At 44.2% G+C, this 144,179-nt stretch overlaps 1 protein-coding gene across 2 annotated transcripts; it reads left to right on the top strand.

Annotated features, from left to right (window-relative positions):
* The first annotated feature begins 41,109 nt into the window (after positions 1-41,109).
* On the top strand, positions 41,110-133,604 carry CEP78 (centrosomal protein 78). Of its 2 annotated transcripts, none has more exons than XM_077474890.1 (16): positions 41,110-41,266; positions 45,825-46,097; positions 48,527-48,702; positions 58,425-58,497; positions 65,532-65,635; positions 68,714-68,888; positions 71,244-71,357; positions 79,541-79,605; positions 84,466-84,562; positions 88,480-88,612; positions 89,755-89,794; positions 113,805-113,951; positions 119,535-119,612; positions 122,890-123,056; positions 127,607-127,754; positions 133,057-133,604. In XM_077474890.1, the coding sequence occupies exons 2-16, from the start codon at positions 45,845-45,847 to the stop codon at positions 133,150-133,152; spliced, it is 1,866 nt and encodes a 621-aa protein (XP_077331016.1). In that variant the 5' UTR covers positions 41,110-41,266; positions 45,825-45,844; the 3' UTR covers positions 133,153-133,604. The 2 variants fall into 2 exon arrangements, with proteins under 2 accessions (XP_077331016.1, XP_077331015.1); XM_077474889.1 differs by lacking the exon at positions 133,057-133,604 and adding an exon at positions 129,805-130,725.
* Positions 133,605-144,179: the final 10,575 nt, after the last annotated feature.

Raw genomic sequence — 144,179 nt, 5'->3', positions numbered from 1 at the left:
GCCTCGTGAGATGGACCGTGAGTAAAACCATTTTTATGGGTGATGGGAAATTGGGACCCGGATTTTTGATTTGTCCTGGGCTGCACTGTGGACACTCAATGCATCGTTTTGTTTCCTTCTTTTGGTGACGTTTTCCCCCCCAATATACTATATTTCTTTTTATTCAAAAATGTATTTTTTTTGTTGTTTTCTCTCCACTATTTTGATGTCGGAGCGAGTAGTGGACGGGACCATTACATCTTTTGCCTGCCGAACTCTTAGTTGCAACGGCTGGAACCTTCTAACGGGATGTTTGATTTATTTTTTAGGGTAAAAGCTACTTGCCGGACTGGTTTGGTTTTTGTTTTTGTTTTTTCTCGGGTTGGGGAATTTGTTTCTGGCATAATAGCAGGGGAGGGTGGGGTTGTTGGATTTTTTGTCACGGCTCACATGGGTATGTTTGATCGGAGATCTTGGTCGCTATTGATACTGGGTGCAATTGCCATTATTACGAGCGGGATGCCTGGGCTCCTAGTGGGTGCCGAGATTCTCTATTACCTATTTTATATTGATGGCGGATAACTTGAAGATCGTGTCTTGGAACGTCAGAGGCCTTAATAATAAATTTAAACGGGCCTCGGTGTTCCAATACTTGAAACAGTATAAACCTCAGCTTATTTTCTTACAGGAAACGCATCTGGATGGAGGGGGCATACGTTCCTTACGTAAGCCTTGGCTACAAAGGTCTTTACATGCCACATATTCTACATTTGCTAGAGGTGTTTCCATACTTATTAGCAGATCACTGCCTTGTATGATTCATCAGGTCATATCTGACCCGGAGGGCAGGTATGTGGCGGTGCTCATAGAGGTTTATCATACCCAAATGCTCGTGGTGAATATATATGTACCCCCTCCATTCAGAGTTCAGCTTTTATATGACATACTAATCCGGTTGACACAGTTCCTGCACCTACCACTGCTTCTATTGGGAGACTTCAATGCAATACTGGATGCAGCCTTGGACTCTTCCAACCCGGGCAGAGTGAGTTCGCAGGATTTGATTGGGTGGGCCTCCACGGCGGGATTGGTAGAAATATGGAGGTGGAAACACCCGAATGTTAGGGGCTACTCACATATTTCATTGACACATGGGTCCTCTGCCAGGATTGATCTTGCCTTTAGTAATGCTTGTGGCCTGAAGTATGTAGTGGACTCTGACTATCTGGCGGGGGGTCTTTCTGACCATAACCCCCTGTCTATAGTGTTATCCTTTCCACACAACTTAGCTGGGGGTGGTTGGAGGCTGGCGTCTGCATGGCTGCAACATGAACAGGTGGCGAAACAGTTGGCGGATTCTGTTGGGACCTACTGGGATGTCAATGCTCACACTTCCGAGCCAGCGTTGGTGTGGGATGCTTTCAAAGCTGTCACTAGGGGGGAGTGTATATCAGCCATTAAGACGGCAAGGGTGAATGACAATGAAGAATTTACTGCCTTAAAACGCAGGGAGAGGGGCTGTGCGGAAGAACAGGCATTACGCCCTACGAAGGAGTCTTACGAGGCCCTTTTGGCGGCTCGCAGAGACCTTTCCCTTCACATTACTAGTATGACCAAGGCTGATTTGAATAGAAACGCACACTTGCTCTTTGCTGAGGGGGACAAAAATGGAAGGCTGTTAGCTATGATGGCGGCGGACAGTCACCCTGCGGTGCTGGTTCCTGCTATAAGGGACGCGACGGGCGGGATGGTTACGGATCCGTCCCTCGTACTACGGGAATTCACGGAATTCTTTACCACTCTATACTCCCCTATTGCGCGGTACGACTCGGTGGCGTTGGAACAGCTGCTGGCGGGGCTTCCTCTTCCTAGTTTGGCGGAGGAGGACTGTGCCATGTTGGACGCGGGTCTCACGCTGCAGGAAGTTCGAGACGCGGTTTTGGCCTTCCCCCCTAACAAGGCGCCGGGGCCTGATGGCCTTCCGGCGGATTTTTACAAACAATACTTGGATCAATTGGAGACGAGACTACACTGGGTATTCGAACAATGCTTTGAGAGCGCCTCCCTGCCGGACTCCATGTTGGAGGCTTACATGGTGCTTCTGCCGAAGCCAGGGAAGGACCCGGCGGACTGTGCGTCGTATCGCCCCATTGCATTGTTGAATGCCGATTTAAAAATTTTAACGAAAATCTTGGCAACAAGACTAGCTAAGGTGATCCAAACGTTAGTCAATATAGATCAGACTGGCTTTATACCCGGCAAATCGACTGACACAAACCTGAGACGACTGTTCACACATTTGCAGCTACCCCCAACTGACTCTTCCTCTAGGGTCGTGGTGTCAATTGACATCGCGAAAGCATTTGACTCTGTCGATTGGTTGTATATGTTTAAGGTGCTGGAGAGGCTGGGGTTTGGCCCGCGGTTTCGGCAGTGGATTGCTATGCTGTATAGGAACCCCAGGACAGCCATTAGAATGGGGTCAACTAGATCTAATTTTTTTAATGTGGGCAGGGGCACTAGGCAGGGATGCCCATTATTCCCATTTTTATTTGCCCTGGTCATGGAGCCCCTGGCTGCTGCACTGAGATCCTCCGGGGAGGTGAGGGCAATAGAAGTGGGTTCTATCCGGGAGTCATTGGCCCTCTATGCCGATGACATGTTACTGTTCTTGGCCGACCCTGGGAAATCACTGCGGGCTGTACTGACTATCTTTGATGAGTTCTCCAGGTTCTCTGGGTTGACGGTGAACTGGGGCAAGTCATCTATCTTGCCAATCGATGCAAGGGCCAGGGAGGGGGCGGACTTGGACCTGCCTCTGCGCTGGGTGACATCGCTCACCTATCTGGGGGTTAAAATCACAGCCAATGTGAGAGACTATATACCTCTGAACCTGACTCCCCTATTGACCCTCCTCCGACACAAGACACAGGTGTGGTCCAAACTACCGCTTTCTCTGATAGGTAGAATTAGTCTGATTAAGATGAAGATCCTTCCAATTATACTATATTTCCTGTGTCATGCGCCACTATGGATACCCAAAAAATTTTTTAGGCAGATTGAGGGAGTTGTGAGCTCCTTTGTTTGGGCCCCCAAGCCCCCACGGATAGGGACTAGGATACTACAGGAACCCAGTGAGAGAGGGGGCTTAGCTTTGCCGGACTGGCACAAGTACTATTTGGCTGGTCAGATGGTGTTTGCTCGCAGATGGCTTGTGTCGGATGACGGTGATGCGGCTACCGTTTTGGAGGCTGCCTCGCTGGGTTCATACGAGAGTCTGCGTTTTGCTCTTTTCCGGGGGGGCAGGTCGGACCTGCCTCTGACACAAACAATGAGGGCCACTATTAGAGCCTGGGGTCAGGCGGTGAGACTGGCGGCCCCTAGCTACAGAGGACTTTCCCCATCCACTCCGCTGTGGATGAACCACTTACTACCTCACTTCTATAATTTGCCGGATCCGATGATTTGGGCGGTGAGGGGAGTAAAAACGCTTAAGGATATTACCTCTTTTGGTGACTTGCTGACGTTCCCCCAACTCCAGACGCGACATGACCTACCTAACACATATATTTTTCGCTTTTTTCAGATCAGGCATGCTTTCCAGAAACAGTTTGGGGATTTGAGGATAGAGTCCCTCCCGTCGTGTCTTGAATCCGTGTTGTCCCGAGAGGACCTTGAAAAGGTTCTCTCGGTGTCATACAAGGAATTCTTTAAGTTGACGCCGAAGGCTGTCCTGAATTGCAGAGCTAAGTGGGAATTGGAGGTGCCGGACATCCAAGGGGATGATTGGAATGATTTGTGGTCTCAACCCTTTAAACACCTGATATCTGCCAGAGATAGGCTAATCCAATTTAAATTTCTCCACAGGAGCTATTACACGCCAGCAAGACTGGCGAAGATTTATGGCCATGCTCGGGCAGAATGCTGGAGATGTTCGGTCGCCCCGGCTGATGCCGGGCACATTTTTTGGCTATGCTCACGCATACAAGATTTTTGGAAGGAGGTAACGACATGTATTTCGGGCCTCTTGATGGTGCAGATTCCACTGACTGTGAGGGTTTGCCTGCTGGGGTTGGTGGAGGAGGTAGTACCTACAAGGGCCTTGCGAACCCTGCTCACTATCCTTTTGTATTATGGGAAAAAGGCTATATTGCTTAAATGGAAGAATGCTAATGCTCCTGATCTTAACTTTTGGAAAGGCTTGGTTAATGGTATGCTGCCATATTACAAGGCTACATATATAGCCAGGGGATGTCTTAAGAGTGTGGAGGGTGTGGTATGAAGCTGATGACACTGTGGGGTGTTGATCTCCTGGGGATGATGATACTGATTTATGGTATGTACAACGACCTCTGTGGTATAACTGGACATGGTATGACGTATGGAAGGGGGAGTATTTGGGCTGTAATTAAGTGAAGGGTAAGCCCTATAACGGCTGATGACATATCTGTGAATGGCAATATAGGAAGGTACTTCATGGGGGCATTCTGTTATTGACCTGGGTCTCTGCGATCCACTGTGAGCTGTGACAATATGGGAGGGGGTTTGGGAGGGTGGGGTGGGGGGAGGGGTGGTCTGGGTGGTAGTTAGGAGATGTTAATGTTAGTCAGGAATGACTGGACCCTGCGCGGTTCTTCTTTTGTGGTTTCTTTTTTTATTTTTTTTCTGTTTTTTGTTTTTGTTACAATGTAAACCTCAATAAAAAGAATTTTATAAAAAAAAAAAAAAGATTCGTGCTTCAAATCGTTCCTGCTCTACAGTTTGTGCTTGTCGGTGCATATCTGCTTATCAGTGCGTGTAGTCAGTTCACATCTGTTTGTCATTGCGTCCTATATTTATATAGTACTCTTTGATTTCCAGTGCTTATTGTCCGTTTGTTACTGTTTTGCAGTTCATTCTTTCAGGCCTTGCTGTTTATCAGTGCTTTCTGTTAGTGCGTTCTGACCAGCCGACTGTTTTGAAGCCATGTTGCGTGTACGTACTCGTCGTAGATTTTGTGCTGTGCAGGGGCTTGGTGTTGGGGTTGTTACTTTGACACAAGCCCAGTCCATGAACAGGGCGAGGAGGAGTTCATGGACCAAGGATTGGTTGCTCCAGCATGACCAATTCTCGAGATCCGTGAGAATAATCCTGATCATTTCAGGTATTATCTCCGGATGACGGACACAGTTTTTCACCATCTGTTGGCTTTGCTGACCCCTTATATCAGCAGGCAGGATACCAGCATGAGGCATGCCTTCACTCCGGAGCAGAGGCTAGTCGCCACGTTGCGGTACTTGGCGACGGGGAGAAGCCTTCCGGACCTCAAGTTCTAGACAGGCATCTCCCCCCCAGGCTCTGGGGATCATTATCCCAGAGGCCTGTTCTGCCATCATCCAGGTCCTGCAGAAGGAATATATGAGAGTAAGTTTTCTCCTTTAACATCATATTATATGTATTTACTGTTTGCTAATGTATTGTATTTCTTTCATCATGCTATAATTAACATAATTGTAATAAGCTGTGAATTGTCCTCATGCATGTTGGATTTTTGTATGCTCCTTTTTTGTGCTTCATGCATATTTGCCTTCACTAACCTGCCCAGCATGGTATCCTGGACCCATATATTCCTAGTCTAGTCACTTAACAATGTATTTTGTCAGCTCCATTGTAGTGCTTTACCCTAAAGTCCCCCTAAAATGTGTACACATGTTATTGTTGTCCTTAAATTCATGCAGAATGCCATAGGCTTTTTTTGGAGTGCCCAAAATCATTTGGAACCCCCCTCCCCCCAACCGCTAAGTCAACTGATACCAATCCTCTATCTGCTGACTTTGCCAAACCCATACACACTATACCTACCTCTTTTGTGGTCAGAATTATGGATGAATTCACCAAATCATGTAGTGCAAGGACCTGCCTCAATACTTTCAAATGCTACTATTTAAATTTTTCCTCTCCTATTCAAAGGCGGATCCAAAGTCAAGTCTCAGGAGGGGCACTGCCAAAATTCTTGCTCTTTTTCTGTTTATATCGCAAAAAAATTAAAAACACAGAGATGATCAAATGCCACCAAAAGAAAGCTCTTTTTGTGGGAAAAAAAGGACATCAATTTTATTTCGGTACATCGTTGCACAACCGCGCAATTATCAGCCAGTCAAAGTAACGTAGCGCAGTATCACAAGAAATAATCATACATAATGGCACACATGTATTTTGCGATATTTCACATGACATTCATTCAGGGGAGGGCTGGCAGGCTTAGGCCTGGGGGGCAAGTCCAGTCAGGTGGCCCATAGAGCCAGTGGTGGCAAAGTGATGGATCAGGGAAAACAATCTAAGGTTTTACATTATCACAAAGGTGGGTTATGGGCAGGGAGGACAATGTGGCCCTCCAGGGTCCATTTTGGACTTGTACCACCATGGCCTCCAGGAACTAAAGTGCAAACAAGTCTCTGATTGAATCCCTCAGAGCTGAGGAAGCTGAGGACCTGACCCCCCTGCAACTATTGAAGGACTACAAGTCCAATCATTAACGCCTGAGATCTAAGGATGTGACCCCCCCCCCCAATTAGTTACGGAGTACAAGTCCTAGCATGAACACCTGAGATTTAAGGATGTGACCCCCTTAGATCTCACAGATTCATGCTACGACCTGTAATTCTTCACTAGTGGGGAGGGGGGGGGGTCTATGGACTCTTGTTTTTCCTTTTCTTTGTCTCCTGCTGCTTCCAAAAAACATGCTTTACAGACCAATTTCTCTGAAAGTGCTTCTCTACCGCAGACCCAGCAGGTCTTGTCTCTGGGGCAGGTGGAGTGGTGAGGAGAGGAAGTTCCCCTGGCCACATGTCAAGAGCAGATCTGTGGCTATGAGATCCATGGGTTGACGAAGAGTGCTCCCTTCTAGAAAACTGTGACCCTTGGACCTCCTATCTGCCGAATTTCTGCGAGATGATTGACGTTGCGGGCTGTAAGAAGAAAAAGACAGAGAAGAGATGAGAAAACATACCCGAATGCTCTTTTAATGCACTTACCTGGAGTTGCAGTCCCTTACCTAGTGGTATGCTGAGGATCTTTTTCTAATGCTGGACTGTGGGGGGCGGCGACTGCTGAAGAGAAACCAAAATAATTTTTTTATTTAAATAAATATATATATATATATATATATATATATATATATATATATATATATATATATATATATATATAGTATCTCACAAAAGTGAGTACATCCCTCACATTTTTGTAAATATTTTCATGTGACAACACTGAGAAAGTAAGAACGATAATACCAAATTTAACACACCTGCTCCTCATTCACACCTGAGACTTTGTAACACTAACAAATCACATGACATCGGGACAGGAAAATGGCTAATTTTTCCCAATTTGGACATTTTCACTTAGGGGTGTACTCACTTTTGTTGCCAGATGTTTAGACATTAATGGCTGTGTGTTGAGTTATTTTGAGGGGACAGCAAATTTACACTGTTATACAAGCTGTACACTCACTACTTTACATTGTAGCAAAGTGTCATTTTTTTTCAGTGTTGTCACATGAAAAGGTATAATAAAATATTTACAAAAATGTGAGGGGTGTATTCACGTTTGTGAGATACTATATATATATATATATATATATATATATATATATATATATATATATATATATATATACCACTGAACCACCCGAGAACCACTGAACCACCCGAGATTTTAACTTGTGTATGGCTGGCCTTAAGGAGATCTTCAGCAATGATAAAAAAGATTGAAGGATTTCTCTGACTTCTGGGCTGGATTTGTAAGACACTATGCCAGGGATAGGCACATTCAACACTCCAATGACTATGCCTTCTTGTCCAATTGAGTCGGATGTCCACCCAAATCAGCAAAGCTCCCATCTGGCCATCATTTTACTATACTGGTCAAAGTGTGTAAAAAAAAAAAAAAATTATATATTTAAAAAATATATAAATACTGTAAGAAAAATAATTTCCTGACAGACTCCATGGCAGCAACGTGTGGGTTAAGTCCCGCCTCCACTACCCTATAGGACACCACTCCCATAAATCTTTGCTCCCTGCCCATAGCCGTGTTCTTTTTTTGTCCTCCTCCGTAGGACCAGACGTTATGGTCTTTCTACCTGAAGATTGCTCCCACACGGTTCCATTGTTGGTTTGGCTGAATTGCGACTGGATGGAATTGTCGCATGACTCCGTTAAGCCCTAGCTACTAGCGGGGTATGGAGTGGGCATTGGATATAAGCGCTGGAGGAAGCCAGGAGCCTACCCACTGGCAGGCAGGCTGCGCATTTGGTCGGATAGCCCAGCTAAATAGCAGATGACCTATTTTGCCCTGAGAAGTCCGGTGTGTTTTGTTCTTACCTTCGGCCTGGAGACGATCGCGTGGGAGCGGTAAGATTGTTCCTCTTTTTCATGGCAGCAGTTTGTGTTTGTTCCTTGCTTTTCCTTAATTTCCGTTCGTTTTTTTTGTGTTTTCATGTATAAGGGTATAGGCATGGCGGCTGGATTAGCCTGCGTTCCAGCCGCCGCTCACTTCCTGGTTTTTCGTTAGATACGTTCGTTCTGCGCATGCGCGAGTGCGGCACAGGAACGAGGCTTGGTTCGCGCATGCGCGATAGCGGCAAAATGCCGCTATTCGCGCATGCGCAGTAGCGGCGCACAGGATACGATGATGGCGTCACTAAGGCGCCCTATTTAAATATAGGAAATAGCCTGCAAGCTTTGGGATTGCTTGTAGGCTATTACGTGACTTCCCCTTGTCCAGGTTTTCTTCTGTGGAGGTAGGTGGCCTTCTGGGAAGAGGGGGGTGGGCGTGTGTGTGTGTGTATGGTGCTCTCAGCCTTACTTATATGTCTTTGCAGCATTTATGGAAACCCCTAGAGATATGGACTCACCTCCGCCTGTATTTGGCCAGCCCTCTCATAATAGGTACTGTCTGGGGGGGAAGTAAGGGGAGGGGAGGGGTCCGGTATTAGTCAGGGTGTTATCTTTCCTTATCTGTATGTCTCTTCTATCTCTGTCTTAGCCCATCTAGTTCAGAACAGCAACGCAGCTCAACGCATAGAGGAAGCGATTCTTCTAAGTCTTACCACCGGCATTCATATTCTAAGTCTAAACATCACGGCTCACCCTCAAGATCCGGGCGCCGTAGCGAGGATCGATCTCGCTCCTCCAAGGCTCATCCAGCCGTTCATTTATTAACACTTGCTGGGGATGCAGATCCCAAGTTCCTACTGGGAAATCCCTGTGTGACCTCTGCTTTTCCAAAGCCTCTAGTGAGAGAGGGGGTACGGACCAGCATCTAAGGTCCCTTGTGGAAAAAGTGGTGAAAGAATCCCTCAAGGGGATCGGTGCCAGTCAGGCTCCTGTGCCTCAGTCAGAGTCACCTCAGTCTCCAGTCAGGGAGTCGCATGCTCAAGAGCTCTGGGAGGCCTCTCTAACAAGTCACCCTTCAGCTGCTGCATCAGACAGTGAATCTGAGGAAGATAGTACCTGTGTGGGGTTTGACTTTGCCTTACTCTCCCCCTTGGTGAAGGCCATCAGAGAGGCTTTGATCTTGGCTAATCCTTCCAAACAAAGGAAGTATTTTAAGCAACTTAAAAGGGAGCGTCTTAACTTTCCATTCCTGTCTGAACTTGGTGAGGTCATCACGGATGAATGGACTAAAGTTGAGAAAAGAATAGTATGCTCTCAAAAGTCCTAAGGTTATATCCCTTTAAGGAGGATGTGGTCAAGTATCTGGTTTCAGCTCCTCTCGTGGATGCAGCGGTGATGAGACTACTAAAACATCTAACCCTTCCATTGGAAGATACAGTTTCATTTAAGGATGCCTTAGATAGGCGGATTGATTCCGATTTAAAGAGAGTCTACCTCACTGCTGGTTTGGCATGCAAGCCAGCATTGGCTTTAGCGGCAATGTCCAAGGCCATGGAAGTCTGGACGGACAGGGTGGATGATACCCTCAGAAACATTTCGGATGAAGTCGCAAAAACTCTCCTATCCAGGAGTTACGGCTTGTATCGGCTTTTCTAGGGGAGGCTTCGATTGACATCATCCGCTTAGTGTCTCGGGTTATGCTTTCAGCTGTAACCGCCAAACGGGCTCTTGGGCTCCGTCCCTGGCTGGCTGATCCAGCATCTAAACAGGTGTGGTGCCGTATCCCTTTCGAGGGTTCTCCCCTTTTTGGGAATAAGTTGGATAATGCCATAACCCAGGCCTCTGGTGGGAAGTCGGGGTTTCTCCCTCAGGATAGACGTTTTAGAAAGCCAGAGGAGATTTTTTCCTAAAAAGCAATATCAAGAGCAGGCCAGGGAGGCCCGTAGCTATAGACCGGGTCGAAAATATTCCAGGTCATGGAAGTCAAGGCAGTCCTCCTTTCAAGAAATCCGCCAAGAGCAGTGCGACAGGAGAGAGGGAACCAACCAAATCTTTTTGAGATTGGGCCCGCTCAGATAGGCCAGGTGGGGGCTCATCTTCTACTTTTTCGGCATGTCTGGGCAGCCTCAGTCCAGGACTTCTGAACCGTCAGAACGGTCTCTTCAGGTCATTCTTGGACCTTCAGCAGGTCCCCAAGACTAAAGTATGTTCCCACCTCCCTTCCAACCTCAGAAGAAAATAGACAGATCCTGTTGGCCTACGTGAAATCTTTATTGGCTCAAGGCGCTGCCGTTCCCGTGCCAGATGATCAACGAGGGAGAGGATTTTATTCTCCTCTTTTTATGGTCCAAAAGAAAAACGGTTCTTGGAGGCCAGTCATAGACCTTACACATCTGAATCATTTTATCAAAAAGGAAAGGTTCAAGATGGAAACCTTGTCAACAATACAACAGTCAGGCGACTGGATGTTTTCAATAAACCTAAAGGACGCTTACTTTCATGTCCCTGTGGCAGAAGATTTTCTGCAGTTTCTGCGATTTTCAGTAGGAAAACCACATCTTCAGTTCGTATGTCTTCCGTTCGGGCTTTCAACATTCTCCCGAGTCTTTCAAAGGTGTTGTTGGCCGTAGTGGCTCTATTGAGATCCAAGGGGATTCGTCTTCACCACTATTTGGACGATCTTCTGCTGCTAGTCCAGGACAGAGACCGTCTGTTATTGCACAAGGATCAGGTTATTTCCACTCTTCAAGAATTCGGTTGGATCCTGAATCTAGAAAAGAGTCAGTTAATTCCTTCTCAGTCTCTTGTATTCCTAGGCGCACTCTTCAACACAAGTGAAGGGCACCATCTCATTACCCGAAGAGAAAGTAGCGGTAATTCGGGACAGAATTCGTCCGGCCCTCTCAGCCTCCCATCTCCCGGCTCTTCAGTGCCTGAGAATTATTGGCACTATGGTGGCCACCATTCCAATGGTGAAGTGGGCCCAATGGAAGATGAGACCATTCCAAAAAGGGTTTCTTCACCAATGGTTAGGCGACAAGACTCAACTTATCCGGATCACATCTTCAATGAGAATCTCTCTGCCCTGGTGGCTTCAGAAGGAGAATCTATTCAATTGTCATTCCATTCTCCCCATCTCATGGATATCAATAACTTTGGATGCCAGCAACAGGGGCTGGGGCGCCCACTGTTTGACGGAAGTAGCACAAGGCACCTGGGACTTCCCTTCCAGGGGGATGGTGTCGAATATTCTAGAATTAAAGACAGCCTTCCGGGCGCTCCTAGCCTTTCGTCATCTGATCTCAGGAACTTCGGTTCTTCTCAGACTAGACAACACAACAGCAGTGGCATATATAAGGTGACAAGGAGGTACTCGGAGTCTGTCCCTTCTTCAGGGGGTAGAGCCAATCATGTCTTGGGCTCAGAAGAACCTGGTCAGCATTACAGCAACTTATGTTCCAGGAACGCAGAACGTCCAAGCGGACTTCCTGTCTTGAGTCAATCTGGTCAACAACGAATGGTCTCTTCACAAGGAAGTTTTCAGGTGGATTCTAACGTTGTGTTTCTCCCCAGAGGTTGACCTATTTGCCTCTCCTTGCAACAAGAAACTGGCAAGGTATTATTCCAGGTTTCGGGATCCTCAGGCTTACGGAGTGGATGCACTGACGGATCGATGGCGGTTCAACAAAGCTTACGCCTTTCCTCCGATTCCTATTATTCTACAGTTCCTGCGGAGACTCAAATCAGAAGCAGTAGAGGTGATAGCTGTAATACCTTTTTGGCCCAACAGGCCATGGTTTCCGCTTCTAATGCTCCTCAGCGTCAGAGATCCGATTCCCTTACCTCTCAGACCCGATCTTCTATCTCAGGGCTCGAAGCTCCATCCCTGTCCGACCCATCTATGTCTGAGGGTCTGGTTTTTGAGAGGGGAAGGTTAGAGGCTCTGGGTTGTCCCAAGGAGGCCTTTCCTACTCTCATGAGTGCAAGGAGGAGAAGTACCAACCAGGTGTATGAGAGGATTTGGTCTAGATTCACAAGTTACTTGTCTTCCAAGTCTTGCTCTAATGGTAATCTGACGGTTCAGGATGTTTTGGGTTTCTTAGTCCAGACTAGACATTCCCCTATCTGTCAGCACTCTTCGTGTACAAGTCTCGGCAATTTCAGCCTTTTCTGGAGTATCCTGGGCTAAACATCCCTTGGTTCAGCAATTCTTTAAAGGAGCAATTAGACTTAGACCACAGAGGAAACCTAGATTCCCCAAGTGGATTTACCGCTGGTTCTCGTCTTCTTCTCACAACTGGACAGAACACTTTCAATCAAAGAATTGTCCCTAATGACATCTTTTTTGGTAGCCATATCTTCAGCAAAGAGAGTCTCTGAGTTTCAGTCTTTAGGATCAAAGGATCCTTTCCTCACATTTTTTCCTGACAGAGTGGTCCTAGTGCCAATGCTGGGGTCGAATCCAAAGGTTACCTCAGTCTTCCACAAAATTCAGGATATTACTCTTCCTACCTTTAATTCGGCTGGGAGTCAGGATCTTCATCCTCTCGACATGGGAATTATTCTGAAACGATACTTGGAGGCAACAGCTTCTTTCCGGCAATCGGATTATCTTTTTGTTCTTTTTCACTGTAAAAACAAAGGCCTTTGGGCTTTGGTCAGATACATCACCACGTGGGTGTTTCAGGCGATCCAGTGGGCTTTTAAAGAGAAGGGCTTGGCTCCTCCTGAGGCGGTTACGGCACATTCCACGAGAAGTCTCTCTACTTCTTGGGCAGCTTCACGCCATGTGGCTCCTGAGTTTATCTGCAAGGCTGCCTCTTGGTCATCCATTCATACATTTATGGCTCACTATTGTGTCGAACCTACCAGTTTATCTTCCGTTGATTTTGGTTTAAAGGTGCTGTCGGTTGACAGTGTTACATACATTTTTGTTCAGCATTTTTGCCCACCCGAGTGTGTTTGGCGAGTTATTTCCCACACGTTGCTGCCATGGAGTCTGTCAGGAAAACGAAAAATTCCTATCAAAATACTTACCGTAATTTTCCTTTCCTGATGGACTCCATGGCAGCAGGAGTTCCCTCCCAAAATGGCTGGAGTAGGCTAGTTACCGAACACGGCTATGGGCAGGGAGCAAAGATTTATGGGAGTGGTGTCCTATAGGGTAGTGGAGGCGGGACTTAACCCACACGTTGCTGCCATGGAGTCCATCAGGAAAGGAAAATTACGGTAAGTATTTTGATAGGAATTTTCCGTTTTTTTTAACATACATACACACCAATCAGTGTCGATGATCACCGCCACCCAGTTATATGATGATGCTGCACTGCACTGGTGACAATATGTAAAAGAAAAAAAAAAGAAGACTATTAGTGTGAAAAAAAAGTGCTGAATAGCAAAAATGGTCTGGTCATGAACGGGGAAAAACATTTGGCCAAGCGGTTAATAGGTCATGAGTGCAGTAACCACACTTTTGGAATATTGACATTTTCTCCAACTCTCCAACTGAGCCTGTACCTCAGTATAGAAATAGAGCTGGGGAAGGAGACTGCAGGTACCATGCATTGTGCCCCCAATCCACTGATCACAGTTGCAATGCACTTTGTTTCCTGCAAATATATGCGCATTCATTATTTTTCTGTAAAAGGTGGCCTTATACCGCGTACACACGACTGCACTTTTTGACAGCAAAGGTCCGACAGAACAAATCCGTCTGACTATTCGATCGTGTGGGGGCTCCATCAGACCTTTGCTTGCCAAAAATCTGACGGACTTTAGAAATAGAACATGTTTTAAATTTTCCCGCCGGAACTCCGCTGGACCCAGTTCCTAGCGGGTAGCCCATTTGTCTGTATGCTGGTCCGACAGATCAAATATGACAAGTAGGCAGCTACAGCACCTGCCCGTGACAATGTTTCCAGCACGATCCTATCATTCTGGTTCTCGGCGACAGGGTACTGTACATCTCTGTTTTAGTGTCCTTTGCACAGTGTGCACCTAAAGCTTTACATGAATACAATTGCCGGCGTTCTCACACAAATACAGGTAGGGAGCTGCAGTATTTTGATTTAGTGTCCTTTGCACAGTGTGCACCTAAAGCTTTACCTGAATACAATTGTTGGCCTTCTCATACAAATACAGGCAGGGAGCTGCAGTATTTTGTTTTAGTGTCCTTTGCACAGTGTGCACCTAAAGCTTTACCTGAATACAATTGCCGGCGTTCTCATACAAATACAGGCAGGGAGCTGCAGTATTTTAGTATTTTAGTGTCCTTTGCACAGTGTACACCTACAGCTTTACCTGAATACAATTGCTGGCGTTCTCATACAAATACAGGCAGGGAGCTGCAGTATTTTGTTTTAGTGTCCTTTGCACAGTCTGCACCTTTAAGCTTACCTGAATACAATTGCCGGTGTTCTCATACAAATACAGGCAGGCTGCTGCAGTATTTTTTTTTGTGTCCTTTGCACAGTCTGCACCTTTAAGCTTACCTGAATACAATTGCTGGTGTTCTCATACAAATACAGGCAGTCTGCTGCAGTATTTTGTTTAAGTATCCTTTGCACAATGTGCACCTAAAGCTTTACCTGAATACAATTGATGGCGTTCTCATAAAAATACAGGCAGGGAGCTGCAGTATTTTGTTTTAGTGTCCTTTGCACAGTGTGCACCTAAAGCTTTACCTGAATACAATTGCTGGCGTTCTCATACAAATACAGGCAGGGAGCTGCAGTATTTTGTTCCAGTGTCCTTTGCACAGTGTGCACCTAAAGCTTACCTGCATAAAATTGCCAGTGTTCTCATACAAATATAGGCAGGGAGCTGCAGTATTTTTTTGTAGTGTCCTTTGCACAGTGTGCACCTAAAGCTTTACCTGAATACAATTGCCGGCGTTCTTATACAAATACAGGCAGGGAGCTGCAATATTTTGTTCTAGTGTCGTTCGCACAGTGTGCACATAAATCTTTACCTGGATACAATTGCCGATGTTCTCATACAAATACAGGCAGGGAGCTGCCGTATTTTAGTGTCCTTTACACAGTGTGCACCTAAAGCTTTACCTGAATACAATTGCCGGCATTCTCATACAAATACAGGCAGGGAGGTGCCATATTTTTTTTTTAACATAAGGAATGTTTATTAAGTCAATTGAACATTGCACTTGAGAATACAAAACGTATAACATAAACAGGAACACGTTGGAACAGGTTATACAGATTATGTTGGTATAGTCACATAAGCATATGTTAGGTAAGAGAAGCATCCTGCCTAATATGTTGTCCAGCTCTATCCATTTTAGGACCAGTTTCCTAGGTTAAGTCTGTCAACATATAACCCACAGGTCAATGTAGTCCATACCTAAAGAGACCAACTTTCGTAACTAGGATCCATTCAGAGATGAATGGTAGGAAGGGAGGGGGGAAGGAACAAGTGGGGGAAGGGGATGAGGGTGATAGGGGAGGGGGTGAGCGCCAATCCCGCAGGGGAGCAATCAGGCGGACACCAGCTGAGGCCACCAGTAGAAGAAGGGAAAAGGTGGGATAGGGTCAGGAGGAAAAAGGGGGCTAGCCTGTTAGCGCACTGGAGTCCGAATCAGCTCCATATTTCTATATCTCTCATAGGGAGGGATATAGTCTACATAACTGTCATTGAACAGCTAACGTCTTAGCCCTTGTACACACGGTCAGACATTCCGATGGACAATGTCCGATAGGACTGTGTTGTCGGATAATCCGACTGTGTGTGGGCTCCATCGGACTGTTTCCATCGGAGTATCCGACAGACCAAGTTTTCCAACTTGGCTATAAAATTTTCCGACAACATGCTCCGATCGGACATAGTCCGATCATGTGTAGCCTAGTCTGACGGACAAGGTGCCACGCATGCTCACAATAAAAATTGGATATGGAAGCTCGCTCAGGTAAAACTACCACTCGTAATCGATATAGCACCATCGTCACGCTGCAATATTAAAAATTCTTTCATGCAGCGCATTCTCTTGTTCTTTACAATGCTGCAAGAATGAAGTTGTTTTGATGCTCATAGTCACACACACTTCTCCCGAATGTATTTCTTTATTCTTTTTACTCATTTTAGCAATACAATATTTTAAATCGTCACATCTACCCAATCTTTTTCTTTTTTTTTTCTTTTTTTTTGTGGTTGGTTTTTTTAATCAACATCTGACAGTTTGCTCATCTTTGCATTTTTTTGGTGTGTTTTGTGTGTCAACTTACCACAACACCATTATTATCTTTTTAATTTTGTTTTTCTTTTTTAATCTACAGGAGGTTGTTTGGTGTTGGTGCCCCTTGTTATTCATTTCACTTTGTATTTTTTAAATGTACCTGCCCACTCACAAATAAACTGTCCTTTTTGAAGTAAAACACATACGCAAGTATTTCTTCAACCAAAAAAAACCTTTATTTAGGTGTCAGTAACAAATAAAGAGGGAGGCAGCGCTGGAGAAACTGGGGAGATTAGCAAAGCCTTTGGCCCCCAGGGCACACATCAACTATTTAAACGCAAAAATTGGTGGCCTGAGGAATACATGCCTGAGGGAGAGAAGTCTGGTCCTGAAGTCCAAGAAACCCGGAACAGCAGCAGAGGACATCTATGTTCCCAGGCTGTGGTACTACAAGAGGCTGCATCTTCTGTCAGACTAGACTGAACTCAGGTCCTCACACTGTGGTCTTCCTTCCATGCTTCCTTCCAGGCTGTGGCTGTGGTGCTGGAGGTGTGGCAGAAGGAAGAGGAGGAGGAGGGGCATTGGCCAAATTACACAAGTGTGTTGCTTTTGTGATTTGGACCAACAGCCCCTTGCTGAGGGTGTGGAGAATTGCTGGAGTTTACATGCAGCCAAGGCGGCAAAGGCCTCTTGATAGGTAGGGGTGGCTTTGAGGGCCGCTGAAGCCTCCCCGATCAGCTTCAGAGCCGACTTCTCCACATTCCCCCCCTTTCTGGCCCTTTTGCGTGGAAGGCGAAGGGGAAGGACCTGGGATTCAGTCAGGCTCCTCCGCCCGCCCACCGCTTGGCTGCCGCTTACCCCTGCCTCCTCCTGGCTGCCACTTTCCACAGCCACCTCCTGGCTGCTGCATTCCACACCCTCCTCCTGGCTGATGTCTTCCTGTGTATGAAAAAGGGACATAGTTTTAGTTTTTGGTTCATCAAACACACACACAATTTTCAGCTCAAGACTGTTGCAAATTGTTAACAAATAGAAAACACTATCATTCTGAGCCCAGCATTTTTCATTCCTGGCCCAAAGGTTTTGGCCACTACTGTCTATTGATATGTGAAACGCTTTCTAAAATCAGCAATTAGAGAGCAAAAAACTATTTAACATCATTAATTTTTACTCCCAAAATATGTACAACAATACTATACCTGGCTCAAGCTGGGCTCCCCCAGTTCTTCCTGAGTGGAAGGCCCAGGTTGGGCGTCGGAAGACTCAGCGGGTGTGGAATGTAGGACGCGTGGAAGGAAGGGTTGAGAGCGATTCCCTGACATCAGCCTGGTCTGACAGAAACTGCATCCTGTCATAATACCACAGCCTGGGGACATAAACTTCATCTGCTGCAGCTCCAGATTGCATGGAGTCCAGCACCTTCTTCCGCTCTCTCAGATATGTACTCCTGAGGCCACCAATTTTCACTTTTAAACAGTTGATGTTTGCCCTGGGGACCACCGGCTTCGCAAACTCAACCAATTTCTCCATCGCCGCCTGCCTCTTTAGTCTGTTACTGTAATGTGGGTGCATAGCTTGCCACAGGCAGGGCAGCTCCCTGTATTTATCCATGAACAGAGGGAGGAAACTGTGGTCATTGAAACCGTCCATAATCTCTGCAAGACACAACACAAGACAAACACTACTGTCAGGCTAAACTCCACTAATTCAGGCCTCAATCCAGAAGCAGTATAGGCTAGTGATGTTCCAAGTTAAAAATTGTACCTTCGTTTGCATGATCGTCACGTCAGCTTCTCCCTCTGTTCACAGATCGTACGTACGACACACGCGTGTTGTGTTTTATATACAGTGCGCATGCGTGAAACTACGCCCGCCCCTGACGTTCTTTCTAGACTATTTCACGCCCCTTCTCTTTCGGAGCAGTGGGGAGAGCACATGGCGGAGACAACGCAAGTGTGCAATCAGAGTTCCACTAACCTCTGTGTGCTAAGTATTCCTTTTTTACACTCTCATAGGGGAGAGAAGACTCGGGAAGTCCGAGGACACCAGGGACCCCACACCTCCCAAAGAAGGCGAAATTCCAACACCAGAAGCAGAGGAGCAGGAGGAGGAAGGAGAGATTGATGAAGTTGGACAAATTGTCACCACAACAGGTGAGTGTCGGAGACCACAGCTTACGGTAAGCTAATCAATGTATGTCGGCATATTTATAATACATGGTGTGTTTATTTTAGTTTTTTTAGGTGATGTGGAAGAAGAATCACATTTTACCAGTGAAAGTGCCCAGATCCTGATTGGGGAGATAATGGGGTGCAATCGCGATTTAGAAATTGTACAGAAAAACATCAAAATGAATCAAACATAAAATGAAGAACATCATTGATGTTTTGGGGAGAGTTTGAAACACCCCAAACTAGCTCGTTTTTTTCTTTTTCTTTTCAAACAAACAACTTTTGTATTTTACTAAAAGCCAAATTTGGAATATGCACACAGTGTGTCAACATGTGCTATCTCCCATCATGGGGGATCAATGTACGTGTTTTGTGGAAAGTGGCTGAGATGAAGGGGTTGCACCCCCAAAACATGTACATTGATCCCCCATGATGGGAGATAGCACATGTTGACACACTGTGTGCATCTTCCAAATTTGGTTTTTCCAGGGGTGACACCCCATGTGATGAAGGCAATATCAGCCCAGTTTGTACATACTCATGTCTGATATTGTCTTCACTTTTCAAAGTTGAACTTTGTAAGTTCCTGTATTCTGTATGTTATGCTTTGATACATGCCTGTTTACACAAAAACGCCAAGTTACAAAAAAGTAACCGAAAATAAGGGTTTCGATACACCCAATATGTTGGTTTGGAAAAGGGTTTTACAACAAACCAACATATTGGGTGTATCGAAACCCTTATTTTCGGTTACTTTTTTGTAACTTGGCGTTTTTGTGTAAACAGGCATGTATCAAAGCATAAAACCCTTTTCCTGATGCCTTCATGGCAGCACACACTGGGTTGTGATTCCGCCCCCACAACCTGACAGGATTGGATTAACTATAAATTTGAAGGGGAGACACCTTGCTGCATTCTCTTTTTTATCCTCACCTGACAGGTTGGACGGACGGAGTTTTCCTGTTACAGATGAATAAGCCTCTACCGCATTCGCCCCAGCAGGTTCAAGCCTCTCCTGTTTGGAAGTCCCTCCTGTACAGTCTCTAAAGGAGCTTCTATGGAGGGAACCCCCGCTCTGGTGGTCTCAAGGGGCTACTGGATTTCTGGCATTACCAAAGCTTTAAAGAATCTTTTTTACCTTTGCAGTGGACTCCCCTTCTTCTTTTGCCTATTAATTCCTCTTATTTAAATAATATCCATCTTTTATTTCTATAGTAAGTGGTGGTTTATATTCCCTTTTTTTCTCTACCTTTGGGATTGCTGTCTCTTGTAGTCCCCTGTCATGGCTGCCGTTTGTTTCTCCTTCAGTGGTGTTTTCTCTATGCTGTAATTCCAGCCTGGATGGCGCCGTTCGGCCACTCTGAGCACGTGCAGTGCTAGTGTTTTTTTTCCCCCTATGTTTTTAATGTGTGTTCCCTTATCCAAAATGGCGCCGGAACACTCGGGACTCTTCTGTGCATGCGCAGAGCGTCAATTAGCCGCCGCAATGGCGCTATTTTCAAATACAGAGCTGTATTTCTCTGTGATTCTGCTGTGCAATCTGCAAAACTTAAGGAAGGTTGCTGCCTCTGCATGTAGATCCCTCTGCAGTCTCCAGGTAAGTCCCTGTGGGACTCCTATATATATTATTATTGTTATTATATTGTTTCTTGCAGATAACTTTGTTAATAAATATATATATTTATATTTATAAGTGAATTGTATGTGTATATGTATGTGTGTGTGTGTATATATATATATATATATATATATATATATATATATATATATATATATATGTGTGTGTGTGTACACATTATTTCTATATCTCAGACTGTCCTTTACCCCTTTTTTTCTATGGAGTCCACTGCCCACGCAGACCACCATCAGCAAGTTAGGTGAGAGGCTTTACTGGGCAAGGTAAGTATTGAAGGGGAGAAAAAAAGAGTGCCAGACGTTAAATGCTGCATTTTTTTGGCAGCCCATCTAGATCAAGAGGCGCAAGTTCCAGCCATGGGAGAAGGTCTAGCCATACGTCTAGCAGGATGTCCCGCAGGAGCCGCTCAAGATCTCCTTCATGACACTGAAGACACAACATAGCTACTCACGCCACAGTCGATCAAGTCGCAGAAGATCTCCTTCCTCACAATGTCTAAGCCGCCACACCCAACCTGCAGCAAACGCTTGCTGGGTATGCGGCGCTCCGGCACTGCCAGATAACTTGCCTGTCGCAGACGCAAGAATTGCTACAGACCTCATAAGAGAATCAGTGCGGGAGTCCATACTGGAAACAACAACACCAGCATTAGATAGAGCTGCTCCCAGTACGTCTTCAGCAGACCCCCATCTCACTCAGGCATCACAATCTTCCCCTGAAGATGAGGGTCAGGAGATGTCAGTGGGCTTTGATTTTTCCCTGGTGGAACCCTTTGCAAAGGGCGTTAAAGAAGCATTCGGCTGGCAAGATGATGCGGCGGAACCTCAGAAAATACGGAAATATTTTCCAAACCTAAAAAGAGATCCGTTATCCTTCCCATTTATAGAGGAGCTGGAGGATCTCATTAAAGACGAGTGGGAGAGGTCTGACAAAAGATCTAGTCTTACAAACAGATTAGCCAAGATGTACCCTTTAAAAGAGTCAAAAGTGAAGCCTTTAATTAATGCTCCCATTTCACACTACCAATCGAGGATGCTGTTTCCTTTCGTGATGTGCTCGACCGAAAGATGGACCTAGAATTGAAGAAGGCATATTCCATGGCTAGGGGAGCCTGTAGACCAGCAATTGCCACAGCAGCAGTGGCCACAGCCATCTCAGGATGGGCATCTAAAATAGAAAAAGACCTACAGGATGGCATTGAAATGGGAAAGATTATTTCCTCTCTGCAAGAAGTCAAGCTAGCAGAGGCATCAGTAGATATTATAAGATCTTCAGCCAAGGCTATGCTGGCCTCCGTAACAGCGAGAAGAGCGCTATGGCTCAAACCGTGGATGGCCGATACAGCATCAAAAATAAATTGGTGCAGAATTCCATATGATGGCGCAAATCTGTTCGGTGCCAAGTTAGACTCTGCCATATCCAAGGTAACAGGAGGGAAGTCAAGAATGATCCCCTTCGACAGGAGACCCAAGACGCAGAAGGGACCTGTTTACAGACGTAATCTTCCGGACAAATATAGAGAGTCCAGGTCCTACTCTCCTGGTAAGGAATTTAGAAGGGACTGGAAAAACACAAAACCTTCTTTTCTAAGGATACAGAAATCTAAGGCCACCCTGGCAGGGGAACAGAAGGAACTTCACCAAGATCTGGTCAGACCACATTAAGGATTTATGGACATTGTCCACAATCCGATTCGGACACAGGTGGAAATTCAAAAACAGACTCCCACCAAATCATTTCCAGGCAACCAGAGTACCATCCTCAGTACCCCAAATGATTCTGCTAGTAAAGTACGTAGCAGAATTGAAACAAAAGGGAGCGATCCTGGAGGTCCCATCATGCCAAAAGGGAAGAGGGTTCTACTCTTCCTTGTTTCTGCTAAAAGACAGGGGATTTGTGTCCTGTATTAGACCTCAAGATGCTCAACAAGGATATCAAAGTGGAGGCTTTCAAAATGGAAAACCTTCAATCCATACTTCTAGCAATAAATCTGGGCGATTGGATGCTTTCAATAGATTTATCGGACGCTTATCTGCATATACCAATTCATCCGGCCTTTCAAAAGTTTCTCCGGTTAGCCATAAACCAACATCATTTCCAATTCCAGTGCCTCCCATTCGGCATCTCTTCGGCACCCAGGACATTTACAAAAGTATTGTTACCATTGGTGGCTTTCCTCAGAGAAAAGGGATTACGCATCCACCATTATCTGGACGACATCCTACTTTTAGCAAAGGATCAAGAGACGTTGATTCATCACCGAGAGATCCTCCTTACAACCCTCCAGAAGTGGGTGGATAATCAATTGGGAAAAGAGCTGTCTGCGACCCACACAAAATATGATATTTTTAGGGGCAGATCTGAACACCAAAACAAACAAGATACAGCTCCCACAAGAGAAGATCCGGCCTCTGATACAGAAAATGCAGAAGCTGCTATCAAGGAATCACTTACCAGCCAGAGCCTGTCTGAGTGTACTAGGGTCCAGTGTACACCCATGGTGCGATGGCACAGTGACACATGAGAACCTTACAGAACTCATTCCTCAGGCAGTGGGATGGAGTCTCAATGCGTCAGACCATCTTCATCTCCAGATCAGTGAAGCAATCGATATGGTGGTGGACACGCCCGAGCAATCTCAGGAAATACAAACCGATAGTCCCTCCAGACCCAGAAGTAGTCACTTCGGATGCCTGCCAGAGCGGTTGGGGGGCCCACTATCAAGACCAAGCAGCCTAGGGCCAGTGGCATATTCAGGCTTAAGGTTTGGTCTCGAACATTTTAGAGCTCAGGGAAGCCGTTTATGCCTTAAGGGCATTCGCACCATTTCTGACAGACAAGATTGTGCTCATTCGAATGGACAACCAAGTAGCAGTGTCTTATGTTCAGAAGCAAGGGGGTACCAGGAGTGCCACCTTGATGGAAGAAGTTCGGCCCATCTTGGAATGGGCTCAGATACATCTAACAAGTTTAAAAGCCGTGTATGTCCCAGCGACACAGAACATACTACCCGACTGCCTGAGTCGAGAAACGCTATCCAACAACGAGTGGTGGTTGAACCCTCGGACTTTCTCCCTCCTTACGGAAATCTGGGGAACGCCGAAAGTAGATTTAGCAGCCACTCCGACGAATACCAAGTGCCACAGATTCCTTTCAAGAGGTTCATTCCCATCGGTGGAGGGAGTGGACTGTCTAGTTCCCCCATGGAACTTCAAGTTGGGGCATATATTCCCTCCAACTCCGTTAATTGTGAGGTTCCTATCCAGGCTTCGGAGATCCTCGGTGACGGTATTTACGATTATTCCACTGTGGCCGAGGAGGCCGTGGTTCACGACACCCTTACAGCTCAGCCTTCAACCTCCAGTTATTGTATACTCACCTTTCCGTAATTTTCCTTTCCTGACACATCTTCATGGCAGCACACAGTTGCCCTCCCTGTTTCTTTTGTGATGATATTTACAGAGAATGCAGCAGGGTGTCTCCCCTTCAAATTTATAGTTAATCCAATCCTGTCAGGTTGTGGGGGCGGAGTCACAACCCAGTGTGTGCTGCCATGAAGATGCGTCAGGAAAGGAAAATTACGGAAAGGTGAGTATACAATTTTCCATTTTCTAAACGCACATGTGAATGTGCTTTGATTAAAAAGTTAAATTATGCGCAAAAGCAGTATTTGGAGTAAAGTTGTTGTTTTCTGTGACAATGGGTGTTATTTACTAAAGGCAAATCCACTTTGCACTCCAAGTACAGTTTCAGGTGCACTTTTGCAGTGCACTTGCAGTGCATAATGGATGTGCCTTTAGTAAATAACACCCACAGTGATGTGTAAATTTCCCCAATCACGCCATTTTCATGACCCCACATATTTCTGCCATGGTGCTGAAAATTAGCAAGATTTTTGGCAGTAATGCACTACATACATTAGCAACAAAAATAAGGTGTGTGTGTAGCAGACCCACAACATAATAAGATTATCTGAAGAAGAGACTGTCACTTCATCTCGCTCTGAACTTGGGTTTGCACTGTTGTAGAAAAAGGCCCAACAAAAAAAAGCAAAAAGACCTAGGAGACATCTAAAAACAAGCCAAGCAGTAAATGAAAACAAAGATTATTGTACTTTCAAAGAAAAATGTATTAAAAAAATGCCTCTCAGACATTGTCTGGCATATCAATGGCCCCCCTACCCACAAAGTACTCCATGTATTGGGTTCTGACCTTGCGCTTTGGGGGGGGGGGGCAAGCCAGGACGAGCAGCTTCAAGGGCCGTGAGATTGTCATTTTCAGGCAAGTCTGCATCTGGGCCAACTGAGAACACATAGTTAGCTGAATGTCTTTTCAAGAAATTGTGCAGAACACAGCAGGCAAGCACTGTGTGATTCAGTTTATATTCCGCCATGTGCATTTGCGTTAAAAATAGGCGGAACCGGCTGATTCCAAGGGCGAATTCCAAAAGTGTTCTCCATGACTTTTCTGGCTCTGGCAAGCCGGAAATTAAAGATCCTCTGATCTGGGGTGAGGGTCCTCATCGGGAAAGGCTGCATCAGGTGGTTTGCCAGGGCAAACGCCTCATCCGCGATGAATACGAATGGGAGTTCTTCGACATTCTCCTCTGGGGGTGGCAAGCTCTGACTGCCACTCTGCAGACGCCAGTAGAATTCCGTCCGTGAGAACACTGCACCATCCGACATCTGGCCATTTTGCCCCACGTCCACATAAAGGAAATCATAGGTCGCTGACACCACCGCCAACATCACGATACTATTAAACCCCTTGTAATTACAATAGTACGACCCAGAGTTGGGGGGTGGGACGATGCGAACGTATTTCCCATCAAATGCACCTCCAGAATTGGGAAAGTCCCAACGGCTGGCAAGGTGGGAGGCCACAGTCTGCCATTCCTGTGGCGTTGAAGTAAACCGTGGAGTGAAACAAGACAAAAAATTAGTAATTTGGCACATCAACATTGCAAGCAGATTAGACACAAACATTTTTGGCCAAGATCAGTATAACATTTTGAGAAATGAGTATTTAAAGCCTAACGTATAAGGTCTCCTTATCAGAGTCATCACCCCCCATCCCCCCCATCTGATGGGCCCTTGCAAAAAATGAGGGGGGGAGGGATGTTTTGGACAGGTAACCCTCTCCACTTCTTTGAGAGCTGAATGCATAAATAGTGTGTGATACTTTGGCCAGCCCCTCCTTACTTACACTATTGGCAGCCCACCGGACAGGTAAGAAGTGTCATAATACAAAAAAAATAAATGGAACCACATTTTGACATTCTGCTATTACCTATCAAGATAATAATAGGAGAAAAAAAAAACTGAAACTGTAGCATTTGAAAGTATTGAGGCAGGCCCTTGCACTACATGCTTTGGTGAATTTGTCCATAAATCTGACCAGAAAAAAAGGTAGGTAGAGTGTGTATTGGGTTTGGCAAAGTCAGCAGATAGTGGATTGCTATCAGCTGACCTAGCAGTTGGGGGGAGCAGGGTTCCTAATGAGTTTGGCCCAACCAAAAAAAAAAAAAATGGCACTCTGCATGAATTTAAGCACACACATAACATTTGTAGATATTTTAGGGGTTGTTTAGGGGAAAGCAATACTATGAAGCTGACAAAAGACATTGCTAAGTGACTAACTAGACTATAGGTTTATGGGCCCAGAAGAGCATGGTGGGGAAGTTAGTGAAGGCAAATATGCATGAAGGACAAAAAAGGAACTTGAAAAGCTTCCAGCATGCATGAGGACAAAGGGGCAGAGCATATCATTTAGAGCATATTGCAATCATGGTAATTAGGGAATGAGGAAAGAAATCCAAATCCATTAGCAATCATTAAATACATAAAATGTGATGTTAAAGGAGAAAACTTACCTTTATATAGTCCTTCTGCAAGACCTTAATGATGGCAGAACAGTTCTCTGGAATAATGATCCCCAGAGCCTCGGGGGAGATGCCTGTGGAGAACTTCAGGTCCTGAAGGCTTCTCCCTGTCGCCAAGTAGCGCAACGTGGCGATGAGCCTCTGCTCCGGAGTGATGGCTTGCCGCAGGCAGGCATCCTGCCTGGTGATATAAGGGGACAGCAAAGTCAGCAGACGGTGAAAAACGGGGTCCGTCATCCACAGATAATTCCTGAAATCATCAGGATTATTCTCCCGGATCTCACGGAGCAAAGGCATGTGCGAGAACTGGTCACGCTGGCGCAACAAATTCTTGGTCCACAAACGCCTCCTCGCCCTGTTCATGGACCGGGCTTGTGTGAAAGATAAAAGCCCAACACCAAGCCCCTGCACAGCACAAACTCTACGATGAGTACGTACACGAAACATGGCTTGAAAACGGTCGGCTGGTCAGAATGGACAACAGAAAGCACCGATAAACAGCAATGCCTGAAAGAACCCCCTGAAAAGCAGAAACAAGCAGACAATAAACAATGCAAATCAAAGCGTACTATACCAAGATATAGTCCACAACGAGAAACAAATACTTACTGGCTACATGCACTGATAATCAGATACGCACCGACAAGCACAAACTGAAGAGCAGTAACGAACTGAAGCACAAATCTGAAAAGCGCGAATCGTCTCTCACCAAACTTCTACTAACACGTGATAAACACGAGATCAGCAGAAGGAGCCTAAAGGGTGCCGGACGTGGTGCTGAAGTTCCCTTTTTTATGCCCGTCGTACGCGGCTTACGTCACCACGTTCTTGGCAACCGGAACTTATGACAACTTAGTCCGACCGTGTGTATGCAACACCACTTCCGGACCTCTTCCGGACTAAATCCGTCTGACTTTATCCGACAGATTTGGTTGCCGGAATGTCCGACCATGTGTACAAGGGCTCAGGGGGAGGCCTCCCTCTCTATTCATATCATGAGGTGTCTAGCCTCTATCCAATTCGTCGATATCTTTTCAAACTTTTGAGGGCAGTTACGGCCCATATAGGTACGTTTTATACAATGGTAATACCGCATTTATTAAGGCACGCCATGCCATCACTGTAGGGGGGTCCAGGAGCTTCCACCTGAGCAAAACTTCTTTCATGGCATAGTATGCTGCATAAAATACGAACAGCTTTGTATGTTTAGCAGTGGCCAGGTTGTTCGTGATGCCCAAGAGGAAGACAAGTAGGTCAATAGTCAGGTGTAATCCTGCCTTCATATTTATATCGGCTACCACTGCTTTCCAGTAGGTCTGAAGGACTGGGCACGACCAGAACACATGAAAAAAGGTTCCCACCGACTGCCTGCATTTGAGGCACGTGTCCTCTACTCCAGGGTACATGATGGACAATCTATGCGGGGTATAGTAGACTATATGCAGAAACTCCAACTGCACAAATCTATCTCTATCTGATGGCCGAGATCATAAGTGGAATGCACTGCTGCAGACCCTCCGACCAGTCTTCCTCGGTCAAGGCTGATATGTCCGTTTGCCATTTAGTGAATAGTGGAATCACTTTAGAGGAGTCCTTACACGTAAGTCTAAAGTAGATTGAGGACAGCGTGCGGTCTATATTAGCGGCCACAAGCAGGGATTCAACCAAGTGGACGACGGAGCTGTCATATTTTAGTGTCCTTTGCACAGTGTACATCTAAAGCTTTACCTGAATACAATTGCCGACGTTCTCATACAAATACAGGCAGCAAGCTGCATTATTTTGTTTTAGTGTCCTTTGCACAGTGTGCACCTAAAGCTTACCTATACACTGAATACTACAGGCAGGCAGTTGATTCTGCTAGCTGCAGTATAATCAGTATATATATATATATATATACGTCCCAGATTTGTGCAGCTACATCTCCCTGCAGGCCATTAGTATGTCTGAAAGGCCAACAAGGAGAGGCAGACAGTCACGAGCCAATAAAAGAGGGCAAGCAGGCTCTGTGTCTATAGGCAACAGTGCTGGTCGAGGACACGGTGCATCCTCATCAGCACGTGGCCGTGGGACACGCTTGTCCTTTTTTCAGCAGCTGGCCGTGTTGAGCCGCAACATGCCAAAGACTTGGTAGAGTGGATGACCAAGCTGTCCTCATCCTCCTCATCCTCTCTCATCCAGGCTCAGGGTACTTTGTCTGGCAAAGCAGCTGCCAACAAGGCCTCTTCCCTCGGCTCAATGGCACCAGTCACTCCTTCCCTAGCCCCACCAGGTCCGAACTGTTTGACCACAGTGTTGGGTACATGCTCCAGGAGAATGCCCAGCACTTTGAAGGCTTTGATGATGGTACCCAGCTAGAAGAAGGCAGTACCGTGAGCTCAGAGAGAGGGGGTGTCCAAGAAGGACAGCAATCTGGCAGTCATATTCCCCCAGCTTAGAAAGATTAAAGAAAGAACAAAACCGCACTGTGGTAATAAATAGTAGACTAGAGTAGGTAAAAGGTGCTGCCGTCCCTATACCTCACACCTCCCCAAAAGGAAGCCGTGAGCTGCGAGTGTAATAGAGATATATAGTAGGGGACCCAGGCTCTCCCTCTAATAGATATATTGCTAGGTATATATATCCTAGATGGCTGGAAAACTCTAGGTTAATACTAGCTCCTAGTTGCTAATAAAACTTGCTATATAACAGTGCCAAAGGCCAAACAAGCAAAGATGATCACTCAATATATACAAATGGACCAGAGAATAGGTCCTAATGTGTAAGTTCTGTTATCTAAAAAAGGGGGTATCTGTCACTCTCTACTGCATGTACATACCAGCATACATATCTGGGTATACGAATGAAACTAGGGAGGTCATATATCCTCTAGACAATAGTGTGATGTGTGGCGTGTATACATCAATGTTTGTAGTACACTGAGGAAATTCCAAATGTGCAAAATACAAAAATAAATTAAATATGTGCAAATATAAGCATGTGCAAAATGATACAATAGGCCGATAGCTGAGAAAAATGTACCTCAAATGTGACCAAAAATGACCACAAAAATGTATGCTAAACCAATATAAATAGTACTAAACCAAATGAATATAAAAAACCAAAGCCAAATCAACCAGAATGTGCAAAAAATGTAAAAATATAAAAAAATAAAAAATAAAAAATAAAAAATCACAATATGTGAAGGATCAAAAGTGCAAAAAATAGCACAAGGTGCAAACCAGTGCAGAAATCAGTAGCCTCAAAAATACACAAAAATAAACACTACATGTGCATTAAGTCTGTGACTAACATAAAAGTCCTTGAGGGATAAAGTCCACTGAACAAAAAGTAGTTGACAGAAGATAGTTGTATATACTCTAATGCCGCGTACACACGTAACCGACTATCCGACGGACTTAGTCTGGCGGACTTCCAGCCAGACTGTCCGTCGGACTTTCCGAACGGGCTACTTGCCCACACACGGCACTTTTTCAGAGGACTAATATGGCGTGCTAAGTCCGCCGTACTGTCCGCCCTACTTTTGAAATGAGCGGACTCGCCCAGACACGCGGAGGAAAGTCCGCTCATTTCGAGCGCGTCTCCAGGTAGGCGGGGCCCGCGAAGGAGACGTCGCTGGCCCCTGCCACCTGGTATGGGGTTAAAGGGGAACCCCAACGCCGGAAAAAATCGGTGGGGGGGTCCCCCCAGGTCCACATCAGACCCTTGTCCGAGCACGCTACCCGGCCGGCCATGAAAGGGGGGGACGAGCGAGCGCCCCCCCTCCGAGCCATACTAGGCCGCGTGCCCTCAACATGGGGGGTGCCTTGGGGAAGGGGGGGGGCACGCGCCCCCCCACCCCAAAGCACCTTGTCCCCATGTTGATGAGGACAAGGGCCTCTTCCCGACAACTCTGGCCGTTGGTTGTCGGGGTCTGCGGGCGATGGGCTTATCGGAATCCGGGAGCCCCCTTTAATAAGGGGGCCCCCGGATCCCGGCTCCCCACCCTATGTGAATGAGTATGGGGGGCTCCCGGATTCCGATAAGCCCCTCGCCCGCAGACCCCGACAACCAACGGCCAGGGTTGTCGGGAAGAGGCCCTTGTCCTCATCAACATGGCACCCCCCATGTTGAGGGCACGCGGCCTAGTATGGCTCGGAGGGGGGGGGGGCGCTCGCTTGTCCCCCCCCTTTCCTGGCCGGCCGGGTAGCGTGCTCGGACAAGGCTCTGATGTGGACCTGGGGGGACCCCCCCACCGATTTTTTCGGCGTTGGGGTTCCCCTTTAACTCCATACCAGGTGGCGGGGCCAGCGATGTCTCCTTCGCGGGCCCCGCCTACCTGGAGACCCGCTCGAAATGAGTGGACTTTTCTCTGGGCGGGAAAAGTCCGTTCATTTCAAAAGTACGGCGGACTGGCACTCACACAGCCGGATTGTCTGCCGAAATGCAAGTCCGGCGGGAAGGTTGGAGTGCAAAACTACTTTCTAAGTCCGCCGTACTTTCGGGTCAAAAAAAGTATGCCGGAGGCTACACACGGGGGGATTGTCCGGCGGACTTGAGTTTGCCGGACTTTTCCACCTGATTGTTTGATCGTGTGTACGCGGCATAAGTCTTCAAACAGGTGAATCTTTAAAGTGACTGGTGCTCATACAAATAATTTGGTGACTTCCGTGCTCACCCCCTCAGGTCCCCACTCACCGGATCCCTATGCCCACAAGGGGCAGAAGTGCGTGTCTGTCTAAAGCTGCAGAAGTTGGTCTGCCCAGGAAAAAACGTCCACCTTTTCTTCTTCCTCTGATGCACAGGGACTGCAGTAGGGCCGGTGTTAGCGGGTCAGAATGTCCTCAGGGAGATGGAAAAAATCCCATAGTGTAGTAACTCCAGATCACAAAAAACTTATATTAAAAAATGTAGCTTTATTAATTTGTAGACCGGATTCCGGTTAGAAATATATATAAAAAGACGTCCATGACGAAACGCGTACGACATAGCCACGCACACCACGTCACTCCCGGTCTGGCGAGCTGAGTGGAATGCAGCTTGGAACGCTCGTTCCCCAGCTCGGTCTTGGTACACAGACCGTGGATGAGTATTATTGTTCCCCTATAGTGCTAACGGAGGGTGGCCCTTTCTATGGTGTCTGCATTGGAGGTTTTTTTGGTGACCCCTGTGGATGGGCAAATTCTATTGAATATAAGTTTTTTGTGATCTGGAGTTACTACACTCTCATTCTGACCCGCTAACACCGGCCCTACTGCAGTCCCTGTGCATCAGAGGAAGAAGAAAAGGTGGACGTTTTTTTCCTGGGCAGACCAACTTCTGCAGCTTGAGACAGATACGCACTTTTGCCCCTTGTGGGCATAGGGATCCGGTGAGTGGGGACCTGAGGGGGTGAGCACGGAAGTCACCGAATTATTTGTATGAGCACCAGTCACTTTAAAGATTCACCTGTTTGAAGACTTACAACTATCTTCTGTCAACTACTTTTTATTCAGTGGACTTTATCCCTCTAGGACTTTTATGTTAGTCACAGACTTAATGCACATGTAGTGTTTATTTTTGTGTATTTTTGTGTATTTTTGAGGCTACTGATTTTTGCACTGGTTTGCACCTTGTGCTATTTTTTGCACTTTTGATCCTTCACATATTGTGATTTTTTATTTTTTAGTTTTGATTTTTTTATATTTTTACATTTTTTGCACATTCTGGTTGATTTGGCTTTGGTTTTTTATATTCATTTGGTTTAGTACTATTTATATTGGTTTAGCACACATTTTTGTGGTCATTTTTGGTCACATTTGAGGTACATTTTTCTCAGCTATCGGCCTATTGTATCATTTTGCACATGCTTATATTTGCACATATTTAATTTATTTTTGTATTTTGCACATTTGGAATTTCCTCAGTGTACTACAAACATTGATGTATACACGCCACACATCGCACTATTGTCTAGAGGATATATGACCTCCCTAGTTTCATTCGTATACCCAGATATGTATGCTGGTATGTACATGCAGTAGAGAGTGACAGATACCCCCTTTTTTAGATTACAGAATTTACACATTAGGACCTATTCTCTGGTCCATTTGTATATATTGAGTGATCATTAGGGATGAGCTTCGTGTTCGAGTCGAACGTACGTTCGACTCGAACATTGGCTGTTCGTGCATTCCGAACGTTTTGGCCGTTCGCGTCAAAATTCGAGTGACGCGCGCGCGGACCACAATGCACTGCGTTGGCGCAGTGCATTGCTGCCCGATGATTGGCCAAGCATGCACTGTGACCCCGCATGCTTGGCCAATCGCAGCGCCGGCAGCGAGGAGAGCCATGATTGGCCACAGGCATCCTGCCTGTGGCCAATCATAGCTCAGGCTGTGTAGTGCACGCCCCACACTATATAAGGCCGCCTTTAAGGCGGCCTCCTGTAGTGTGTTACTTTGCATCTGAAGCAGTGGGTGTTCTGTGTACCTTCAACACAGTACACACCAATCGTTTTTGGCTAATTTCCTATCTTGCTGCTGTGTAGTGGTTGTTGTCTGTGCCCTGACTGCAGTATACACCACTATATTCACCTCACCTATATAGCTAGTGATCTAGCTTTAACCACTTAACAACTGCCCATTGCCGATTAACGGCTTCAGGGCGGTTGTTTAATTCAGAGAGGCCGTTAATTAACGGCCTCCCAGAATTCTGCTCTCGCGTGCCCCGAGGTGTGCGCACTCGAGAGCATCCGTGACCGCTGGGTCCATAGGACCCGGCGCATCACGGTAAACGGCCGCTCATAGCGGCCGTTTACCACGTGATTGCTCCGTCAAATGACGGAGTGATCACTTGGAAACAAACCGGCGTCATGTTATGACGCCTGTTCCTCCCTCCCCTTTCTGTACCGATCGGTACAGCGGAGGGGAAAGAGATCGGTGTCAGCAGCGATGTGGGCTGCATCTGCAGTGCCCACATCGCTGCTCACCGAATTTAACCCCTCAATTCCCTGCCAATACTCTGCAATACCAGTGCATACTCTGCAGTACCCTGCCATTACTCTGCAGTACCCCGCCATTACTCTGCAGTACCCCGCCATTACTCTGCAGTGCAGTACCCCGCCATTACTCTGCAGTGCAGTACCCCGCCATTACTCTGCAGTGCAGTACCCTGCCATTACTCTGCAGTACCCCGCCATTACTCTGCAGTACCCCGCCATTACTCTGCAGTACCCCGCCATTACTCTGCAGTGCAGTACCCCGCCATTACTCTGCAGTGCAGTACCCTGCCATTACTCTGCAGTGCAGTACCCTGCCATTACTCTGCAGTACCCCGCCATTACTCTGCAGTGCAGTACCCCGCCATTACTCTGCAGTGCAGTACCCTGCCATTACTCTGCAGTACCCCGCCATTACTCTGCAGTACCCCGCCATTACTCTGCAGTGCAGTACCCCGCCATTACTCTGCAGTGCAGTACCCTGCCATTACTCTGCAGTACCCCCCATTACTCTGCAGTAACCCCCATTACTCTGCAGTACCCCCCAATACTCTGCAGTACCCGCCATTACTCTGCAGTACCCCCAATACTCTGCAGTACCCTGCTATTACTCTGTAGTACCCCGCCAATACCCCGCCAATACTCTGTAATACCCTGCCATAAATTGCCATACCCAGCCATACTCAGAGATACCCAGCCATACTCTGTGATACCCTGAAATACCCAGCCATAGACGCCCCCCACCCCTCACCGCCCTCCGGTGCTTCTACCAACTCGCCAGTACGATCAAAGCCAGAATCTTTTTTTTATTTTTTATTTCAGGCTTCCCAGCCTAGAGGTGAGATGTGGGGTCATATTGACCCCCCAGATTTCACTGTAAAGAGGACCTGTCACCCCATATTCCTATTACAAGGGATGTTTACATTTCTTGTAATAGGAATAAAAGTGATCAAAAATATATTTTTGGGAAAAAAAATGTCAAACTAAAATAAATAAAGTAAAATGAACAATAAAAAAATAAAATAAAAATTAAAGCGCCCATGTCCCCATGTGCTCGCATGTGCCACACATGTGAGGTATCGCCGAGAATGTTAGAGCGAGAGCAATAATTCTAGTCCTAGACCTCCTCTGCAACTCAAAACATGTAACCAGTAAAAAAATATTTAAAGCGTCGCCTATGGGGATTTTTTAAGTAGCGACGTTTGGCGCCATTCCACGGGCATGTGCAATTTTGAAGAGTGACATGTTTGATATCTATTTACTCAGCATAACTTCATCTTTCACTTTATGCAAACATTGGGCTAACAAGTGGTTAATAATAGAGCTTGCAGTCAGTAGTGTTAGGAGATAGTGCGTGCTGTCTGCGTGCTCTGTACCCAGTACATACCGCTATAATATAGGGCAGGCCCCTACTTTCAAACATCCAACTTACAAACATCTCCTACTTGCAAACGCAAGGAGACAGCAGCAAGTGAGATGAAAAAAGATGGACGACAAAACAAATTATACAGGGGTGATAACCCTTCCCTATGTTTTCCAAAAAGCTTAAAGATAGTTTTTTTGACTGGAGCTACACTTTAAAAATGTACCGGTTGAAAATGACAAACAGATTCAACTTAACACAACAAACCTACACAGTCCCTGTCTTGTTTGCACCGCCTGTATACTGCTGTTCTGAGTATATAGGGCCTGGGGGCCACACGCATTTCCTTTTTTTAATATGGGTACGGGGTTCCCCTTAATATGCGTACAAGACCCAAATAGGCTGGTAATGGGCAGGGAGGGCTACCCATGCCATGTTTCTCAATGATTTTCAACCATATTGCAGGAACCAGATATAACATTAAAACCGCAAGCAGTTTTAAATGGTGTTATTTCCGTTTAATGTCATTTTGTGCAGGGACTGTTCTAAACACGGGAAACACGTGGCACTTCACAGGCATACTACAGACACCCCGCAGGCACCATATTTAAAGGAATATTTCACTTTTTTTTTTCACTTTAATCGTCATTAAAATCAGTGCTCCCGCCAAAACGGTAGTTTTTAAAACTTTTTTTTGCAGTGACCCATGTCCCCTGGGGCAGGAGTCAGGTCCCCAAACCCTTTTTAGGACACTATCTTGCATATTAGCCGTTAAAATTAGCACTTTCCAATTCGAACGTTCGAGTCCCATAGACTTCAATGGGGTTCTAACGTTCGTACCGAACGCGGGGGTCGTTTGCAAGTTCTGGTGCGAACCGAACCGGGGGGTGTTCGGCTCATCCCTAGTGATCATCTTTGCTTGTTTGGCCTTTGGCGCTGTTATATGGCAAGTTTTATTAGCAACTAGGAGCTAGTATTAACCTAGAGATTTCCAGCCATCTAGGATATATATACCTAGCAATATATCTATTAGAGGGAGCACCTGGGTCCCCTACTATATATCTCTATTATATTCCCCCAGCTGCAGCATACTGCCAGGTTTGCTCCAGTGATGAGGAGGGAGGGGATGATGAGGTCACTGACTCCACGTGGGTGCCTGATAGGAGAGAGGAGGAGGAGGAGGCACATCTCCAACGAGGTAGGATGCCCTCCAGGGGCCAGCTTAAGGGCAGCACACCGATTACATCACACCGCAGAGCTCCGCATGTGCAGGGCGCTGCTGTCTCTGCACGTTATTCCAAAAGTTCTTTGGTGTGGGCCTTTTTTGAGACGAGTGCATCAAATTGCGCCCCTGCCATTTGCAACATATGTCTCAAGCTTATCTCATGTGGCCAAAACATCAGCCACTTGGGCACCACATGCTTGACCAGACATATGTCGTCCTGCCATGCAGTTCATTGGCAAGCGTACCTAAAAGACCCACACCAAAGAACAAAGCGGGCCTCTCCTTGCTCCTCCTCAGCTGGGATCTCCAACCCCACTATACCTTCAGTCCTCTCTGAAACCTCCACTGAGAGGAATGAAGGTGTAGAATTAAGTGTGTCACAGCCAAGTACTTGCGGGCAATCTGCTACCTGTACACCAACGTCAGATTGTACCAGGCAAATTTCCCTACCCCAGCTGCTGCACCACTGAAAGAAGTTCACTCCCAGCCATCCACATGCCCAGCGGTTTAATGCTAGCTTGGCTAAATTGCTAGCACTTCAACTGCTGCCTTTTCAGTTGGTAGACTCTGCCCCCTTCCATGAGTTTGTGGAATGTGCGGTTACTCAGTGGCAGGTTCCCAAACGCCTCTTTTTCTCAATTCCGGCTCTCTACCGGCATGTGGAAGGTAATGTCTTGGCCTCGCTGGACAGGGCGGTTAGCGGTAAGGTGCATATTACCACTGACTCATGGTCCAGCAGGCATAGTATGCATCGCATAGTAGCTCATTCTGAAATACTTACCTTAGAACGAAGCTGCTGTGACAAGCAACATGTCTCTCTGAGTTATTTTTGAGTTCGTAGGCTCCAGGGCTGCGATTGGCAGGAGCCGCAATGACGTTACTCCTGCGCATGCTTGCTGGAGCCACCGGTCACGGCACAGGCCTTTTAGAAACTGCACGATCACGCCTAAGTTTAGGAAGGAAATTTTCCCCTGCTGTAGCAAATTGGAGCATGATCGGCTGGGGATTTTTGCCTTCCTCTGGATCAACTGTGGGTATAGAATTGGGTCTATTGGATTGTACGGTATTTTTTTTTTATTTATTAATTTTTTTATGGTTGAATTGGATGGTCTTTTTTCAACCTAACTATGTAACTATTTCTGACATTTGTTGCTTACAAGTTAAAATCCATATTTTTTGCTAGAAAGAAGCCTATCCTGCTTCTAACTAATAGACTGTTTTACTTTCTCCATCAGCTCATCCCCCACAGCTATTACCTTTTGTATCAATTGATCCTCCCTTTAAGATTGTAAGCTCTAATGAGCATGGCCCTCTGATTCCTCTTGTACCAAATTGTAATGTAACTGTAATGTCTGCCTTCATTTTGTTAAGTACTGCGCAAACTGTTGGCGCTATATAAATCCTGTATAATAATAATAATAATAGTGTAGCATGGCCCCCTAAGGGACTGCTTGGATTTAACTGCTCATCTGCACCACCATGACATGATGTACATTCCAACCCACTCTGGGTTTAGACATCTTTGCACCACCTTAAAGCAATAAGTTAGACAACTCTGTGCGTTTATGTTCTGATAATGTTTACTAGAACAGTTCAAAGAAGATAGTGTCACAAAGACGAGGTAATAGATCTGCTGAGTTTTAGGCAGCAGCGCCAACTCAGCAAAGGAATTCCTCCAAATAACACAATCCAAGATATTTGCAGGTAAAACAGTATATTATATACACATGTACAGTGGAGTTCTTCTTGCACCTAATAGGATAAACAAAGGTAAATGGTTATACTGACAAATTTCTAAAGGGTAAACCTCGGCCAGTCTATAAACCTTTAACCCTAATGAGAGGTCAGGCTTAATGGCAATGGTATAAGGACCCTTGTATCAGTTATGACAGCAATATCCCGTTGCAGATCTGATGGTCTTCACCAGCAGTAGGAGCTCATTAATTGTATCCAATAAGGTGTAATAGCAAGCAATAAGGTTTCTTGAAATGGTAGAAGCTAAAGGTGTCTATGCACAGTGTTCAACATAGAGTCAGTAAAGTATTCCCAAGGTAAAAATGTCTGTCCAAAGTGTCTCAATGAAACCGTGAGAAAGCAGATTTGTAGAGGTGGGACATACGATGCATAGAAATACTGGAGGATCACTGTACTTTATAATTGTAGTCCACATTGCTACATCAGTATGTGATAAATATCTCCTAAACCATGCAGGTTTAGGAGATATTTACAGTACCTACAGGTACTGAGCCTTATTATAGGCTTACCTGTAGGTACAAGTGGTGTAACAGGGTTTATAACCACTTTAAGTTAATCACAGCATTCGCTGTTGGACAACGCCAGCACACATCAACTTTAGTTACATCTATTCCGGGCATCCAATTTATCAATTTTCAGGTTCCCCTCAGCCTGGCCTCAGTGACCCCAGTGGCTTTACTAGCCAAGTTGTGGTGGTCCTCTCTATCTTTCTGGGCTTCCTTGGAGGCGGCATGACACTTTCATGTGGTTTTACTCTTTCCTGCTTGTTGTATAGAGGCACTCAATACAGTCTAAATATCCTTGTACCTGTTCTATGAGCATCCCTGAAGAAGGATTCAAAACTCACTGACAGCGCGTGAGGAGAGGAGAGCCGCTGAGGGGTTTTCCACAGTGGGAACATGCACACAGATAATCAGTGCAATGATTATCAGTGCAGCCCCATCAGTGATGCCTGCAAGTGCCCACCAGTGATGCCCAAAAGTGCTGCCAATTAGTGCTGCCTTTCCGTGCCCATCAGTAATGCCTCTCAGTGCCCATCAGTGCCTATCATTGTCCATCAGTGCTGCCTATCAGTGTTCATAAGTGCCACCTATCAGTGCTGCATATTAGTGCTGCTTCATCAGTGAAGCCTATTAGTGCCTATGAGTGCAGCCTCATCGGCACACATCAGTGAAGGAGAAAAATTACTTATTTACAACATTTTATAATAGAAACTAAAAAAAAAAAACATTTTTTCTATCTTTTTTTTGTTTGTTTAGCAAAAAAAATTAAAAAAAACAGTGGTGATTAAATAGCACTAAATGAAAGCTCTATTTGTCTAAAAAAAAAAAAAAAAAAAGATAAAAATATAGTTTGGGTACAGCATTGTATGACCATTCAATTCAAAGTGTGACAGTGCTGAGGGCTGGTTCATACCATAGAATCGCAGTCTGGATGTGTTCCAGATGCCTTTCTGCATGCGTGATTTTTGATGCAGCCCAGTGAATTTTTCCCCCTCTTTTTTCTTAAAGCAGAACTTCAGTCATTTTTTTCAACTTTCTATCTATTAAATCTTCTGCCCTTATTGTTTTAACTTGGAATAGTAAAAAAATAATTCTGCCAGTAAATACCTTACACAGCCCACTTCCTGTTTCTTGTCTGTTCATTAGCCTAGCTATGACATCATGCACAGCTCTCTCTCTCTCTTGTGAGAGTTTACCAGGGAGGGAGGGGGTGTGAGTCATAAGAGGGCTAATGAGAGCTGCAGAGCTGGAGGTTTGTTTGTATAAATCCAGGAAAGTGAACAGGCAGCAGCTTCAGCTGCCCACAGTTAAAATGGATGCAGCCAGACTCAGTGGAGGAAGATTTCTGCAGCATATTTGGCAAGTACAGAATCGCAGTATATATAAAATAATATACAAAGTGGTTGGAGAGAAGCTTCAGAATGGCAAAGATATTTTTATTACAAATTATGTGAGCAGACTGCAGTTCCTTTTTAACCCGCTTCATGCCTAAGTCTATTTCTGACATTTGTTGCTTAAAAGTTAAAATCCATATTTTTTGCTAGAAATATACTTAGAACCCATAAACATATATATATATATATATATATAGATCGTGAATCGTGACGAGATCTCACATGTGTGATTTGAACACCATTTACATTTGCGGGCGTGACTTAAGTATGCCTTTTCTTTGCTGCATGAGGACAGGTGGTGCTTTAAAAAAAAAAAAAGGTTTTTCTTATTTATTTTTTTTTTTTACATTGTCCCTTTAAAAAATAAAATAAAAATCTGATCACTTTTATTGCTGTCACAAGGAATGTAAACATCCCTTGTGACAGCAATAGGAGGTGACAGGTACTCTTTATGAAGAAATCCTGGGTCCGAAAGACCCTAAATCCCTCCTTTGCACGTAAAAGTATTCAGATTGCCAAATACGGCGATTCTGAATACTCATTTTCTTTAAATTGGCGCCATTGGCAGCTGAGTAAACCGGAAGTGCCGTTGCTTCTGAGATTTTACATCGAAGACCTGATCAGAGCCGAATCCGGCTTCGTACGGGTCTCAGCCTAGCCGGCGGAGGCGGGCAGCTGGTGGCTCAGGTCTCCTGGGAAGAGCGGCGGAAGGTGGGGGGGACATCCCCTCCTGCTCTTTAGGATAACAGCCATCGGTTGTTATCACTAAAGAGCTAATCGCCCGCTCCATCCCAGTATAATCCCTTCAAGCCATGAACGCAAATTTGCGTACGGTCAGCGTGAAGGGATTAACCTTAAATAAGGACGTGTGCGTTTTATTGCGTTCCAGTGCAAAAAAAAAAAAATGCAGCACTTTTTTTTTTCTAGAACTGGAATGCACTGGAGCTGCAAGCGCTGTTGTGAACTATGCCATTAAAAACCATATAACCTACTTTCTGTGCGTTTTTTGATGCAGAAAATAAATGCACTGGACTGCATGTGGTGTGAACTGACCCTAAAAGCTGAAAACGGGCCAAGGGTGTGGTGAAAGTGCCAAGGGGGTGAAAGTGCCCAGTAGGCAAGTAGTTAATTCCGTTTTTATTTTATGGATCCATTCAGCCGTTAAAAAAGGTGTTTTGCAGATTTGTACATGCAACAAAAGTAATCTCTGTGCATTTACACCCACTGCGTTTGGATCCCATAAAACAAAAAATAAATCCGAGTTGTGCCGCTGCCTGTAAAAATCCTGCATGTTTTTTCGTTTTTTTCTGCCATTGTGTGTAGACGCCTCTGTGTGTACAGGTTCTGCTAGGTGCATACGAATGCAATACGGACGTATTGAACTGAGATGGATGTACGTGTGTATAAACAGATTTATTATTTCTGTGTGCACGACTAATTCCTGTGTGAATGAAGCCCAGCAGTGCAAGCCTCTGCTTCTTTGTGCAGATTGTGAAGGAAGTGTGGCTCTCCGAATGATACCGTGCCTGCTCTTTCTCACAGGATACACAACCACCACACAGCTATTGGAATGAGCGGCCAGCCTGCTACTGGGGGGGGAGTGGTCCGAAGTGGGGCGGGGCAAGGTCTGGGTCACCGGTGTGAGGAAGGGAAAGACGGGTCAGAGATAGGCGGGCTCAGAGAGGAGAGGGCGGGCTTCCGCAGGCGGTTGGAAACCAAGGGAACGCAATGCTATGGAGGAAGCAGGAGGAGTTGTAGAGCTGGGAGCCGATGTGTGCAGATGGTGACAGAGCCAGCCTTGTATCCTAAGCTTTGTTCTCCACTAATACGGCACTGTAAGTATATACAGCTCACCCACACTATGCATCCTGTACTTCCACTAGAAAGCACACGCAGGCTTCTTCCAGCCCTGTACCTCGGGCTTGTTTACATGAGCTCTTCCTTGTTACTACTGTTATTTCCAATCCTTCCCTGCATTAGGGTTCATAGGCCACCAATATGCATGAGTACATATGTCCTTACCCCATTTCATACTCCTGATATGTGCCTGCTGTACCATGTACTTGTATTAGAAGTGTTCCTTTTTACTTGCATTGCTTCCTTTGTGCGATTTACCTGATGAGCCTGCCAGTCTCCCTGCTTTCCTATTTCAAACTGACCACACTAGGCCACTGTTGCGCCCCTCCCCCCAAGTAAAATTTACTGACAGACGCCAAAAAATTAAAACACACAGCCCCCAATTTTTTACTGACAAAGATCATGAAACTTACTGACAGACACATTTTACTGACACTTCAAAAAAAGTACATAAAATGGCTGTTTTCTGTGTGAAACTGTGCTAGTATCAATATTTAACCTACAAACATGTAGCGAGTGCTATTAGCAATGTGTTTAAGGCATAACAAAAGGCAAAAAACATATTTCTTAATTGATATGAAGGTCAGGTTAATATAACCCAGTGCAGATTCTGCGCGGTTGCCCTTTTACAATTCAAGGGTGAACTCTGAGGACTCTGATGTAAAAGGGGACTCTAGAGACCACCTTCTGCAAACTTTGCACCACTCCTCTGCATCTCTATAGCACTGCTCCTCTGCATTCCCAAAATTCACAGCTCCTCTTTCTACCTTCTCAATAGTGGCACTCCTCTTTCTGCATTCTACCTTCCCAATAGCACCACTCTTCTTTCTGCATTCCACCTTCCCAATAGCTCCGCTCCTCTTTCTACCTTCCCAATAGTACCCCTCCTCTTACTGCATTCCACCTTCCCAATAGCTCCGCTCCTCTTTCTACCTTCCCAATAGTACCCCTCCTCTTACTGCATTCCACCTTCCCAATAGCTCTGCTCCTCTTTCTACCTTCCCAATAGTACCCCTCCTCTTACTGCATTCCACCTTCCCAATAGCTCCGCTCCTCTTTCTACCTTCCCAATAGTACCCCTCCTCTTACTGCATTCCACCTTCCCAATAGCTCCGCTCCTCTTTCTACCTTCCCAATAGTACCCCTCCTCTTACTGCATTCCACCTTCCCAATAGCTCCGCTCCTCTTTCTACCTTCCCAATAGTACCCCTCCTCTTACTGCATTCCACCTTCCCAATAGCTCCGCTCCTCTTTCTACCTTCCCAATAGTACCCCTCCTCTTACTGCATTCCACCTTCCCAATAGCTCCGCTCCTCTTTCTACCTTCCCAATAGTACCCCTCCTCTTACTGCATTCCACCTTCCCAATAGCTCCGCTCCTCTTTCTACCTTCCCAATAGTACCCCTCCTCTTACTGCATTGCACCTTCCCAATAGCTCCGCTCCTCTTTCTACCTTCCCAATAGTACCCCTCCTCTTACTGCATTCCACCGTCCCAATAGCTCCGCTCCTCTTTCTACCTTCCCAATAGTACCCCTCCTCTTTCTGCATTCCACCTTCCCAATAGCTCCGCTCCTCCTTTCTACCTTCCCAATAGTACCCCTCCTCTTTCTGCATTCCACCTTCCCAATAGCTCCGCTCCTCTTTCTACCTTCCCAATAGTACCGCTCCTCTTTCTGCATTCCACCTTCCCAATGGCTCCGCTCCTCTTTCTACCTTCCCAATAGTACCGCTTCTCTTTCTGCATTCTACCTTCCCAATAGCTCCGCTCCTCTTTCTACCTTCCCAATAGTACCGCTCCTCTTTCTGCATTCCACCTTCCCATAGTACAGCTCCTCTTTCTGCATTCCACCTTCCCAATAGTACCGCTCCTCTTTCTGCATTCCACCTTCCCAATAGCACCGCTCCACTTTCTACCTTCCCAATAGTACCGCTCCTCTTTCTGCATTCCACCTTCCCAATAGCACCGCTCCACTTTCTACCTTCCCAATAGTACCACTCCTCTTTCTGAATTCCACCTTCCTAATAGTACCGATCCTCTTTCTGCATTCTACCTTCCCAATAGTACCGCTCCTCTTTCTGCATTCTACCTTCCCAATAGTACCGCTCCTCTTTCTGCATTCCACCTTCCCAATAGTACTGCTCCTCTTTCTGCATTCCACCTTCCCAATAGTACTGCTCCTCTTTCTGCATTCTACCTTCCCAATAGTACCGCTCCTCTTTCTGCATTCTACCTTCCCAATAGTACTGCTCCTCTTTCTGCATTCTACCTTCCCAATAGTACCGCTCCTCTTTCTGCATTCTACCTTCCCAATAGTACTGCTCCTCTTTCTGCATTCTACCTTCCCAATAGTACTGCTCCTCTTTCTGCATTCTACCTTCCCAATAGTACCGCTCCTCTTTCTGCATTCCACCTTCCCAATAGTACTGCTCCTCTTTCTGCATTCCACCTTCCCAATAGTACTGCTCCTCTTTCTGCATTCTACCTTCCCAATAGTACCGCTCCTCTTTCTGCATTCTACCTTCCCAATAGTACTGCTCCTCTTTCTGCATTCTACCTTCCCAATAGTACCGCTCCTCTTTCTGCATTCCACCTTCCCAATAGTACCGCTCCTCTTTCTGCATTCTACCTTCCCAATAGCACCGCTCCCCTTTCTGCCCTATTCCCGATAGTACTACTTCTCTGCATTCCTTTTTTTATAGCACCACACCACCCTTTTATACCCAATAGCATGGCTCCACTCTGTAGTCTGTATCCTAAATTCCCAATTCTCAAATAGCAATACCATTATATAATCCCACTCCTCAGGCCTGCATCTCCTGTCACTGCATCACTCTGCTCCATATCTACTATAAGTGGCCCACTATACTCTGCTTCTTATTTCACTGCCCCCCTCTGCTCAGTGTCTCCTATCAACGACGTGCTGTGCTCTGAACCTCTTGTCATTGTCGCTCTGCTTTTTGTCTCTTTTCAAAGGCCTGCGTGATTTCCGTGTCTCATATCAATGCCCTGTTAGTACAGTTACCATTGCCCAGTGGTAATTACCAGTACTGATAGAATGCATGCACTGACCTCCTGTAGTGCTCCCAAGATCCCGCATGACTCCCGGGACAAGCATTTCTAAAAAGAATGCACTGACCTCCAGTGATGCTCCTGCGTGACACCCGACTCCCTTTGAAGTAGTTCAAAAAAGACGCTGCCATAAAGTCACCACCGGCCTCCCTCCTCGAGTCCGACTCTACGCCAAGCAACACTACACTAGGCATGAGAGATAGGCATAACTAGAACCTTCAGGGCTACCCAAGTGCAAGAAACCATAAAGGACCTTCCTGACCCCCGGGCCGGGGCCTTTCCATCTGAGCCCAGTGTGTGGCCGTAAGTGCATTTGTGACCCTGGTAGTTGCGCCACGTGTGTTAGTAGTTTATTTGTTTTGTTTTTTTTATCCTTTTTTTTTTTCGACTTTTACTTATTTGTATTTTTTTTAATTTTTTTTTAGGAGCCTTGTTGGGGGGCTTTGGGGAAATATCAGGGGTCTAAACAGACCACTGATGTTTCACCTTCAAGATGGAAAAAGGGGATTGAGGACACAACCCTCAATTTCCATCTCTGCAGCCTCATCTGTACAGAATGAATAGACAGGAATAGCTCTGTACAAAGCTTTACTATGCTTCACTTTTGAATGGACAGTCAGTGATCTGCACTCGTTCAGGCAAGGAAGGGGCCAGTAAATGATATAATTATTGGCCCCTTTCTCCCTCTTCATCCTGACAATCCCCTGCAGCATCTGGAAGGAAGAGGGGAGAGGGGAAGCTGGCAGAGCTACTGGGTGAGGAGAGGGGCCTGGAGGCAGTAGAAGACAATTAACCTGGGGGGACAGTGGGTGGCACATACAGGAACAGATCCCTTCCATTTTCCTCACAGATCTGGCTGTCTTTGCGCCCTGAACTCCGAATTGATTTCTGGGAGAAAAAAAAACCCACCAGATTGCTGTCTGTGTACAGAGCTCAGGATATTTGTAACCACAGAACTGTGATTGGCCATAGCCGATCAGCAGGTATACAGCCATAATAATTGGCTGTAACCTGCTGACAAACTTGTGCTGTGTCCAATTACAACATGGAACAGCAGGGGGTACATGCACACGCAACACTAAATCACGACTTATGAGTACGATGCAGTGCCTGCCTGTGTCACCCACTCGCAGTAAATCTACTGTGAGCGGACGGAAAGTGGTTAATGAACCACGTTGTCCAGCCAAAGTGGCAGTTAGAGGGTCGAGGAAAACCATTTAACACTGATAGGGTGTTCAGAATGATCAATTTTTATTTATTTATGTAAAACCTTTATTACAAAAGGTACAAATAAAAAATAAGGGAAAAAAAAATTGATAAGTTGCAATATATTACATTTTTGTTTTTGCGTTTAATACTGTTGTAAGTACCACTAGAGTTAGTGCTGTAAATAATACCTTTTTTTTTTTTTTATCATTTTAATTATTACATTTTAATATTTAATAATATTTTTTTTAATTTGCAGGATAGTGTGCACAGGAAAAGATGATTGATTCAGTTCAGATACGCCGCCAAGGGGCTATAGACTTTAAGTCCCATTATGAATATTTGTGTGTATTACAAGATTCTGTCCCCTTACAAGCTGTAAAGGCGAATATACGACAAGGTGCCCTTAGCTTCAATGCAGATCGGATCCGATTAGCTGACTGGCCACCCATTCTGAATACATTGAAAATTAATAAAAGCTTGATGAGCGTATCTATAAAAAGCTGCCATCAACCAGGACTTGGAGAATCAGGTTGGAGAAAGTCACATTTCCTTTCTGTAATATAATGTTTTCATTAAAGTACTGTATATTTAAAAAAAATCATAAAATATATATATATATATATATATATATATATATATATATATATATATATATATATATATATATATATATATATATATATATATATATATATATATATATATATATATATATATATATATATATATATATATATATATATATATATATATATATATATATACACATACTGTTTGTGATCCTTTGGGGAGATCTTCATTTCACTCCTTGTCCTGGAGACACAACAGGAGGAAGTGGGGAAAAAAAATCTAAAAAATTTAGGAGAAATCCCCCTCTTATAGGGGGCGAATCTTCCCAGTGGGGACACAGGCCTCCGCACACTAATCTAAAGCAAACATTTTTTTTTGATATTTTGGAAGTTGAAAAAAAATGATATGTTATTAGGTTGGTAGCACTTGTTAGTCTATTAAACAGGTGCATCTCATAAAATTTGAATATCATTAAAAAGTTAATTTATTTCAGTAATTCAAATCAAAAAGTGAAACTCATAAATTTTATATAGATGTATTACACACAGAGTGATCTATTTCATGCATTTTTGTCTTATAATTTTGATGATTATAGCTTACAGCTAGTGAAAATCCACAATCCAGTATCTCAGAAAATTTGAATATTACATAAGACCAATAAAAAAAATATATTTTTAATACAGAAATGTTGGCTTACTGAAAAGTACGTCCGTGTACAGTATAGTATACACTCAATACTTGGCCAGGGCTCCTTTTGCATGAATTACTGCATCAGTGCAGAATGGCATGGAGGCGATCAGCCCGTGGCACTGCTGAGGTGTTATGAAAGGTCCAGGTTGCTTTGATAGCAGCCTTAAGCATGTCTTCATTGTTGGGTCTCTTATCTTCTTCTTGACAATACCCCACAGATTCTTTTTGGGGTTTAGGTCAAGCGAGATTGCTGGCCAATCAAGCACAGGTATACCATGATCATCAAACCAGGTATTGGTACTTTTGGCAGTGTGGGGCAGGCGGAAAGTCCTGCTGGAAAATGAAATCAGCATCTCAATAAAGCTGGTCAGCAGAGAGAAGCATGAAGTGCTCTAGAATTTCCCGGTAGAGGGCTGCGCTGACTTTGGACTTAATAAAACAATGGACCAACACCAGTAGATGACGTGACTCCCCAAATCATCGCTGACTGGAAACTTCACACAGGACCTCATGCAACTTAGACCCTGTGCCTTTCCACTCTTCCTCCAGACTCTGGGGCTTTGACTTTCAAATGAAATGCTATATTTTCAACAGTCCGTGATGAGTACCTGGTTTAATGATCATGGTATCACTGTGCTTGATTGGCCATAAAACTCGCCTGACCTAAACCCCATAGAGAATCTGTGGGGTATTGTCAAGAGGAATATGAGAGATACCAGACCCAACAATGCAGATGAGTTAAAGGCCGATATCGAAGCAACCTGGGCTTCCATAACACCCCAGCAGTTCCACAGGCTGATCGCCTCCCTAGCACACCACGTTGTTGCATTATTTCATGCAAAAGGAGCCCTGATCAAGTATTGAGTGCATACTTTACTATCCTATACAGTACATGGACATACTTTTCAGTAAGCCAACATTTCTGTATTAAAAATTATCATTATTATTATTTTTTTTTTTTATTGGTCTTCTGTAATATTCTAATATTCTGAGATACTGAATTTTGGGTTTTCACTAGCTGTAAGCCATAATCGTCAAAATTAAAAGAAAGAAATGCTTGAAATACATCTCTCTGTGTGAAACGCATCTATATAAAATATGAGTTTCACTTTTTTTTTAATTGAATTACTGACCTAAATGAACTTTTTGATGGTATTCTAATTTTGTAAAGCGCCTGAATAACACCTCCCATGCCACCCCAGTGTGAAAGCCGAGTGCTTTCACCTGGGCAATGCGCTTGCGGGATGTTACAAAAAGTCCTGCAAGCAGCATCTTTGGAGTGGTTTGGGAGCGCTGTATACAGTTTGTAGCCATAGTAAGGCCCCGAAACAATGGTGTGCATTTTTTGCTTTTTTTTTTTTTTACCCTACCTAAAACACACTGATGCTAAGTTTAAAAAGAATGTAATCGTACCTAAATACACACACTGACTTTTTGATCCCAACTTTTGACTGTACAGTGACTAATCACTGTGATAGCCAATCGGAGACTTTTAAAGAGAGACGATTGCAATTAGGCTTTCATCACTGTTGGTTCCATAAATGTAAGAAATAATTTGTTATTTGATATAGCGGTAGTGTGTCAGTGCAGGAATGAAGGCAAGTATTTTTTTTTCTTGCTTACTAGAATGCTGTATAAGTTTCTTCAACACCAAACATCTAATTTTAAGTGTATAATATTTCATATTTGAACTGTCAGATTCTGAAAAATATGGAATTCACTTTCGAAGACGTATTCCACCTATTCGATCAAAGGACATGACTTTCCAGCTATGCCGAGCCCTTGCAGCATGTTTGAATGTGTCGAGCTCTTTGAAAGAGGTGGAGCTCCATGGATTGCCATTAAGGGAAAGAGACTTAAAAATGCTAGCTAAGGCAAGTATTTTAAATACTAGTGTGTACATCCATCTCCACAACAAAAAGATTTGGGTAAATATTTTTGAAAAGTGTTCCCCTTCAGTAAAATGTACATTTCAAAGTGTCTTAGGCCTCTTTCACACAGACTGTCCGTTCAGGTCTGCCTGCTAGTTTTTTTAGGCGGACCTGAATGGATCCTATGGAGCGTCGGATGTCAGCGGTGACATGTCCGCTGTCATCCGCCCCGCTCCGACCCGAAAAATCGTGACGGCGGAAAAACCTACTTTTCCCAAGTGTTCTTCCAGGACAGCCCTTGAGAGATGGAGCTCCTCCCATCGACACAGGAAACACATTGCCACAGTTCAAAAGGCGGTCCCTCAGGTCCCTGGTCAGTCATTTGTGTTTCCTCCGTCGGAGGAACATGTTGCCAGGAACCTGGAGGCCCCTCTCAGGGGCTGCCTGAGAACCTGTTAGCCATAAGGGACCGGGTCCTGTTTTTTGGCTGCAGTATTGGGTCCATACCTTTCTTTGTGGCTCGGGTACCGTCCAGCTGATTCGGAGCAGACCCGTTACCCTCCTCCTTCCAGTGCCGAGGTGGCCAGGGGCAGAATGGCGCGGTTTCCCCCAGGAGCGGTGAGTGGAACCTTCCATCTTTGCTCCTTGTTGCAGTGGGGTCGGAGACGCCGAGCATCACTTCCGGCGGAAACCGCGTCATCACTGCGTGCCGAGACTTCCGGTTCCGGGTCTCTAAGGGTACAAGGAGGAGAGGGAGAGCCAGCGCCTGTGCCTGTGAAGCCCGACCAGCGTCCAGCTATACCGGATTAGCGGCGGGATTCGGAGCGTCAGAGGGGGACCATGGAGGCTATTCCCCAGGATACTCCGGCGGAGACAGGCACCAGCCAAACCCAGGTAGGCTGCTGGGCATGCTATTACTCTGGTGGAGTGGTGGTGTTTGTAGGCTGGGCCCTGTAGTGCCCCACGGTGGCGGTTTACTCACAGTGAGGTTGTTTGTTAGTGGTGATTCTAAGAGGGACATGGTGCTGACGCTAAGAAATCCTTTGTCTTCTTATTTTCAGGCTAAAGAGATGCCAAGGGAAGACAAGACAGGCCGCAAAAAGTGCCCTAATTGTGGGAATAGGTTGTCCTCTGGCTCTAACAAAGCCCTATGCAAGCAATGCATTGCAAGCTTGCTTAAATCTGAGGCAGATTCCCCTTTAGCAAAGTTTTTGGGCTCCTTTAAAGAGGAAATGGCGTCGACCTTTAAGTCCCTCCGGGAGTTAATCACTGACGTGGGATCAGCTGCAGCTGCCTCCACGAGTAAAACAACTATAATCTCATCCTCACCATGCCTTACAACACCCAGCTCAGGGGAGCCCCGTATGGTCAGGGAGCCTAGCCCCACGTTGATTAGCCCCGAATCCTCTGACACTGACTCGGGTCAGGAAGAGGATCAAGCAGCATCTAAAGCCTCAAAATATAGATTATCTCTCGAGGAAGTAGATGAGCTAATGGGGGCTATCTATGATACGCTGGAAATTGAGGAGGAAGAAACTCAGTTATCCAGACATGATCAAATGTATGAGGCTCTGGGGAAAAAGAAAGCAAGGGTTTTTCCTATACATAAGGTGCTTTCTGACCTTGTCCTTAAGGAGTGGTCTGAACCAGACAAAAAGGTTTTCTTTCCTAAATCCCTTAAGAGAAGGTTCCCTTTTGATGAGAGCCCAGAGGCGGTCTGGAATAAAAATCCTAAACTAGACGCCCCTCTGTCCAAAATCTCAAAGCAGGCTGATCTGGCCTTTGAGGATATGGGCCACCTGAAAGATCCCATGGACAGGAGAACAGACATTGTCTTAAAGAGGGCCTGGGATGCCTCTATGGCAGGCTTAAAACCAGCTCTAGCCACTTCCTGTGTAGCTAGAAACCTGGAGTTCTGGTTATCGCAACTACAAGAACACTTAAAGGCAGGCACTCCTAGGGGGGAGCTTTTGAAATCCTTCCCTATGCTTTTTAAGGCCACCAGTTTCATCTCTGACGCCTCCACGGACTACGTAAAATTTACGGCTAAATCTGCAGCACTTTCAGTGGCAGCAAGGAGGTCAGTATGGATGAAAACCTGGGGGGGAGACACGGCGTCTAAAACCCGCCTGTGCAGCGTCCCTTTTACAGGAGACTTAGTCTTCGGGCCTGAATTAGACTCCGCCTTAGAAAGGACGGCGGACAAAAAGAAAACCTTTCCCGCAAAAAAGAAAAATTTTCAAAGAAAAATTTTTCGTCCCTTTAAGGAACCCTCTAAACCAGAGAAGAGTTCAACCCCCAAAAAACATTGGTCGGGACATAAAGGGAAAGGAAAAGGGGGCATACTGTTTAGCCGCCCCAATCAGGATCCCAAACCCCAGTGACGTCAGGGTTCCTGTGGGAGGAAGATTAAGCAAATTTCTTCCACAATGGGAAGAGACAACCTCGAATGAGTTTGTCTTAAATATAATAAAAAGGGGTCATACGCTGGAATTTCACAGCAACCCTCCTTCCAAGTTTCTGGTGACAAAGCTTCCAAGTCACTCAGAAAAGGCCAGGGCCTTACCTTTACTAATAGGGGAAATGGTAGATCAAGAAGTATTGACACCAGTCCCTATTCAGGAACAAGGGGACGGTTTTTACTCGCACATTTTTGTGGTAAGAAAACCGTCAGGGAGATTCAGACTAATTATGAACCTCCGTCCACTGAATCGCTCCATCCGTTACAAGAGATTTCGGATGGAGTCCATTTATTCCATAAAGAATCTCCTGCAGAAAGAGACATTTATGGCAACCCTGGACCTAAGGGATGCTTATCTGCACATTCCAATAAGGGAGGAATGCCAGAAATTCCTTCGGATGGCAGTGCAGATAGACACAAAGGTTTACCACTTTCAGTGCAGAGCACTTCCCTTCGGTCTATCATCCTCTCCGAGAATCTTTACCAAGATTCTCGGAGAGGCTTTAGTTCCTCTGAGGCTTCAATCAGTCTCAATTATCCCCTACCTAGACGATCTGCTCCTAACAGCCCACTCAGAGAGTCGTCTTTCTCAGGACCTGGAATTGACTCAACTCAGCCTGAGTCGATTAGGGTGGATTGTCAGTCAGGAGAAATCCAAGACAACCCCAACACAGGAGATCCTGTATCTGGGGTACTGGATCAAGTCTGTAGATCAGAAAATTATACTGCCGGAAGAAAAGATTTTGAATCTGTGGCAGAGAATATCTTTTCTTCAATGCAGCCCCAAGTGTACGGTGAGGGAAGTAATGTCGGTCTTAGGTCTTATGACGGCAGCCATTCCAGCCGTACAATGGGCCAGGTTCCATCAAAGAGAACTTCAGGGTTTTCTGTTAGAACAATTAAAAGGCAGAGATCTGGAGGAGGAGGTATCGATCCCCTCAAGGGTAAAACGCTCCCTCTGGTGGTGGAAGGACAGGGAGAACCTAAACAAAGGGGTTCATTGGGTCCTTCCTATCACTTCAACACTAACAACGGATGCGAGCAGTTGGGGCTGGGGAGCCCACCTAGGCTCAAACTGGGTCCAGGACAAGTGGACCCCGGAGGAGAAATGTTTCTCTTCCAATTGGAAGGAACTAACAGCAATCCTGAGAGCTGTTCTAGCTTTTCACCCCGCAATACAGGGTCACCATCTACAAGTCCGTTCAGACAATACGACGGCTGTAGCATACATAAACAAACAAGGAGGAACCAGAAGTCCTCGTTTGATGTTGGTAGCCAGACGCATTCTCCAGTGGGCAGAAGCCAATCTGGAATCCATTTCTGCAGTTCACCTGAAAGGGGAGCTGAACAACAAGGCGGACTTCTTGAGTCGACAGAAGATTTCGAACCAAGAATGGTCCTTACACCCAGAGGCATTCAATCTCATAACCGCTCACTGGGGAGAACCAGAGGTAGACCTTTTTGCGAGCAAGAAGAATGCAAAGGTTCCCAATTTTTTCTCGCTAAACCCAGGAGATCAACCCCTGGCGGTAGATGCCTTGCAAACTCCATGGGCTTTCAGTCTGGCGTATGCATTTCCCCCTCTTCATCTCATTCCGAGGGTCCTAGCAAGATTCCTCAAGGAGAAAACCTGTTTGATTCTAGTAGCACCTTTTTGGCCCAGGAGACCGTGGTTCACAACGTTGCTACAATTGAGAGATTGTCCGCCTCTAAGACTTCCCTACAGACAGGACCTCCTGTCGCAGGGACCTCTTTACCATCCGCAGGTCGCCACACTGAAGCTTTCAGCGTGGTTACTGAGGAGGAAATCTTAAGGAGTAAGGGCCTGTCAGATGAGGTAATTGCGACCTTACTACAGAGTCGCAAACCAGTCACGAGGGCTATTTACAAAAAAGTCTGGAAAAAATTTAATAGCTGGCTGAATAGCCGTGACATAAATACGGCTAATATTCTACAGTTTTTACAGAAAGGTGTAAACAAGGGTTTAACCCTAAGTACTATTAAGGTACAGATAGCTGCCTTAAGTGTATACCTAGATGAACGCTTACAGGAAAATCCTTTTGTCGCTAGATTCTGTAAGGCAGTCGCTAGACGTAAGCCAGTCAGAATCACAAAAGTCCCATCCTGGGATTTAGCAGTTGTGCTAAAAGCTTTCTTGGGGTCACCCTTTGAGCCTATCTCAGAGGCCTCCCTAAGGCTTATTACCTTTAAGACAGTTCTCCTGGTGGCAATCACTTCAGCCCGTAGGGTCAGTGAAATCCAAGCACTTTCCATCAGGGAACCATTCCTACAGATCCTAGAAGACAGAGTCATACTAAAGACAGACCCTGGGTTCTTACCAAAGGTAGCATCTAGCTTCCATAGGTCCCAAGATATTGTCCTCCCTTCATTTTGTCAAAATGCAGCAAATGAGAAAGAGGAACGCTTTCATTTATTGGATGTGAGGAGGTGTATTCTAGAATATCTTAAAATAACAAATCCATTCAGAATCTCAGACTCCCTTTTTGTCCTTTTTTCCGGACAGCGTAGGGGACAGAAAGCTTCAAAAGTAACCATAGCTAGATGGATTAGGCTAGCTATAGCAGAGGGGTATAAGGCCTTGAATAGAGATCCTCCTGAGGGTGTTAAAGCTCACTCCACAAGAGCGTTGTCTGCATCCTGGGCAGAAAGAGCTGGTGCCACCCCGGAGCAGGTATGTAAAGCAGCCACATGGTCAAGCTTTTCCACCTTTACAAGGCATTACCGACTGGACTTAATGTCTAGTCAGGATCAGGCCTTTGGGAGGAAAGTCCTCCAGGCCGTGGTCCCCCCCCTAATCTGGTAAGTACTTGGGGATCCTCTCAAGGGCTGTCCTGGAAGAACACTTGGGAAAACTGGAGTTAGTACTTACCGGTAACTCCTTTTCCGGTGGTCTTCCAGGACAGCACGATCCCACCCTTTATTTGATTGTAGTGATGTACTAATGTTATTACCTGTTATGGTTTATATGTTTTTTCAGTTCCATCCTTCGGTTCTTGGTGAATGACTGACCAGGGACCTGAGGGACTGCCTTTTGAACTGTGGCAATGTGTTTCCTGTGTCGATGGGAGGAGCTCCATCTCTCAAGGGCTGTCCTGGAAGACCACCCGAAAAGGAGTTACCGGTAAGTACTAACTCCAGTTTTCCATCCGTCATCTGATCGGGTGACGACAGACTCTATGGTCCGTCCTCATCTGATTCCCTCATATGGGAGAGCGGCGCTCTGACAGGCCCAATCCCTGCACATCATACAGAGACGGACCTGTCATCTTCCTGCTCAGCGGGGATTGATGGAGTGATCCCCCGCTGAGCAGAGCGGGCTCCATATACGGACACATCCATGTGATGGAGCCCAGGGCTATTCAAGGTAATGCTAATGGCCACATCTGCAACTACTTTAGAAGATTTATATAGCATCCCGGGGCACAATCAAACACCGCAAAGAGCCTGATTTAAAAAAAAAAAAAAAAACGTGATGGGGTTGCATAGGGTGCAGCTCAGTGGCCTAATGATTAGTACTTTTTGGCTTGCAGCACTGAGGTCCTTCATTTGAGGTCCATTCCTGACTCAAGCTTCATGGAGTTTGCATGTTTTTCCCGTTCTTGACTAGGTTTCCTACTGTACTTCAAAGACATGCTTGTAGGTTAGTTAGATAGAAATTGGACCTAGTATGATTATTCTACTGAGTGTGCCGAAGAGCGCTGCCTCACGATCTGTCCGAACAGCAGACAAAGCGCTTTAAGTACCCACAAATAATATTAATTATTATTAATGAAAAAACTTTTATGAGAAGCAACAAATCTTGTTGCTTCTCCAGCTTTGCTCTGTTTTTCTTTGCTCCACTCCACATAATTGATTATAATTGATAGTCGGGTTACTCGCACATCTAAGGACTGTGTGGTTTACCTACATTTATTTTCCTAAAATACAGTATCTCACAAAAGTGAGTACACTCCTCACATTTTTGTAAATATCTTATTATATCTTTTCAAGTGACAACACTTAAGAAATTACACTTTGCTACAATGTAAATTAGTGAGTCTTCAGCTTGTATAACAGTGTAAATTTGCTGTCCACTCAAAATAACTCAACATAATGTCTAAACCACTGGCAACAAAAGTGAGTACACCCCTAACTGAAAATGTCCAAATTAGCCATTTTCCCTCCCCAGTGTCATGAGACGGGTTAGTGTTACAAGGTCTCAGGTGTGAATGGGGAGCAGGTGTGTTAAATTTGGTGTTATCGCTCTTACTCATACTGGTCACTGGCAGTTCAACATGGCACCTCATGGCAAAGAACTCTCTGAGGATCTGAAAAAAAACAATTGTTGCTCTACATAAAGATGACCTAGGCTATAAGAAGATTTCCAAGACCCTGAACTGAGCTGCAACACGGTGGCAAGACCATACAGCGGTTTAACAGGCCAGGTTCCACTCTGAACAGGCCTCGCTATTTTTTACCAAAGCAGTTGAGTGCATGTGCTCAGCATCATATCCAGAGGTTGTCTTTGAGAAATGGATGTATGAGTGCTGCTAGCATTGCTACAGAGGTTCAAGGAGTGGGGGGGCAACCTGTCAGTGCTCAGACCATATGCCGCACACTGCATTAAATTGGTCTGCATGGCTATTGTGCCAGAATAATATGATGCACAAGAGAGCCTGCAAACAGTTTTCTGAAATGAAGCAGACTAAGGACAGGGATTACTGGAACCATGTCCTGTGGTCTGATGAGGCCAAGATAAACTTATTTGGTTCCGATGGTGTCAGTCGTGTGTGGCGGCAACCAGGTGAGGAGTACAAAGACAAGTTTGTCTTGCCTACAGTCAAGCATGGTGATGGGAGTGTCATGGTCTGGGGCTGCATGAGTGCTGCGGGCACTGGGGAGCTACAGTTCATTGGGGGAACCATGGATGCCAACATATACTGTGGCATACTGCAGCAGAGCATGATCCCCCCTCCCTTCAGAGACTGGGGCATAAGGCAGTATTCCAACATGTCAACTATCCAAAATGCACCTCCAAGACAATCACTGCCTTGCTAAAGAAGCTGAGGGTAAAGATGGACCGGCCAAGCATGTCTCCAGACCTAAACCCTATTGAGCATCTGTGGGGCATCCTGAAATGGAAGGTGGAGGAGAGCAAGGTCTCTAACATCCACCGGCTCTGTGATGTCATCATGGAGGAGTGGAAGAGGACTCCAGTGGCAACCTGTGAAGCTCTGGTGAACTCCATCCCCAAGAGGGTTAAGACAGTGCTGGAAAATAATGATGGCCACACAAAATATTGACACTTTGGGCCCAGTTTGGACGTTTTCACTTAGGGGTGTATTCACATTTGTTGCCAGTGGTTTAGTCTGTGTGTTGAGTTATTTTGAGTGGACATCAAATTTACACTGTTATACAAGCTGTACACTCACTACTGTACTTTACATTGTAGGAAAGTATAATTCCTTCAGTGGTGTCACATGAAAAGATATAATAAAACATTTAAAAAAATGTGAGAGGTTTACTCACTTTTGTGAGATACCGTATAGTGCGTTTGGCTTTTTTTTATTTTTTTCTTTTTTTTTCTTTTTTTTTTTATGTTCAAATGACATTTCACATTTTTGTTTGCTATTCATAACCTCAACAATTTTGTTGGTACTGTAATGACTCCCTTTTGTCCCAGGCTACTTCTGCCCTAGTATGTGTACTCTTTATCCAGTTGAGAGCATTACTTATTTTCTTGGATGTAGTCTACATATTTCTGTTCTATAATTACAAATAGAGATTTTTTTTTTTTTTTTTTTTCAGATTGAAGCTTATAACATGTGCAGCATTACTGAAATATATAAGGGCACGTCTAACGTTCCTTAAGCCACAAAACAGGCTGGACGACCACTTAAAGTGATTAAAGTGATTGCAAAGGCAGACTTTTTTTTTTTTATCTTAATGCATTCTGTGCATTAAGATAAAAAGCCCTATGTGTGCAGCATCCCCAATACTTACCTGAGCCCTATCTCTATCCAGTTATGTCCATGAGTGCCTCGGCCATCCAGGACTCTACCTCCTGATTGGTGCCATTGGTTCCTGTTGCTGTCAGTCAAAGTCAGCCATTCAGGAGAGAGAGAGGCGAGGCTGAACCTCAGCTTTGTGTCTGAATGGATACATGGAGGTGGAGCTCAGCCCGGGTGCCCCCATAGCAAGCTGCTTGCTATGGGGGCACTCAACAGAAAGGAGGTGTCAGGAGCTACAGATGGGGACCCAAGAAGAGGAGGATCGGGGCTGCCCTGTGCAAAACCACTGCACAGAGCAGGTAAGTATAATACATTTCACTTTCAAGGCATTTTAGTTGTGGTGATTGTGGAGTCATTACTGTAGATGTGGTGATTGTGATTGTGGAGTCATTACTGTAGATTCTCACTTTTTTCCTTTGTGGCTTTCAGCCGGTTTAAGGGTTCAGACTGAATGAGGTCCCAGGAAGTCTTCAATAGATAAAGGCTACTTTTATTTATTTTTTAAAGTGGGAAAGGGTTAGAACATCTGTTTTTAGTTTTTATTCCAGAGTGATCAGTGTTTTGTACATCCATACTTATACATAGGTGTATTTCTGCGATTCACATGTTGACTTTTTTTTTTTTTTCATCACTAATAAATATTATATGTACTTTAGCTTAGAATCTTTATATTGTGATAGCCAAACATGAGTTAATAAGCCTACTTTTGCTGTTTTTACATTAAAGCGGAGTTCCCCCTGCAAAAAAAGTCAGCAGATACAATTACTGTAGCTGCTGACTTTTTAAAATAAAGACACTTGCCTGTCCAGGGCACCCACAATATGCTCACCTGAAGCCGACCCATCCCTCAGCTCCGGCTGGAGGCGCCGGCATCTTCAGTAAGAGAATCAAGAAGTATAGACTTGCGGCTTCACAGCCTGTTACCTACTGCACATGTGCGAGTCGCGTTGGGCATTCTGAATCATCCCTACTGTCTTCTGGGACCTGTGTGTTTCCCAGAAGATGGCAGGGGTAATGGGGGAGGGGCCAGACATGGCGTTGTTCGCTGCAGATTCTGCGGAGCTCTTTCGCCGGAAGTGGGAGCAAATACTTGGATTAGATGGGTATCTACTCTTCCCCCCCCCCCCCTGAAAGGTGCCAAATGTGACACGGGAGGAGGGGGGGAGGATCGTCCGAAATTTCATTTCTGGGTGGAACACCACTTTAATTTTACAGGGTAATGATAGGATTTTTTTTTTTTTTTCTTGCTATAGGGTTTGGCTGCCTCGAAATCTTTGGAGAAGGTGTCATTGCCATATTCATCATGTGGAGATGAAGGACTAGAAAGTGAGTATTTATTTTGTTGACCAGGTCAATGTTTATTTTTTCTTTTAACCACTTCAATGCAGGGCACCCCCCCCCCCCCCCTTCCTGCTCAGGCCAATTTTCAGCGCTGTTGCATTTTAAATGACAATTGCGCAGCCATGCAACACTGTACCAAAACTATTTGTATCATTTTGTTCCCACAAATAGAGCTTTCTTATGGTGGTATTTGACCACCACTGGGTTTTTTCCTTCACTGATGAGCACTGTTGAGGCTACACTGATGGGCACTGATGAGGTGGCACTAATGCGGTGACACTGGGCACTGATGAGGCATAATATGCAGTACTGATGGGCACTAATAGTTGACACTGATGGACACTGAAAGGCCGCACTGATAGGTGGCACGGATTGGCACTGATGGCTCTGATAGCACTGATGAGGAGGCACTGGCAGGCATTACTGATGGCCACTGATTGGCACCTCTAATGGACACTGATTGGCATACCTGGTGGTCCTGCTGGGTGGGCATCCCTGGTGAGCATCCCAGGGGCTGCACTGATAATCCCCCTGTCAGAAGAGCAGCGGATCAGCTCTCCTCTAGTTGTGTCTGTCAGTGCGAGTGGAGGAAGAGCTGATACACGGCTCCTCCTGTTTACGCTGTGATCAGCTATGATTGGACACAGCTGAACACATGGTAAAGGGTCTACGTCAGAGGCTTTTTACCGAGATCTGTCATGCGTTGTGTCAGACTGACACACCATACCAACAATTGCCGCGCTGCGCGCCCTCGACTTGTCCTGCTGGATGTCATGTATCATCCAGTCAGGATAACGTAACCACTTTGTGCACATCATTCTTTTATATGGTGAGCGGGAAGTGGTTAAATTTGGCTTATTAAAAAAAGTTATTCAGTCTAGGATTTTTCATTATGACCTTTAGTTTGTTGCATTCTTTACTTAAAATTTTTAGTGTATTCCACAAAATAGTAAACATACAGTATAAAGAGAGCACTGTATAAGGCACATGTTGTACATCAAAAAATACATGTCTTGTGAAGTAAGACTATTTCTCATGTGTTTCAAAGATTCATACGGAAGAGGACCCGGTTATAGGGCATCGGTAAAAAAAATTGTTTTTCAAACAGGATGTAAATCCTAAGGTCCTCTCATCACATAATATCTCAGAAATCTATATGCATGGTTATGAGTAGACCAAAATTGGTACATCAAGGCTAAATATAGACCCCTAAGTGTCTTAGCACTGATGTTTTATAGGATGTTACAGGTATTAAGTTAGGGTAGAGAAAAAATGCTGGTGTTTTCGATATTGTACTATCTTTGAATGTTTGTGTTCTCTCATGTACTTGCATTCAGAAATTTTTGTAGGGCCATGCAAGACCAAAAGGTATGTAACAAGTCCCTGGGTCCTTGTACACATCTCCAGCATGTTGCTGATGAAGCAGGGTAGATGGCATTGGATACTGTTGGGGTACTATACCAACGGGTGACAATCATTTATAGTCAGATTCCTGAAATGTATTACTTTACTTTTGGAGGATTTTTATGACATGGTAGTTATCTTTGAAAAAACTATTTGTAAGAATGGGAGAATAACATTTTGCTTAACGATATTGCATTTCCCAATCCAAGATAATCTTTCAGGAACCAGGTGGATAGCTGCATGTGTATTGAGCAAATGGTCGGGGGGCGGGGGAAGTTAAGTGGCCATTAGACATTTGAGTTCCCAAGTATCTAATATGACATGGTCATTTAAAGGCAATATTGCTGTTTAATCTGAGTAAAGTGGGCTGTGTAAGATTCGGCTCCAAGACCTCTGATTTCTGATAATGTAAAAATTTCAGAATTCTCCATATGTGGTAAACTCCGCAAGAAATTTCACAAGGGTGGTTTCAGAATTGCTCAAAACAAAGTAATTTGCATAAGCAGAGACTTTATGGGTATGTTTCCCAACTTTTATACTGAGATGTTCGGGTTGGTATGTACCTGGCAAATAAAGGGTTTCGATGTCAAGATGAAAATCAATGACAAGAGTGGGGAAACCTGGTGCATACTATTTCAGAAGGAAAAGAGTGTTGAGAGCATACCATTAGCCCTAATTTGTGCTGAGGAGACAAGGCAAGTTTATCCAGGTTTGCATGCATGGACCGAGTCAGATCGCTTCCAACGTAAGGCAAATGAAGGTCCAGTTGAAGGCCTTCTCGTCATCTGTGGAAAGTAGAAACATTCACTCAGGCTTTAACAGGGCCCAGTGTATAACATTCACTGCCCAAATATTGCTGTCTCGTGCTTCCCTCAAGGGCTTAAATCCCTTTTGATCCCAGTGGATTACTTTCTATAGGTAGAGGAGTAGTCTATTTGCTAATATATTTGCAAATAATTTCAAGCCTTTATTTAGAGGCAAAATGGGCCTGTAATTGACATAGTATTGTGTGTTTTTCCTCTTTTTGAAATACTGAAATATGTGCTGTCAAGGCTGAAGAATGTAAGCCTGGCTTTGTCAAAGAGATTAAAACACAGTAAAGTGTGGAGACTGGAGAGGTTTGAATGCTTTATAATTTGGCGAAAACCAACCTGGGCTGGGGGCGTTACTAGTTTTAGTGTATTTAGCAGGTAGGAGAAATTTCCGACGGGTCAATGGGTCCCTCTAGCAGTTGAGAAGTGATTGTAAAGGGATGGAAAACTCAATTTTGTGAGGTAGTTCCTGACCAGTTTTATATAAGCATACAGCAGGGTGTGAGGTCAGTCTGGTGGAGGTCATAGAGTTTGGCATAATAGTCTCTTAATTTCATGGTGAATTGAAGTTTTGAATTCATTTGATGAAAGGATAGTGGGGAGGAAAAATTTGGATCTCTGCTAGCAGAGGACATTAGTAATTTACTAGATTTATTCCGTACTCCTGGTGTTGCATTGGCATTTCGTCAAAGTTGCTTTTGTGTTTTAATGGCAGAGGGACCTGGGATGAAGTCTACAATTCATTAATTCTGTGAGTACCATACTTCTGTTGTTTGTTTTGTTTATGAATGGTCTCCAGTCTGTTAATATGAGATAATAACCCAGTGTGCGTTGACCTCGATGTTTCTTGAGGCGAGTCCCATGTTTATTTTAGTATGCCCCTCAGGTAGGATTTATGGATTTCCCAGATGGTGCACAGGGGTAACGTTTTGAGACAAAGTATGATTATAATTCCCTCTCAAGGTCAGCTTTGATTAAGGGATCTGGTAGAAGTGAATCATTAGGTCTCCAACGACAGGTGGTAGGTGTTGGCCTTCGAAAAGAGAGTCTAAAGCTGGCCATACACCTATAGATTATCTGCAGATTTTCTATGGTTGGATGGAGAGTGCAACAGATTTCTCCATGTTCACTAAACTGTGTGGATGGAGGAATCTCCCACTTTTTCCATCTAGCCATAGAAAATCTGCAGATAATCTATAGGTGTATGGCCAGCTTAAGTGACTGAAGTTTGGTCTGTGAGGCTAATGTTGCCTATCTTTGATTGGGAGGCCAGATGTAGATGAGTGTTTAATTAGGATCATGTCAATATGGCAGTACAAACTATGTACTTAGGAATGATAAAAGTAGTCTTTTGGTGCTGGAGTGAGGCCAGCTGGGTTTCCAGGGACTCTACCTGCATTTCTGTAGCCACAGCAGTTGGTTCAGTGATATATACTGTACCCGGGTGGAAAGCTACGTAGTGGATTGTTGTAGGGAGTTTGTCTTCACTGAATGTTTTCTTTATGCAGACAGGGAGCACATCAAAGTCGATTTTAGTTGGGATATATATTGAAGGAGTTCCAGCAGCACTACTGGCATGGTATAGGGGTACACTCCCTGTTGCTGCGCTAGTTGCGAAAAAGATGGTTTGTCCAATGGGTCGCTTCCCTCTGGGTCGGTGGTTGATGTAAGTCTCACTGTGAACAAGTAATCTGATCCATATGGGTCTGGCAATGGTGTGCCCAGTGATCTGATCTTGCGCGCGGAAGTGAAACGTGTGTATCTTGGTTACAGAGAGGTCAGAATGTGGGGTGAGAAAAAATGGTAGATGGCCGGCTACGAGGTGTCCCTGCATCAGTCACCAGATTGTTTGTTGTTGTTTAAGCGTAACAAACCAGCTATGTTTGGTGAGATATGAAATGCACCGTGAGCAAAAAATACCGTCTGTTGCTCCAGAGCTCCAATTGTGTGCTGCTCACTCAGCCATGTTCTGAACACACCCACGTTCTAGCCATTTTTATGCTTGCCAGTTGGCATGTATTAGGCATACACAAACTTGTCTTTCACAAGGTGACCTGCACTAGAGATGTCGCTTTCAAAACTTGTTTAAACCTCTTTTATATTATTTATTATTTATTTATTTATTTATTTTTACCAAGCGGTATAAAGTATTGTGCCCCAGATATGCTCATTTTCAATCATGGGTTCCCAAAAATTTTGGTAGGCCTTAAAAAACTGTTGGAAACAAATCTGTTGGTTAAGTATAGGTGAGTGAGCATTGCATTAGACCAACTGTTTAGAGCAGCAAAAAGGTGACATGGCATACCCAGAATATGCTTGCAGGGTGTCCCAAGTGTCTGCCATTTTGATGCAAACACTTGTATTCCTCCTGTTTTGACTAGTTTTTAGAACAATAAAATAAAGCTCAGTTTTGGAGAATTAGCAATAGTAGGTTTGCCATTTTCTCGTGAACCTGATTCTGTAAGTAAGACATCCATTTTCTAATTTTGTTTTTCTTTCTATTTGGCATTTGTACATTCTATATATTTCATCTATTATGTGATGTTCATATTTGAAGCCCCAACATTATTGTAGGAATCTGTTTTTTTTTTTTTTCCTTTTAGCCTAGTAAATGAATGCATTGCAGCTTTTGCTCGTATACCTCCAGTCAGCAGCGCAAATATACAACATGAATGTTTCACAGTAGCTTCTGACCTCACCTGTCTGAGAAGATCCATACAAAGTTATGTCCAGAATGTGATTCTTCTTAATCACACAATACATTATATGACTTGGGGTTCAATCAAAATGACATGGCATCATAAAGAGATATTTGTGTACTCTCTGATCTTCACAAGCTGCTTTGCTTGTGTGTTTTTAAAAAGAGCTTGAGCTGTAGATTGCACAAGCAATGGACACAGTGAGTCATTCTCGGCAGTATTTCCTCCAGTGACTTGATGCTTTTATTTTGAGGAATTCATATCTGCAGTTTCCCGGTTTCCATGGAGATCAGAGGAGTATAAATTTAAAATTGTATTTTTGAATCTGCAACGCCTTGTACAATCAGCTGTTTGATGTGCTGCAGTATGTGAATTAATGAACTTTAAATGGAGCAATCACTCTGTAAAGAACAGCACAGTCTCCCATCTGTGAACTCTAATCCCATATCTTTCTAATGCATTCTCATCTGTCCATTTCTAAAACGTTTAATGTTGTCAAAATTCTGCCTTTGCGTTAAGCGTGGTATTAAAGTGCCAGTTCTTCTAACATGGATAGTTCAGTTTTTCGGTAGATGGCAGAACGCTCAATCGGCCATCAGTGAGGGACCCTAATATTGTACTCTTACAGCATTGCCTTCCTGCCATGATCATTACAAGCTGGTCTCCTTCACTCTGGTGGATTTTACCTATATTTTGTATTATGAAGACTGCAATAGTCTGTGGGTTAAGATGTTTGCTGGAGATACTTTGATGCTAGTGTGCATGGGGCAAGAGGAAGAAAAAAGATGACGTTGTAACGATTAAAATAATTCCTAATTTCCATGTTTTCTCTGCAAGTAAAGTTTTTAGTTTTATTCTATTTTTATCCATCTTTGCCCCATGTTCCCAAGAGAGAAAATATCTCTAAAGTGAGGAAAATTTCTATAAGTTGTCGTTGGAAAAGTATCTCCATTGGAAGTATATGATAAAAAAAAAAAAGGGGGTGTACTAATGCGAAAACCAATGACTCTAGAATCTAACCTAACAAGTAGCTGCCATCAATGGTGTTCCCACACTAAAAATATTTGAAAAATATATAGGAATGTGGCGCTTGCTCAAAATAAATAAACCTCACATATAATGATGGATAAAGAACCAATCAATGTGCAATTATGCAAAAATATAAATAACGTGATAACAATGCAATAAAAGAATAATAAAGCTTCATATATACCGTGTGTGTGTGTGTGTGTGTGTATATATTGTATATATTATATATATATATATATATATATATATATATATATATATATATAAAGTGAATGTAATGTGCAAACGTATACAGATAAATATTGGCAATGAAAATATTTTCAATCTGAACAAGAAAGTGATTAATGTGCTAATAATAAATAGACTCCAAAAAACATGTGCAAAAAATAGCCTTATTGAAAGTGCAGATGAATCCAGCATATACCATCTGAGGTGCGCAAATGGTCCTCCCTAGCCTCTAGCAGGTTCCACAGCAAAAATGTCATATATATATATATATATATATATATATATATATATATATATATATATATATATATATATATATATATATATCGCTTTATTATTCTATTATTCTTGTGTTGCATTATCTGCGTTGTTATCACGCTATTTATGTTTTTGCATAGTTGCACGTTGATTGGTTCTTCATCATTTTATATGTGAGGTTTATTTGTTTTGAGTAAGTGCCACATTCTTATATTTTTCAAATCTCCATTGGAAGAATTTGCCTCTATTCCTGTTCTGGGACAAAAATGTAAATAGGGTATTTTCCATAATTTTCAGTCCTGATAACAGTGGTCACCAAGACAAATAGACAGCAATAACAACTTGACAGGGATCCAAACTTTTCCTACTCTATTCAAAAATGGGAAAAAAAATTGTTTGTAGATGCACTTTAGAGCATTGTCAGACTTCCACTATTTCTGTTTGTCAATTATACTGAGTACAACATCAAAATATGTCTTGTTTTTATCTTTTCCTATAACCTTTTTGTTTCATGTTGGTTGACATGTGTGTTTTTTTTTTTTTTTTTTTTTTTTTTCTTTCTAATTATGAATATTCTGTCTTCTTGTAGTTATCTGTCAAAGTGTGAAAAATTCACCAACAATCAAAATGGTTAATTTTACTGGATGCAATCTCACATGGCGTGGAGCTGAATTTATTGCAAGTATTATCAAGGTAAACTTTTGTGCTAATACAATATATAATATATAATTAACAAGCAGTACTCATAAGACTAATATATAGTTTCTGTATACACCTTTTCCAAGACAATGTTGCACTTGAACGAAACATGAACACCTCCCTGAAGACCAAACTGCAGACAAATGTGACTGCCACAAAAAAGTAAAAGATAGATGGGTTGGACTTATAGAAAATAGAGAAAAAAGCACTTGATCATATTACACATCACATTCGAAATGCCAAAACCTTTCTAGGGAATCCCACTGTACCCACATGTATACTTCAGATTGCGCAGTGTACTCATATGCAGACTCCAAACAGGCAACCTTTGTTTTAAATAATATATATGAGAGAGAGCGAACTGAATTCAGAGTGATGAGGTCAAATTCTAGCTCTGTTTTAGGCACACACCAAGCGACCTACCTGACAAAAGCAGACTTATATGCCGCTGAGAGCCTGAGTCGGCTGCTCCTGCCCCCTCCACAGCCAAGCATTCCAGTGAGCATAGGGGCAGAGCAGACAGCGGTGACTGACAGTCCCCAGCTCTCTGCTCAGGTAGCTGTGAGAACAGAGAGATCAGTGGTGTTAGATTTCTTGGTTCTCAGTGTCAGACCTGGTGGGTGACATCCACTTAGGTAAGTATGGTTTAAAAAAGGAAAATTAACCCCATACTTCTCTATTAAAAGGTAAAAATACCTTCAACCTTTAAAACCAAAAGCCTTGCTATATTCAGACATTGCAAAATTGCTATATTGCCTTTATTGACAAGAAAACCCTTCTCTATGCCTTTTCTGGTTTAGTTTCAATTTGTTATTAGGGGCTTGACTTCACAGATAATTGGGCCAACCTCCTTTTTGGACAGAATGCGTAAAAATTTGTAGGGCTTAGCCTGGGAGGCGGGGAAGTCAAATCCTTGTTAAATCAGGAGTAAACACATTGGCGGGGGTGAGCTTTGGCCATAATGTGCAAGTATGCACAACATACTTACAGATTATGGCATGCACATCTCTTCTCTGCTGCTTACCAGCGATGGCCGGTCCAGAGTTGGGTGGTCACTGATGATGTAACTTCTGTACATGCACGTAGCAGTCACATCATCTCTGGTATCTAGTTCTATTCTCAGCATGCAGTCTAGACAGAAAACAAAAAGTCACCATGGAAAATGTTTATCTCAGTTGACACTGGCTGAATATTCTAAAGTTGGCCATACATGGATCGAAATTTGGCCAGTTCAGCCGGGACCATCCAAATTTCAATCCATGTATGGACACTGTTGTATAGAACTTGATCAACCTATCGACTTCTGTACAAATGCTCTATTAGATTTTCTCCAAAATAGCTAGCAGTGCTGAGAAATGTATGCTGATGGCAGGATAGTCTCCCCGTTAGAATACAATAACTCAGCGGGGAGGATTCCCCCATCCACCTCGAATGTGTGGATGGACTAATCAAGTAATTGTTTTCTTTTTGTGCAACCTGCTGGTTGAAATAAAGATTAAAAAAAAGACTCCTCTTTGGCCTGCCATAGACCTTGCTAGTATCTAGTATCTTTTAGCTGATTGTATACCGGCAAACGTGCATTGTGGGGCACAAACAGGCAAAATCCTACCTGTGTAAGAGCCTATCTGTTCAAAGTGCCTTGATATTCAGGCATAGAGGGGGTAATCAAAGTTTACTGCAGGTAAGTGTAGGCATCTTTAATGGTCATCATACATGATACAATCTGACAAACCAATCTCTGTGCAATCTTTACAACTACAAAAAGTGTGTAGAATGTGAACCTACCTAAACTATCCAATCAATTTGTATCCAATCAGGTAACCCCTTTCACCACATAGTTGGTAGATATATAATGAAGATTGTATAATCTGATTGTCCTGTTTGTGAGCTTAGGTAGCAGCAGAGACAGTTTAAAGTCAGACTAAATCAGAGAGGCTCACAATAGAGGTACTATCCTCTTTGGAAGACATTTTACCTCTTAAATGTTTATATTGGCTGATAGGTCCATGGAAGTGGGAAGTAAAGGCTAATTTTAAGTCTGCCTAAAAACCATGCACCTTCCGCATACCTATGTTGCATACAGGTTATTAAAGCGGAAGTAAACCCATCCATAAAACCGCTTCATTTCCAGCACGTGCCGGAAATGTAACGCTCCCATTTGTTGTGCTCTCAACCAAACTGTCAAACCATTCAATGGCTGGTGTCTAAACTGATCATGTGTGCAACATCATGGCATTTGTAGATTAAACAGAGGCAAAGATGGAAGCTTCCTTGGATGAAAACAATAGGGGGGGGGGGGGGGGGGGTGTTAACTTACACTTTAATAGAGTTCAGTGTAAATTACTTTTTTTTTTTTTTTTATTGCTTTTTAAACCATCTTTGCTGCTGTCATGTGATGAGGAAGATGTGGCTTCCCTGTGACAGCAAGTGGTTGCCTCAGGGGATGGAAGGGAGAAAATGGGGGGCAATGGAAGCCAGCGAGTGATGTCATGGCTCTGTGAATTCAGCCCCATTGAGTCCTCCCTAACACAGGGGACCTGCAACTTCTCAATCATGTAACTGCACCAAAGTTGATAAAAAAAAAGGTATTTACACTGATCTATTTTACAAATGGTATGCAGCATATGTGTGGGGAGGGGGAAGCATTGCATTGAAGCAGACTTTTATTTGTCATTACTTCCACTTTAAAAATACATTTTTTCTTGACCTAAAAATGGATGCTCAGCTGTGTTTGACAGCCTCAACTTCACTATGTTGTTGGGAAGAAACCAGAGTACAGAAAAAAAACTAGAGGGTCCCTCCATGTTCCACGGAATAACTATTTTACTATGGACGTAGCCACTGGGAAGGATTATATAGCAGGGAAATAGTGAAAATCAGTGTATACTTGTATGTTTCTTCCCTGCTATATGACTGCTGTACTGTAAATCGTCTTTCCAAAAATGGAATTGTGGCAAGACTTCTCTGAAGATTAAACTGGGCATGTGGCCCAGGTTATTATTTTTGTCCTCCTAATTATAATGTGCAATGTATGATGTAGAGCTGCGTTATATATTTCTGGTATTCTGTCAGCATCAGGCAACAAGGAGGCACAGTGAGGCCTGGGCAGAGAGTCTGAGGTATAGAAGACCCGACCTTGACTGTATGAGTGGATTGAGGCGAATCTCTCTCAACTGTAATACCCTTGTTGGTGATCAGGGAGCAAAGGCATTAGCAGAGGTACTTGGAGAGGAACTTTGGTTAAAAGGTAAGTACCAATGTAAATACATTAATGTGAGGTCACAGCTAAATGTGGCAGTAAACTCTGGTTTGCAAAAAAAAAATGTCTATTTCAATATGTATTTTTACCTTAAAAAAATAAAATAAAAAAAAAGGTGCATTGCAATGCCTTTTTTTTTTTTTTTTTTTGCTGTGTTCTGACATCCTGTTAGTGGGTGGCTACAATCTCCATGGCCTTATTGTATGCAGGAATGTAGCCACCCTCTCTTGCTTGCTCTAGAGATGGAATGACCTAAGCACTATAGACTATGGGATTTATGTGATTTGTGGTATGCCTAGAGCAGTTGCACCTGACCTTTACCTAACGTGCACTGATTATTCCAAACAAGCAGATGTGAGGGGGGCTGAGAAGTTTGAGAGCTTAATAGAGGATGTTACAAGGAAGAAGAATAGGTTAGAGGGTCATTCAGTAGTGGATGTGTATGGATATTGTTTAGGCATTCTAACTTCCTGACAAGTCCACGTGTGTGTATTAAATCATTGAAATTCAAAATTTACTTTAGTAGAAAGACTTGCAACTCAGCAGTCCAATTAAGCAGGCCATAGATTATGCAATTTTTTTTCTTTCTTTCCGACACAAGTGTAAGGAAAGGAAATTGCTTGATTTGCTCATCAACACAATCAGTGTTGATGGGGAAATTTCTCCTGCAACGCTATTGTATTCTGCTGGTGGGGAGCCTTCCCTGCTGGCAGAACACAATGATTAGTGTTGCCCACTTTAGCTGATGGGCTAATCGTTTAAGGAAAAACCTGGCAGGCTGGTTGTACACGAGACCATCGAGTGGCCGACTTTCATTTCTTGTATGGCTGCCCCAAAGAAATATCCAATCACTAAAGCCAGGCATTGAAGGCTTTGTGTCCCCAATTGAAATGAAGGAAAAAAATAGGGGGAAAAACGCAGCAGAAAGCATGAAAAATGTGCATGAAAAACGCATCTAGAAAGCAGAAATTGTGGTGTGAGCCAGCCCTTAATGGGAAGACCAATGTTCTAGAGTCAATAGGATTCCAAACAGCCAGACATACTACAAAGACAAGATACTAGTAGATTTCTCCCCCAGACAATGCTCTATTCCAGACTGTAAAATATGCCATAGGCTGGAAATGAAGAAGTGCAGCCAGGATGGGTGATTACAACATTAAGGGCTTGTTCACACAAGTGGCTTAGGGCAGTTATTATTGGAAGTGGAGTCAGGTTTGAGCACTCCATTAACCTAACACAGCAACCAGAGGGGCTTGTACACATGCACATGCTTATTGCCGCTGAATGCAATCAAATAAAGTGAATGGGGCCCGTGCAACTGTCCTGTAAGTGGGTGCAGTGAGGGTGGTTGCTACACTGTGGTACAGACTGCTGAGGTTTAATTAAAACGGTCTATGAGGAAGTGACAGTGCCCCCTGGAAAGTGATCCACTGTGGATCACTTTTAAGAGGGATGGCAAGGGCTGCTACAAGTGTAATGCTGCTTTCACACTTGTGAATACCTGCTTACATTCGGGGCCTATCACTCACATGTAATCGCTGCTGGAGCAATTACATGCTAGTGGGTGCAATTGACTACGAGAGCCAGCAAACTCCTATTGCTTTCAATGGGGCTGCCCACTCGCAGCTAATCACAGGGACCCGTGATGAGGTTCTCACAGCTGATCGTACACAGGGTACATTTACAAGTGTGAATGCACCCTAAATGAGCCCCATAGTAGATTTGATATTCCTCTGATCTTTGATAAGGATGCGGATTGATTGTTTTGTGTGGTTTTACTCCTTTGCCTATAGTTCATAGTCATCCTTATGCCCCCATACACAAAATTGAATTTTCTGACAACAAAACCGTGGATTTTTTTGGATGTTGGCTCAAACTTATCTTGCATACACAAGGTCACACAAATGTTGGGAATGCAGTGACATACAAGACGTATGACGAGCCGAGAATAAGGACGTTCAATAGCCAGTGCGGCTCCTTCTGCTTCATTCAGAGCATGCGTGAAGTTTTGTTGGAAATTTGAGAACCTGCTCTCAAACATTTGTGTGCGGAAATTCCAACAGCAGATGTTCAATGGAGCATACACACGGTCGGACTTTCCGACAACCAGCTCACGTCGAACATTTCCCTTCGGAAAATGTTCCGGAAAATGTTCAGGTTTTTTTTTTTTTTTTTTTTATCTTGTGTGTTTTTTAATTTTTCCTGGGGTTGCTTCTAATTAAAATATCTAATATTCATCCATGTGACTAATGTAAGAAACATCTGTGTGACTAATATAAGAAACAAAGTGATATTTGTTGTCTGTCTAAATTATCTCTTTGATAACACTTTCTCTCCTCCTAGCACTAGATGTGCGCCAATGTGGAATAACCAATGAAGGGGCAAAGGCTTTCCTCCATGCTTTGCAGACCAATACTACTCTGATGATTTTGGATGTAAGAAAAAACCCACTTATTGGTATGACAACTTACTTACAAGTACAAAATGTTGCATTGGGGAGAAAATCAAAGCATAAGATAGAGGTTATTATTTGTAAATCAAGAAAGTTCTAACCAAACTAAATCTGGAAGCAGCTTTGTAATCTGAAACATTTTCTGTTTTTTTTTTTTTTTTTATTTGTATTTGGGCGGAAGGACCAAACCGGCCACAACATGTACAAAATCCAAACATTCACAGTGCAATATAAAGTAGCGACATTCTGAATACATGGCATAGTACAACTGCAACACAGGTATCTCCTGATAGTAACATGTAACATCATGCCGTTTAGGTCCGGCCAGGTCTCTCCCCCCCTTCTTTTTTCCGGTTAGTTGTAGAAGGATGTAAGAAAGCCCAGGAACTCCAACAGAGCCCTGAGGTGCCAAGGAAGGCAAAGCTAGATAGAAAAACCGTGAATAGAAGAGGAAGTAGGAAGGGAGAGGTAAGTAAAGGTCAGGCGGGGGGCAGGAGGAAGGAGATTGGGAGGGGGGGGGTACCCACGAGCATGGGTGTCCAGAATACTCAGATTAGGTAAACATTCGAACGAATGGTCACGATATCATCCACTTCACGGTGGGTGATCTAGGGGCATCCGTAGGGCCTGCCCCTCTTGTGAGAATTTAAATACATTCCAAAGCTGCCATGTCTTAGTATATAACTCCTGTCTGTGTTGGCTCGTCAGGACAAGGTCTTCCATCTTATTAACGTCTTCCATCTTATTAACGTCTTCGACTTTCCTGACCCAAGTATTCAGAGTAGGCGGGAGCAGGGATTTCCAGGCAAGGGGAATGCATGCCTTCGCCGCATCTACCAAATGTCTGATCAAAGACTTCTTATACAAGCATGTGGGTATGTCGTTAACATGAAGCAGGAAGAACGCCGGATCATCCGGGATCACATAATCAGTGAATCCCTGCACGATCCGACGGACCCCCTCCCAAAAACATCTAAGTCTAGGGCAGGACCAAAAAATATGCAACAGAGTCCCCGTCCCCTCCCGGCAGCGGCAGCATTCATCAGACACCGCCGGGAAAAATTTACGCAAATCTACCGGGGTCCTATACCATCTCGTGAGGAGTTTGTAATTCGTCTCCTGCACCTTAGTGCAGATTGACGATTTGTGCGTTTCTGCTTCTGTAGATCTGTGAATGTGCAATTCAGTTCCCTTTCCCATTTAATGAGACTTGGGAGCTGATAGCCTTCCGGCGGAACATTAAGTATCGTATATGTTAAGGACAGAGTGTGAGCCACCAACCCCGTTCCGGAGCATAGACCTTCTATGGGTGTGGGAGAAGAAGACGCGGCCCTAGGCGGCGTTAGGGTGTCTAAAAAGTGTCGCAGTTGTGCTGTTCTCAAAAAGTCCAGGCGGTAAGAGCCAGTCGGGTCTGTCAGTTCTGCAGTCGTTCTCCAACGTCCCGCTACACTAAAATGTGAGGCTAGATAACGCCCCGAATCCCTCAGGGTTCGGAATGCTGCATCAGATGTGCCCGGGGGGAAACGTGGGTCGTCTAAAATCGGGCGGAGGGGCGAGTTATCGGAAGACGGGGACCCGGGAGGCCAGACGCGTGCAGACTACCACAGTATTGCCTATGAGCGGGTGGCGCTTGAGGGCCAGCGGCACATCATTGTAGCACCATGGAATGACATTCAGGAGTATCCCGCTCTGGGCTTGTTCCACCTGCGTCCACAGCTTCACCTTCCCATGACGACACCAGTCAATTAGTCTAACCAGCTGTGCTGCTTTGTAGTACGTGTGCACGTCCGGCATCGCCAGACCCCCAGATCGCTTGGGTAGGGACAAAATCCTCCCCTGTAACCTAGACCTTTTCCCCGCCCACAGAAAGTTCAGAAATACTGACCGGATTTGTGCGAAGTAGGATAGAGGTATGTGGATTGGGAGGGCTTGAAGGAGGTAGAGAAATTTGGGAAGAATCATCATTTTCAGGATGTTACAGCGGCCAAACCAAGAATGGAGGCCGCTGTTCCATTTGCATAACAAAGCTCGCACTTTATGAAGCAAGGGTGGAAAGTTGAGCTGAAAAAGTTGAGATAGTTTCGGGGGTATAAGTGTGCCCAGATATTTCAAGGCTACTGTCGTCCATTTCAGGTTGAAACGAGTTTGTAGATTAGTCATCTGGGGAGCGGACATGCCTACTCCCATGGCCTCCGATTTACTAAAATTTATACGGAAGTTGGAGAGTTTGCCATAAGTTTCAAATTCCCTAAGTAGGGTAGGTAGTGATAAGGATGGATCAGCCAGAGTAAACAGTAAGTCATCGGCGTAAGCCGAGACTTTGTATTGTGTATTCGCGACCCCGATCCCTACAATATCTGGGTTTCTCCTAATACGACAAAGGAAAGGCTCCAGGGTCAGGGCAAACAGCAGGGGGGGAGAGCGGACACCCCTGCCTGGTCCCATTGATAATCTCAAAGATGTCCGAGAGAACACCGTTGGCTCTCACCCCGGCCGTCGGATTGGAATACACCGCCGAAATCCAGCGCATCATTCTGTCCCCCAGTCCAATGTGCTCCAGCGTGGAGAACATAAACTGCCAGTTCACTCAGTCGAACGCTTTTTCGGCGTCCGTCCCGAGGAATACGCACAGAATGCGTTCCTTATTCGCCACATGTAGCAGATTCAGAACTTTAATAGTATTGTCCCTGGCTTCTCTGGTCGGTACGAAATCCACCTGGTCTAAGTGGATTAAGCTAGGTAAATGTCGTTGTAGTCTAGTGGCCAAAATTTTTGTGAAGAGTTTCAGGTCTGTATTTAGCAAGGAGATTGCGCTGGATCCTTGCCTTCTTTCGGTATCACCGAAATCTGGGCCTGTACCGTTGACTTATGGAAGTGCGCTCCCGTGCTCAGGACATTAAAAAAATTTATCAAATGTGAACCCAAAGACGGGAGAAGGGTTTTATAGTATGTATTCGTGAGACCGTCTGGACCTGGAGCCTTTCCCGTCTTAGTGGTGCCTAGCGCCGACTGAAGTTCTAATAACGTAATTGGCTCCTCTAAATTCTCTATAACTTCGACCGGTAACGTGGGCATGAGGGAGGCGGCGATCTACTGAGAGGTAGCATTTGGGGGCGGCGGGGACGTATGTAGATTATAAAGGGCGTCATAGAATGTTTTAAATTCTTGTGAAATTTGTTGCGGCAAGGAGATCTTCTGACCCCCCCGCAGAGGTGACGTATGGTATATAGGAGGCGAGTGTTTGTTCCTGTAGCTTACGAGCTAAGGTCCTCCCGCACTTATCTCCAGATTCATACACCTTTTTCCGGCATATTTGGAGCATTGCCTTTGCCCTATAATGAAGCAGGTCAGTAATCTGCCTGCGAGCCACGTCTAGCTCCCTACCTAAATGTACTGTGGGAGTGCGTTTATGACATACCTCCAGCTTCTGCACCTTTAGCAGCAACGCCGACAGTTGAGCCGACCTCTGCTTGTGGAGCCTAGCACCATGTTTAATAAGCACTCCACGGATCACCGCTTTGTGCGCTTCCAGGATCACTCCGGGGCTACTCTCCGAAGTCAAGTTAGTCTGGAAATAACAGTCTATTTCCCTATTTATGTCCGCAAGGATTTCTGGGTCCTGAAGAAGACTGTCATTCAGGCGCCAGGGTGGTCTCTGTGATTTATGAATGTCCGTAATAGTGTATCGTAGGGTAATCCGGGCATGATCCGACCAAGTTATTGAGCCTATCGTAACATCTTTAACAGCGTGTAAATGTCTATGGGGGATTAGGAAATAGTCTATACGCGAGTATGTTTGGTGGGGTCTGGAATAAAAAGTGTAGTCCCTTTCCCCGGGATGAAAAAGTCTCCACGTATCAACCAGTTGTGCTGAATGTAAAGACGCAGAGATGCGTTTACGCATCTCTCGGGAGGTGGAAGAAAGGCCCGTAGAGGTATCTTCTGTGGGAGTAAGAGGGACATTAAGATCGCCCCCTATAATAAGCTGGCCCTCTGTGTATCTAGCAAGGTGCGATAGTCTAGTTTTGAGAAAGGCGTCTTGTCGGTCATTAGAGGAGTAGATATTCGCCAGGGTCACTACCGTCCCTCCCACCTTCCCCTTCAAAAATAAATACCGCCCTTCCTTATCATATTGCACGTCCAACAACGTCCATGGCACTTTAGCTGAGATCAGAATGGATACTCCCCTCGACTTAGCCTCCATGTACATGGAGTGATAAACCGTGGGGAAGAACCTATTTTTGAGGAGAGGTAGAGAGTTAGCTCTAAAATGGGTCTCCTGTAAAAATACAATGTCCGCTTTCATGCGTCTCATATCCTGTAGGAGCATCCTCCTCTTCTCCGGGATGTTCAATCCCTTTGAATTCAGGGATATTATTGTAAGATCAGCCATGCTCGTGGGTTCTGGGGGAGGGGGGGTGCGGGGGGGGGTGTAGGAGGCCGGGGCTCAGGGGAGGGAAAGTGGATGCGGAAAGGGGGAAAGTGATAGGCCCTTAAAGGGCCCGAAAAGGAGAAATAAGAACAAGAAGTAGAATTAGGGCGCAATCACAAGAGAGAACTGCGCAAAGAGACAACTAAATGTGCTGAATACAGATAAAGCGCTCCCCAGTAAGATACCGGGATTCGGGCGCGTTCCTAAGTGGGGTAGTGGTTGGACAGGGCCGAGAAGTGTGGCCCCCGGTCCCACCCAACACCCCCGGCAATCCGGCATATAACAACAACATACAACGGCAAGAACATCTGACCATATTTGTGGAACATTATATAGCATATAAAGACATGAAGAATATTCACAGGGAGAGGAAACATGTTAACATCAATGCCCAGCTCAACTATAAAAGGAAGAGTAACCCAAGGGAAAGAAACAACACTAGACAATCGTGTGGCTAACAGCATACCCTCTACATCACTCCCCGATAACAAACATGGTTGCTGGTCCCCCCAACTCCCTCAAACCAAAATCAAACTCCTCCACAACCCGAAGGAGCACTCCCACCCCCCCAGCACAGTGGAATCACCCCGGGCGTTCCGGGCCATTGGGCATAACAGGCCCCCCTCGAGCAAAACACCCCCCCCCCCCCCTAGATGGAAGAAATGGTTATGTCCCTCTGTTCAGGCAGACCATCACACAAGGCAGTATATAGTACATCCAATACGGGGCGCAGGTCAGGGCCTGCACCCACGAGTTTTCCGGGGAGACAATCCCCACGTGGCAAATAAGTCTCCGACCGGCATCCCAGCGGTCAGGGGGGTGTGTAGGCCTAGCAGCAGGGGAGAGCATAAAACCCAAAAGTATGGTGTAATTCCTGTGGCCATCAACCCTCCTCCCCCCGCCCTCAACAAAAGCAACTGCCATATCCATCTATTGCCAGGGTACACATCGTCTCGCTGCCATGTAGAGAGTATCATAGAAAAAAGACCCCCCACCGCATATCAATGTACCTCAGTCTTCTATAGAAAAGGAGATACAGCGGGGGTCCGGAGGGGACCCAACGGGGCGGGGGGGGGGGGAGCACAAAAAAGAAGGGAAAAAATCCGGGCTATGGAGGGCAAGAAAGTCACAAAACCGCTGGGGGTACTGATAGAGGACAGTTGGGGGAGCCCAAAATAAGTCAGGGGTCAAGCAGCAAAACAAGGGAGCTACTCACGGTGTAGAGGTTCCTCCCGCTGGGCCAACCTAGGCCGCCGTCGGTTGCGCTGCAACCTGGGCTGTAACGGGCCTCTGTACGCTGAGGGACCAGATCTTCCAACCGGGCGAGGAAGCAGTTGTAGCCAGTCAGGGACAGGGATCTGTTCCGCCTCAAGGAACCTGAAGAGGCTGTGCAGGTCAGCTGGCGACTGCAGGGTGTACATGTTGCCTTCCCTCCGGAAAGTGACGGCAAGTGGGTACCCCCAACGATAGGTACATCCCTTCGCTTTTGCCAACTCCAGGACGGGGCGTAGTAGGGCCCTACGTTTCAGCGTGGCCCTGGAAAGATCCGGGAGAATGGAAATGGCAGCTCCGTTTAAGTCAACTTCTCCCTGCTCCCATGCTCTTCTCAGTATCTCGTCTTTCTGTGGGTATCGTAGCAGTTTGCAAAGGACATCCCGCGGACGTTCCGGATCAGCATTTCTAGGTCCCAGAGTCCGGGGAAGACGTTCCACTTCCACAGCACTCGCGGGATCCTCCAAGAGAATACGAAAAACTTCTTGCACAGCGGCCTCCATAGTTTCACCCTCGAGGGGTTCGGGTACTCCTCGGAGCCGCAGATTGTTCCTGCGGCTCCTGTCTTCCACGTCTTCTAAGTGGAGCTGAAGTGCAATAGCTGTGTCACGATGTTGGTCTCGGGACCTTTCCAAGTCCACCACTCGGTGCTCCAATGTGGAAAAGGAGGCCTCCCCCGCCGACACCCTTTCCGTCAAAGCGGACACATCTTCCCTCACCTCCTGGATATCTCTGCGGTGCGTCTCCTCGAGGCGTAAAATAAGCGCCTCAATGTCCGTTCTGGTGGGGAGGGCCTGTATCAAGGATCGGAGATCTTGTTCGACCTGGTCCGACCCCCGGGCACTTCCTGGTACATCCATTGAAGCCGAAGTTACAGGCGGAGTGTCCGCGGCTGGATGTCGATCCGGGTGTCCCGACTCTCAGGCCGCGCTTGAGATGCTCCGCGTGGTGTGCCTCGTGGCGCCGCCAAGGCCGCACCTGTAGACCGTCTTTGCGTGGGGTTAAAGTAGCGTTGCATCTCCCCAGAGCGATCTGCCTTAGCAGCTGCCCTTGTCCTGCATCTTTCGGGTGATTGCATGCCGATTTAACAGTGGAACAACGTGGGTGGAAGGCCGGGGCCGGGAGCTCACAGAAAATGCGACTTCACTCCGCCATGTCCAGGCCACGCCCCCCCATTTTCTGTTTTTAAATGAGATTATTCAGTTTGTTCTTACCAAATGTGTGTATGCTGTAGCGCTGGTTCACACTGGTGTGAGAATTGCGCAACAAGGGAAATCGCATTATTTTCGATGGTGCCAATTTCAGTGCAGTTTCTCCCCATAAAATATTCTAATCACATCTATAGTCGCATCAAGGTTGCTATATATAATATAGCTTTGAAAATCACATCAAAAGTGCATTGCAGTAGTGTGAACCAAGCCTAAATCTTGGGTTTTCGTTTAACTGTAAAGAGAGACTCTACTAATGTCATGTAATTTTTTTTTTTCAGTATTTAAGCTAATGGTTTTAACTATGGTTTTGCTATATATACAATCTTTTGTTTTGCAAATACTTTTGAACTTCGAATACACAGCAACGGTTTGCCATCGCGCTATGAGTTTTCGAATGTGAGAGCACAGCACGTGTGTCCTTTTTGGGCATTCTTTTTTTGATTGAATCTCTGTACAGAGAGGACAGGGTTAAGTTGCTGCTCTGACTCCTTTCTTTGTGTGTGCAAATTTCAGCTTTAGCTGCCGAGCTCTGTAAAAGTCATTTTAGAAGAGGCTGTAGAGAAAAACTGTAAATGTATAAATAACAGACCCTAATGCCAAGTATATGCATGCAAAATATTGAAATTCAGTATATCACAAAAAGGATAAGTTCGGGCTAAATCTAACTATGCTTAAAATATATCCCACTCACCTTCTAACTCCTATACTAACTACCCTGTAAAAGGTAGATGCATAAACTTACACTAATCTATTCTCAGAGCCCTCTGGTCCAGTTATGTGATCTTCTCAGCCTCCACCTTCAGTGGACAGGAGAGAGCATTGACAATGGATGGATTGCATGGATGTTGACATCACACATTGGCTTATAATGGAGCATCTGTCTCCTACTGTCCCTCCTCACCCCTGAAGCTGGCAGCTGGGAGCCCATCACGGGACCGAACTGGAGCACAGGGAAAATAGGTAAGTATAAGCATCTTTTTTTCTACAGCAGGGGTCTCAAACAGGCAGCCCTCCAGCTGCTGCAAAACTACAAGTCCCATGAAGCATTGCAAGGCTGACAGTTATAAGCATGATTCCCACAGGCAGAGGCATGATGGGAGTTGTAGTTTTGCAACAGCTAGAGGGCGCCAGTTTGAGACCCACCCCTGTTCTACAGGATACTTGGTATAATGTAAGTGATAGAAGCGCTTAGTTACTTCCAGCCCAGGCTTCTACTTTAATAAAGAAGAAAAAAATGTGCATATATTCATGTTTATTTCTGCTTTTACTTTAGATCATGATCTGCTGAAGACTGTCATTGAAAGAGTGTTGCTGAATTCACATGACACAAATTCAGAGGTATGCATCTTTGATAATAAAGCAAGAGGATCTTATTAAATTGTATTGTTTTTGAGTTGGGTTTTATGAATCCTGAAAATTCATTTAGGGCTCCTTCACACTTTTTTTTTTTTTCTGAATCAAAAACGCATGGAAAGTAGGTTATATGGGTTCCAATGGCATAGTTCACAAGTGCAGTGCGTTTCAGTTCCAGAAACAAAAGTACAACATGCTTTTGTTCCTGCACAGAACTGTACTGGAATGCAGTAAATAGCATAAAAAATACACTGGACCCCAGTATAGTGAAAAAAAAAACATCTGGAATGCATCCGTAAATGAACATGAACATGAAAAAAAACATGTGGTGTGAACGGGCACTTAAAGGGATTGTAAAGTGATTTTTTTTTTTTTTTTAAATAACAAACATGTTATACTTACCTCCACTGTGCAGCTCGTTTTGCACAGAGTGGCCCCGAACCTGCTCTTCTGGGGTCCCTCGGCGGCTGTCTCGGCTTCCTCCCGCATGGTGAGAAGCATGGTGAGAAGCATGGAGGGAGCTCGCATGGTGAGAAGCATCTGCAGGCGCGCTCCCGTGATACAGCCGGCGGCTATAGCCGCTCGCTGTATCACACAGCCCCTGCCCCCCGGCGCTCCACCTCAGTGGATGTGATTGACAGCAGTGCGAGCCAATGGCTGCGCTGCTTTCCATCCATCCACTCCAGCCAATCAGCGGCCAGGCTGAACGGTGGAAAGGACGTCGGGGACGAGCGCGGGACTTTCGAGGGGTGAGGTAAGTAAAACGGGGGGGTTGGGGGCGCAGGCAGTGTCAGATGTTTTTTCACCTTAGAATGCATTAAGGTGAAAAAACATTTACCTTTACAACCCCTTTAAGGCCTAAATGTACCTATAAAAAAATACAAAATAAGCACAAGGGACATTACTTACTTTTAGTGTGATGTGTCCCGTGTGCCATCTGTCTTTTAGTTCAGTAGGAATCTACCATCCTCCAAAGTCCTCCCCAGCGGGCCGCCATAATCTTTGATAGGGATGAGCCCGATGTTACGTTAGATTCGAACATCGGGTGTTCACCTGCTCGCCGAACAGCGAACAATTTTGATTGTTCGCTGCAAATTCGAAAGCCGGGGCGGGGTGGAGAGTCCCTTCAATGCTCTCACCTCCTGGGCCCCTCTGTTGACCTGTTGGGGCCCAGGAAAATTGTATTAATAGACACTCTTGAGTAAGTAGAATTTTTTTTTTTATTTAGAAGAAATGAACTATAAAGCTGCCGGGTCACCCTGTTGAGCTGATCAGGCCGGCGACCTGTACAACCAGACCAGTTGCACTGCCTTATCAGCATGCTTGAGCACAAAGACCCAGTAAATACGTCACTGAGTCTGAAATAAGTTACTGTATGTAATGAAATGGAAAGGTTTTACATTTAATTAGCATGTAGTTGTGGGTGGGAGGCAGAAACCAGGGAAGGCAAAAGGTAAGCAGATTAAACGTCTGCTCTAAAAAAGAAGTTTGGCATTAGGCAGACTATAGATGGTGTGAATTGGTTGCAGGAAGGAAATTTGCACGATTCCCCTATCAACAAAAACAGTGCTGACGGGAATTTCTGCTGCCGAGCAATTGTCTGCTTCTGGCAGGGGCAGGCGGGCCAGCCGCTAGCGATAATTGCAAGTGAATCTAGGAGGCTGGTTGTACCCAACTTTAACTGGGTACATTCAGCCTGCCCACACACACCTGCTGGACTGGCCAAGATTTGACGTGTCTATGGCCAGCCATAATTAAAAAAATTAAAATACATACTTGCCTCCATGCTGCAGCATTGGAGTCGCAAATTAAACATATTTATTTTAAAGCGGAGTTCCAACTGTTTCTGTGTTTTATTAAAAGTCAGCAGCTACAAAAAGTGTAGCTGTTGACTCTGGCCGTGCAGCCTAAGTTCTCTCCCTCACCTCTCCCTAGCACCGGCATCACTAGTGTGGGCACAAGGCTGTGAAAAATTGCGACCCCACACCCGGGTGCGCATGCGCGAGTCGACCTGTGACATGTCCCAGAAGAATGCAGGGAAGGAGGGAGAGAGGAGAACTTCCATTCGAGCTGCCTAAGCGGCGTGAGCAGAAGTGGGAGTTGGGTTCCTGTCAAAACTAGGTACCTACCCCCCCCCCCCCCCCCCCCCCCTCCAAAAAAAATGACATTCCAAATGTGGCATGGGGGTTAGGAGTCCTTCAAGCAGAAGTTCCACTTTTGGGAGGAACTCTGTTTTAACTGTGTATCAGTTTAGTTTATGACCACTGTGTTCCACTGCACCTCATAGGGCGATTTTCTCACAATATGGTCATGCCCTGCCTTCTTTTTTTTTGGAGTACAGTCCTGTGTGGTCACAAACAAGGTGCTTGCCTTGGGCACTATTGAGCAGGGACATGCGGTGAGGTCAGTGGCTGGTGAGGCACTGGCTAGTATCAGAGCCCGATACACACAGGTTAGATACGCTGTGATCGTTAGAGCGATAATTCTCGCACTAGACCTCCTCTGTAACTCCAAACATGTAATCTGTAAAAAAAAATTGAAAGCGGCGCCTATGGAGAGTTTTAAGTACTGAAGTTTGGTGCATTACCACGTGTGTGCACAATTTTTAAAAAAATTGGGTTATCTTTAGTGGTGTGTATTTTTATTTTTTTTTATGTATTCATGAAATAGTTTTTTCCCAAAAAAATACTTGTTTGAAAAATTGCTGCACAAATACCGTGTAACATAAAAAGTTGCAAGGACCTCCATTTTATTCTCTAGGTTGTCTGCTAAAACAATATATAATGTTTGGGGGTTCTGAGTAATTTTCTAGCAAAAAAATTATGATTATTACGTTTTGGAGAGAAGTGTCAGAATTGGCCTGGGTGGCAAGGGGTTAAATACCATAAGTAAGCAATATACAAATAATTATTATATATTGTTCTTAAGGTCATTTTACTATATTTTCAAAAACTGTACTCAAGCAGGTGGCTTAACGAACAAATTTACTGAAGTTTGAAGTTATAAGTTCAAACCAGTAATTTCACAGTAAATTGATAAATAATAAATGATCTTATAACTTAAAGCATAATATTATGATTTCGTTTGATTATAACAGTACCTTTTCAGCAGCAGCAGATTCTCATTCTCCCTCTTAACTGTGTGAGAAAAACATGGGATTGTGGGTAAATCTTATACCCATAAACCCATATTTCCTTCTAGTTAAGTGGGCTGGGCTGGAAGGGAGCAACATGCTCCCTTCTATGACACTGCAGTGAAAGGAGTGACTCTACTGCAGCATTTTTATTGGACAGCTGGGGCCAATGGTACTTTACCATTGGACCAAGACTCCAAGCTGTCCATTGAGCTCAGTGCCTGTGACAAGAAGTGAGGAGAGGCACTGTGAGCTCAACTTCAGTCTGCTGCAGAGTGTGTCAGCTTCTATTTAAACTGGCCGCTCTGTATGTAGCTTCTGACAGGCTGCGCAAGGAGCCCCATATCTCCAGAACCATAGATCGTAGGAGCCCCACATTTTTACCAGTGGTGGGGTAGGACTTAGGCTACCTACCCCCCAAATGGGGTCTCTGAGACCTCAGGTCGCCGAGCTACGACCCTCGAAGCTTGATTTTTTTTTTATGTTTATGGCAGGTGAGGCTCTCCCCTGACTGCTATTGAGCACTGTAAAGTAGTATCACCCACCACTTTAGATTGCAGCATATGTAATCGATTATGTTAGGAAGGGTAGTCTAGTCATTTTACATGCCTATAATGTTGTCACTGTGGGCACGTCCTTCCAGGAGTCGGGATTGGTTGATGGCTGAGGACAGGCACTCAACAAACTGTACAGTTTACTTTAAGACCCCTTTCACACTGAAGGTGCTTTTCAGGTGTTTTAGTGACAAAAATACCACCTGTAAAGCCCTTCTCAAGCCACCCCAGTGTGAAAGCTTGAGTCCGTTCACACTGGGGCAGTGTGCTTGCGGAACCAAAAAAAAAAAATTAATGTAAGTAGCGCCTTTGGGACGGTGTGGGAGCGGTGTTTACACCGCTCCTAAACCGCCCCTGCCATTGAAGTCAACAGGCGGTGCTTTAAACCCCTTGTTAAACCCTGTGGGGTTTAAAGCACCTCGCTGCCCACCCGCACAGCGTCGGTAAAGTGCTGCTAAAACTAGTGACGCTTTACCGGTAATGTGGCTCGAACCCCAGTGTGAAAGGGCTCTAAATGAGGATTTTAAGTACCGCACCAACTCCCAAAACAAGTCTCACAGCCAAACACCCAGAATGGAAAATGCGGCCATTAATGTCAATTCTGCATCAGTGTGAGTGTTACTAAACCAATCAAGGGAATATGAAGGGATGGGGCCAAGAGGACAGACTACCCAGTGTAGAATTCCATGGCCTGTTTGTTTTATAAAAAAAAAAAAAAACCTTTATGGCTTGCATACATTTCTAGGAACACTTATAACACCACACTACCCACACAGAGCCCATACTTTGAAACTTGAAAAGTTGGAAGTGTTCGTGGTGTAGGCATCAATAAAAAGGAAATTGCCTGATACGTTATCTGTCTCTTCTATTTTGTATTTGGTCTGTGTTTCTTTTCTTTTTTTTTTCTCGATGTGTGAGGTTTGTACTAACATTATGTTCATATGGTTGCTGCTGCTTTATCTCTTGTTAAATGGCACTTTAAGCACACACCACTTTACACTGTCTGCTTTTTTTTACCAAGACTTGATGCTGTGTGTTCACTATGCCATTGATTGCTATAATCTAGCATTTTGAGCGTTTTTATTGTGAACTATGATGTGCTCCCTTGTTCCTTTTTTTGGTTTTATTTATATTTTATACATTCTTGTTTTCTAACAGTACAAATGGTTTACTTCTCCATCTTCAAAAGGCTCAAAAATCAGAAGACCCTCCAGCCTGCGAAATGGTCTGAAAGGGAAGAATACGATACGTATTGGTATGAACATACTTTTCAATGGACATAAAAGGTTAAGTGACCATGATCTGCTAAAGGGGAGTAGCTGATCTTTACCTTCCACAGAGGTCACATGACTAAATGCCTTCTCACAATGCTAAATGCCTTCTGTGAATGGTGCCCATGCTGAGCGCCTGTGTTCACAATGCATCAGGCAGGCTGCCCGTCCTGCTTGGGACCTGGAAGCAAGTGGAGATCACTGAAGTAGTGGTGTATACTTCAGTGATTTTCCTCTTATTTAACAACTGCTTGGAGTGCAGAAAAGGACACGCCTCAGCTCTAGGCATCTATCTAATGGAAAAGGGAAAATTCCTGGAAGTCGCACATCTCTGCAAAACCCTGTAAAAAGGTGTATGACTGCCTCAACTTGGGGATCCAACCAGGCCATGTCCCCAAGCTCCATGCACAGAGTGAAACATGTTGGGGGCATTGCCTGGTTGGATCCCGGGTTGAGGCTGTCTTACACCCTCTTACGGGGTATTGCAGAGATGTGCGACTTCCAGGACTTTTCCATTAGATGTCCAGAAAGGTTTTGGATGGAGAGTTTTTATTATTTAGAACTCCTTTAGAGAGATTTCCACTGGCTTTCGGTCCCACTGATAGCAGTTTCACCAGACAAGAAATAAGGTATAGAAAGAACATTTTAATTTTCAAGCGTAGAGTATGGAAAGGCTAGAACCTCTGTCAGCTGTTTAACTCCCATCTGTTTCCCTGTTGTAGATTTATTTTTCTTGACTTCCTGTCTGGTGAAACCATTGCTTACCCATATTTTGATTTTCATTCCTTATACAGATATGTAGAAGCGCCCTCTAGTGGTCTTTTTTTATTTATTATTTTAACTTTTTTTTTTTTCTTTAAAGTGAATCTGATTTTGAATCTGCTGTAATAGACAGCCTTAAAGCCCATTTCCACTGTTCTGGTTTGCCCTTTGTTTTTGAAAGAAAGCAAACTGCAAAAGAATCGTAAAGAAAAGCATGTAGCCTTATATTTAATCAGTTTCCATCTTTGCTTTGCTCTGTGGCAGGTGGTTTAGCAAAGTGTATTTTGCAGGTTTTCCACACATTTTTCATAAAATGCATACATTGTGGTTGTAATTATGCAAACTGTAAGGCCTTGTTCACACCATGGTGCAGAGACGTCGGTTTTTCTTCACGCGTTCTGCAAAGCCACCAAAAAACGATTTGTTCTCTATGTGCCCTGTTCACACCATGTGCAAATTTTTTTCCTCGCAGAAATCTGCACAGTGTGTATTGCAGTTTTTTGCACATGAGAAAAAAAATGACATGACAACATTGGTGTGAACAGGGCACATAACTGAGGTGCATGAAAACGTATGTGAAACTGATTTCCCCGCAAGTGAAACCTGTGTGGTTTTCCCTTCAGTTCCCATCACTTTTAATGCACGTATGGTGTGAATGAGCCCTAACAAAAGTGCATCTATAGCTTTTTTTTTTTTTTTTTTTTTTATAGATTTGGGAAGGATTATAACCTTATCCAATTTTGACTGCTTTCTTTCCCCTCTGGGGAGAAGAAATTCTTCCTTTCTAATTTTCCTGGTGACCATTGTTGTCAAGACAGAAAGTGCTGGGAAATCAAAAATGTTGTTGTCACCAGTCAAAAGTTTAGGTTATCTCTTCCAACGGGGACAACTGTTCTGGTGACAACTGTTTAAGAGGAATTCCTCTCACTTTATTGAGATTTGCTCTCACTTCCTTTGTGTCTCTAGGATGGGACGCACAGGGTTTTAAACCCTATTCATTCTATCCACAACTAAACAAATCATTTTGAACATATATACATTTTTTAATAGAGTGCTGTGTCAGTCCTAGCAGTTAATATGGATATTCCCAACCTGTTCAAATTCACTTGAGATGTTTAGATGTCCATCTTACAAGCAAGTGATCTCAAGCAGAGGTATCTCCCCAATAGAATTTCTGAGAGGCTGTCAGATTTTTTTTTATCTATACAGGCTCTACCACAAACTGTATGACCTATTTGGGGTGGACTGGGTGTTTAGGTAAAGATGTACAACTTAATGTGTCTGTCTTTGTACTTGTTTTTGTATTCTTACCAGTCTCAAGTCTTTCTCTGGACTTTCCTTGATTTTCATTGTTTCTTTAGCTTTAGATAAATAGTCGTCATTGAAATTATTGAAGTAAAAAAAAAAAAAAAGAAGAAGATTTTGTGTGTATGGGTATAGTGGGGGCAAGGAGGTAGTGCTGGGTCAACTGCAGGGGACTAAAGGACATCTATGCCTGAATTCTCTCTGGAGTCTTGGCTTACACTGGGAGACGGACCCCTTCTCCACAGAAGAACAAAGATACTTTCAGAGTTGTGCTGTGACAAGACAAGCTCTCTGCTAATCTATTTATAGCAACCTCTCAGACACACTGTTTCAGCTGCTTTTACGTCCTGTCTCAGAGAACTTGTCAGAAGTTATCATGCTGATAAGAGAGGAATGAAACAGCAGAAACACACGGAACTTAGGGCTTTGTAGAGAGATAAGTAAACACTATAGATATATGTGGTCAAATTTCATGGATCGGGTTTACGTCCACTTACCGACCACCTACCGCAGATGTACGTCAGTGGGTCGGCTCTATTGCATGAAACGACATATTCGTACATCGTTTCATGCAATACACGGGGTAGGGGAGTGCACACTGATTGGACAGAGGGGGACCAGTCAACAGGTCCGGCGGACCCGATGTCCGCCCCAAGATAATTCCCCAGAGGCAAAATAATGATCTGCCTAATGTAAAAAAGGCAGATCACTGTTCTGACAGGGAAGAAGATAGAGATCTTGTGTTTCTGCTAAGCAGGAACACAGATCTGTCTTCATCCAGTCACCCCATCCCCCACACAGTTGGCAAGCACCCCCCTAGGGACACACTTAACCCTTTGATCACCCCGATGTTAACACATTCTCTGCCAATGATATTAGTACAGTAACTGTGCAAATTTTTAGCACTGATCACTGTAATGTCACTGGTTCCCCCAAAAAATGTCAAAAGTGTCAGGTGTCTGATTTTTCCACTGCAATATTGCAGTCTTTCTAAAAATTGCTGATCGCCGCCACTAGTAAAATAAATAAAAATGCCATAAAATGATCCCATAGTTTGTAGACACTATAACTTTTGCGCAAAACCAATCAATATACAGGGTATTTTTTTATTAGGATTTTTTTTTACCAAAAATATCATCTAGCAGAATACATATTGACCTAAATTGATGAAGAAACTTCGATTTTTTTTTTTTTTTTTTTTTTTATTGGATGCAGAAAGTAAAAAGTATTGTTTTTTTTCTTTTTTCAAAAATGTTTCTCTTTTTTTTGTTTATAGCGCAAACAATAAAAAATGCAGAGGTGATCAAATACCACAAAAAGAAAGCTCTATTTGTGGGGAAAAAAAGGACATACATTTTATCTGGCTATAGCGTCGCACAACCACGCAACTGTCAGTTAAAGTGACGTAGTGTCGTATGGGAAAAAAAATGGCCCGGTCATAAAGGGGGTAAACCTTTCCGGGCTGAAGTGGTTAAGGCTCGGTTCACACTGGCGCGACATGCACTGCAACTTTGAGAGCATGACAATTCGCGCTCCATTAAGTGCAATGGAATCATCCTAATCGCAACGACTCCTGCACTACTTTTTGTTGCGACTTCGGCATGACTTGCATTGACTTCTGTTTAAAGAAGTCATATTCAAGTCCTGCCAACGTCGCACTGGGATGTTGGCTTCAAAATCGCGGCAGTGTGAAACGGGCCTAAGTGATACTGTGAGAGATATTTAGAATACCATTTAGTTTGTTGTGTAATGTTGGATTTTAACCATAATATGCCTATAATCTTTAAAGTTATTGAATTCTGCGACCCTTACATATTTGTACATTTCTCTACAGGCTTTTCTACTAAGAAGCCCTTTGCTCCTGGAAAAAAATATACACCCAACGAACTATATGCTCCAGAACCTAAACCTGCAGGAGTCAAAGGGTTTCTTCCCTGGAGAACTGCAGAGAGAGCAAATCGACACAGGTAGAGGAATTCTTTATTTTGAAAACTGTCCTCTCTCCTAAAGTAAAATCAGCGACATGTATTGAACATTTGTGTTGGCAAAGGCTGTGTAATGATTTTAGAGGGGTTTTTAGTAGAAGCAAAAAGTGGAACCTTCATTCTGATCCATGTGCCTTTAGTTATATTTTAATAAAGCCAATTTTTTGCTTACATCAAATATTGTTTAATTAGAAGAATAGATGTTCACAAAGCAAGATAGGTCTCTCAATGATCTGATTTGAGCAAAAATAAATGCTCAAATTCCCCCTGTCTCTGGCAAGGTTAACTTCATATAGATTGTCCTTTCTTGAGGGCCCATTCACATCTATGTGCTGCGATAATGCACTATACATGTTTGGGTGATGCAGTTTGTAATTCAGAGTGTGGTAATGCCCATGCATTTAATGCATCACAGCAGATTAGGCTGGTTTGCATGAGCCCTTAATGTGGTGTTTTTGTTGCTTTAGTACACATTTAAAATAGAACTAGCATTGGTTTTCAACATGTATACCCTCTGATCATCGCCTGATAAATAAAATAAGACCTGCCTTCACAAATAAAAAAAATATATATCACATTTATAAATTCATATGAAAAATGTATGTAAATCTCATGGAAATTGACTTGACATATTTGAACAAGCAAACATTGGATCAATTTTCAACTTCAGCTTGTTCAATTAAGCTTTGACAATAAGCCTAGGTTCACATTGATGCGATTTGGCATGCGATTTGACGTGTCAAATCACATGCCACATTTGTGGCTATTGCCGGCAATGGCACCATCCAAATTGTTGCAACGCTGCATTTGTGGTGCTGCACCAATTCCCAAAAGTAGTTTCTGTACTACTTTTGGCAACTTTGGGGTGCGATTTGTATAGACATCTGTGCAGGAACCCGCACACATGTCTCTGAAATCACCCCCGAAGTTGAACTGGCATGCAGGAATAAAATCGTGCGAGTTCAGGTGAACCTAGTCTAAAACCTAAAAGCTGATTGGTTACTATGCACAGCTGCACCAGATTCTGTGTGCACCAATTTTAGTAAATCAACCCCCATCCGTCTACTATGTCTCTGTTATATAAAAAATGTATTAAATATTTGTACTTTTGCTTTATCCTTTAGAGAATTGTCCATGGACTGTATTCCATATTCTCCCATGCAGGTAAGTAATTGTCCATACATTATACATACATCAGCCAATACAATTAGGAAAATGTTATTATGTGGATGGTATATCGTAGCTTAATTTTATTTCCAAAAAGTAAAAGCTAAGCATTTACTTGAAATGGCTTCTGCCTGACTTGACTGATTTTATGTAAGCCAGTTGTTCTGGAGGTAGGTAGAAGTTGGCTAGGTTAAGTTTTCTCTGGATTTCCCCTTGCATAGGCCTATAACAGGGTTGTGTGCCTGTTTTTTTATGCTTCATAGAGCATGTTTGCAGTAAGATCATTTAAAGGAACAACCTTCAAGCGGCGCATGACCGACTGTCATCTAATGTCTTAAGCTGGCCAAACAATAGTGGATTTTTGTTCCATTTTAAGAATGTTTCCCGATCAAATCAGCATTTGGTTTTTGACCACAGTGATGATGATGTTCAAAAGCAGGATGACATTTTTTTTTTTTTACAGTGAACACATTTTTAAGAGTTTGTGGTTTTTGTTTGAGAGAGTCCATTCATTCCAAAATAAATAAAAGCAAACTAAATTTTGAGGTACTTTTGAACAACATTTGTCAAGTCATTGAATGTACTGAGAATGTTCATATGAAAATATACTGATGTATTGCCAACTTAAGCCTAGTTAAAATATATGTATATCTACCAAAACAATGGGTATAAATCTTCCATTGGTGACATATGTTCCTCTAACAACTGTTTAAGAGGAGAATTCCACTCAATTTGTATAGATTTTCCCTCACTTTCTGTTGTACTTCTAGCACAGGAAATTAAAGGAAAGTGTAATTAATGGGACACAAGGAGAAAGAGAGAAGAAATGCTAGAGGTTTTAACTTTACTACAAATAAAAAAAAAAACGTCACTTTACATATACATTAAAGAAACATTTTAGATATGAAATTTTTGACATAGTTACACTGGGATCCCTTAGGAAGAAGGAAATCCCTGTAGTAGACACAGCTACTCCAGTGATCTTTACTAGCTTCTTGGTTCTGAATGGCTGCCCTGTTGCATTGTGAACACAGGAGGTCAGCCGCTTGGCACGGGCACCATTCGGAGAATGCTTTGTATTTCCTCAATGAATGCAATGTGTTCTTTGAATGAACAATTTGGAGTGCGGTACATCACTACCCTCTCTGCCTTGTCCAATCAGAGAACTCTTTTTATTCATTGAGAAAGAACAAAGTATTCTCTTAATGGTGACCATGCTGAGCGGCTAACCTCCTGTTGCAGGGCAACTGCTCGACTCTGGACCCGGAAGCTAATGGAGATCACTGTAGTAGTGGTGCCTACTACAGTGCTTTCCAGCTTCTAGAGGAATCCCACAGGTATGGAATATGCATAGTTACGTTAGTCCAAGCTTAATCATTTTAACTATGTTAAAAATTACGTACCTGGAATTCTTCTTTAACCACTTAAGGACCGTCTCACGCCGAAATACGTCGGCAGAATGGCACGGCTGGGCACAGGCACGTACAGGTACGTTGCCCTTTAAGAGCCCAGCCGTGGGTCATGAGCGCGCCGGCCACGGCGCACATGCGACTTGGTCCAGATCTCCGTGACCACGGACCCGATTGCCGCCGGTGTCCCGCGATTGGGTCACAGAGCTGAAGAACGGGTTGAGGTAAGTGTAAACAAACCTCTCCCTGTGCTTCCTAGTGAGTCTGTTCCCTGTCATAGCCACGCCCCCTACAGTAAAAAAAAACACACACTCACACTTAACCCCTACACTGCCCCCTAGTGGTTAACCCCTTCAATGCCAGTGACATTTTTACAGTAATCGGTGCATTTTTAATCGCACTGATCGCTGTATTAATGCCAGTGGTCCCAAAAATATGTCAAAATTGTCCGCCATAATGTTGCAGTCACAATAAAAATCGCTGATCGCTGCCAAAAGTATCCCCTATTTTGTAGACGCTATAACCAATCAATATACGCTTATTGCGATTATATATATATATTTTTTTTACCAAAAATATGTAGAAGAATAAGTATCGGCCTAAACTGAGCAAAAAAAATGTTTTATAATATATTTTTGGGCGATATTTATTATAGCAAAAAGTAAAAAAAATTGCATTTTTTTTTTTCAAAATTGTCGCTTTATTTTTGTTTATAGCGCAAAAAATAAAAACTGCAGAGGTGATCAAATACCACCAAAAGAAAGCTCTATTTGCGGGAAAAAAAGGACGCCAATTTTGTTTGGGAGCCACGTCGTACGACCGTGCAATTGTCAGTTAAAGCGACGCAGTGCCGAATCGCAAAAAGAGGCCTGGTCCTTTTAGCTGGAAAATGGTTCGGGGGTTAAGTGGTTAACATTTGTTGATGCACCAATACTAATGGGTTGTATTTTGGATACTATTTTTTGTAATAACTTTTAATAAATGTTAAAACCTATTTAACCTCCTTGGCGGTAATCCCGAGTCTGGCTCGGGCTGGGATTTCAGTACCACAAGTGGTAACCCCGAGTCAGACTCGGGATCGCATCGCTGGATACAGGGAGAGTTACTTACCTTGTCCCCTGGATCCAGCGATGTCCCCTCGCTGTGTGTGCGAGCCGTCCTTCGCTCGATTCACACAGTGCCTGAGTCCCGCTGAGCTCCGTTCCCTGCGACGTTACGACGCACGGGAGCAGGGATTGGTGATAAATTCAAAGAAGTAAAAATACACATACAGTACTGTACTCTTACAGATTACAGTACTGTATAAAAAAAATACACATCCCCTTTGTCTCTAGTGGTCTGTCCAGAGCCCTGCATGTAGTTTTATATTATAAATACAGTTTTTTTTTCTGCCTGGAATTTGGAGATTGTCCATAGCAACCAAAAAGTGTCCCTTTATGTCTAAATTGATTTTAGACCAGCTAGAAAACAGCGATAATAAATTAGAATCACTTGCACAATTGAGCGATAGCGATTTGTGGGGAGATCCGTCATCAAACACTAAATCTAATGACAGCGACAATTCTGCAAATGAGCAAATTTCTGTGTTTTTGGATTTGATTACATTATTGAATCATTTTTATTATTATTTGTTATAATTATTTATAGTTATTTATTATATTAGTATTATTATTATTATTATTATTATTATTATTATATTATAAACTTTATCATACCCGGGATGTCTACTAGACTCTGGTTTGAACAGATTTAAGAGAGTTATTCCTAAGAATTGCAGGCCTACAATATAAAACGCCAAATTTCCATGCAAAATAATTGTACCGCTTTCAGCACCTAAAATCAGAAATAATCATACCGCCAGGGAGGTTAATGCACATATTTTTGTTTTCTAGTTTTCAATAGAGTGATTAAAATGTTACTTAGCTTTTTAGTACTACCTTTGACAGTTCTGGAGAAACTTCCCCTCACTTCCAGCCCCAGAACAAAAAACAGGGAATTCTGCGGCAGCAAGGCAAAGACCGCAATAAAACCAAAAAAAACGGTCTAACTCTTCCCCAATCCATCCAAAACTTAAGTGAAAAGTTTTGGCTGGTGTTGGGCTTTAAATCTTTGTTTTCGGTTTACTTTGTGTCTTCCTTTTTATTAAAGGAAAGTTTTTAATTTATCTCAATAAGCAGTTGAAGTTGAGGCTTTCATAGGACTATGCTCCCCTGCCCCAGATGTCAATGCTCAGGCCTGGTGATTGGCACCGTGCTGCATTGTGAGTTTGCAGAGGCAGTGTAACATGCTCCCACATACATGCAATGAAGATGATTACGAAACGCGTATGGGTGTGACTATGCAGCTGTCCTGTGTCCACACGCCAGCAAAGTTTATCCTGGGACTCGCCGCCTCTGCCTGTTAGCAAGCATCAGCGAGTTAGTGGTGAGACTTAACCGATCGTGACTGGATACGTTTTAAGTGGTTTTAATGCTTATTTTACTTAATAAGCAGATTTTACTTGTGTGTGGAGTGCGATTTTAAGATTAAACAGGTTTACCTTATGGATATCTCCTTGTTTGTGTTTTTCGCATAATTACATGGATTAGCCAATTGAATTACTAGTGAGCGCCTGGTGAGAGTGAATCTCTGGGCTGGTTATTCTGATGAGCGCGTGCTTTCAGCTTCTGACAACCATTTGAGCAGCCCAGTGAGATTCTTGTGAAGCGCCTGTCATTAACCCTTTAGGGGGTAAGTGCACAACCAAAAGGGGGTCACACAGAGCACAAGGTTTTCTCTGCCTGCATGGCGTGGTGTATATTCCCTGTGAGGATTTTCCTATAAGCCTGGGGGTTCCTGGAGCACTTCACGCACTTGATGAACTTTTTCTTGGGACTTTATGAATTGTCTTTTTTTAACTGTACTGTTATTTATTATTATTATGTTTTTGCATAAGTCTATTAATTAATAGATTATAAGCGCTGTTAACGTGGTAATACTCTTTATAATTACGGTTGAGGATTGTATTTCTACATATGTTTAAGGATTTGACATACATGCAATTACTGGGTATTTCTTAGGCAGCAGGGTAGCTTGGCAGGGATGTAGGTGGGGGGGTGGGGGGGGGCTTAGAGGGGTTCAGGGCATCAGTGTAAATTAGAAGTTGTGCTCCTCTGCTTATCTAAGGGTGCTGGTGGCCGGCCGTGCCGCCGGAACACTTGGCACTCACTGTTGTGCTGCTGCCTGCGGTTATTATCAGCCCTCGCTGTCAGGTTTGGCTTGGGCTGTGGTGGGAGGCTCTGGCTGACAGTGCTCTTGCTGCTCCGCCTCCACCTTGGCACCTCCATATGACATGGTTGTCTTGTCCAGGCGGCCACAGCCTCCAGGACAGTAGGCAGCAGCACTGAGCAAAACAGGAGGGAGCAGCCAGCGCCTATCTCACCTACCAGTTCGTTCTTTTTCCATTGGCTCCTCCGCCTCCTTGAAGTGTCGCTTTCGGCCTTTGCCTGTCACTTGAGTTAGGAGCTGGTCCCTCGAGGGTGTTTTTAGCCGCTGGCCTGCCTGCTGTCTGGATGTGGATGAAATGCTTCTGATCATCATCATGAAGTGTTGTGCTGCTTCTCTCAGTTCCAGACTCCCAGTGATTCAGTCCACTCTAGGTCACCAGGTATGTGTGTCTGTGCCTCTTTCCCTTGTCCTCCAGCCCACAGTCGGGCTAAAACTGCAGGGCTGCAGTGCAGAATTTCTTCCTGTCATTGGTTCATACATCATACTATTACTATCTGAGATTGTGGGAACTGCAGGCAAAGTTTGGTGATTGAGGTGCTGGGCTGCATCTTCTATAATTGCTATTGTGTTAGTCTGTTAGGCCCTGACTGTTCACATGTAGCGATCTGGAATTGTGGGCCGAATATCACTGTGATTCTGCCTGCAGCAGCCGCTCCCCGATTCGAAATCGTAATGCTGGAAAAACGCAACACATATGTTGGTGTTCCATTAATTTTTACTGGCACCAAAATGCGGTGTGGTTTTGCTATGCTTATTGAGCGATTTATTTCACAACAAGCATTCCAAAAACCACACCATGTTTTGGTGCCACTAAAAATGAATGGAACACAAACATATGTGCTGCGTTTTTTCCAGCATTGCAGTGTGATTTGGAATTGGGGAGCTGCAGCAGCAAGCAGAATCACAGCAATATTCTGCCCACAATCCCAAATTTCTACATGTGAACAGGGTCTTAATGAGAGCAACGGAGGCAGGGCTGAGTTTTCCTTTGCAGTTGTGTTTCCTGGCTGTGCTGTAGTCACAGTATCTCCTCTTTTTCTGTATGTATGGACTCTACACAGTACCACTTCTTCTATCCTGTATGCTGGGTGTAATTCTTAGTATCTGTTCGTATTCTCTATCATACCTCCCAACCACCCTAGATTCCCTGCGTTCCCGCAAATCTAGGCTGAATCCCACTGTGGAGACTTGACTCCACTAGTCCACCTGGCAGGTGTGCGCCATGTTGTGCTGCAGCTGTCAAGGCTTGTGAAAAAATATATATGAGGGAAAAAAAGGGACTCAAAAGTGAATGAAGCTGCTATACACAAAGTGCTCAACACTTGAACTTAAGAGAAATAATATAGCGTTTTACAAACATGTGGCCATATAAGTGAAAAATAAACAAACAATAAGTTACAAAGTCCATATAGACCATAAAAGTGATATAAAGTCCAAAATAAGACTGTATAGGTGCTTCACATCCAAAGTGCAAAGTTGCAGGGAATACTTCTCATCTGATGTACAGATATGTAAGGAAGAAAATTGCAGACAGGTTCAGGTGTAACAAAACACCCCACATGTGCCCCCACTCACTGGATCACGATGACACCCAGCTTTTCAGTCTGGGAGTCGATACAGACTTATAACAATATCCACGGGAATTACTGGATGGCAAGATTGGATGATGGAAATTGGAAAATACACGATCCTTCCACGTTAGTTCTCAATCGTAGGAAAACTCAGCCATTATTTGTTTGAGCAGAAATCACTTCTCCCTGTAATCCATCATGATATCCAGCATGCTTAAGTAGAAGTATTCCCTGCAACTTTGCTCTTTGGATGTGAAGCACCTATACAGTCTTATTTTGGACTTTATATCACTTTCAATTGGACTTTGTCACTCATTGTCTGTCTATTTTTCACTTATATGGGCACGTTTGTAAAGCGCTGTATTATATTTCTCTTATTTAGGCTGAGACTTGCTCGGTGCCCCTCCAGCACAGCTCCTCCACCTTCCACTCACCTGCCCTCCGGCTTGTCTGCCCACTCTACAACCAGTACCAATGGGAGAGGAGGGAGGCTAGGTCAGCTCTGCCTACAACCCACATTGTGTGGGTGGGCTCTCTGTCTTCCATCTTGTCCTTCCTTCCATGTGCCTTAGTGATCCTTTTTGAGGTTTATATGTAGCCCCGAGACTCTAGCTTGTGACACAGCATTAAAAGCATGTTTAATAGGTACAAGAAAGTCCAAGTTTTGTTTAGCCACTGCCCTTAAGCCCCTCCCACTAGCATGTTTGGCCACAGCCACTTTTTTGCGGAGCTGTGCTGCAGGTCACTACTTCCCTGCCATGTCCTTTATTCTCAAGTTCAAAAGTTGGGAGGTATGTTCTATATGTATGGACTGTATGGGTTAACAAAAAATCAGTGAGTCTGCTGCCTTCTACAAGATGGTGCCCTTTGCACCTACCCAGTAAGATTGACTATTACAGTGCACCGCCTGTGGTAGGCAGTCCAATGCCTGAGAGCACTGAATTGTGGTGGTGGGGGGGCGGGGGGGCGGTGTCAGTCCCCCTGTCAGAACGCAATAGTACGTCGGGTGTGTTAGTACAGTAATCCATCAGGGAAAAAAATACATCACTTTTGTTTGGGAACCACATTGCACGACCACACAATTGTTAGTTAAATCTAACTAAATCGCAAAAAGTGCTCTGGTCTATGGTCAGCCAAATCCTCCTGGGCTGAAGTGGTTAAAATTGCTTTTACTTAGTACCTACTGCTGAACCCGCCCCCCCAGAACAAAACATTATCTATAGCCCTGTAGCCTGCCGAAGGTGATGAATGGGTCCTGCCTGAACTTGGCCTAGCATGAGTAAAGTATGGGCTTACTAGATCAGAATCATCCCTTCAGCCTTATCTAGAAAATAAGGTAGCAACAAAAAGCTCACTGAAGTGCAACATTTGCCAGTTATTACTTTCAAAAATCTGCAGAGCAGTTTTAATTCCATTATCAACATACTGTGGTATGATAGAGGGCAATTAATGATTAACCTTTATCAGGACTTCTTTGTGACTTACTGTAGCTGGCAGATTGCCAACGGAAAGTCTCCTAGACAATTACTGTATAATCTGATCTTTGGACACGATTGTTGAACTTCTTGCCACTAGAGGGCAGTACCATTTCATCAGGAGAGAGCTACAGACCTATCGTAGGTTAAAGTGTTTCCCATTTAACACCTTTATTATGCCTTGAAAACTTTTCCAGGACCTCATATGCTTTTCATAAAAGAATCCTTTATAGGTAAGTAATATGTACTGCTATGAAGCTCATGAAGACCAAAATGTCTAGGTATTTTAAATGTTTTATATGCAGATAAATATATTCCATGTTTTATATGCCAGTATACTTTTTAAAAATTACACTTTTTTTTTTTAAATCTGTTGGGACAAAAATGTTCCTATTTTTTTTTTAAGTGCCAGATTCAGGGCTTGCGTTGCATTATGCTAAGACGAGCATGTGCATACCAGGTAAAACAACAGATAATCACATACCTGTGGTCAGAGACTCCAAAAAATGTGGAAGGATAAGAGTGACTGCCAGCTTCCATATTTCTCTGCTTACAGATTTCCTTTCAGGACCATTCACTTCAGAAAATGTGAGTTTAAATCAATTTTCACATTTTCGTTTACATGCATTTGACCTATTTTTGGTATGGGGAAGGACAGGTCTTTAAAGAGGAAGTAAACCCTGATGAGTTTACTTCCTCTTTGATTTCCTGCATCGCATAGTAGTCCATTATGTGTCACTTACCTGACACAGGAGCCAGCGAAGTCACCGCTGTCCCCTGCAGTCCGGTGCCTCCACCTTCTCGGTGGGTCTCGCTGCTCCGCCGCTGTCATTCGGCGAAGCCGCGATGACGTCACTCCCAAGCATGCGCATGGGAGCCGCCACTCGCGTTATATCACCGCTGACAGTGGCGCGCTCAATGCGCCTTCGCGCCGCTGTCTGCGGCGCATGCGCCATATACAGCAGCGCCTGTCTTTCAGCAAATATCTCCTAAACCGTGTAGGTTTAAGAGATATTCCTTGGACCTACAGGTAAGCCTTAATCTAGGCTTACCTGTAGGTCAAAGTTGGTTGTAAGGGTTTACAACCACTTTAAAGGAGCCAAACTTCTTTTGCTTATATGTCTTGCATTGTGTTTACATGTGCATTTGTGTTGCAAAAAAATGCAACTTGCTGTACTTTCTCTCACTGCACTGCAATGCTGTGCATTGGTGTGAATGATGCTTATTAGCTAACATGGATTTTGAAATCTCAGTGCAGTGCGAATGCATTCAAAAACATCCTACATCCTGCTGCATCTGGTGTGAATGGGTCCTTATGGTCAGCATTAGCCATTGTGACTTGCTAGTTTTTATGCACACCTGCATTAATGGAACATAGGGTAGAAACTAGGAACCAAATCACTAATGCTCCTAGGAATTTTTTTGCCTGATAACATTTTTATTTTGTTGTGAAGCATTTCTATAAGCACATATACACTGAAAGTGTGCGGTGGTGGGCAGGCAAAACCTCTGTTATATCCAGCTTTCAAAGTAGAAAATACATGTGAAAGCAAAGCTTTAACTGGTGTTCAACGTGTACCAAGCAACCATTATGTATACTATCATTGTGGGGGCTTAGCACTTCCACCACTACATTTAAACAGGGTAATGTACAGACAGTGGAGGAAAGTAGATCTAGAGCCTTAAAATTAGTTTTTTTAAATTTTATTTTTTACTTTTTTTATTATGGTAAAAAAATCTTTCTGTATCCCAGCTTCCTTAATACTTACCCAAGTCTGATCTCAAATCAATGTTGCACATGAGAACAGCACTCTCTCTCTGCTCTTTTCCTCCTCAAGGGACAGATTGATAGCAGAGAGATCCATTGGCTCCTGATGCTGTAAATCAAATCCTATGACAAGGGTTGGGGGGGAAAAGCCCCACTGTCTATGGACGCAGTTAGTGGCTAAGCGGAACTGAGCCCGCAGAGCACCCCCCCCCCCCCCAGAAAGTGGCAGACCACATAAGAGGAGGATTGGGGTTGCTCTGTGCAAAATCATTGCACAGAGCAGGTAAAGTATAACGTTTGTTATTTAAAAAAAAAAAAAAAAAAAAAAAAAAATTACTAAGGGGGCCCAGCCAGAATGGGCCTAAAAAATGTATAAAGATGCACTGGTGTTAAGACATTATACAGTAATGCCCTGTACACACATTTTCTGACAAATTCCAACTGTGTGTAGGCTCCATCTGACTTTTTACATCGGAATTTCCGACACACAAAGTTTGAGAGCTGGATCTAAAATTTTCCGACAACAAAATCCGATCGTGTAAATTCCAATTGTGTGTAGACAAGTCCAACGCACAATGTGCCACGCATGCTCAGAATAAATTACGAGACAAAAGCTATTGGCTACTGGCCTCTTTATAGTCCCATCATACGTGGTTTACGTCACCTCGTTCTGAACGATCAGAGTTTCCGACAACTTTGTGCGACCGTGTGTATGCAAGACGAGTTTGGGCCAAAATCCGTCTGAAATTTTTTTACGGATTTTGTCATCGGAATGTCTGACCGTGTGTACAGGGCATTAGAGTTTGTAGATAAGCAGAATTAGAGAATTGAATCTAGGTGCCCCATGTTGCAATGAAAATTGAGTACGTATCATGCAGACTAGCTGTCAGCTCTTCTATCTTCATATTGAGGTTCAATTCAGTAGCCCATTCTCATATACTGTGCACCTCCAGGAATCTTAAAAGACCTTGATTTTCTACCTTAATGGATCCTTAAATGATGGTGAAAAGGGCTACCTCTGGGGTCTGTGGATGTTATATACCTGTGATTCAGGCACAAAGTTAAAAAATAGCCTGTCAGAAGGGTCCGATGCATTGTAACCACCAGATGTGGAGCCTAGTGCCTCCCTCAGCTCTGTATCTCCAATATGGATTAGGGATTGCAAATATAGGTCATTTCAATTGCAAATAATATTGCTGTAATTTAGTGTTCATGCCTCATATAGAAGAAGATCACAGGATGTTGCTTTCTTATTAACGTATCTGCAAATCCCAACAATAAACTTCTCTTATTTGCGCCCCTTTGGTCTGTTAAACATACAGTTAGAAGTGTTTTTTTTTATATTTACTAGAGAAGTGCAAAAATTCAAAAACATGTTGATCTTGCCAGAAATCCACTGGGCTAACAACTAGGTGTGCACTGTGCCTGTACTGCACTGAAATATCTGAAAACTAGAAATTTATTTTCTTTGGTTTAGATGCACTTTAAGTTTAAAGAGTTTTACTGTTCATTAGAGTCAGGCAAGTCATTAGTACAGCCTTGTGTATCATTAGATTGATTTTTGTAATACTATTCCAAGATGAAAGTGACATGTTAAATTATAACTCTATCCACAACATTTTAATACAACTACTATAGAAATTGGCATGTTGATACCTTTATTGCCAGCACTTACAGAGTTCACAATGTATAGGGTCTGGTCTGAGCCACTGGATTACTCTGCCACCTTCAGGAAAATTCAAAGTAAAATGGCCCACCATTCTATTTTCATTGCATTATATTTATATATCATTAGTGACCCAGCATAAGAGTCTTGTATATGTAGTTTCCTCTTTGAGAAGCTGACCGCAAATCCTCAAAGGAATATATACTAGAAAACAAGACAAAAGCTGAGCTTGTATAAGAGTATCCAGCAGATGGACAGGTAAATTAGATTCCATGTATGCTGCTCACCGTGATGAGTGGCCAAGAAAACACCAACTTGTGTCTCTGTTGAAAAGCTGGGATACACAGTAAATTTCCAAGATACCATCAAAAGCACTTCCCAAGATTTGGTGTACCACGCTCAACATCAGCACATCTTGTGGGCTCCCAATGTCCATCAGCACTGATGTTGAGTGTGGTACACCAAATCTTGGGATGTGTTTTTGATGGTGTCTTTATTTATTGTGGATTTCTGCTATTTAGGCTTGTCAGCCAGGACACAAGTTGGTGTTTTCAGCCACGCGCTGAGGTGAGCAGCATACATTGATTCCAATTTACCTGTCCATCTGATGATGCATTTCATTTTTGTTTTGTTTTCTACCTTCAGCAGAATTGGACACTGGCAGCTAAAAAAAAATGCTCTTTAAACTGCTTGCCTATTGTAAAAAACTGAGGCAAACTGGTAGTATAAAAGTGGTTATCCTGAGTTGGCCTACGGTTTTATTTTTTTTATTTTTTTGCCAGTGTCCAACCTTACTGTAGATGACAGTATAACATGAAGGTAAAAGACTTATTGTGTCCTTCAGGGGATTCCAAGAAAAGGATTTTATAGTGAGTACAAAATCAATATGATTTCTGCAGTAGATAATGAACACAGGTACCCACGTACAAAGAGCATAGTGTTTCATTATAGTTGTCCATTTAAGCTGGTCTTCAGGGACATACAAAAAAACAGCCTTGCAGTAGGACACCCACTGACACTTTTCTAAAGCTAATTTACAACATACTGGTTGCAGGTCTGTGAACCCAAAAGTATTGACTCAAGGTAAAGACAGGCAATTAACATTTTTACAAGGAGGGCAGCAATGGCAGCCCTCCATACTTGACATCATTTTTTTGAATCCGTCAATTTAAATGAACATTGCCTGACCATCCAATTTGCATTGTTGTGTTACTGATGATCCTGATTTTTTTCATCTAGTCCTGTTTAGGGTGGGGGCACAAATTGGTCTCAGATTTTCCTTGCTTTTAGCTCTTGTTGCCCCAGAAATAACACAAATACTAATCTACAGTTACACTGCATTCACTAAATTATAATTCCTTTACCACATTCCTAATTTCAATCTAGACATACCATAACTCTTGAGACTTTAAAGGTACCAATAACCCATTATAAATAAACCAGCAAAATACATTTTTTCAGCTTTTAAAAATCTAAAGATCTTTATTTCTCTTCACATAAAAAAAAAAGTACAAAGATCCATGTGCTATTCCTTCTTTACATACACTGTATAGGTATCCCAAGATCTTTTATCTTCAGTTGTCTTGAAACCTCCAAGTCAGCCTATACAAATTATCTATATATTACTAACAAGTATTAAGTCGGCATTTAATTTTCCAGCTGATACTTACTGAGGGTAATCACTTTTCAACACATTTCCTGATATTAAATCTGATTCTTTAGGAAAAGAGGTAATAAATCTATAAAACTACACAAGCATAATTGTGTGTGTGTGTGTGTGTGTGTGTGTGTGTGTATATATGTATATATATATATATATATATATATATATATATATATATAATATAGTGTGTGTGTGTGTATATTTTTTATATATATATATATATATAGTGTGTGTGTGTGTATATTTTTTATATATATATATATATATATTGTGGCAGCAAGCAGGTAAAGTCACCTGGTTGTATCCAGGATGGGAAATATGTGTGCCCTAGATTCAGGCTTTATGCAGACCTTTACAATTAGAGGGGAAGAGTTAATGAGCCCAGCTGAAGTAAGTGGGCTCATTAAGACCTCTACAAAAAAAAACCAGCATGCTTAGGGAGATGCTCCAATCCTGGAACCAGTTTTTTGTGTTGTATAGACTGGGGAGTGTGATACCTGTTCTGTGCAGTGAGTAAACGCCTGTGTGGCAAACCTCTACAACAGGGACAGGGACTGGGGCAGCACAAGGCTGCTCTCAGTTGTTAGACAGGGAATCTAAGTGTGCAGTTAGAGGTCAAGCTGACCAGGATTTATTTTCATGTTTTATTTGGCTGTTATATGTATCACTGCATGTAGCATAAATAAACCGCATCTTTTGTTTTTTTGCACCTACAACGCTGTCTGCTGTGCCTGATTTTGTGTTGTGAACCCATCCAGGGGGTCACACACACCCGCTGCCGAGCTAACCCCTCACAGTTGGTGGAGAATTTTGGCAGTTTTTTTTTTTTAAAAGGCCAGCATGGAGGAGATACTGAGACAGCTGGCTCTAGCAAATGCAAATCAGCAGCAAACAAATGCGGGTTTACAAAGGAGCCTTGCAGCCCAGCAGCAGACAAATGCAACTTTGCAGCAGAGTCTGGAAAATCAGCAGAAGGCTCACCAGCAGAGTTTGGAAGCTCAGCAACAAGCCCAGCAGCAATCTGAAGCCCGCTTTATAGACCTGTTGCAGAAGCAAGAGCAGAGTTTTCAACAGAAAATAGAGACATTAATACAGCAACGTCCGCAGACCAATGAAGCAGGTGGTTACAATAATACCGCATCCTTTGGTGTAAGCCGTTTATTGACAAAAATGACTGGAGAGGATGATCCGGAGGTGTTTTTGACCACATTTGAAAGGACTGCTGAAAGGGAAAAGTGGCCTAAGGAGCAATGGGCTGGACTGGTGGCCCCTCTGTTAACTGGGGAATCGCAGAAAGCTTATTATGACCTAGAGCCTGACCAAGCAAAAGACTATGTGGTGCTAAAAGCAGAAATATTGGCACGGCTGGGTGTCACCCTGGCCGTCCGGGCTCAGCGTGTGCATAATTGGACTTTTCAGGTTGGAAAACCCCCCAGGTCTCAAATGTATGATCTCATTCACCTGAGCAGGAAGTGGCTGCAGCCAGAGACTTTGACCGCACCAAACATTGTGGAACGTGTTGTTATGGATCGTTTCCTGAGAGCTCTTCCTACTGCCATCCAAAAATGGGTAAGCCATGGAGACCCAGAAAATGCAGATAAACTTGTGGATCTGGTTGAGAGGTACTTGGCTACAGAGAACTTGACCACCTCTTCCAGGGACTCACGGACTTTCCATCCTAAGACCAGATCATCCCCAGTGGCGGGTAAGATGACTCCAAGGGGTGAGGGTGGAGAGAGTGAGAGGGTGGGGGGTTCTACCTAAGGTCTGGCGGGAGCAGCCCAGGAAGCCCATGCTGCAAGAGACAGTGAAAAAGATTATTTGCTACCGCTGCCGGCAAGAGGGACATATTGCAGCCAATTGCCCCGTTGTGGATGAGCCTATGCAATGTGACTTTATAAGGGAGAGACGTCAGTCGCTGTTTGCGACAGTTGCATGCACTGCCATTCGGGAACCTGAGAAACGTTTATGTAAAATGTGTATTAATGGTAGAAATGTTGATGTGTTGCTGGATTCAGGTAGCCTGGTAACATTGATAAAAGCTGAATTAGTTACTACAGAGGTCTCTGGGAAGAACAGGGTGGCTGTTATTTGTGTGCATGGGGACACCCGAGAGTATCCTGTAACTTCAGTGTTTTTTGAGACCCCCAAAGGTAACCTCTCTCATCAGGTGGGGTTAGTGTCTCACTTACCACATGATGCTATTGTGGGAAGGGATTTTCCAAAATTCTGGGAACTCTGGGATTGTCCTGAGCCCCCCACTGGTGCCCCTATAAACCAGGAAGATGACCAGAATTCCTCTGGGAGTGGTGAGGACTCTCCTGAATTTCCCTTGTCGGTATTGGCAGGGGAAACTCGAGAAACTGGGGAGGAGCCAACATCCTCAGATGAAAACATGCCGTCTGTGGAGTTTTCGGATCTTGAGGTTCACAGGGAAAATTTTGCCACAGAACAGTTAAAAGACCCCACCCTAATAAAGGCACGGGAAAATGTGGTGAAAATAGATGGCGAGTTAGTGAACCCAGATAAGACTTGCCCTTATCCTTACTTCACTATAGAAAGGGACCTGCTGTATCGAGTGGCTCAAAGGGCAGAAGAAACCATTGAGCAACTTGTAGTGCCCAAACCTTACAGGAAGTTGGTGTTAGAATTGGCTCATGGGCACATTCTGGGAGGTCATCTGGGGACAGAGAAAACCAGAGAGAGGGTATTGCAGAGATTCTATTGGCCTGGGGTCATGAAGGAAATAGAAAATTATTGTTCCTCCTGCCCTGTGTGTCAGAAGTCGGCACCTATGCCACATTTCCGTAACCCGCTGGTACCTCTTCCTATCATTGAGGTCCCCTTTGAAAGGATCGCAATAGATTTGGTAGGTCCGATAATGAAGTCCGCCAGGGGCCATCAGTACATTTTGGTTATATTGGACTATGCCACCCGTTATCCGGAAGCAATTCCTCTCCGAAATACCTCGGCCAAAACCATAGCCAAAGAGCTATCTCTTGTTTTTAGCCGCGTGGGTATTTGTAAGGAACTGCTTACGGACCAAGGTACACCCTTTATGTCCCGGGTTATGAAAGAATTATGCAAGTTGTACAAAGTGAAGCAATTGCGTACATCTGTGTATCACCCCCAAACAGATGGGTTGGTTGAAAGATTCAACAAAACCCTAAAACAAATGTTAAAGAAGGTGGTGGATAGAGATGGAAAGAATTGGGACTGTCTAATACCCTATCTGATGTTTGCTATTAGGGAGGTACCCCAATCCTCTACGGGTTTCTCACCCTTCGAGTTGCTCTATGGGAGACACCCAAGAGGGCTGCTGGATATCGCCAAGGAAACTTGGGAAAATGAGAGTTCTCCTCACAGGAGTGTGATTGAGCATGTCGCCCTGATGCAAGATAGAATTGCACAGGTAATGCCAATTGTAAAGGAACATTTAACCCAAGCGCAGTTAGCACAGCAGAGAGTGTACAACCGTGGGGCCAAGACCCGTACTTTTTCCCCGGGGGATAGGGTCTTGGTGCTAGTCCCTACGGTTGAAAGCAAATTTCTGGCCAAATGGCAAGGTCCATATGAAGTAATTGAAAAAATTAGTGAGGTGAACTACAGGGTTAGACAGCCAGGAAGGCGAAAGTCGGAGCAGATCTATCACGTCAATCTGCTGAAAGCCTGGAGGGATAGGGAATCCCTAGTCGCAGAGACTTTGTCACAAGTACAGCCTGATTGCTTAGTTCCTGAGGTTGGAATAGCAGACACCTTATCGAAAGCCCAACAACAGGAGGTTAAAGAGTTTGTACTTCGTAACAAAGAGATTTTCTCTGAGCTTCCGGGACAAACATCTGGCGTAGAACATGACATTATCACCCCGCCAGGAGAAAGGATAAAACTAAAACCTTATAGAATACCAGAGGCCCGACGGGAGGCAATACGTGGGGAGGTTCAAAGGATGTTGGAATTGGGTGTGATAGAGGAGTCCCAGAGTGACTGGTCCAGTCCTATCGTACTAGTGCCCAAACCTGATGGGAGCTGGCGGTTTTGTAACGATTTTCGACAATTAAAGTTACAAAATTTGACACCTACCCCATGCCGCGTATAGATGAGTTGATTGACCGGCTGGGAACAGCCCGATATATGACAACTCTTGATCTCACCAAAGGGTATTGGCAAATTCCCCTGGCCGAGTCGGCCAAGGAGAAAACTGCATTTGTAACCCCAGATGGGGCATTCCAATATAAGAGAATGCCGTTTGGGTTACAGAATGCACCCGCAACATTCCAGCGGAAAATGGATAAGATTCTGAGGCCCCATCAGAAATATGCTGCAGCTTACCTGGATGATGTGATTATCCATAGCACAGACTGGGTCTCACATTTGCCGAAAGTACAAGCAGTCCTAGACTCTATCCGGGAAGCTGGGTTTACGGCCAATCCAAAGAAGTGTACCATTGGACAGGAGGAGGCCAAATATCTTGGGTACACTATTGGGAGGGGGGTGATAAAACCCCAAGTCAATAAAGTCGAGGCCATACAGAGTTGGCCACGTCCCAACAGCAAGAAACAGGTACGAGCCTTTCTGGGAATCGCTGGCTATTATCGACGATTCATTCCCCATTTTGCTTCTCAGGCTGTGCCCCTCACCAACCTGACAAAAGGGAAAGAGTCGGTTATGGTTAAATGGTCCCCAGAGGCTGAAGAAGCATTTCAGTCCTTAAAAAAACAGCCTTATGTAGCCAGCCAGTGTTGTACTCACCAGACTTCTCTAAGGACTTTGTTGTACAAACTGATGCATCAGACGTTGGGTTAGGAGCAGTGTTATCCCAGGTCTGGAACGGGGAAGAGCACCCAGTCATTTACCTCAGCAGGAAGTTGAAGTCCCATGAGGTAAATTACGCCACGATTGAGAAGGAATGTTTAGCAGTGAAGTGGGCTCTAGATTCCCTTCGGTACTATCTGCTAGGTAGGCACTTTGACCTGGTGACTGATCACGCTCCTTTAAAGTGGATGGCTCAAAACAAGGAGACCAATAGAAGGGTAAATAGGTGGTTCCTGGCCCTACAGGAATTTAACTTTACAGTTAAGCATCGCCCTGGTGTTAAAATGGGGAATGTGGATGCTTTGTCTCGGATACATGCGTGTCTGACTGTGTTACAACCCCAAGGTTGAAACAAGAGGGGGGGGGGGGTATGTGGCAGCAAGCAGGTAAAGTCACCTGGTTGTATCCAGGATGGGAAATATGTGTGCCCTAGATTCAGGCTTTATGCAGACCTTTACAATTAGAGGGGAAGAGTTAATGAGCCCAGCTGAAGTAAGTGGGCTCATTAAGACCTCTACAAAAAAAACCCAGCATGCTTAGGGAGATGCTCCATCCTGGAACCAGTTTTTTGTGTTGTATAGACTGGGGAGTGTGACACCTGTTCTGTGCGGTGAGTTAACGCCTGTGTGGCAAACCTCTACGACAGGGACTGGGGCAGCACAAGGCTGCTCTCAGTTGTTAGACAGGGAATCTAAGTGTGTAGTTAGAGGTCAAGCTGACCAGGATTTATTTTCATGTTTTATTTTTGTTTGGCTGTTATATGTATCACTGCATGTAGCATAAATAAACCGCATCTTTTGTTTTTTTGCACCTACAACGCTGTCTGCTGTGCCTGATTTTGTGTTGTGAACCCATCCAGGGGGTCACACACACCCGCTGCCGAGCTAACCCCTCACAATATATATATATATATATATATATATATATATATATATATAATACATACACACACACACACACCATCAGTTGCCACTGTATTATCTCATAGTATCTGATAACATATGTAAAGCTACTTACAACTTAGTTTATTGCTGTCGGTCAATAGGGCACATACAGTCCAACTTAAGCTTTCCACATACTGTAGGCAGAAGGGGTGGCAGGGAACATAGTGATAGATGCATGTGCAGCTATAGCATAGTTCCTTACCAATATGTAAAACGTCACTAAGCATACAAATGGATGCTTATTATGTTTTTTCTTATTGGTAAGAGCCTTTGCTATATCAGCATATGCATGCTTTTATTTGATATTGAGATGATATATATTTTTTATATCATATATATTTGTATAGCTATAAAGATATAAGTATATAAATATGGGCATTTGAAGATCACTATATCCCTGGCACCCCCTTCTTCCCATATGGGATGCTTGATTTGATTGCATGTGTCCTACCGCCAAGGGCAGTAAACAAAGTTGCAGGTTTACATATGTTCTCAAATATTATGAGATGCTAAAGTAATGTATAGATAATTTTGTAGATGCCAGCTTGGAAGTGTCTGAGATAATTGGAAGTTAATGTACCTATACACAGTATATATTTGCGTGTGTTGTGTAAAAAATAAAAATAAAAAAAACAGCCTGCGTAATATCAAGGAATACTCTATACTATGATTTATTTTTTTAATATACTTGTATGTGCACAGAATAACGTGTAGATTTTTAAATGCCAAAAACAACTTTTATTTTCTTCTCCACTGAGGGACACAGGCTTTTGGAAATAGTTGGGTTATACAACCACCTATAGGAGAAGTGGACACTGAAAAAAAAAAAATAAATAAGCCAGCCCAAATATAGCCCCTTCTCTACCCAGAATGCCTCAGTTTTTTGCTGGGAAAGTTGAACTAATTTTTGTGCTTAGTATAACAAAAAAGACAGCACCCAACACTGCAAATGTAACATCCAACTGAACATTATACAGTATATACTCAGTGAGAAACAAAACACCTCATAAATACATGCAATATATGCAAAATACTGTGCAAACTGCAAACCTGTGCAGTGTTGCTCCTAATGAAATAAACCGAAATGTGTGCAACATATACCAAATGCCAACAGTTATGAAAAAGGCCTCATGTACATGGGCACATTCCCCCTTAAAACACCTTTAGCATATTTTGGTGCCTGGGAATTAGACATGAATGATTGTAGGTGTCTTTATGCAGGTATGCGTACAGACTGCCTGCTTTCAGGGACTTGTGTCTGTATGTATGCGCCACTTAACACGAGTACCTGTGCACAGCTGCCTATGACTATTCATGTCTATAGGTGGCTGTGCTCAGCACCAGGGGCTCTCAGACACCAAAAAGAATGTCAGGTTGTTTAGGCTTTAAGAAGGAATGTGTCTGTGTGCATGAGCCCTAAAATTACACTATTCTCCTATAGTAGTAGTAATAAAACAAGAAGTTCAAGTCCCTTTTATAGACTTCATCCAATATATTCTGCAAATACCACATGCAGTGATATATTCCTCCAAGATATCTTTGTGCACTCCAGAATTTGAGAGACCCGCCATCTATGGCAGTGATACTCACCAGAAACTTTGACCCTCAGGTTATAGGCAGGCCAAAGCTCACACCAATCTGGTAGTAGGTAATCAGGCAGGTATTCACAATAAATGAAATGAAATATAAATCAAATTAGGAACTCAAACAAAATAATAGCTCCATATAGTGTATTACTGATTTTATTAAAAATCAAGTGACTGCTTCACAAATGTACACTTTTCCAAAGTGCATGAGTTGTATTAGACTTTCAAAAGTATGTAGATTTGGCTGCCATGTGTCCCGTGTGTCAATCCTGCAGGTATATAAATCAGCACTTTCCCATACAGCAGAGCGCCATGGTCCAGTCCAACTTGCGTGATGGTGTCACAAGCACCATTTTTTCTTTGTTTTTGTTACTGAATTCCACTTTCATTGACTTTAAAGAGGAAGTAAACCCTGATGAGTTTACTTCCTCTTTTTTTCCCTGCAAAGGTAAAGCATAATGGACTACTATGCATCGCATAGTAGCCCATTATGTGTCACTTACCTGACACAGGAGCCAGCGAAGTCGCCGCTGTCCCCTGTAGTCCGCCGCATCCATCTTGCTTGTGGCGTCTCGCAGCTCCGCCGAAATGACAGCGACGAAGCCGCGATGACGTCACTCCCGCGCATGCGCACGGGAGTGGCGTCTCGCAGCTCCGCCGCTGTCATTCGGCAAAGCCGCGATGACGTCACTCCCGCGCATGCGCACGGGAGTCGACAAATGCGGCAGCTCCATTCTTGGAACTGCCGCGTTTAGTGCGCCTGCGCGCCGCTGTCTACGGCGCATGCGCCGTAGACAGCGGTGCCCGTTTTCGGGCAAATATCTCCTAAACCATATAGGTTTAGGAGATATTTCTTGGACCTACAGGTAAGCCTTAATCTAGGCTTACCTGTAGGTCAAAGTGGTTTGTAAGGGTTTACTTCCTCTTTAACTGCTGCTGTGTTGCTTCTTGAGTTAATCTCTACATAGAAGCTTTCCAAATCTGTGTTTCTTCAGCCTAGTTTTGGCACCTCCACCTGGACCCCATTGGACTTGAAGTGTGAGGCTAGCCTTAAATGTGACATTAGGGCACTGGGTTCTGCATTGTGGCTCTTTCCAGAGTGGAATGTACTGGTAAGCTTTAGCTGCAGAATACTTTTTGGATCCAGGGCCTTAACACAGCCTCAGAATGTAACCGGTCCCTGAAGACTCCCTGTGTGAATATGGTCAGATTATGGCACCAGAAGCTACAGCACTGTCTACACCATTTGTCACCTTTCAGATTTCCGGTCACCTCTAGTTTCTCCTTGGTAAGGGTTAGCGTTAAGAGACTGAGAGCTGACATCATCTACTAGGTGTCACATATGTGTGATCTGCACGCCTTCCCATCTTTCAATGTAGAGGAAGCACCATCCCTGCTGCTTCTGCTTGCAAGCACCTTGTGGGACTCCAGTTTCTGACTTGTTCCCACTGCCCTCCTACAGTCACCTGGTCACCTTCAGCTGCCCAACCCTCATCAGCACCTGTTGCCTTGGTTTGTAAGTAACTGAGGCCTTGCCTCAGACTTTGGGCCTAGTTGCATTTCCTCGACTTAGGTGCAAAATGTCTGCACAGTCTCTGAGGGCACAGCTTAAAGGGGTTGTAAAGCTTTGTTTTTTATTTTCTAAATAGGTTCCTTTAAGCTAGTGCATTGTTGGTTCACTTACCTTTTTCCTTTGATTTCCCTTCTAAATGTATTTTTTTTCTTTGTCTGAATTTCTCACTTCCTGTTTCTCCTCAGTAAACTTCACACCATCATCTGAGCGGTGTTTAGTCAGCCAGAACAGCTTACTGAGGAGGAACAGGAAGTGAGAAATTCAGACAAAGAAAACAAAGGAAAAAAAACATTTAGAAGGGAAATCGAAGGAAAAGGTAAGTGAACCAACAATACACTAGCTTAAAGGATCCTATTTAGAAAATAAAAAAAAACGAACCTTTACAACCCCTTTAATCTTCAGAGTCTTCCTGAGCTCCATCAGTTGGGGCCGTGTCCCTTGCCCTATATTCAGGAACTTCATCATTCACATGTTTTGGAAGGACCATGATATGCTTTTCTCTTTAAAAATTCTGTCAGGCAGTTAGAATCCCTCCTGAAATCCCCTTTCCTGAGCTGAGCTGGGGTGGAGACAGAGCGGGTTTGGGACTTTAAATGAGGTAGGTATAGCATGGCTAAAAGGTGTCAATGTAAGAAGAAATGTTTTATTCAATACATTAAAAAACATGACATAGCAAAATGACTACATGCACGGTAAAACAAACATATGGGTCATAGTGTTAACCAGATATTCATGAAAACAATCATAGCAACTTTGAGATCACATATTGAGGTATAAAACACTTGTCCCTCATATTGGATCGCTTGAAAAGCAACATGGTGGGGTAACCTGGGAGTGGATTAAATGAAAACCATCTAAAAAGAAAATGGTGCATCAAAATTAGCCAGACGTTTCGTAGATTCCCACCACATCATTAGGGGCAAGTGCATCAATGTCTGTAAAAAAAAAAACATAAATAAAACGATATGGTCCAATGTTACACCCTAACACAAGGGGGACTATATATGTAGAGGAGGGGAGAAATTAACTCATCCCACTAGGTACTTACATGTCAACTAAGTCTAAACTATGTGAACATAAAAACTGGTGGCTGCTTAAAATTTTCATCCTGGGAGCTGAGGAAGGGGCCTGCAGGAAAGTCGGAGACGCATTACGATCCCCAGAGGAAAGGAAACACTTGATCAAAAAGAAATTAATTTGGGCTTCAATGCTGTAAAGGTGAGTAAATCAGGTAGACTGTGAGTACATGAAGGTATATGATAGTGTTAAAAAGTATTGAACAGTAACTGGAGCCCAACACCAAGATGTAAGCTAAGTAAAAATGAAGTGTTAAACTAGTGGAAAAACCCATACCTGATCCCACACACCTCATTTAAAGTCCCAACCCCCTCCTTTTGTTTTAGAGAACCAGTGGAGTAAATGTCTGTAGAATTATGCTTCAGTTGGGATGGCTTGTTCAATACATCAACACGTACTGTATATCCTGCAGGGGTCTGAGGTCAATGCAGGTGCAAAGGGCACTCTGGTTATGCTGGCTGGGATGCTGATGACCTATCAAAGGAACATCATGTCCTTCAAAGAACATCATGTCTTCGACCCTGCACTGGACATAGTGATCAGTAATGCTGCAGAAGGACAGAGCGTGCTCCAGCACCAGCATAGGAGGTCTAGGGAGACACTGACTGAATCCTACCCTTCTTTATTCATGTCTGCAGGAGTTGACTCCAAGCCCTCTGAGCTTGGCTCCCTCTCAGCCCATGGCACTCGAATGTAGAGGTCAGCTAACCCCCCTGAAAAGTCTTTTGCATGGAGGTGCACCCCCACTTTTACATGTGGGGGGTTTTGTGCATCCTAGTTGGTCCTTGGGTAGTTTCCCTCTCAGGCATTCAGGTGCACCCCCTTTTAGCCCACAGGCTATTACTTGAATTCATTTGTCTTTTAATGGACTTCAAGAAAGGGAAAGTATGTACAAATATCCCATTTGTGTTGGTTTATGCACCAGTGTTGGTCTTGGCTGAATGTATGTTCACACATATGTTCTGACTGTTGGTAAAAGATTTTTTAGACCCTGTGATCCTGTAGACCTCCCTTGTTAATCTAAAGTCATAAAAAAATTATATCATTGGGTTTGGGTTTTTCGTTTATTTTTTTTTATTTTATTTTTTTTATTTTTATTTTTTAGAATGGTTTGTGTAGGGTACATTTCATGAGCATACCGTAAGCCTTTGTTAGGTTTAAAATGTTCACATGCTGTTTCTGTTTTCTGTTATTAGGCAGGTAGTCCGGTGAAAGTGTCTATGGATAGTGAGACCTCCTGTGACAGCGATGAATCTGAGGGCTCTGCAGACCTAATTATTAACAGACCTGGGGTGCCTGACAGTCCACAGAAGACACATGCTAGAAACTACAAACGTTTGCAGGTAGGATATCCTTTGTAAATAAACTCCTTTTTTTTTTAAACATTTAGGTCTATAAATTGTGGCATCTTCAGCTAAATACAGCTAAATACAGCTGTTAAAGGATTTGTAACTATGTGCAGCCACTCTAGTGATTGACATGCCTCTACTACACTGCATGGCCTGTGTTCTTCTTTCTTCTTCCCTTTTTTTTGCTATCAGGAGAAACTTCAGAGTCTCCAGTTTTAGATTTGATCTTTCCACTTCAGGAGTTGTATAATTGTCCTTTTTTTTTTTTCCATCCTTCCTGTAAGATCATGGCAACCTTTTGTCATCATAGGACCAGTTTTTGGACAGACAGACTTATTCAGCATTCAGAACTAGGTTGTCCCTGGCTTTCCAGGCAAGGACAATTGGCAGGCATCACCTGTTGCCATCACCTCTGCAAGATGAGTGTCTGAATTGACAGCCTTTTCCTTCAAGGAACCAGTTCTCATTTTGCATAGTGATGAGGTAGTGTTGAGGTCCAAGATTTCCTGCTCAAGACATTTCCTGCCTTTGACCTCATCCTGGACATTAATCTTCCATTCCATTTTCTGGCATCAGTTCATCAAAAGGAAACTTTTCTCCATTGTCTGGATGTATTTCGAAACTGCAAGAGTCCATTTCTCACCCACTGCTTCTTATAGAGATATATAGTAAGAAAGCTAAAATTATATGAACCCCTTATTTGCAAGAACGTTTGCTCTTTATCAGCATCCAATATTTTTTCTATACATTGAATATTAAAAAATGGGACTTTTAAGTTATTACAATTGCTTTAATTCGGAAATTAAAATGATGTCAAAGAATTTCACGTGGGTATAAATATTGGAGGCATGAGGTATAGTAAAAAAAAAAAACTGTATCAAAGCCCTAAAACCGGTACCGAATACCTCCTAGCCTTAACTCTTATTCCTTGCCACCAGGGCTGTTTGAGAAAAATATCAATACCCTATGTGTTTTAGACCAAATTTCCACTTCAGGAGATACAAAAGGTATGTATGAAATGTCACAGATATATACAGTTATCTCAATAAAAAAAGTCTGAAGCAGGCTGCAAGGGATCAAGGGGGATCCTTATTCTACCAGCAATGCCCAAATGTTGGCGAGTATAACATCATAGAAATGAATTAGGTTCTATGTTTATATTTTTTCCTATTATATTAAACCCCTTCATGATGGAGGGTAAATCAAATACTAATGCCTGAACACAATTTTGCAACTTTGACTTGTGTTATTAAAACTATACTAATTGTACTTATCATAACAGATGCATAGTGTATCCAGGTGGATTATACTTTTTTTTTCAGGACAAATTGGCCTTTCATTTGGTAGAATAAAAAAAAAGGTTTCTTTTTTTTATACAACACAAGCCAATAAGTTGGTCCTGGCCAATAATTTATGGCCGAAACTTGTTGATCGGCTGAGCGAATAACAGAAGAGAGCCCTGTGTTGTTTACAGACAGCAGCAATGTGGTCAGTTCTTTTCTCCCTGCAAATCGAGGAGTAAAAACTGGCATATTGCTCAGTAAAAGCAGCACATACTACACACCATAAACATTGTTAGGCACACAGTTAACCCTTTGATTGCCCCTAAATATTAACCCCTTCCCGGGCCAGTGTCATTAGTACAATTACTCTGCCCCGCCCACTGTAGTCCTCAGATCAGGAAAGGAGAATGCCTGTGCGGCGCTGTAAAATAAGGTATTTCACTGCATAACTTAAACTGCACAGTATATCTTGCTGTAACAGAGGGGATTCCAGGTTTTGAGATTAGTGACTTTACAACTGTTTTAAATAGTTTGTTAACCTAAGAAAAAAATTAAACATATGGATCCTGTTCCCTTAAACCATGTTATACAGCACAGTGCTTGTGATGTGTAATTTGGCCCCATTTAACACCTACAAAAAAACTTGGTTGATCCTGCCAGTTTCTACCCTCCCCTCTGTAAGCTGACCAAAGTTTATCATGGCTGCTGAGCCCTGACACTGTGGTCAGCTTATGTGCCTCCGTCATCCACAGCTCTCCTGTCCTCTTCCCCCCCCCCCTTCCCTCCCTACCTTTCGGCTCTTGTGTCAGGGACTGCCCCTCCTGCTGCTGCTGAAATGAGATTTCATAGTTTATAAAAACCTCCTGGTCTCCTAAGTCCTATGTCCCCCCTGTGTGTGTGTTTTATTAAAGTCCTTTTACCTCATCTCAGAGCTCCGATCGCCGCTCACGTGACCCGCCAGCTCTCTCCTCCTCCCCTGCAGACTGACGTCAGCGGGGGAATACCACCCACTGCATCTGTCAGATGGGAAGAGGAGAGAGCCGCTGGGTCATGTGAGCGCCGATCTGAGATAAGGTAAAGGATGACTTCTATTTATAAAACACACACACAGGGGGACATATCCTTAGGAGACCAAGAGGATTGTATAAACCAGGCATGTCCAAAGTCTGGCCGTGGGCCAATTGCGGCCCATGTTCCGGTTTCGGACAGCCCGCCTGGTAATTTTGACATATATAGCTTTTGTGGCCCCCAACGAATCCCCGAGCGCTGGGGGCCACAAAAGATATAAATGCCTTGGAGGGGACAGGACAAGTGCCATACAGGATACAAGAGTATTTCCTGTTTACATGGTGTCCTGTGAAAAAGGAAGTCCCGTCTCCTGCACTGCCATTGGACAACTGTTCTGCTCATCACAGGAGGCGGGACTTTCAATTAAAGAGGCAGCCGAGAAAACAGGAGTTTCTCCTGTTTGTCTGTCGGCGCTCATCCCACCCCCTCCCTGTCTCCTCAAGGCTGCAGATGGACATAAATCAGGCTGCACTGAGGGCAATGGTGGGTGCTGCATTAATGATAATGTGGGCACTGCATTAATGATAATGTGGGTGCTGCATTCATGGCAATGGTGTGGGTGCTGCATTCATGGCAATGGAGTGGGTGCTGCATTCATGGCAATAGGGTGGGTGCTGCATTCATGGCAATAGGATGGGTGCTGCATTCATGGCAATAGGGTGGGTGCTGCATTCATGGCAATAGGGTGGGTGCTGCATTCATGGCAGTACGGTGGGTGCTGCATTCATGGCAGTACGGTGGGTGCTGCATTCATGGCAGTACGGTGGGTGCTGCATTCATAGCACTTGTGAGTCTGCAGATGGGCACTAATTAGGCTGCATTGATGGTCCCTGCCCCTTATTTTGCTTCACAGTTCATTATTTAAAATGTAAGATTTCTTCCTGAAACTTACTTTTTAAAGTTAAGATGCATGTTGTAAGCCAATAAATATGGTATATTCAAATAAAACGCCCAAGCTCATCTGTTCGCCACACACAGCCACAAAGGCAAGAAAATTCTCAAGCATGTTTACTTCATCAAATCTGGCCCTTTGGACATCCGTGGTATAAACTATGAAATGTGGGTTAACAACGACTAAGGGCCGGTTCACACAGCGAGGCGATGCGAGGCGACACGGCTCGCCTCGCCTCGCTCCCGCAAGTCGCCCCCGTTCTGTACAATGGAACCGTTCTGAGAGGAGCGACTCGAGTCGCTCCGACTCAGAAAAAAGGTTCCTGTACTACTTCTGGGCGACTTCGGGGGCGACTTGCATTGACTTCTATACAGAAGTCCTCTGCAAGTCGCCGCTGAGGTCCCCGCAGGTCGCGGCGAGGTAAGTCGGAGACGCCTCGCCGCGCCTCGCTGTGTGAACCGGCCCTAAGCCTGCACTGTGCTCTTGGAGAGCAGCACTACATTGCATTCTCACACTATAATGTTCATGGGTAAACTTTCTTACCTCTTTGTGCTATTTTTGTATTGGCCTTATAATTTAAAGATATAATTATTACGTGTGTGTCATTTAATAATGTTTTGTAGGTTTATATTTATACCTTCATTACTTACATCATTAAACACTAGAAGTGTGGATCCATACTAAGGCCTCCTTTTGATGTGTTGGGGAATTCCAGTGTTTATTTCTATTTGGTAGGCATTCCTTAAACGAAACAGGGCAAAATATATTACAGACCAAAATTTTAGTTCATCTTTGCATTGTTATACCGAGATTTAAGTATTGGTCGTCGTGGAATATGGCTTCCCCTTGATCCCCTGCAGCCCACCTCCAGATTTTTTGGAACAAAGTGTAATAATTTTACATTTTAAAGAAGTTAAACTTAATGTATTGTGATAGTCTCTGCAAGTATCTTTATGATGGTTTTTGTGATAATTGTGTACTTTGTTACACTTGACTCTGTTTTGCGTATGTGTATAGCAGTGGATTTTCAGATATGCCTACTGTTATCTCCTGAAGAAATAGACCTTTGGTCTAAGAAACACGTAGAGTATTAAATACAGGCTTCCCAGTTCACCTTTCTCGTTCAAGCAAACTATCTAGACCATATTCTTTAAAATATCATGATTTGTTGAAGCTTTATAAATATCGTGATAGTTATCACATACAGCTCCAATAGGAAAGAATATGGGTTAAGACTGTTTTTAGGGCTTTGACATGAGTTATGTACTATACTTCACGTGTCTACATATTTATACCTTTTTTTTACTCTGTAACACATGAAAGCAAAAAGAGCTTTGGTGGTGTTGTAATTTCTTATTATCCCATTTTTTAATACTTACCTATGTATCTTTCAGAATGACTGATTCCCTTTATTTCATCCAAGGTGGTCCCCATAAGGCACATCAGTTTCTTGTTCCACTCTTCCCTGGCAAGGAAAATTATACTAGATCTTTGAGTGCTTTTTTGGGGCTTTTTAGCATCAAGCAACTGATTTCCAGGTTTGCAGGGCTGCCACCTAGTCTTCTTCCACACATTTTCAGGTTCTGCAAAGTAGACGTTGCAGTCTCATCTGAAGCCAGCTTGGGGCATAAGGTCCTTCAGGTGGCTCTTTGAGCTGCAGACAGTTCTCAAATCTCTGCTGCTTTCTTGGGCCTGCTAGTGTGTGTTTGTTATGTTGCCCATCTTCTCAGTTGACCTGCTTTTGGATTTCCCGAACTCGAGAGACTTCCTGTGTCCTTTTATGGACGAGAAAGAAAATAGGATTTTTGTACCGTACCCTCTGTAGGCAGAAATATAATGCAAAGGTGAAGGAGATGTGTCCCTCAGTGGACTCGTGGAAAATAAATTCATGCTGAGTACCAATATCCTATTTTTGCATATATTGTTCCTTGCTAATCTTATTGTTCGCCTGCATGCCAGTACTCCATAGTTGCACATCTTTTTTGTTATTGTTTTAACCATGATAGGGAAAAGTTGGCAAACTATACATAATTAAATTCTTTGTTTTTCAGATCATTTGAATTAGTGAGGTTACTTTTAATGATGCATTTAGACAGGCTGGATGAGGTCTGGAGCACTTGGCATACTCCTAGTTTCATGATAACTTATAACTTGCTAAAAAAAAATAGCACCCCTTGCTGTATAGGACTAGTGTATACCAACCACACGTTGTGTTATTAAGTGCGTTTAATGCCTTTCTTTGTAGTGGCTGAAACTTTGACAGCTACTTTTACTTTATTTTTGTTAATCCATGAATTCATTCAGTATTTTAAGTGTCTTTCTTTTGTTGACAAGGTTGCCTTGGAGGAATGCCAGCTAAGACTTGAAGAAGAAAGAAAAGCAAGGTTAAGAGCTGATGACAGGATAATGGAGGTAAACTAGTAGTGGTATTACTATGTTTTATTATTATGTATTATTATTATCATTAGTAATAGTCCTCATTTTTACATAAAAATATTCTGGCTTTGTTGCATTCGCCTTTAATTACAACATGTAAAATTTGTACCAGCACAGCATTTTTTTAACAGCAGATATGAGATTGACCAGTGAAACCTTGGTGGATGGCAAATATTACAGTTACTCTCTGTATGGAGAATTCTTTTGTGAGTTTAAGACAGCTGGTTCCATATTTAGCTCAGGTTCACAAATCCTAAAAAAGACTATCCTATATAAAAGCAATTATTATTGTTCCTATTACGAGTTTAAAAGATAAGCTCACCTTGAGCATATTACACCCCTATTTCGGTTGTAACATATAACATGCTTCTATTTACATGGTGTCAGCTGCCAGAACACCCCTCCCTCTGAAAGTTGGTGGGGGATCCTCTCCCTGCACCTACTATGACATTTTTAAAACTGCACAACTGTGCGGGGCTCTGCCTGCGGGGCTCTCCCTGCACAGCTGCATCATTCATTTACAGGAATCTGTGAATGCGAAAACGACAAATCTCATCTGCCGATGCAGCTCAGTGAACTGTGAGGATGCTGATGAGCATGCTCATAATTCATTCACAAGCCCTGCAGCATTCAAACTGGTGGCCTGTACAAAGGTATGGGCAGAAAGCTATAGAGCTTTTGTGCAGGAGCCGGACATTGTACCCACATTCCACCAATTACAAGTGCAATGCTCTGCAGGCGCTTGTTTTTTTTCCTGAAAAAATATGTGCATTCATTTTAATATTTTTTTCACAATTCCTGTTTCCCACTAGGTTGATTTTCTTTCGCTTTCTCAGTTGAGATGCAACAGAAAGTGGGAGATAATCTCTCCAAAGTAAGGGGAATATTTTCTAAGTTGTCACAGGAACAATTGTCCCCTTTTTGGAAGTGTTCCCCACCTGTTTCAGTGACAACTCAAAACGTTCAATTTTCCATTACCTTAAGGTCCTTTCACACTGATGCATTCCCATTAACTTATGATGGAAGGTGTGCTTTTGAAAAACTTCACCAAAGATCCAGCATGCAAGACTTTTCAAAGTGCAGCACACCTGCAGTGTGAATAGTTCCATTCAGTACCTTGAAAAGTAGTCATGTTCTAACCAAAAATATAAATGTATTTTATTGTGATTTTATGTGATAGACAAACACAAAGTGGCACATAATTGTGAAGTGGAAGGTAAATGATAAATGGGTTTTCAAAATGTTTTACAAATATCTGCGTGCATTTGTATTTAGCCCCCTTTACTCTGATACCCCTAACTAAAATCTAGTGGAACCAATTGCCTTCTGAAGTCACTTAATTAGTAATTAGAGTCCACCTATGTGTAATTTTAACCTCAGTATGAATACTGCTGTTCTGTGAAGCCCTCCGAGGTTTGTTAGATAACTTTTAGTGAACAAACCGCATTATGAAGGCCAAGGAACACAACAGACAAGTCAAGGATAAAGTTGTGGAGAAGTTTAAAGCAGGGTTAGTTAATATAAAAAAAATCTTACCTGGTTCACACTGGTACAACATACGCTCTGACTTTGGGAGCACATGTTGCACGATGTGTACAAATCGATGGTTCCTTATGAGAGCCCTCCTAACTGGTCCGACTTTGGAAAAGGTTCCTGCACTGCTTTGGTCCAACTTTGGTCAGTTTTCAGCCCATTTAATATCATTGAAGTTGGATCCAAGTCGGATCCTCTTTCTAACCATTCAACTTGTGACATCCAACATGGTGATTACAGCAGTGGGTAAAGGAATATATGTCACACTGGGATTGTTTTGATTGGTCAAAGGACCAGTCAGACTGTCTCAAAGTTGGAGCAAAATCGTATCCTGTTCATTCAAGTTGGACCGATGTCCCAGGGCAAAGTAGGATGACAGTCTACAACAGTCATGTTGTATCAGTGTGAAACCGGCCTTACCTGAATGATTGACGTATTGCTGGTGTGTGAAAGATAATGATCAGCTTGAGTATTTCTACTGCTTAACTTTCAAGAATGAGGCCGGATTTACACTGGTACGACTGTGGATCTGACTTTGCCACTCCATCCAATGAACGGGGATCCGACTTTGATCCTGATAGTGCTAGGCACTTTGTGTCTAGTATGAATCTTTAGGGTGAAATCAACAGCAAAAATAAAAAGAAAACGGCATGGGTTCCCATCCCCACCAAAATCCATACCAGACCCAGCATGCAGCCTGGCAGGTCAGGAAAGGGGGTGCAGACGAGCGAGTGCCCCCTCCTCCTGAACTGTGCCAGCCCACGTCCCCTCAACATGACCCCCAGATTCCTCCCCCCACCCTACCCAACTTAGTATGGGGTACATTGTACCCCTACCCATTCACCTAAAAAAAAGTGTCAAAAATAAAATGCAGTACATGGTTTTTAAAGTAATTTATTAAGGCACCCAATACTCATTCACATAGGGTGGGGGTGGGATCTGGGGGCCCCCTTGATAAAGGGGGGTTTCCAGATACCAAGAGGCCCCCGCCCACAGACCATTGGCCAGGGTTGTCGGGAAAAGGCCCTTGTCCTCATTAACATGGGTACAAGGTGCTTTGGGGTGGGGGCGCAAGGCCCTCCCTGCCCCAAAGCACCCAGGGCATGCGGCCTGGTACGGTTCGGGGGGGGCTTTCACTTGTCCCCCTCCCCTTTCCTGTCCTGTTGGGCTGCGTGCTCGGATAAGGGTCTGGTATGGATTTTGGGGGGCCCCCAAGCCTGGTATGCTCTTGAAGGGGGGTACCCATGCCGTTTTTGGTATTTTTTTATGTCGCGTGGGGTTCCCCTTCAAGATCATCAGAGCACAAGTCGCATGCCAAAGTCGCATCCGTTAAGACAGCGATCCGTCTTTGATCTGACAGTGATATTCAGTGGGCTGAAGTAGGATCAAAGTTGGACCAAAAGTAGTGCTGGGAGCATTTTCAAAGTCGGACCGACTTGTGTCAGACCAGTTAAGATGGCTCTCATGCGGCATGAGCTCCCAATGCCAGAGTGTTTGTTGTACCAGTGTGAACCTGGCCTGAAGGTTAAAGACTCACTGAGATAAGGAGTTACAACTTTTCTCTATTTTTTTTAAATTGTTGCATGTTCTGAGTCCAGCGCAGAGGTTCTGACACACCCTGAAAACTAGGAGTTTTGGAAGTAAATACCTTATAATCCATAACAACTTATGAGAAAAAAATATTAGCTTCTAACTCTTGGTTTATATGTTTTTCTTTCAGCTGGAAGTTGAAAATACTCGATTAAGGCAAATCAATCGCAGTCTTTCGGAAGCACTTGAAACACGAACGGTAACATCTGTGCTTTTGGAGGACGAAGGAGTTCTTGACAGCATAGAAAAATCCTTCAGTAAATTCCACGCTTTCCTGGATCTTTTGAAAGATGCAGGGTAATTGTGTGATGTGCTTTATAACACAGGCATCAGTTGGACTTAATTTAATTAGTTTTGATTATTTCACTCTGGAAAGTTGATGCACTAGATTTGATGTACAAGAATAAGGGGGTCTACCCTTATGTATACAGATTACCTTGCTTCATTTAGGACCCCTTTCACACTTGTGCGACTTGTCACTGCAAAGTCACATCCCATGATTTCCAGTGAGTACCATTCATATCTATGCAACTTCAGGGTAGTCCCTGCACTAATTTGGTCCAACTTTGATGCAACTTGAAGTCCATAGACCTCAAGATTACACAGTCAGTGCTTCAAGTCACGTCAAAGTCGTGGCAAAATCGCACTGCTTTCAGGTTGTACAAGTGTGAAAGGGGCCTTAGACCACTAATATTGTTTCATTGTACCAACTACTGCCACCATTGGATAGAGACAGATCCAATATCTGCTGGGATACCTATGAACTATTAAGCACTTGCCGATCGCCGCCACTTGCCGATGGCACGGCTGCACAAATGGGGGGTACCTGTACGTTCCTTTGAATTTGCCTTCGTACCAGCGCGTGCGCGTACCCACCACAAGCTCCGTGAGTAGGGTCGTGGGTCCGCGGGGATACCCGCAATTGTCTCACGGAGAGGAAGAACGGGGAGATGCTTGTTTACATTAGCATCTCCCCGTTCTGCCTAGTGACACTGTCACTGATCACAGCTTCCTGTGATCAGGAGCTGTGATCAGCGACGTTTCGCTCGTAGTCACACCCCCTAACAGAATCACTCCCTAGGACACACTTAACCCCTTCCTAGCCAGCTAGTGGTTAACCCCTTCACTGCCAGTGTAATTTTTACAGTAATCCGTGCAATTTTATAACACTGATCGCTGTAAAAATGACAGTGGTCCCAAAAATGTGTCAAAATTGTCCGATGTGTGCGCCATAATGTCGCAGTCATGATAAAAATCGCAGATCGCCGCCATTACTAGTAAAAAATAAAGAAATAATAATGCCATAAAACCCCTATTTTGTAGAGATATTTATTTATTTATTTTTTTTAACAAAAATATGTAGAAGAATACGTATCTGCTTAAACAGGCGAAAAAAATGTTTTTATATATATATTTTTTGGGGATATTTATTATAGCAAAAAGTAAAAAAAAATTTTTCAAAATTGTGGTTTATATCACAAAAAATAAAAACCGCAGAGGTGACCAAATACCAGCAAAAGAAAGCTCTATTTGTGGGAAAGGACATCAATTTTGTTTGGGAGCCACATCGCATTACTTGTCAGTTAAAGCGACGCAGTGCCGAATCACAAAAAGTGCTCTGGTCTTTGGCCAGCCAAATGGTGCGGGGCTTAAGTGGTTAAAGGCCACATTGCTGAGTGTGTGATCACATTGCTTGCCCTCTACACAATACATTTTTCAAAAAACACCCACATTTTGTTGAATTTCAAATTCTATTTTATCATATACAGTAGCTACACTTGTTAACTGAGCCTGTCCTGAATGGAATTGTTGTCCATCTGACATGCTTTTGTAGTTGCTGAAGTGGAGGATCTTGGGGGACTGACTTCAGGAGACTTTGAGAGAGTAGTGCCATCGTGATTTCATCAAGTGATGCATCAACATGAATATACAGTTTTGATATTGCTATTAAGAGAGGTAATATACAGTAGATATTGTTTTAGCCCTTGTACACGCGGTCGGAGATTCCGACAACCAAATCTGTCGGATTTTGTCCAAAACTGTCGCATACACACGGTCGGACAAAGTTTTCGGAAAATCCGACGTGATTACGTTATTTCGTTACGATGGGACTACGTTCACGCTAGTAGCCAATAGCTTTGGTGTAGGAATTTGATCTAAGCATGCGTGGCACTTTGTCTGATCGGAATTCTCTACACATGATCGGAGTATGTCCGATCGGAGCATTTTGTCGGAAAATTTTACCAGCAAATTGGAAAACTTGGTCCGTCGGGTACTCAGACGGAAACGGTCCAATGTAGACCACACACAGTCGGAATATCCGACAAAACGGTCCGATCGGACACATTCTGATGGAATCTCGGACCGTGTGTACAAGGGCTTAGAATGGTGTACATTTATAAAATCACTGTTTTACTAAAGCTAGTTTTGAAGATTATATAAAATATTGAAGAATATACAACATAAATGGACTTTGTATTATGTTTGCTAGGAAGCTGTTTGTCAGGTAGTGCTTGGCTGCGGTAACTTCATGAGTAATAACCCAGGCTGATACTTTGTTTCTGTCTGCAACTAATTATGGTAATTGTTAGCTCTGTTGGATAACAGTGCTGTAGCCAGTTTACAGTGTATATCAGGTCTTCTGCGTAATCTGTTTAAATGAAGATTTAATGTGTCTAGTGGAACATACTACTAATCCAAGATATGATCATTTTCAATCATTTATATACAATTGGCTGTTTTGCCTAATGTGGAAATTACACTGAAAATGCAATCTCTTTGGACTGAAGTAAAATGCACCCTCTTTGTTCTTCAGTGCATGTTTTTCTTCACTAAAACTGTTTAAAAAAAAAACAGTGTATCCAAGCATTCCTAAACTTCCCATATATTTAGCCTTATTCAAACATTTAACTATGTCTGAATGCTAAGGGCCTATTTACACCAAAACACCCTGCACCACAGTCCACACATTTATGTGCATTGAATTGCACTACATTAGTCAGCCCATTCAAAATGAACAAGCTGCAATGAATGGAAAAATCAGGATTGCTGCATTTTTTTTGTAGCACGCCGCAGTGATGAGGTGCATTGCAGGTGCGCTGTTGGGAGATTTAGGGTGCCATAATGTTCCAGAGGTGGTCTATTGGCTTTAGGTCATGTGCCAGATAGTGAGCATAGGGCCCACTAGAGGACGTCATGCGCTCACGCCACCCTCATGAAGTTTGTTTCTGATTGTTTTGTCAGAGACATTCTGCACAAAGGAGCAGATATCGGCCCTATTGATGGGTTAATGGCCCTGTTCAGCTGTCCTAGAGTAACTGCCTGTCTCCTGCAATCTCCTCCATGCGCTTGAGACTGTGCTGGGAGACGGAGAAAACCTGGCAATGGCACGTATCGATGTGCCATCCTGGAGGAGTTGGACAACCTGTGCAACCTCTATAGGGTACAGGCATTGATTCATGCTACTAGTAGGCCCCTTTCACACTGGGGAGGTGGGTGCGTCGGCAGTAAAGCATTGCTATTTTTAGCAGTGCTTTACCGTCAATTTTGCAGCGCTATTCTGCCGCCCTCAGGGCCGAATAGCGCACCGCTCCAGTGTGAAAGCACTCAGGCTTCCACACTGGAAAGACAGGAGCGTCTCTTTCAGGGGCGGACTGACCATTCAGGCACTCTGCACTGCCCGAGGGCCCCATGCCACTAAGGGGCCCCATCAGGGTTGCCAGCCTCAATAAAACCAGGGACAGTATGTAAAAATCTGTGTGTTTTTTTTTTTTTTTTTTTTAAATCCCAAGAGTATACCTTTTTCAGTATGTGTATTCTGTGTGTGTATATACTGTGTGGCCCCATAATCTCCTATTGTCTGGGGGGCCCCATAATCTTCTCCTATTGCCCGGGGGCCCCATAATCTTCTCCTATTGCCCGGGGGCCCCATAATCTCTTATTTCCAGGGGGCCCCATGAGTGGTCAGTCCGCCTGTGGTCTTTTTACAGGTGCTAAGCAGGCGCTATTTTTAGTGCTGTAGCTCCTGTAAAGTGCCTTGGTGTGAAAGGGGTCTTAGTGACACTGACCCTAGCCAAATGCAAAATTAGTGAAAAATAGTCAGAAAAGATGAGTAGGGGAAAAAAAAATGTCAGTGGCCTTCGCCTGTAAAGCCTTTCCTGTTTTGGAGGTTGTCTCATTGTTGCCCATCTAGTGTACCTGTTGTTAATTTAATTAACACTAAAACAGCTGAAACTGATTAATAACCCCCTCTGCTACTTAACTGACCAGATCAATATCCCAAGAGTTTAATTGACTCGATGCTATACTCTCATTAAAAAGTGTTCCTTTTATTTTTTTTTAAACAGTGTATATCTATACCATAGTTTGTAGACTCTATAACTTTCAAACAAACTAAATAATATTCACTGGTTTGGGTTATTTGTTACCAATGAAATGCAGCAGAATACATTTTGGCATACATTTTATGAAGAAAAAATTTTAGTTTGCAAAAAAATTAAAAATCTAATTTGGGTACAGTGTTGCATGACCGAGTATTTGCCAGTTAAATTAGTGCAGTGCAAAAAATGCCCTGGTCATAAAGGGGGTAAAATGTTCCAGAGGTCAGGTGGTTAAAGTGTTCACCTTGCGACATGCTGTACTGCATTGATGTGAATGGACACCATTGAAAGCAATGTGATTTCCATTGTCACGCAATTCTATGCATCTCAAGTTGCATTTTAAATTGCACTGGTGTGTACTAGGCCTAAAAACACTTGGAACTGTGCTTACATGCTTTTGTTTTTTTGGCGAATAAACAACAATTTTCTGCTTGCTGCATTATAAAAATCCATATTTCTGTTCTTCAGCTTAGGTCAGCTTGCCAGTATGGCAGGCATTGAACAGTCTGACTTCGCCCTGCCAGGAGATCCACAGCTGTCTTCTACAATTGGAAAAGCCCAGCCATCCTCCTCTGAAACCCACAATGACCTGCAAAATACCTTCCTAGTTGATCAGGTAATCAGAAATTAGAATATTCATTGATGATGGTTGTTAATTTCTTTTACTACTCTTACCGTTCTCATACTTTAGAAATCCTCAAAAAAAACGCTAATCCTACAGCGATTAAACTGGCTACATGTGATCCTAATTACAGATAAAACAGGCTGGGTTCACACTGGTGCATTGCCAGAAATTGCACGTGATTTGCACCGCATGCCTGTGCAGATCACATGCGATGTCTGTGCAGTGCAGTTGCATCGCATTGACACCAAAATGGGGCGGGACCTTTTTTTTTTGTCCGCCCTGGAATTGGATCATGTAAGTGTTCAGACCCATGCGATTCCAATTTGGGGGTGTCGTTAACTTTATATTGACACCCGCAGCGGTTCACAGAGAGCAGTGTGAACTGCCTGCGATTCTGATGCTGTGCAGGAACCTCTGTGATACCCGCATCGCACCAGTGTTAACCCTGTCTAATTCTTTCCCCTATCATGTACTGGTGTAAGTGAACCCTGCCACTTTTTCAGTATATCTTAATAAATGCTTTGCCATTGCAAGTAAGCAAGCAAAGATGTTAACTGGTTGTATCAAAATGTAATTTGACAAGTGTAGTGGATTCAATCTGGACATGTCACAGTATGCAGCAAACAGTATATTTTATTTCTTAAGTTGAACTCCAAGCTGGTAAAATGATAAAAGGTATCGCTCTCCTAGAAAATTAAGAATGTAATGTTTATTTTGTTGATGGAATGTTCTGATACCAAGTATTACATAACATAATTTGCAGTCTTCCAACAACCAGCGCCCTGGCCTTCTTTTCCTCAACACCAACATGTGGGTTGGCTCTCTTAATCATTATGCATAATGCATAATGCTATTGGCAGCTGGACCTGCCTTGTATGTAATGACATTAAAGGAGTTGTGACGACTGAACCTTTTTCTATCTCAATGCGTTCTATGCATTAGGATAAAAAGCCTTCTGTGTGCAACAGCCCCCCTAACACTTACCTGAGGTCCCTTTCTGTCCAGCAATGTCCAAGAGTGTCTCAGCTGTTTCGAGATGCTCCCTTCTGATTGGCTGAGACACAGCAGCAGCACCATTCAAAGTTAGCTAGCCAATCGGGGGAGAGAGAGGGTGTGGCCGGGTCAGGGTTCCGTGCCTGAATGGACACAGAGACTGTGACTTGGCTTGGGTGCCCCCAGAGCAAGCTGCCTGCTCTGGGGGCACTGAACAGGAGGGAGGGGCCAGGAGCACCGAAGAGGGATCAGAGAAGAGGGTTCAAATCCACTGCAACAGAGCAGGTAAGTGTAACACGCTTGTTATTTTTATAGGAGAAAAAAAACAAGACTTTACAATCACTTTAAGTGGGATGGCAACAGCACTGGTCAGAGACTTGCAAGAAAACAGCCAACAGGGGACCAGCCATTACAACCAGAACCTGCTAGGAAGAAGATTGTAGAACAATGGATTAAGCTCAGTAATACTCTGTTTTTAGGGCAGGTTGCACCATAAGATTTGGGCTGTGCTGGAAAGCATTGCCCAATGCAGTGCTAACTTATAGACAGGGCAATTTGGCTCAAGTCCAAGTTAATTTTACACCACTGTGCTAGTGTTGTTTGCTGAAAAATGTATACACTACTTTTGTTTGCAGCAGCGTATTGCAACGCAGTACACCGCGTGGTGCAACCCAATGTGGTGAATAGAGATGAATGAAATGTCACTTTGTGACATTGTAGCAAAGTTGAAAAAACACTACTTTGTCTCACACTGCTTGAGATTCTTTGGAAATAAGTGGAGCTTTTTTGTGACTAAGTCTGCTTTTCTCACAATTGACAGCTAAGACATGTTATGGAGGTGTGATCATGCTGAGTTTATATTTTGAAATTCTCCATATGTGTATAACTTGTGTTAAATGGGAGCCTCATAAAACGGTATACATTTTTATTTTCAGACACAGTTGCTCTTCTGAAATCGTATTGGATTTATATTATGTGCCTGGGTTAGCTGTAAACTGTGCTTTCCAGTTTTGGTTTTTAAGTTGCTTGTTTTTCTTTCATGGCTTAGAAAAGGGATGAGGAAGGTGCCCCCCCAAGTCTTCCCGTAGAACCCTGTGTCATGACTGCAGCAGGCTTCCCTCCTTCTGGTGAATCTGATGAAATTCACACCAGCAGATTGAAGAGCAAAGCGTTTGATCTTCCTATAAAGGATTTGGAGTCGCAGCAGAACAGCACGATGGCTTCTGAACAGCAGAATACAGATGGTTTAAAAAGAGCCTTCCTGTCGGAAAAGAAAGGAGCTGGTAACGAGTGCTCCACATCAGATTCCAGCAAAAGTAGAAAAAGTAGTGCAAGTAAAAAATCCAAAGAATCATCTAGCGGAAAGGATAGAAGGCAATCTTCAAAAAGAAAACCTCCCGTGGGCTTATACAAGGTTTGTTCTGAGGAAGCTGGGCATCAAAATGGTCACAAAAGTTCACCTTTTTCTGATGCCAGTGTTCTAGAATCAGATATCCCAGAAAACCTTCACTCCACCAGCAACAGCCACAGTGGTTTAGATTGAGCCATGAACCTCGACTTACTGTATCAAGTTTTATTTTTTTATTTTTCCGCTGAACTTGTTTAAAAATGAATGAGCCCTGTTGAAATGCTGAAGCTGTTCCCAGATTTTCTCCACAGCCGTTAAAACCCACTCCAAGAAAAAAATTACCATTTTAAACAGATATGTTATAATTGGCAAAAGAAATGAAATTGGGCTGCAGAGTACAGATTCAACTAGCATTGTCATAGGGTTATTAAAACGACTTGATGGCATTTGTTTTTAAAAATGTGACACAAGCCAAAGTGATTGTTTTCAGCAAACCTTTTTGATTTTTTTTTTTTTGATCTAGTCATGATTGGAAAGCAATTTGTATTTTTTAAAGTATTTATTACAGTGTTTCTTACATATTTTTGTTAGGCTTGTAAATAAATGTATTTATATAATCTATGTGCTAGCGCATTATATTACGTTTATTTTCTAATATTAAGGAAGTGTTTTATTTACTGGTTTATTTTATTCATATAGCATCAACATACCCCAAAGGTTTCCCTTGCCCTCTCCATGACACATTGTAATAATACAGATAAACTGTGCACTTTGCAGTTGCTCTCTGCAAATGCAGTTGTTCCAGAGCTTAGTGAATGAGGTTTCACATTGCAAAGAGTACCCAATCACATGCAAGGAAAAAAAACAGCATTTTTGCATGGATGATGGGAGTATGCAGAGTTTCTGATCATTTACTAAGCTCTGGAGCAACTGAACTTTACAAAATTCACAGTCCTTTTTCCCTGTAGTAAATCGACCCCAATATCTCTACACCCCTCCAAATTTTAGAGTTCTGGTGTTTCCAGTCAGTACTGTTCATGGTAGAGCATACAAAGAAAGGTATTTCACACAATGTAACTGTCCACTTCCTACTTTGTAGCAACAGTTTGGGGAAGGCATGTTTCTGTTCCAGTTAGACTGTGTGCCATTTGCGTTTGGTATGTAGGATCTTGAGTGCCTTGCACGGACCTCAACCCTATTAAGAAGTTTTAGGATAAATTGAAAATCTGATTGCAAACTGTGCATTCTCATCCTATACTAGTGTTTTACCTCACCTCACAAATGTTCGTTTTGGCTCAATGGACACAATTTTCCACAGACGCACTTCCCAGAAGACTTGAGGCTGGTGTGGCCACAAAAGAGTGTCAGAGGTGACTACATATTGGCCATGGTTTTGGAATGTAAATGTCCACAAACTCATATAGGTGTGATGGGTTGTCCACAAACATTTGGCCATATAGTGCATATGCAGATATCCGCTTAGCCACTTGGGTATTAATTATTTCAGACAGCAACGTCTTTGTGGAGCTTGGCGTTGTTTATATAGTTTAAATATAGAGCTAACTAGTACTGATGAAGAAGCTGATTTTTATTATATACACATTTTTGTTTTTTTTTGTAAAATTCATTTCATTAAAGTTGTTTGTTTTGTTTTGCATGGAGATAATGGGTCTGCCATTTTTATAACTGTTTAATGGCTGCAGGCAGATTGAGATACAGTGATTTTTTTTTTTTTGAAAGAATTATTTTGGTTTCACACAGAGAGCCAAAGTTATGTAATGCAATTTCTGCTGGTCTGCAACAATCTGGCAATTGTGGGAAGAAAGGAAAACCTCGATGTTTCCACATTAAGGGGTCCCATATAGATAGGAAAAGATCAACTTACAAGGAGGGCTGAAAATTTCTTAGCCCGACTAAGAATGAAATGAACTAGAGCAATGAAACTTGCCTACTTCTCTACCCTAAGTAAACCACATTTAGCACATCTTCTCTCCAATTTCTTTAACCTTTCCAAAAAAAAAATTAAGTCTGTTCTACAAAAAACTGCTCTTTTGCTGCTATGACTTCTGAATCTGTTGAAAATGTCTGCCCTTTCAATGTCTTTTTTAAGGTTAGGGCAGAGTAAGATTTTCTGAATAGGGTGGATGGTATAGGATCTGAAAGCCTAAGTGCTAGGTCACACCACAAAAACATCCTCCAGCTTCTTTTCTGTATGTATGTATGACACTTTTTTAATGCATTATGGTTTGTGATGTACTTCCAGGGGCATTTCAGATGCTTTTTTTTAATTCTTTTTTCCAGAAAAAAAAAAGTAGCGCATGCTGCATTTTTCCTGCACAGAACTGTACTGGAACATGGTAAAACATGTGTTCTTACCATGTTCCAATACAGATCTGTGCAGGAAAAATGCAGCATGCGCTACTCTTTTTATTTTATTTTTTTCTGGAACTGCAAGTCTGAGTCGAACAACACGAGTGCCATCACTGTGAGGACTGTTGTTTGGTCTCAGGATCATAGTCATGCAGCCATGTTTCATCAAGAGTAGTTCTAAAAAAATAGCACTTGTCCTAAAATGCTGCAAAATCAACTTGGCTGTTTTCACTCTTTCATGTTTTTTGGTCAGCATTCTAACATTTTGATACCCACTTGGCTGAAATCTTGTTGATATCCAAATGATCATGAATTATGAACCCCACACGTTCCTCGGATATCTATAGAGTCTCAGCAAATTTGTTTGATTGAGATTAGCAGATTTTACAAAATCATGTCTAGCACACAATCAACATTTTAAGGAGCTTACGCTGTGATGAGCCTTCCAGATTTTGCAGCTTCTTTGGTAGAAATTTCACCATGTAGAAATTTTGCACACTATTTCTTCAATGTGATGGGTTTTAGTCACCCAGTGTTTTCCATCATATGCTTATGAATTTCCTTTGGCATTTTCTTCTGCAGGAAGAAGAAATTCATGATGGCTTGTTGCCCAATGCTTGTGAATTCTGCCTTCTTCGCCAAGGTTCATTCCATTGCCTGCAACAATTGAAAAAATAGAGCTCCAATCCTCCAAATTTGCATAATATCATATGAAATATCACAACTACAATAACAAAATTAGTGTTCCATGTTGGGAAATGGGTCGGGACGAGAACTTTTCAATCCTCGCCTCATTACAGCTATTTTGTTGTAGCCCATGTCTTGGAAATGGGCATAAAAATGGGAAGGTCAGCAACTGTGTTCACATAGATATGCCACATGCAGAAATTGTGAACCCAAGGAATAAGTACCCCTAAACTGACTTTAGAGGCATCAATATCTATAAAAAAAAAAATATTAGAGAATGTTTAGAAAATATTTATTTGACAAAACATTTTAAAAGCATGATGACTTAAGACAGAAAATTGTTGGAATGTATACAAATCTGTGTGTGGAAACGCCAATATAGCAACACACGGTCAAATATGATCCTTCAACTGGCGCGTTTCAGTTCAATTCTTTCCTCAGGGGTGTTCTTCAGGAAACACACGTGCATCTATAACATTATTAGAAATATGCAATATCAATAAGCATTTTTCCAATGAGTATATATGTATCCATAAAATGTCATTTTTTATATTAGATGCACTTACATGTCACAGATGAAACATTCCATAATATAAAAACAAAGAAAAGTTGTGTTTCATAAAACTATTTTAGTCACCCCACAGGGGTGATTGCCTCTATGTTGAACATGCATCAGGAAGTCTGGGATGACTGGCCTCCCCTCCCTCAAATAGAAGTCCCCCAGGACAAGACAGACAGGAGCACTGAGGCCAGCAAGTGAAAGGACAGCCTAAATGCAAAAGATAAGTATATAAATGTGTATAATAGTAAATATGTATGCCCTATTATTGGAACTAGGGTATAAAAATGCCATGGAAATCACTACCTGAATAGTGCGTTAATCCAAAATGGGGACGCTAGTATTCATAGAAGTCATATGGGTTGCCAATATCTATATAATGAGCAAAAATTTAGTTGAATGAGTATCTACACTGATGTATCAATCAGTTAAGGTATAAGAGATAAGGATGCTTCAATGTAGTAAATAGATGACCTTCACATGGTAACTAAAACATCAGTTAAAAAAGTTTAGAATAAATCATTACCTTCAGGGAGATTGGAAAAGCATACAGCGTCCTGACATTCAGCAACTGTGGAGCGGATGGCATGACTGGGCTGCTGTGTGCTTATAACAAAGCTGCGTGCGCACCTCTCCTCCCCAACCTTGCATGCATGATGTCAGCATGGTGGAGCAGCGAGCTTCGCCGCGCTGACGTCGCGCATTCGCGGTTGGGGAGGAGTGGTACGCACGTAGCTCAGGAGGCCTTTAGGGACGCAGACTCACAAGACGCTAGCTGTGTCAATTACGCAATTAGGAAGCAGTTATACTGACTGACACAGCTCCATTAATCTTGACTGTAGGGTTATTACGCCACCTTCAGGAGAGGACTAGGCAGAACATATTTATGTTATACATGTGAAAAAACAGAACTTTACAGGTCCGCCCAGGGGGCCGTCCCTCTGGTGATAACCACTCAGCCTGCTTCCTGCAGCTCAGTTTTTTTCTGCCTAGTGAAGGAGATGGACCTAAGCTCCCTGCGGGACCATCGGTCTTGGGATTTTTTTTGCTGAATGTTTGCCTTCTGCGCAAGATGTTAAGATCCTGTGATCTGCTATCAACAGCCAGCTGGGTGATAGGCTGGATAATCTAGATCCTTGTAGTCTCCCCAGCCTGGTGATCGAGCGTGTGCAGACCCTAACTACGCGCTGGGTCGGCCACGACATGTCCCTCAGGCTCCAGGGGCGACCAGTGAGCGCAATGCTCCGGGGCACACATATGACTGGACTACCGATGTCCTTGTTAGGGATGAGCTTCGCGTTCAAGTCGAACATCGGCTGTTCGTCCGTTCGGCGAATACCGAACGTTATGGGCCATTCGCGCCAAATTCGTGTGGCGCTCACGGCCCACAATGCACTGCACCATCACAGTGCATTGCTGGCTCATGATTGGCCAAGCATGCACTGTGACCCCGCATGCTTGGCCAATCATAGCGCTGGCAGCGAGGAGAGCCATGATTGGCCACAGGCAGGATGCCTGTGGCCAATCATAGCTCAGGCTGTGTAGTACACGCCCCACACTATATAAGGCCGCCAGCGTGGCGGCCTTGTGTAGTGTGTTGGCGTCTGTAGGAGTTAGTGGGTGTTCTGTGTACCTTCAACACAGTATATACCGTTCATTATCGGCCGATTTTGCGTTCTTGCTCTTCTGTAGTGGTTGTTGTCTGCGTGCCCTTACCGCAGTATACACCATTATATCCACCTATATAGCTAGCTATCTTGCTCTTTTTAAATAGAGCTTGCAGTCAGTTGTAGGAGATTGTGCATGCTGTCTGCGTGCCCTGACCGCAGAATACACCGTTATAGCCACCTAATATAGCTAGCTATCTTGCTCTTTTTAAATAGAGCTTGCAGTCAGTTGTAGGAGATTGTGCGTGCTGTCTGCGTGCCCTGACCGCAGAATACACCGTTATATCCACCTACATAGCTAGCTATCTTGCTCTTTTCAAATAGAGCTTGCAGTCACTTGTAGGAGATTGTGCGTGCTGTCTGTGTGCCCTGACCGCAGTATACACCGTTATATCCACCTACATAGCTCTTCTCTAATTGAGCCATCTGCAGGAGTTGGTGGGTGTTGTGTGTGCCTCCAGCACAATATACACTACCCAATTGCTGGTTTTCCCATCTCCCTTCAGGCCATTACCATGTCTGTAAGGCCAGCAAGGAGAGGCAGACAGGCACGAGCCGAGAAAAGAGGGCAAGCAGGCTCTGTGTCTAGAGACAACAGTGCTGGTCGTGGACGCGGTGCATTGTCATCATCGGCACGTGGCCATGGGACACGCTTGTCCTTCTTTTCGGCAGCTGGACATGTTGAGCCGCAACATGCCGAAGACTTGGTAGAGTGGATGACCAAGCCCTCTTCATCCTCCTCATCCTCTCTCACCCAGGCTCAAGGTACTAGCAAAGCAGCTGCCAACGCATCGTCTTCCCTCCTCTCAATGTCATCATCAGTGACTCCTTCCCTAGACCCACCACGTCCTCCTGAGGAGTCTCCTGAACTCTTTGAGCACAGTGTTGGGTACATGCTCCAGGAGGATGCCCAGTGTTTTGTAGGCTCTGATGATGATACTCAGCTAGAGGAAGGCAGTAGCGTGAGCGCAGAGAGAGGGGATGCTCAAGAAGGACAGCAATCTGGCAGTCATGTTCCACAAGCTGTAGCATACTGCCAGGTTTGCTCCAGTGATGAAGAGGGAGGGGATGATGAGGGCACTGACTCCATGTGGGTGCCTGGTAGGAGAGAGGAGGAGGAGAAGGCACATGTCCAACGAGGCAGGATGCCATCCGGGGGCCAGCTTAGGGGCAGCACACCAACTGAATCCCACTGCAGAGCTTCGCCTATGCAGGGTGCTGCCTCTGCGCGTTATTCTAAAAGTTCTTTGGTGTGGGCCTTTTTTGAGACAAGCTCATCAGATCGCACCACTGCTATTTGCAACATATGTCTTAAGCGTATCTCGCGTGGCCAAAACACCAGCCGCTTGGGCACCACATGCTTGACCAGACATATGTTTACCTGCCATGCAGCTCGTTGGCAAGCGTACCTCAAAGGCCCACACCAAAGAACAAAGCGGACCTCTCCTTGCTCCTCATCAGCTGGGATCTCCAACCCCACTAGACCTTCAGTCCGCTCTGAAACCTGCTCTGAGAGGAATGAAGGTGTAGAATTAGGTGTGTCACAGCCAAGTGCTTCCGGGCACTCTGCTAGCAGTACACCCACGTCCAATTATAGCAGGAAAATGTCCCTGCCCCAGCTGCTGGACCGCCGAAAGAAGTTCACTCCCAGCCATCCACATGCCCAGTGGTTGAATGCTAGCTTGTCTAAATTGCTAGCACTTCAACTGCTGCCTTTTCAGTTGGTAGACTCGGCCCCCTTCCGTGAGTTTGTACAATGTGCGGTTCCTCAGTGGCAGGTCCCCAAACGCCACTTTTTCTCACGGAAGGCGATTCCGGCTCTCTACCGGCATGTGGAAGGCAATGTCCTTGCCTCGCTGGACAGGGCGGTCAGTGGTAAGGTGCATATTACTGCTGACTCATGGTCCAGCAGGCATGGACAGGGACCTTTCCTGTCTTTCACGGCCCATTGGGTCACTCTTCTGGCAGCTGGGAAGGATGCAGGACAAGGTGCAGTAATGTTGGAGGTTGTTCCGCCACCACGCCTCCAAAATGCTACTATTGGTTGTGACACACCTCTCTCCTCCACCCCCTCCTCTTCTTTATCTTCCAGTGCTCTGTCCTCAGAACCAGCGGTACTCCGTAGGCGTTCCAGGGGCTACGCAAGTACGCAGGCAAAACGATGCCATGCCGTGCTTGCGATGGTTTGTTTGGGGGACAGGAGCCACACTGTAGCAGATGTTTTGTCAGCTCTGCAGGGGCAGGCCGAGAGGTGGTTGACGCCACGCCAGCTTAAGCCAGGAATGGTGGTTTGCGACAATGGCACCAACCTCCTCTCCGCCCTCCGACAGGGACAACTGACCCATGTGCCCTGTGTGGCTCACATCCTTAACCTGGTGGTGCAGCGGTTCTTGGGCAGGTACCCTGGCTTACAGGATGTCCTGAAGCAGGCCAGGAAAGTGTGTGCATTTCCAACGATCATTTAATGCCTGTGCTTGGCTGGCTGAGCTCCAAAAGAAGTTGAACCTGCCCAAGAACCGCTTCATATGTGAAATGCCCACCAGGTCGAACTCAACGTTGGCCATGCTGCAGTGGCTGCACATGCAGCAGAGGGCAATCAATGAGTACCTGTGCGACTACGGCACCAGGACAGGGTCAGAGGAGTTCAGTTTTTTCTCACAACGCCAGTGGGGCATGATCAGGGATGCATGCACTGTCTTGTCACCATTTGAGGAGGCCACAAGGATGGTGAGCAGTGACAGTGCATGCATCAGTGACACTGTACCTCTTGTCCACCTCTTGGAGCATATGCTGCATGGAATAATGGACAGGGCACTTGAGGCAAAACAGAGGCAGGAAGAGGAGGACTTTATCCAGACAGTGTTCCTGCTGTGCCACCCATCACACAGGAAGAGGAGGAGGAGGAGGAGGATGATTGTGTCAGCATGGAGATGGAGGCTGGCACTCAGCAGCAGCAGCAGTCTAGTAGGGATGATTTACAGCCCCAAGAAACCCGTGGACTTGTACGTGGCTGGGAGGAGGTAGCTGCGGATCATGTTGTCCTTAGTGACCCAGAGGACTCCGGACCGAATGCCTCAGCTAACCTACGCTGCATGGCCTCCCTGATCCTGCAAAGCCTGCGGAAAGGATCCTCGTATTCTTCGGATCAAGGAGAGGGACCATTACTGGCTGGCCACTCTCCTTGATCCACGGTACAAGGGTAAGGTTGCCGACCTTATCTTGCCGTCGCAGAGGGAGCAGAGGATGAGACATCTCTGGGAGGCCTTGCAGAAAGGTCTGTGCAACGCGTTCTCAGAGACTGGGAGGTTACATACTCCTGGTCCTGGACAACGTGTTGCTGAGGCATCGGTCAGAAGGAGCAGTGGAGAAGGTGGCCGTCTGACCGATGTGTTCAGTCTATTTTTTAGTCCGCAGCCCCAAGGTATGATCGGTTCCAGCAACCATCGCCAGCGTCTGATTTACATGGTGCAGGAATACCTAGGGGCAAGGTCAGACTTGGACACCTTTCCCACCGAAAATCCTCTGGCTTACTGGGTCTTGAGGATGGATCACTGGCCAGAGCTTGCGCAGTATGCAATTGAGCTACTGGCCTGTCCTGCATCCAGCGTTCTTTCGGAACGCACCTTCAGTGCTGCTGGTGGCTTTGTTACCGATCACAGGGTGCGCCTGTCCACCGACTCAGTTGATCGACTGACCTTCATCAAGATGAATCGGTCTTGGATCACCCACAGCTACCAAGCACCTGAAGCTGATGTAACCGAATAATTTTTTTTGAAATATCACATCCCTTCAAGACTGCCTATGCTGATGCTGAGTGACTGTCCTGTTATGTTGATTGTCTATCCTCTTCCTCCTCCGCTGATATGTTGGAAAAACATTTTTGGTTCTGGGTGATGCCACCAGCCCAATTTTTCAGCCCCTGTTTAACAGGGGCGTTTAATTACAATTTTTGATGCAATGCTTTGCAGCAGGGCTCATTCCTGCACTACAACTAGAGTATATGGGAGAGGTTGCAGTGTCCTGGCACCAGCACCAGTGCCTAAGGCCCAATTTTTAAGCCCCTGTTTAACAGGGGCATGCAATTACAATTCTTGATATAATAGTTCACAGGAGGGCCCGTTCCTGTGCCCACCCAGAGTAACTGTGAGGACTTATAGTGTTGTGGCACCAGCACCACAACCACCAAAGGTCAATTTTTCTACCACTGTTCAACAATGGCATGTAATTACAATTCTTGATATAATCGTTCACAGCAGGGCGCTCCAGCGCCCACCAAGAGTCACTTTGAGGGCTTACAATGTTGTGGCAACACCAACACCTTGTTCCGCCATTTCTGCAGAGCATATAGGGCAGGCCCCTACTTTCAAACATCCAACTTACAAACGTCTCCTACTTGCAAACGGAAGGAGACAACAGCAAGTGAGATGAAAAAAGACGGATGGCAAAACAAACATACAGGGGTGATAACCCTTCCCTATGTTTTCCAAAAAGCTTAAAAATTGATTTTTTGACTAGAGCTACACTTTAAAAATGTACCAGTTGAAAATTACAAACAGATTCTACTTAACACAACAAACCTACACAGTCCCTGTCTTGTTTGCACCGCCTGTATACTGCTATTCTGAGTATATAGTGCCTGGGTACGGGGTTCCCCTTAATATCCGTACAAGACCCAAAGGGGCTGGTAATGGGCAGGGGGGCTACCCATGCCATTTTTCTCAATGATTTTCATCCACACTGCCGGAACCAGATATAACATTAAAACCGCAAGCAGTTTTAAATGACGTTATTTCCATTAAATCTCATTTTGTGCAGGGACTGTTCCAAACACTGGAAACACGTGGCACAGGCATACTATAGACACCCCCCAGGCACGATATTTAAAGGAATATTTCACATTTTTTTTCACTTTAATCGTCATTAAAATCAGTGCTCCCGCCAAAACGGCCATTTTTAAAAACATTTTAGGCATTGACCCATGTCCCCTGGGGCAGGAGCCAGGTCCCCAAACCCTTTTTAGGGCAGTATCTTGCATATTAGCCATTAAAATTAGCACTTTTTATTTCGAACGTTCGAGTCCCATAGACTTCAATGGGGTTCTAAAGTTCGTACGAATTTTCGGTCCGTTCCATAGTTCTGGTGTGAACCGAACCGGGGGGGGGGGGGGGGGTGTTCGGCTCATCCCTAGTCCTTTGTGACAGAGTGCCGTGTGATGGGATGTCCCCAGCTCATCCGGATGGTAAGTACAGCTCTCCCTGCCTCGGTGGGATTGAGCAGCTGGGCATTCCCTGGGAGGTCAATTAGGGGGTCCCGCTCCTCCCTCTCTTCTCTCCCTGTCCCTATTTTCCCTCACCCCCGTGGGGGATGCTGCCTGATGGGCTGCTGAGCAATGTGTGTACCTGTAGCCAGGGGTCCCCTAGGGGGCTCTCACCTTAGATTGGGGGCTGCGCTGGGTGTCTGTGTCCCTGGGTGTCTGGAAGTCTGCATGTACTGATCGCCATAGCTAGCGCTGTTCTGCTGCCATTTTCTCTGTCATTTCACTGTGTACAGTTGTTCGTCGGCCATTTTTGGTGTGCCTCAGTGGAAAGCGTGGTCGGGCCATTTTTCTGTAGCTCGGTGGCCATTGTTCCCTGCTGCTCAGAACAGCGCAGTTTTTCACTCAGGACACCTCGGAGCTGATACTGGACACGGGCACCTGTAACTGAATGGCGCAGCACTCGGTCAGGGTGGTGAGTCCTGCGGTGGGTACCCTCAGTCTGCAGCAGCTAGGAGGGTGAGATTGTGCACCTGTCCCCAAGGGTGGCAGACAGGGTGGGTCAGCCTGGCTTCAGAAACTGGTGTTTCTTCCCCAGAACTCCCTGCAATTGCAACCGGCTTTGGTGACGGTCCTTTGCCAGGGTGGAGGCGGTGTGCGGGCGCAAAGGTGGTAAAAAGCGACCCCTGCCCCCCCCCCCCTGTCCTCTGGGGAGAGCTCTGACGCAGACTCGGGCCCCTGCTCTGTTGCTTCAGATGACGCTGACCAGGACCGATCGGACAGTGAGCATGGGTCCCCGTCTGGCTCCGCGCTAGTTGGAGCACTTATCACAGCTGTGCGTGATACCCTGAAAATTCAGGATACAGCAGGTTCCTCTGCTGAAGTAGCGGTCCCTTTTGGGTCCCGTAAGCCAGCCCGTACACCTAAGGTGTTTCTGTATCTGACTTATTTCTATAAGTTCATATACAAGGAAAGGGGAAGCCCGCAACGGACCTTCTCGGTCCCTAAAAGAATGGCAGTGCGCTACCCCTTTGAGGAGAGCCTTCTGAAAAAATGGTCGGCTCCTCCGGTCGTGGACCCCCCAGTATCCAGGTTAAACAAAGTAACCGCAATCCCTGCATTTAAGGACCCTACTGACAGGAAGGCTGAAGCAGTGGCCCATTCCTTGTTAAAAAATAATTAAAAATTCCTTGGTAAAAAATATGACCAGTACTGGCCACAGCACTTGTGTCGCAGACACTTACTGAATTGGCGAAACTTTTGCACCGCGAATTGGAGAAGCAGCAGGCTACTCCCATCTGCGTGAAACTAACAGACCAGTTAGTGCACAGCCTTAGGTACATTTGTGACGCGCCCCTGGATATGCTTCCCCTGCTATCCAAGGCTTCAGTGTCAGCAGTGGTGCTGAGGCGCCTGATTTGGCTAAAATGCTGGTCTGCGGACCAGGCATCTAAAAAAAAGCCTTGACGGATTTACACTTCCTTGGTGAGCTGCTCTTTGGAGCCTCGTTGGATGACATTATTAAGAATGTCACAGGTGGGAAGAGTACCTTGCTCCCACAAGCCAGAAAGACTAAAGAGCCACGCTCAAAAGAGGCTTTTTCGTCCGTCCAGGACTTTGGCTAAACGCTCCCAGTCCGACAGGATGACCTCTGAGGGACAAAAGCGCCCCTGGAACCGCAAGCCTGCGAGCAAAAGTGCTACCGCCTGAAGGTTTTCTCCCGCCCGTCACACAGGTGGGGGGTCGCCTTTGGGAGTTTGCAGCTCTGTGGGCCTCTCGGCTATCCAACCAATGGGTCTGCAAACTGATTTACTCTGGCTACAAGATAGAGTTCCTCTCTTGGCCACCAAACAGATTGTTCCCCTCCAACATACCCTTACTCCCGGCTCGCCGGGTGGCCCTAATGGGGGCGGTAAGGGACCTGCTAAGCCGCGAGTGATAGTGCCTGTTCCGGAGTTGGAAAGGTTCCAGGGGTTCTGCTCCAATCTGTTTGTAGTCCCCAAAAAGGAAGGGGTATGTCCAATCTTGGACCTAAATTGCTTTGTAAAAGTACAGAGATTCAGAATGGAATCAGCTCGCTCAGTAGTCGCTGCACTCCATCAAGGGGACTCCCAGGCATCTTTGGACATCCAGGATGCGTACCTGCACATACCCATATGCCTTAGGTATCAGAGGTTTCTGCGATTTGCAGTTGGGGAAGCCCACTACCAGTTTGTGGCTCTCCACTTTGGCTTGGCATCAGCACCCCGAGTCTTTACCAAGGTATTGGCTCCAATTTTGGCGTTGTTGCGACAAAACGCGGGATCGTGATCGTAGGTTACCTAGACGATCTCCTCCTGAGAGCATCTTCCGCCTCAGAATTAAAGGAGGATGTGGCGATAACCATGCAAACCCTGCAGGATTTTGGGTGGCTGTTGAACCTAAAAAAGTGAGTCGCAGGTGGTCGTTGCTGCGCTTCTGCATGCGAGACCTGGGCCTCATGGTGGCAGGTGGGAGTACAGTTGACCCAGGGCCTCTGGTCGGGGGAGGATTCCAAGTTGCCGATCAATGTGCTCGAGCTTCGAGCGATCAGGCTACGCCTCTCCACATGGTTGATGAGACTACGAGGGCGTCCAATCAGGATCCAGTCAGACAACGCCACGCCCATAGCATATGTCAACCAAGGAGGAACAAGAAGCTCGGCTGCAGCACGGGAGGTCGCTGACATCCTTCAGTGGGCAGAGCGACATGTACCGTCCTTGTCGGACTACCTAAGTCACCAGATGCTGGACCCAGGAGAATGGGCATTGCATCCGTAGGTGTTCAGGCTATTGTGCCTGCGGTGGGCACACCAGACGTGGATCTCCTGGCCTCCCGTCTCAATTGGAAGGTGCTGAGATTCATATGCAGGACAAGAGATCCTTGGGCTGATGCGTTAGACGCGCTGGTGGCTCCGTGGGGTCAGTACCGACTGATCTACGCCTTTCCTATGCGAAAACTGCTACCATGTCTGCTCCGCAGAGTGGAGGCTGAGGGGATTCCAGTAATACTGATTACCCCAGATTGGTCTCGATGCCCCCGGTATGCCGACCTAGTATGCCTGGTTGCGGACGCTCCCTGGCAACTACCATTACAAGACGACCTTCTGTGTCAAGGTCCGATTCTCCATCCTGTTTTACCATCACTGGTTTTAACAGCATGGCTGTTGAGAGCCAGGTGCTAAGGAACCAGGGCCTGTCGGACTCCGTGATTTCAACTATGTTGAGACCACGAAAATCTTCTTCTTGGAAGATATACCATCGTACCTGGAAGGCCTACATCTCCATGTATGAAGAGAAAGGGTGGTGTCCGCGCACCTATTCTGTTTCCAGGATCCTGCTGTTTCTACAGCGAGGTGTAGACCAGAAATTGGATTTAACCACCATTAAGGGACAAATATCAGCCTTGGCTGTTTTTTTTCCAACGACCCCTGGCGTCTCATTCTCTAGTGAGCACTTTTATTCAACGGGTCCCCATTACACCAGCCAGGAGGGTTTTCTTCAGGGTGATGTGCAGTTTT

This window comes from Lithobates pipiens, unplaced genomic scaffold (genome assembly GCF_037356315.1).
Source record: "Lithobates pipiens isolate NorthernLeopardFrog02 unplaced genomic scaffold, aLitPip1_a1.2 Scaffold_13, whole genome shotgun sequence".
Classification (NCBI taxonomy): domain Eukaryota; kingdom Metazoa; phylum Chordata; class Amphibia; order Anura; family Ranidae; genus Lithobates; species Lithobates pipiens.
The sequence above is the reverse complement of the archived record's forward strand: the minus strand, read 5'-3'. Positions and strand labels throughout refer to the sequence as shown.

Excerpts from the sequence above, each read along its gene's own strand:
- CEP78 (XM_077474889.1), top strand. The coding sequence starts at position 45,845 with ATGATTGATTCAGTTCAGATACGCCGCCAAGGGGCTATAGACTTTAAG. Across the intron at positions 89,795-113,804 it reads TTCCATATTCTCCCATGCAG|GCAGGTAGTCCGGTGAAAGT; the intron begins GTAAGTAATTGT and ends TTCTGTTATTAG. Across the intron at positions 127,755-129,804 it reads ATACCTTCCTAGTTGATCAG|AAAAGGGATGAGGAAGGTGC; the intron begins GTAATCAGAAAT and ends TTCATGGCTTAG.